Source organism: Oryzias latipes, chromosome 16 (assembly GCF_002234675.1).
Source record: "Oryzias latipes chromosome 16, ASM223467v1".
Lineage (NCBI taxonomy): Eukaryota > Metazoa > Chordata > Actinopteri > Beloniformes > Adrianichthyidae > Oryzias > Oryzias latipes.
In genome coordinates this window covers 10,021,888-10,166,066 of record NC_019874.2, presented here as the reverse complement: position 1 = coordinate 10,166,066, position 144,179 = coordinate 10,021,888, and the positions used below count along the sequence as shown (strand labels likewise).

The 144,179-nt window shown below is 41.3% G+C and overlaps 4 protein-coding genes and 2 long non-coding RNA genes across 7 annotated transcripts in view; 1 reads left to right on the top strand and 5 right to left on the bottom strand.

Moving 5' to 3' along the window:
- Positions 1-10,493, bottom strand: part of LOC101154973 (collagen alpha-1(XIV) chain) — a gene marked incomplete in the record, with an annotated part of 150,396 nt that extends 139,903 nt beyond the window's left edge. Inside the window, 2 exon segments of the mRNA XM_023963971.1 lie at positions 9,328-9,434; positions 10,081-10,493. Coding sequence (XP_023819739.1) covers positions 9,328-9,412 — 85 coding nt within the window.
- On the top strand, positions 6,841-8,557 carry LOC105355882. The gene is made up of 2 exons (XR_910208.3): positions 6,841-8,265; positions 8,472-8,557. It is a non-coding gene; the product is annotated as an uncharacterized LOC105355882 (long non-coding RNA).
- Positions 10,494-27,548: 17,055 nt separating the features above from the next.
- deptor (DEP domain containing MTOR interacting protein) lies at positions 27,549-58,687 on the bottom strand. The gene is made up of 10 exons (XM_004077743.4): positions 58,392-58,687; positions 58,209-58,301; positions 54,746-54,924; positions 53,652-53,775; positions 40,926-41,104; positions 39,208-39,390; positions 38,258-38,386; positions 34,700-34,770; positions 34,416-34,520; positions 27,549-30,112 (listed from the first exon to the last, which is right to left on the bottom strand). The coding sequence occupies exons 1-10, from the start codon at positions 58,403-58,405 to the stop codon at positions 29,972-29,974; spliced, it is 1,218 nt and encodes a 405-aa protein (XP_004077791.1). The 5' UTR covers positions 58,406-58,687; the 3' UTR covers positions 27,549-29,971.
- Positions 58,688-64,914: 6,227 nt separating this feature from the next.
- limd1 (LIM domains containing 1) lies at positions 64,915-85,266 on the bottom strand. Its single transcript, XM_004077742.4, has 8 exons — positions 83,755-85,266; positions 75,682-75,783; positions 70,942-71,009; positions 69,333-69,395; positions 68,027-68,157; positions 67,464-67,515; positions 66,274-66,342; positions 64,915-65,906 (listed from the first exon to the last, which is right to left on the bottom strand). Exons 1-8 carry the CDS (start codon positions 84,758-84,760, stop codon positions 65,763-65,765), a joined length of 1,635 nt encoding a protein of 544 aa, XP_004077790.1. The 5' UTR covers positions 84,761-85,266; the 3' UTR covers positions 64,915-65,762.
- A 3,133-nt stretch (positions 85,267-88,399) lies between these two features.
- On the bottom strand, positions 88,400-134,311 carry lars2 (leucyl-tRNA synthetase 2, mitochondrial). 2 transcript variants are annotated; one of them, XM_023963894.1, is made up of 21 exons: positions 134,125-134,311; positions 124,210-124,454; positions 120,181-120,312; positions 113,761-113,852; positions 113,615-113,675; positions 112,772-112,861; positions 112,357-112,500; positions 107,691-107,798; positions 105,866-106,025; positions 104,508-104,612; positions 104,245-104,360; positions 103,829-104,112; positions 101,239-101,337; positions 99,663-99,800; positions 99,482-99,585; positions 98,892-99,071; positions 98,610-98,779; positions 96,054-96,131; positions 95,861-95,972; positions 92,184-92,311; positions 88,400-88,734 (listed from the first exon to the last, which is right to left on the bottom strand). In XM_023963894.1, exons 2-21 carry the CDS (start codon positions 124,441-124,443, stop codon positions 88,555-88,557), a joined length of 2,715 nt encoding a protein of 904 aa, XP_023819662.1. In that variant the 5' UTR covers positions 124,444-124,454; positions 134,125-134,311; the 3' UTR covers positions 88,400-88,554. The 2 variants fall into 2 exon arrangements, with proteins under 2 accessions (XP_023819662.1, XP_023819661.1); XM_023963893.1 differs by lacking the exon at positions 134,125-134,311 and adding an exon at positions 127,758-127,919.
- A 939-nt stretch (positions 134,312-135,250) lies between these two features.
- Positions 135,251-140,012, bottom strand: LOC110016761. Its single transcript, XR_002874881.1, has 4 exons — positions 139,838-140,012; positions 139,299-139,479; positions 137,767-137,853; positions 135,251-135,449 (listed from the first exon to the last, which is right to left on the bottom strand). It is a non-coding gene; the product is annotated as an uncharacterized LOC110016761 (long non-coding RNA).
- Between the last annotated feature and the right edge of the window lie 4,167 nt (positions 140,013-144,179).

Below are 144,179 nucleotides of genomic sequence, written 5' to 3'. Positions count from 1 at the left end.
GGAGGAGCACTGCAGCACAGCCCACTTCCAGCCTGTTAAAAAGGAAATAAGGAAAAATTGACTTGAATATGAGCACACGGGTTCTGATCATCCACGTTTGTTTAGTGAAATATTAATCTGAGGATATTGAGGATAAATCCTAATCAATTTTATAATTGTTGCAGGTGTAATGAACATTCACCGTACTTTACACTACTAACTCTAAATTGTCCCTAGGTGCGAGTGTGAATGGGTGTATGATTGCAGCCCTGCTACCAGTAGCGGTTTTAGGCACGGGCCATACGGGCGATCGCCCGGGGCGGAAAAATGACGGAGGGGCGGCGCCAGCGGCTCAGCCCTTGTAAAATACTTTATGCACCACTATTGTTTTTTTTATATCACGGAGTTTGTAACAGCCTGAAACCTGGCGGCGCCCCCGCCCCGCAGCTGCGCTCCCTCCTGTCTTTGAGAAGTAGACGCAAATGTGTTTGAGAAGGAGAAGGGAGGGGGCGCGGGGTGAAGGGTGCAGGTTGAGAGGTGAGCACGGAGCGCAAAACGCATGCGCAAAACCTGGCTGGATCTTCTTCCAGGGGGGCGACGGTCACAGGTTAGGGCTCAGTGCTTGATGAAAAAAATAAAAACTGCGCCGCCATGTAGCGAATTGGCGCCCCTGGGTGCAGCTGCACGCGCTCCTTCTGGAAATGTGTGACGAAGGGGGGGGGGGGGGGGGGGGGGGGCTGCGGGTATAAAAAAGGTATAAAAAATCATGCTTTTTGGGTTTTCTTTGTGTGAAATGCCCAAATAAAAGATGGGAAAACAAAACAATGTTCTCACTAAGGTGACAGTTGGTTTAGTCGACAGACTTGATGCCTTTGTGAGGACATTTATGCTAAATGCAAAAAACATCTGAAATATGGAGAAAAAAGGTCAAAGCTGGTGCCCAATTTAGAAAGAAAAGAAAAGAAGAAGAGGAGAAAAGAGACAAAGAAAAGGTTAATATTGCATAGCTAGATGCACGTTTTCTAAATTCGAATGCTACCTGCCCTCCAACAACAACAACGTTGCAGAGGAAAAATCTCTTGTTTGGTCTATCATGACCAAAACTGAAGGAGGCCCAAATATTGTAAATAACGTATTTTTTAAGATTTTCTTCTTAAACGTTTGCTCTGCCTTAACTTGTAACATTAGTTATGATTCGTGTGTGTCTGCTCTGCTGTAGTTTTTGTTGTGTTTTACTACTGCTGCTGCTGCTGCTGCTGCTGCTGCTGTTACCTTTTCAAAACTCCAGTTGATCAAGTCATACCTGAGGTCACCAAAGTCTCAGGAGCAACTCACTAACCTGCTGTTGTTAGTATCAATCATTCAGGGGGGGAGCAGATTTCATATGATGACGTTATTAACAAGCTTGCATCAAGGAAGGCTACAAAGGTTAGGTTTTAGTTAGTGTTTTCTGTTCTTAGTGCTGCAGTTACATTTATTCTAGTGTGTTATTAGTGTGATTTGTAGTTTATAAGATTTATTTTAGATTATTTATTTGTGTTTGATTAAATATTTCCTAACTGTATTTTTGCCATGCTGATAGTCTTTTAATTTTTATGTTCCGATAACTGTTATAATACAGTGCAGAATTCTGATAAACATCTTTTTTTATATCAATTTCTTAGTTTCAGTTACAGTAAATGGACAAAGTGACTCTATTGGGGGGGGGCGCCGGAGGAGGGTCTCGCCCGGGGAGTAATTCAGGGTAGAACCGCCACTGCCTGCTACAGACTGGCAAACTGTCTAAGGTCCCCTGCCTTCGCCCACAAGTGGCCAGAATAGGTTCCGGCAGCCCTGTGACCCCGAAAGGGTTAAAACAGCAGAAGATGAAAAAGATGGGACTGGACGGAAAAGAAGAGGAGGGAAGAAGAGAGAGGGGCGTTAGAGAGGGGGGAGGTAGGAGGGTGATTATAGAAGAGGAGGGGGGGTAACATCATAAAGCCTCATAAAGCCACAAGAAACAACTTGCTGAAAGTTGAAATCATTACTGTCAGGTGTAGATGTATAATAGAAGGGGCGGGGCCTGTCCGCACACACTCAAATGTTACAAGCATTACTGTTGGCTAATTAACATCATTCAAGAAAAAAGCCGTTTTAGCCAACCGGCACACATTGTAAATATATATGAGGGATTCCATTGACATAAACTTATCCTGCTAAAAAGGTTACATGTATTTACATATATACTTTTTATAATTCACAATTTATGAGGCACTTTCAGCCAAACATTAGACCTTACAGATGGATGTGTGTTCCTCTATCGAATAATTTAAAACATATTGATTTCAACAAATTAAAGATACTTAGACACACAATCAAACTGAGTAATGCTTACTCAAATCTTGTAGTTAAATATTAAACATTAAAATCATGTCATGGTTAATAGATTAATTATTTTAAGACATATTTAGTTGCACAATTTATGTTCAGAATCCCTGATGAAAGGGAACAACAAGGACCCGATTATGTCGCCCGGATTGGCGTCACCGGGGCCCACTCTGGAGCCAGGCCCAGGGTTGGCCTGGTGACCGGCCACAGGCCCCGGTCGGGCACAGCCTGAAGGAGCGATGTGAGACCACTCTCCCATGGGCCCACCCCCCGTAGGAGACTTCAAAAAGGGCCGGTGCACCATGGTTTGGGTGGCAGTCGAGGGCGGGTGCCTCGGCAGCCCAATCCCCAGTCATGGAACTTGGCCTTTGGGACATGGAATGTCACCTCTCTGGGAGGGAAGGAGCCTGAGCTGGTTGGAGGGGTGGGACTCTCTACTACTCTGGAGTTGCTCAAGGTGAGAGGGGGTGGGCTGGTGTGGGCTTACTCGTGAGCCCCCAGCTCAGCCGCCAAGTCTTGGAGTTCACCCCGGTGGACGAGAGGGTCATGTCCCTCCGCCTCCAGGCGGTTTCGGCTTACGGGCCAAACAGCAGTTTGGAGTACCAGACCTCCTTGGTGGCTCTCGAGGGGGTACTGGAAAGTGCCCCAATGGGGGACTCCATTGTCCTCCTGGGGGACTTCAATGCCCACGTGGGCAATGACAGTGCCACCTGGAGGGGTGTGATTGGTAGGAATGCCCCCGCCCCCGATCTGAACCCGAGTGGTATTTTGCTATTGGACTTCTCACTCATCGTAGTTTGTCCATAACGAACACCATGATAAAGCACAAGGGTGTCCATCAATACACCTGGCATCAGGACAACCTAGGCAGGAGGACAATGATCGACTTTGTAGTTGTTTCAGGCGACCTTCGGCCCTGTGTCTTGGACACTCGGGAGAGGGGCAGAGCTGTCCACCGAACACTACCTGGTGGTGAGTTGGATTCGTTGGTGGAGAAGGAGGCCGGAAAGACTTGGAAGACCCAAACTTACTGTGAGGGGTCAGCTGGGAACGTCTGGCTGAGCCGTCCGTTAGGGAAGTTGTGAAGGAAATTGTTTTATTATTATCATTGTTTAAATGTATTTGTTTAAACGTGTCTTTAAATGTTAACTCAGATTGACCTTTTCTGAAAACAGTTGTGTGTTTGTTCATCTGCTTCTCATCCCCCACCCAGGATGAGGGGTTTACGACACTGTCCTGAGCTGATAAGGGATACTGTTTGAAGTTAGAATCCACCAAATGGGTCATTATACGACACCCCCTATTGAACTTTTTCTCTTTGTCTTGAAAATGTTACCTCCTTCTTGTGTTCTTAATAAAAGCAGCATGAGGAGAGACAGACCTTTGAGAAGAGAAGCGTGGTAGACGTTTTCTGTCACTCTTGCTCCTCTCCCTCGTGCATGAGAAACTTGATTCTTGTTGTGGTTTGTTGTTTATAATTGTGTTTTTCTTTAATGTCTAGATGCATTTATCTGACAGAAGTCTTTAACTCCCGAATCCGGGAGAACGTCAAACAGGTACCGAGGGAGGTTGGGGACATTGAGTCAGAGTGGACCATGTTTTCCACTTCCATTGTCTCTGCTGCTGCTCTGAGCTGTGGTGGCAGGGTCTCTGGTTCCTGTCGCGGCTGTAACCCCCAAGCCCGGTGGTGGACACCGGAAGTAAGGGATGCCGTCAAGCTGAAGTAGCTGAAGGTAGCTGAGTCCTACCAGGCCTGGCTGGTTTGCGGGACTCCAGAGGCAGCTGACGGGTATCAGCAGTCTAAGCAAGCTGCGGCCCGGACTGTTGCGGAGGCAAAAACTCGGTCCTGGGAGGAGTTCGAGGTTGGCCTCGAAGAAATTCTGGCAAACCATCTGGCGCCTCAGGAGGCGAAAGCAGTTCTCCACAGGCACCGTTTTCAGTGCAGGTGGGGGGCTGTTGACTTCGACTGGGGATATTGTCGAGCGGCGGAAGGAATACTTCGAGGATCTCCTCAATCCCACTGAGACGCTTCCCTTTGAAGAAGCAGAGAATGAGGACTTTGGGGTGAGTTTGTCTATTACCCAGGCTGAATTCACTGAGGTAGTCAACAAGCTCCTCAGTGGCAAGGCCCCAGGAGTGGATGAAGTCCGCCCTGAGACCCCAGGCCATATTGGGCGGCAGTGGCTCAGATGGTTGAGCAGGTCGTTCAATGATCCAAGAGTTAGCCTTTCGATCTCCGCTCCCTCCAGCCAACTGTCGTTATGTCCTTGGGGAAGACACATCACCCTCCTTGCCTCCAGTGTGGCTCCACTGATGTGTGAATGTGCATGAATGTCCTGCTGATGGTCAGAGGGGCCGTAGGCACGTACTGGCAGCCACGCCTCTGTGAGTCTGCCCCAGGGCAGCTGAGGCTACATCAGTAGTTACCATCACCAAGTATGAATGAGGAGTGAATGAATATTGGTCTCTAGTCTTGTTTTCTGGTTCATGCTTTCAGTGCTTTGTATTCATTTAAAATTCTCCACCTCGTCTACAGAACAGTTTCCACAAGTGCCGACCTGGGTCCTATTTACACACGAGCAGACTAAACGTCATCAAAGATCCAAAGCCTCCAGCCACGCCACGACTCCGATCCACGCCTTGACTCAACTCCACGCCAAGCCACTGCTCCCAGCCGCTTCACCAGAATCACCACGCCGTTGGATATTCAACCTCTATACTCAGCCTCTGGTCCTCGTACCATCATCACAAAAAACAGTAGCGCACGCGCCACAAGAAGCGCCCCCCACCCCCGTAATTTCTGCTATCTGCTTCCATGTAGCTTTAGTTTAAGCTGCTGGAGCAGCAGAACATGTGAGGATTTTTACCAGGATCCAGAAAGAACTGGAGGGTAAACCTGCTGGACTTACAGCAGGAACAGAAAGTTTAACAAGAACTGTAGATTTGGAGACAGCGGTGTTGTTAGACACTGATTCTACAATTCTATCATGCTAAATGCTCACAGAGTGATTTCAAGTCAGACTATATTTTCACAGAGTGGACTTAAAGTCGTTGCAGATAAATGCAACTAAATTCATTCATAGAACAATTATAAAACTGTATTTTATAAACATAACAAGAGGCACTTTGTATGGAACTTTATAAGTAGTGCCTTTGTAACATTACACAGCACTGAGCTGAAAAAGCCCCCCCTCTTTAGAGCTCTGCATTTTTACTGTCAATGGCACGAATCCAGAACATGATCATGATTTTAGGCTGTTTTTGTTTTAATTTCGTGTAAAAAAATGAATTAACTGGAGGCAGAATAAGGAAAAAGATCAGATATTTTAATTTTTTGCCATATCATCCAGCTCTAATAGTAGGCATGGTAACGTTTGACATTTTCAGTGCTTAAAGCTCCATTAAGACCAGGCTCAGTCACCTATGATAAAGAAGTTTCTTTAAATCAGACAGTTGCACCGTGACCTTTAGTCCAACGTGAGGCTCATCAGTGAACTGTACACAGAATGCAAGGCGAGTTTGCAAGCAAGCTGTAAAACGTCTGCATAAATATTTAGATCCGAGAAGACGGGGTTCTAGCGAATACTGCAGCAGTAAATGTACACCCCAGAAATAAAGCACACAATTTACAGAAAGGCTGAACATGCATGTTTGCCTCAGTGGATCCTTATGTCTCTAGCCATGATTAATCTGATAAATAATAAATATAGCAATCTAGCCACTTGACAAGGACTAATTCAAAGCAGCAGGAACGCAGAAGTCCCCTATAACTGCTACCTGTAGTGGACAAATTAATTATTTAATGATTAATTCTTTAGGAAACATGGATGTTTTGATCAGTAATGTCCAGCCCTCTGTCTTCAGTTGTTTGATAAATGTCAGATAATTCAAGCTTGCTGGACATTTGGAAAGGCAGGTTACCCACCAGCCAAGTAAAAGCCTATTAAACAAGATCATTTCTGGACTAATGACAGATAATCTGCTACAGTTTTAAGTGAAATAAATCTTCCTGCTTCGACCGAAGTGTTCCTGACTGTATCCAGACATCTTAGTTGTGGAAAAAACAAGCATCCTTCATGCTTAAAAGACTGTTTAATCCTAAACTCAAACCCTCCACAGACAGATGTGGCATCTTGCAGCAACAGGCCAGCCAAAATGAATTGCTGTTGCACGCTCTCTAATGAGGGGATTGAACGATAGCACACTGCCATAGCGTCTGGGAGGTTGTTCATCATCTGCCGTGATTCACTGGGATTAAATCCTGACCTAATTTATGCTGTCACACTTCTGCCTGATTTCTCATTTCTGTTTAGCTGCAATGAGGAACACGACGGAAGCGCTGATTAGAGCGGAAACAACAAAACACTTGGACAAACGGGATGGGGGGGGGGGGGTGCATGGAACACAAAATTTAAAAGAGATTAACAGAGCAGGAGCAGTGAAGGAGGACGAGAGGAAGCAGCGAAAGCTGAGATACAAAGCAAAATAATACCTACTGCTTATTAAACGTTTGATCTGCTAAAAGCAAACGTGACTGGTTTCTTTCCAGATCTCTATTTCAAACATTAGCCAAGAAATGTTACTAGAGTGCAACCATTCTAGGAGTTTAGGAGGTAATTCTTTGTGGACATCCTTTACTCCAGATCTGTTTTGTCTTGCTGCTCTAGTGCTGCATAATGGAAGGAATGTGAGCTACAAAAACACACGCATGTATTTCCGCCTCCACCATCCAGAATCATTTCAATTGGTATGAAAATGACCAAAAAGGGTTCGTGAAGCATCCAAGTCCGGGACATGGAGACTCAAAGGGCCTATATTAAGGCTGCACGATGTGAGGAAAACCTGCGATTCGCGATATTAGTGATCAAAATAGCAATATAACTTGCGATACATGAACAAACAGCTAAAAAACCAAAAACTATTTCACTGCAACAGTTTAATTTAAATAAGAGTCAACATAACTTAAATACTCCAAATGGCCTTAGTCCACGTAAAAGGCCAACTTCTAACATAGAAAGGGCTCCATCCGATTGGTTAACAACCAGAAGGCAACCATCTGATTGGTCAGATGCATAAATGGATTTATTTGATTCGTTAAATACTTAAAGCTGCCATAAGAGTGTTTTAGCACATTTAAGGTTACCAGTTTTTTGCAATTTTCGCCAACTTTTGCAATATGTGTATTGCACAGCTTGACATTTCTATAACATTAAATTTGCGATACATTGTGCAGGCCTAGCCAATATCATGCCTTTCTTAAACTTTTCAGATTATATATATTGATATTTTCATATCCATATACTAAAGAAAAAGTTTTTTGAAATGTTGAGTTATTTTCACAAGCTCATTTTCCTACGCTGAAGTAAGACGACTCGATCTCTGAGGCTCCACCTTCCGCTCTTTGTGGGTGCCGCCCATTTCATGACGTCAACCTAGAGCCGGCCTCAAAAGCCAGGAAAACTAACAAAATCCCAGCTTTTGCAAAGATACATGTGCATATTGTACATAGAAAAAGAAAGTGTTTAGCCGATCACCGCTAGTTCCAAAGAGAAAGTGGGGGGCGGGGCTTGCAGTGTAGACTCTTCCTGGAAGGGGCTCTTTCTTACTTCCATACATATGAATGTAAGAACCTGGTTGTTTTCGTGAATTGGGAGGGGCTGGTGCTTCGACCGCAGGTTTTTAGAGGAATGTTCAGAAATGCTTGTGTAACCGGGACAGCCTTTATCTTATTTTATAATAGCACAAAATCTGTTCAAGGGTTACCATACCTGAGGGATCTCCAACAAACTACTGCATTACACTACTAGTCATAGCCCCTCCTTCCTTTCTTCTTCTTCTTCTTCTACTTCTTTTGACTCCCCTATATATTCCAAAGGCTACTGTTCCCCACCCCCTTTTGTATGACCTCCTGTCAGAGAGGTGGGTGCCATCATCCTAAAATCATTTTATAATCCCAATACATCCTATTGTTTATTGCCCTTTTGGGTTTAATTTTTATTTGTATAACTACAGCAATGTTTGTTTCTAACTTGTGATGTGATGATTAAAAGGGATTGATGGTTCAGGAGAGATATTTTGGGGATTCACTGTTAAAGCTTAAATGTCGATTTGTTTTGTTTGTATAGGAACTGGAGTGGGCAGGATCACACAGTGTATTGTTTTCTGTTTGTTTTATTACCAGAATAAAGGGAGGCTTCTCTCCAAGAGGTAACACTGTGTCACACCATATATTAACCAGCACAACGCAGAAAGCGACCGGTTACACTTGAATGGAACAAAATACCATTTTGGGATTGTTTTTGTGAGGAATTAACATTATAATTCACTTAAAAGCTATAAAAGTTGATTTTGCATGACATGAGCTCTTCAAAGTAACTATATTGTTTAATTGTTTTTAAAGCAACAATCAAACCAAATGCTGAACTGCACTACACTAAAAACACCTTATTATTTTAGGATCCCAGTTGTAAAACAACATAATGTGAAAAGTCAGTGATTCTTTTCTGTCACAGAAACCAGATATTCCAGAACAAAAAATGAAAAACAGCAGGAATGCTTATTGAATCAGACTCAAGTTTATGAAATCAGGCTTTGAATTTAACTAAAAAACGCACTTGAGTTGAATACATTATGCAGCAGGTTGTGCAGAAAAATCACCGCAGCATGAAGCTCATGCCTTCAACGCCTCAACCCCCTGTCTAGCGTAGCGGCATGGGCAGCAGGGGTTGCACATGCTATGATGCTTCAGGAGTGAAATGGCATTATGGGATGAAGGCGACAGGAGCGTGATCTGATCTGATCGGACCTGAATTTTTGCATCCCGCAGAGAGGGGAAGACACAGCAGACGAGGAGACAGAGAATCACAGAAGTGATGGCACAAAACTTAGGAGGACAATATGGGGTTACTTCCAAGGATTTGGATGGAGTCGATAAGGACAGGTGAGAACACAAAGGTGTGTCTGGTGGTTGAGGGGACTCACCTTGACTTTGTGCTTTACTGGAGTCATAGGAAATGCTGGCTAGCAGCATCAGTGGAGCCCACAAACGCCACCAAAGCTGTCCCATCCTCACAACCAACAAACTAAACCTGAACAGGAAGAAATGGACAAATATAAAATGGGCAAGAGAAAAAAAAAATCCAAAGACTGAGGCTGACAGTTGCTTCAGCTTTAAAGAGTTGCAGGAATTGAGTTTTAAAATGCAGCCTGGAGTCACAGAGTGGCCAAGTCAGCCATCCACAGAGAGGAGAAGAAAAAAGGGACAGGGGATGGATTTGCCATTTGGAAAGCCTTTATGACGGCCATTGTCCCAAAAACAATAAAATAAAAATACAAATCAGACACAGCATCACCTCTCCAAATAATCCTTTCACCCTCATCACGTTTTGTTCTGAGTGGTGTTTTACCACCCATGACCCTTTTCCGGTCCCTCGTTCATATTTATACTCATATGCGTAAAGGAGTCCTGGATGACAATCGCACGCAACAAATTAATCCCGTGGCACTGACAATTACATCAGATCTTTCGAATTAAAATATATTTTTTGTCAATTAAAAACATCTGAAGATCTAATTTTCGTCGTAAAACTTTACTCTTTAGCGAGTTTTTATCCCCTGATAGTCCATTTGCAAAGATTTAATTTGAAGTTTTTACGCAGTACTTCAGGTAAAGCAGAATTACATGTTGCACACTTGAGACCAGCATCGAGCACAGGCAGCATCCGGTTTCCTCACCTCTCCAATCATCGATTTGAAGCGCGCTTTTATCCCAAAAAATAAATTAATAATAATAATAAAATTAAACTAAAAACAATCCAGTCCTGTGGCTGCAGGGACGCTCCGCGCTGCCTCCTCCAGAAGCGCTCCCGTCACTCCTCCTCCCGTTGCTCTCTGGATGCAGGTCGGTGTCCGGAGCGCGTGTGTGCGTCTCCTTGATTTTCAGCCATCCCTCCCTCCGGCTGTTCCTCCCTCCTTGTCCGGAGACATCCAAGGGAGGGGGACGAAGCGCGACGCGGTACCCCACCACCAACCCCCTTTCTCCGTCGGTTGCAAGTGTAGAATCTGTTTAAGCCTCAGCCCCCCGGGGCATTTTGCGTGGCTCCTGCATGCGCTCACAGCGGGACCTCTCCTGCTGAAAGTCGCTCGCGCGCTCTGGACCTACAGGAAAAGTCTGCGTGGGAATGCGTGCGCGGAACAGGTGCTCCAGGCTTTTATTTTTAAAGCGCAATTACACATTTTTTTACCTTTATAAAACCCCCTAAGCCAATGGGTGTTAAAGTTTATTATGCATTCATAGAACTTTCCTGACTCAAAGGAAGGCTTTTTTTTTTAACTTAGACAGGTTTGGAGATTACAGTCATAAGAGCCCTAGTGCCTCTCAGTCTGCCACGAGGTCTCCATCCACAAGTGTTCAAAAACAGCATCCAGCGAGGTTCCATCCACCCATCCCGCTGAATACCTGCTTATTCCTGGTCAGCGTCACACAGTTGCCAAAGTGAGTTTTAGGCTGGATATTGACAGACATTCAGCATGGATGTCCAGTGGTTTGTCTTAGAAACCGTCAACAGACTAAGAAGTGCAAGATATAGTGAAGATATTCAAATCTAAAATACGGTCATCTAAATGCTTTTGCAAAATGAATTAAAATAGAACATTTCCTCATGTTTTGCTTAAAGGATGAGGAATAGTTTTATAAGAAAAATGGTTTCAAGTTGATAATCTCTTATTTTCCAATAGCTTCCAAGCCATGTGATATGAGGAGACCAAATATCTACCAAAATGTGGCACTGACATACCAACATCAGACACACTACTTTCCTTTGCAACCGTTGATGATGAATGTTTTATATATTTGTTATTTTGCTTGCACAGTAACACAGGTCGCAGCTGGGATTTGAAACACAGCCCTCTCATTGTAAAGTTGCCCATCCCCCTTCAGGGGTCGCCACAGTGAATCCGCCTTCACTGATTCAGACAGGTGGTTTGGCAGAGAATGTTTTACACCGGATGCCCTTCCTGACACAACCCTTTATTGAATCCAAGCTGGGGACCGGTACAGTGGGACCCAGACTTGGGCCCTCTTGTGTCTAGTTAGGCAGTAGCCTAACTAACTGTAACAGTGTGTCAAAACTGGATAAAGCTCATCGCGCCCCCTGGGAATTGTAACATGCGCCAGTTCTACACGCAGCCAACTAAGACATCCAGCCACTACCAGCCTTATTACCGTGAAGCAAGAGTAATAACCACCAAACAGTTCAGCCTTCAAGTTGTCTGGATTCAAAGGACAGAAAACAAATGACATTTACCTGCAGCAGTTTAGTGGTATCCATGCAGACTGGCTACTTGATTTCAACTGTAATGAATCTCAAAATGCCATTACCTGAAGTTTCTTTAATTAAAGTGCATTCAATTTTTCATACTTAACCCTTGTGCTATCCAATGGGGTCCAGATGACCCAATCCTTACATTGATGTGTTCTCCCTACCATGACAGAGGTGGATAAAAGTGAAGAGGATTTCATGTAATTCATGGACACCATTGAAGATCACAAATCATTGAAGAAAAAAGGTCTTGTGGGGTCCAGATGACGCCACTCCCAATGTTAAAGTGCCTAGGATAGCACAAGGGTTATTGTGATTTTTATGTTTTTATTTTTCATATGCTGTTTTCCAACCCTAAAATGGCCAGTGGTGAATAGCATATCCTGCAGTAACCCTTGTGCTATCCTAGGCACGTTAACATTGGGAGTTGGGTCATTTAGACCCAATAGAGAGTGCGCTGAACCTTTTTACTTCAATGATTTGTGATCTTCACTGGTGTCCATGGATTACATGAAATCTTTCCACTTTTATCCACCTTTGTCATGGTAGGGAGAACACGTCAATGTAAGGTTGGGTTATCTAGACCCCATATGATAGCAACAGGGGTAGTGCAGAAAAAAAGTCAACTGCCTAAGATTTGAAGGCAAATCTCAAGATTTGCTTCAACACAGTAGTTGACGTTAAGACGGGAAATCAGGAAAAAAAAAATGCAGACATGGTCTGATAAAGACCTGCTAACACCTCCAAACTCCATTGATGTTTTTGTTCTAATAATGCAGATTTTCATGAATCTACATTGTGGGTCCAGGTTCTTGTTGGCTCCAGCCCCACATGAAAAAGACTTTTATCTTCAACTCAACTCTCCTGCTCTATTCAACTAATTACAATTAAAACGAAGCATTAGATAAAGATATTTATTAAACAAATGAACAAAAACCATTGAAATTACTGAGAGTAAAAGCAAGACAGACTGCAACTTTCCCTGAGGGGAGAGAAATGGGAGTCAAAGGAAGGAGACGCTGGTTAAGTATACTAGCGGCTTTTAGAAAATACCTTTGCTCCAGGTGTGTCCCTTGAGCAAACACACCAACATGCTCTTAACACACACTTGTTAGCACCTGATCCAAACCACTGTGCAGCTGCCACCAGCACTATAATCAGGTGGGGGAAGGATTCTCTGTCCCTCACACTTCGTCATCCTCCCTTCCTGTCCTCCTGGTGTCTGCTTCCCCTCCGCCATCGCCTGCTTGTGTCCAACAGACCACACACAAAACAACAAATGCAGTAGGTACTGGAATTGGTTGCACATTTTGCACATTTAACTCTGCACCCGTTTTGTCACCGACCGGGATTATGAAGCCAGTTGAGACAACTGTGTTGTAATATTGGGCTATATAAATAAAATTGAATTGAATTGATTATAATGGCAATCCTGCCTGAACCTTGCAAGTCTGACTAAAGAAGGTCACTTACTCCCCAAATACATTTTCCAACTTCTTAACATGTTTTTGCAGATTTACTGTTTTGTAAACCAACGCATGCATTAGTGATCACACTTAAAAAAGGTTAAAGTTCTACTCTATTTTCTCAGTGTTCCCAGTGGTATCATGATTATGCCATTTTTAGCCAAAATCTAAAAACATATTGTTTCGTCGGACATAGGTCATTAAAAATTCACCTCTGAGTTGTGGGTGGGACGGTTGGTGAGTACGCCGTCTCCCATTTCCCATCATCCATCTGTTTGCATTCTCTCCCGCTGGCTTACAGCACTGCACTGTCACAAAGGGGGGCTGAATGACCCAAACACAGAGACGAAGAGGCAGGAGGTTCCAAAAAAAAGTCTTTAATTCTCGAAAACCAAAAAAACACTGCTGAGCAGGCAAGCCATACTAACAAACCACAACTAGCGATACAAACAGGGAATCAAAGTGTTTGGACCAGCACAGCAGGAAGGCATAGACAGGACTTAAATACACACAGAACAGACAAGACTCAGGTGAGAACAATCAGGACGGATTGGCGTCAGGAAGTAAAACTAGAACTAACACAAATACGAGAACCCTTCAAAATAAAACAGGAAACCAAAACTCGAAACATGACAGAACAAAAATAGAAACAAAGGCAAAGAAACCCGAACCGTGACATTCACACCCCCAACCAAACATTACAGTTGCAGTAAAAGTGGCATCTGTGGCAACTTGGAGCTATCCATACGGTCATTAGCCAGATTGACAACTTTTTCAATAAAGACATACTCAGAAATGCAATTTTGAGCATAATTTTTATTTCAAATAGTCTCCATAATCATAGAAATGCCACAAAACATGTTAAAACTGCCAAAAACACAATTTTCATAGGAGTGGGTCTTTAAATGGTAGAGGATACCCTGAGAAAAAGTCACAAAGCTTTTAAGATGTGAAATGGGATATTTGATGATACTAAGAGATTATTGACATGACCGTATCAACCAGAGGAAGTAGGTTCAGACAACTCTAAACCCAACTAAGGAATTACAGAATTTTAAACCAACAAGCTGCCATGTACAAACGAAAGAGTCCACAACCAGGTTCACTCATGCATTTTTTGTCTGGTTTATTATTAAAAGAAATTATCTGTGTAGATGTCAGCAGAAAACCTTGATTTCTAATGATTGCATGTACCGTACACTAAAACAAAGTACTTTTAGTGGCTCAAAGCAAGAATTGACAGAGGTTTATGATGAGATTGAATGTTGCAAATCATTAAGAAACAATCCTGAACATGATTCTGTACCAGATCTGTGGCCTGAGAAAGGATTTATCACCCACTGAAAAATAGTAAGTACTGTACATAAAAAATTAAAAATGTCTCAAGTCTTAACTAAAAAAGGACTAATCATACAGATTTCAGTGTGAAAAGGGCCTTTATGAACCTGCAGTGCAGAAGAAAAGGCTCATCATTTGTTTGCAGCTATGTCACATTCTTATCTTGCAAACATTTCTGACTGCACAGAGGGTTAGCATTTAAGTGACCCGGGTTTATGATTATAAGGAATTGCAGTTCAGAAGAATTACAAAAACTAAATGTGTTTTCTTTTTTCTTTTTTGAAAAGGATCTTAATCTTTAAATGTAAATATTGCTCAAAATACCGAAATGTAACTATACTTCAAAAAACACACAACTGCAAAAACAATTAGAACAAGAAAACCGAACTAAAAACAGAAATCTTAACACAGCAAAAATATATTTACTAAAACATAATTATCTTAAAATAAGTTGGACAAAGCTATATCTTCTGTGTAAAATTTTGACCTAGCAATAAATACCCACAAAAGATTTTTGAGCCCCTTTTTTATGTCTTTTGATAGAAACAGCGAACGAGTTCGCCTTTCAGGCAGCCAAAAACTCTGCAGTCTCTTCCCCCCCCTAGGGCGGTAGTAATTAACTCACCTGTTCAGCGTTCTATTTAAGTCCAGGTGTGCAGCCGTTCATTCTCTTTCTTACCGCAGCGCTGCATTCGTCGCCCCACCCTCCTCCCCGGCTTCCACCTGTGGGCTCCGTTCTGGGTTTTTTACCCTAAAGTTTATGGAAATTATCTCATGGAATTGTACGGAGCCTTATGCCAATCAAAGTTTGTTAATGCCAACTAAGATGTAAATTAAGTATGTGAAAATAAATGTATTCTACTGCGAGAGTTTTTGTCTGACTGACTGACTTTATTTGACAATCAAATGAAATTCATCAACTAGATTTTGAGTTATTTTTGAACTGAGATAAGCTGGTGAGCCCACATTATCCCTTGGTAAATGAAAAAAATAACTAAATAAAAAGAATTCATGCAAACACAGAAAATTGTTTGAAGTCCACTAAAGTGTTGTGAAGACATTTTCATTTCTATCAGAAAGCCTCTTCAATAATAAAAAGTTAACCAAATCCAGTTGGGTTATTATTATTTTTTAACTTTTGCTTCTTTTAAAATACAAAGAACTTCTAACTGACAGCTTTGAATAACCACATATTATTTAGCTCAGTGCGATATAACTATTATGCAAAGCAACACATATCTGTATCTGCAGATGTTCTTGATGGTTAACTTTCCTCATATCTTACATAAACTACCAAAACTATGATCAAAGGACTAGCTTAAATGTACATAAAATCTGTATTTTTACTATATGGGATGACTCTCTTCAGAAGACTGATAAGAATTGACATCTGATTATACTGGATTTAAGCAGAAAATAATCTGATTAAGTTTCAAGCTCATTTAAATGGATGAAGAAATGGACTGTAAAATCAGTTTTTTCTATTTCTTTTTTAACCTGTCCTATCCAGCAGCTGAGCAAACAGAAAAGACCTCCAGGCCTCTTGTGTTGGAAACATTTTACTGTTACAACAGCTGCCCGCCTTCGCTCGTTTTTTCTCAATCTTCTGCTGTCTTGGTTTGCACTGGCCGGCAAGTGCAAGCTTAACGGAAAAACAATACCCTTAATACCGGAAGTGAGGCAGAAACTTTACCTTGCTAAACATTGTGGTAACTTTTACTACAGTGATACAATTTTAAAAAATGCTTTTGGAACGTTTCATGAATGTATAATGTCCACATAAAGAAAACAGTCATAAATAACTTTAAAGAATCATAAACAATTTGTTTTATATTGCGTCCCCTTCTGTTAGAAGCCGTGTCTCAGCTTTCGATGATGTGTTTCAGGACTCGGTAATTTGTTCCGAGATTTCTTGTGTTTTGTGATTTGCTGTTGTGTTTCTGTTTTTGTTCATTTGTACTGGGATTTGTTGTTGTTGTATTTTTTTTTTTTTTAAACTTGTCCTGTCCAACAGCTGGGCAGACAGATGAGAGCTAAGGGGCCTCTTGTGTTGGACATATTTTACTTTAACAAGAGGGGTTATTAATCTTCAGACAAACCAAAGGCATGACTGAATAAACCGCTTTTGCAATTGAGGCCAAACTTTATTAATTTCAACCATGTCTGAAAATCTTTGGTGTTGGACCGGACGGAAAAGGAAAGGAGGGAAGAAGAGAGAGGGACGTTAGAGAGGGGGGGTAGGAGGGTGATCATAGGAGGGGAAGGGGGATAAGACCATGAAGCAGGATAGAGCGGACAAGTTTACTGGTTGTTTATCATTACGGCAAGGCTCAAATGTAGTACAAAAAGGGCGGGGCCTGTCCACACACACTGAAATGTTATGAACACACCTGCTAGCTGTAAAAATGTCCACATGTCAACATGTACACAAAACAGATAGTGTTCACGAACGCATACCTATGCCTTTAAACCAACTAGTGTGAGACCTTTCATTCATTCAATCATGCAAACTATTAGTGCAAAGGTGAGCTAACACCTGTGCTCAGGTGAGTGTTTATGTTCTTCTAAAATGGATGGTGGAATGTGAAAAGATGAGGAGTGTCCAGCCACCCCCACACCCAGACCCCCGCGGCAGCAGCAGCGGCAGCCGGCAGCCGGAACCCCCCAACGCCACACGGCAGCAGGCAGGGGACAACCGCCCCCCGGGCGACCAAATCCGCCACCCAGGCCAGGACCAGCAGGACCGCCGCGAGGCCCCCAGGGCCAGAGAGCAGGCAAGCACGGGGGAAAGAGAGCGCCGCCCCAGCCCAACCAGGAGAGCAGCCCCCCGCCGCACCGGAAGAGCCCAATGCAGGGCCCCACCCGAGAAGGGCACCCACAGCCCCAGACGAGCACCCCATCACCACCCAGGAGTTCCGGGCATCCTCCCGCCCCAACCCCAGGTACGAGTCAGGACCCCCCAAGGGAGACCTGCTCCGCGCTCCAGGCAGCCACCCACCCGGCCGATGGTTGGTCCAGGGAGGAGCGAGGCAGGGGCCAGCCGCCCCCGTACAGGAGGGGGGAACCCCGGGGAAAAAGGGGGGCCCACAAGGGGTGTTGTAGACATGGCCTGACCAGGCTCGGCCACAGTTGGAAGTTTGGCGGGGCCCAGCGCCCAGGGGCAAGGACCAGAACCCACCCCCAGGTGTAATGTGAAACACCCCCCCCCCCCCCCCCCTCGAGCAGAGAGAGCACCGCCGGGCCCAGGTGACCGGCACCCAGGGGACACTGCAGCCGCCACCAAGGGACCCGTACCCCCCACCAGAGAAGGGGTAAGGGACAGATGGTCCTAGGTCCCACCTTCCTTGCAAAATGTGTGCGTATATGTGTGTTTGTGGGGGTGTGTGTGTGTGCATGTGTGTGTGTTATGTGTTGGAGTGTATATTTTGAGGGGGAAGGGGTGTGTGGATTAATGGGGGCGCAGTTAAAATTGGCGAGTAGGGCACTGAGGGGACATCTCCTGATTCCTCACAGTGATGTCCCCTCACCCTCCCCACCAAGGGGCCCTAAATGTCTAAGGTGCGGTTAAAATTGGCAGGTAGGGTGCTAGGAGGACATCCGCTGCTTGCTGGCAGTGATGTCCAAGCACCCCCCCCCCTACCAAGGGCCCTACATGTCTGAGGTGCAAATAAAACCGAAAGAGGGGGGGCCGACTCCATACGGCAACCATGGGAGGGGTAACACTGCCAAGTAGCTCCCCCCCAAGGCGCATCGCAGGCTAAACCCCCCACCCCTTCACCCTAATATGAGGTTATATGAGGAAGGGGGTAAGTTGGGGACAGGTGTTGTTGTATCTTAAATGTCAATGTGTCTTGCACCTCTCAGCCACCTTATATGGAGTGGGCTGACTTTACCCCCTAGTCCAAACTTTTCATACCAGAAATCAATCAATCAAATCAATCACAACTTTATTTATAAAGCACTTTTCATATAAAAATATAACACATTTACATTACATTAAAACACAACAAAATACAAAAACGATGACGATTAAAATAAATAAACACAAAAATAAAAAACAGGGCCCCCTTCCCTGTACCTAGCCCCCCACTCCTTTCACACCTCCCACCCCCTAACTGATGGGGAAAGACGACGAGAAAAGACATAAATGAATACATGAAAAATGAGTGGCATTCCCCACACTTTTTGTGTGTATTGTTTTATAAAGCAGAGAATGCTATGAAAGTAGAGGGATTTAGAGTTTTGAAAATATATATTTTTAGGCAATAAACACAAACCTCCGTTTAGTCTTAGACTGAATCCAAGTTCTTCCCCTACATCTTCTCACTACCCCTACATTTAGCCCTGCAAATGCAGAGTGCTTTTTTTCAGACATGGAGAGTTATTGAAAAATAGTGTCTTCTAATTCAGACGACACACCCACTTGATGAGGTCATCTATCGTCGCTGGTCATCCATGTTAGTGCGTAACTGCCTGTGCTCGGAAAATGTATAACATCAGTTTCATGACTTTAAAAAGTTACGCTAAAACAAAAAGTCAGTACTTTCATTTACATGCAAACTTCTGTGCTTCTGAGCACACCAACGTGAAGAAATCCGTTTTTCCTCCACGCCAATGCGGATTACTCTCACAGCAGTGGGATACAGAGCCCTCCGCCGCGAGGGTTTCCCCTTCCAAAAACTATCTCAGACACCCCTACCCATCCAAATGCCCCTACAATTAGCCCTTGTGCTTTCCAAGGCATGTTAACATTGGGAGTTGGGTCATCTAGACCCACTAGACAGTGCGCTGAACCTTTTTTTTCAATGATTTGTGATCTTCACTGGTGTCCATGGATTACATGAAATCATTTCCACCTTTACCCACCTTTGTCATGGTAAGGATAACACGTCAATGTAAGGGTGAGGTCATCTTGACCCCATAAGATAGCACGAGGGTTACAGGGATAGGGAGAAGTTGGAGGGGTAGGGGAGGAATTCCGATTCGGCCTTAGTGTTTTTTGCCTGTGTGGACATAAACAGTAGTTTTACTAGTAACCACCACTTCCTGTTTATACTTAAGTAGCATTTTGGGATAATCCTAATAAAACAATTTGACAGTCCCTTCATATTTTTCTTTCATGCTGTTCTCTGTATGAAACAAACCCCCGTCGTCTGGAGCAGCAGAAAACGGCAGAGAATTTGTCCAAAGAAGCAGAAAGCAGCAAGGTTTTATTTTTATTTTTTTAATTAAAACACCTAATAAAGCTTGACATTAAATGGAAAAATAAAAAATGGATTTGAGGCTTGTTAAGGTTAAAAAGAAGATCATTTTTTAATGATCATAAAGATAGGAGTTGAAATTTGTCATTTAAATGATGGGGAATTGAGTGTACCACACACAAAAAGGGTTTTTCCCTCTGGGCACAGACACAGACTCTCTGCTCTTGAGCTCTGTGTTAATAACAAGCAGCAGGTTAATATCAGGGCGGCAGCAGACACAGATGACCACAGCCTACTGATTAGTCCAGCCGGTCTGTTATTAGCCGGCATTTTATCAGGTACCTGAGCTGTTTTTCTCTGACTCCAAACCTCTTGGAGTAATGGTGCATTCACTGTAAATTTGTACTACAACAAAAAAAGAAAAACAGATTTTGAAAAAATTCCACAATGGAAATCCAAAGGTTTTGTAACTTAAAATGAAAAAGTAATTGTGTTTTTTCACCTCACTCTTTTTGAAACATTTATAACCAGATGTGTAATGATTCAGTTTAATTATGTGATTCATATCATAATTTGTGGTTGACGATCCGATTCACTGAGCTAAAATCGATTCAGGACATTTTTAGCCAAAAACTTCAGCCAGTGTGACTCAGAGATAAACAGCTGGGTCCTGAACTGTTCAGGTGAACTTTTCCACATTCCTTGCATTTCATTTTCTACAAAGTGAAGAAACGCCTGAAAATATTGGTTAAATTTCGGGGTTGCACATAAATGTGTGACAACAGTTTATTTTTATATGCAAGTCAGTTTGTTTGTGTTGAAGTGATGGTTCTTTTTCTTCCAGCTAATATTGCCATGGTTACTCACATGTCCCGAAAAAAAGAGACAAAAATAGATTTCATTTTAAATGTTAAAGATGATATAATGTTCTATTTCAGTTTTTTTGGACAACTTTATTTTTAGTTACAATTAAAATTGCAAAACAAAATAAATAAAAATAAACTCAAGATTAACAAAAAAATACTTTTAAATTAAATGATCTACCTAAAAAAAGTTTTTTTTTTCCCTGCAGCATCAAAGGAACAGAAAAGGAAGTTCTGCTTCAGGGAAAAGTCTGAATTATGAGCCAGAGCTTTTCTGTGGGATTTTGTTGTTATGTTTAAATATAGCTGATGCCTTTGAGGACTTTTCAGACATAATTTGAAGCCACTGAGAGGATTCCTGAGACAACGAAGGCTCGTCTTTATTAACACAATTTTATACAGTCTGGAATAAGAAAATCAGTTTGTAAAAAATTCCAAGTTTAAGGTCATTTGGTTGTGATAAACATTTTACTTTAAAAAAGTTGTTTGTATACACAAAATCAAAACCAAGGTCATCTCAATGTGCCGAAACAGGAATGTAAAAAGTTTGGTAAAACAATCAATTATTTAGCATTAATACGTAATAACTTAGTGCCTATCCTAGGCACTTTGACATTGGGAGTTGGGTCATCTAGACCCACTAGACAGTGCACTGAACCTTTTTCTACAATGATTCTTGATCTTCACTGGTGTCTATGAATTACATGAAATCCACTTCACCTTTATCCACCTTTGTCATGGTAAGGATAACACGTCAATGGTCATCTTGACCCCATAGGATAGCACAAGGGTTACAAGAAAGCATTGACAGGGCCTTCAGCCGGTGCAATTTAACTTCTGCCCATTTCTCTGAAGGTCAAAGTGAAGAAATTCAATGAGGGGTGGGTTTACATCTTCTTTGCCTGGTTTATTCGTATTTCTTTCATGGTTTATTCTTATTTCTTTCATGGTTTATTTGTATTTCTTTCGTGGTTTATTCGTATTTCTTCCTTGGTTTATTCGTATTTCTTCCGTGGTTTATTCGTAAATCTTCCGTGGTTTATTCGTATTTCTTCCGTAGTTTATTCGTACTTTTTCCGGGATTTATTCATATTTCTTCCACGGTTTATTCGTATTTCTTCCGTGGTTTATTCGTATTTCTTTCGTGGTTTATTCGTATTTCTTCCGTAGTTTATTCGTACTTTTTCCGGGATTTATTCATATTTCTTCCATAGTTTATTCGTATTTCTTTCATGGTTTATTCTTATTTCTTCCGTGGTTTATTCGTACTTCTTCCGTGGTTTATTCGTACTTCTTCTGTGATTTATTTGTACTTCTTCCGTGATTTGTTCGTATTTCTTGCATGGTTTATACGTACTTCTTCAATGGTTTTAATGCTGTTCATTAATGATTCCTCTGTAAAAATGTCTTACTTTTTCCACATATATTCATGTATGACCATTCTTCATCCGTGCAATAAGCCCTAGTGGCAGTATGACATTGTTTTTAGTAACTTTTGTTTTACTAAAGAAAATCTTGAATATCTTGTTGAGTCAATTGATCTAAAAAACATCTTTTTTAATAAAACTTTTTTTTTACTTTACAGTTTTAAGCAGAAGTTTTGTGAATGATGAGTGGTCTTATTTCAAGAAACAGACTGGCTTGATCTGGAAAAACTAAAAAGGTTTATTTGACTCATAACACAAAAGATTTTTCAGACAAATAAATTTTAAAACATGTAATTCTAGTCTGATTTTAAGATTATATGGTCTAGAAATAAGGATATTTGGACTTTTTTGGCATTTAAAAATAAGACATTGGGGAGGGAGTGATGTATAAATTTACCCATTTCAAATATATAAACGTTTTTCAGCAACACAGAAGTATTTCAAGTCACACATCTGCATTTACCAGAACCCTATACCTAAATTTAACTGTTAATAGCTCATTTCAAAAACATTTGTCACACCTTGGATTCTACAATTTTTTTAAATATTTTGGGAAAAATATTTTTTTCCAATTTAGACTGACAAAAACAACTGCACTAAAGAAAGGATGTATAACAAAAGTAGGATGGACCCTAAAACTGAGCCCTGTGGTATCCCTGTGCTATTTCAAGATCATCTGCAAAGACTAAAGCTTCTGGTAATGGCATAGGAAGGATACCTCAGCTGCCATAGTCACACATTTAAAACAGAAAAGTCTTTTTTTAATAGTGTAAGTCCCACTAAAAGGAATAAAGTAGATGGATTTTAATAACATGCACACTCCTATTCTACATTTTTCCTAAGATTTTAAAGCGAGTTATAGACCTGTCTGTAGTTTTAGAGTTGTGAGTCTAAATTCGATTTTTTTATACTGCTCAGAGTAATTAAAAAAAAGGTTGTACAGAAAAAAGGAAATATGTTTCAATTTCACTGTGAAAATATAATCAAATAAATCATTGGGAATTAAAATAAACATTATAAGTAATATAATCTAGCCACAGGGGTTGCAAGCCACAGGGGTTGCAAGCCAGTTACTTCTGTGCCGGTCCCAAGCCCGGATAAATAGAGAGGGTTGCGTCAGGAAGGGCATCCGGCGTAAAAATTGCCAAAATAACCATGCGAATCATCCACAACACTTTAGACATACCGGATCGGTCGAGGCCCGGGTTAACAACGACTGCCACCGATGCTGTTAACCTACAGGGTGTCGGTGGAAATTGGACTACTGTTGGTCGAAGAAGGAGGGGAGGCAGAAGGGTCCGTGGCCAGAGAGAGAAGGGAAAAGGCAGGAAGATAGGTTTGAGAATAGGGACTCTTAACGTTGGCACAATGACAGGGAAAGGCAGAGAGCTGGCAGACATGATGGAGAGAAGGAAGGTAGATGTACTGTGTGTGCAGGAGACGAGGTGGAAGGGCAGCAAGGCACGTAGTATTGGAGGAGGATACAAACTGTTCTATCATGGTGTTGATAGGAAGAGAAACGGGGTAGGAGTGATTCTGAAGAGGGAGTTTGTAAACAGTGTTCTAGAGGTGAAAAGAGTCTCAGACAGGATGATGAGCTTAAAGTTAGAAATCGAAGGGGTGATGGTGAATGTAGTCAGTGGGTATGCGCCACAGGTTGGCTGTGAGTTAGAAGTGAAGGTGAGATTCTGGAGTGAGTTGGATGAGGTCATAGAGAGTTTTCCCAGAGGAGAGAGAGTTGTTATTGGAGCAGACTTTAATGGGCATGTTGGTGAGGGCAACAGAGGTGATGAGGAGGTGATGGGCAGGTTTGGTGTGAAGGAAAGGAATCTGGAGGGACAGATGGTGGTGGACTTTGCGAAGAGGATGGAAATGGCTGTAGTCAACACTTACTTCCAGAAGAGAGAGGAACATAGAGTGACATACAGAAGTGGAGGTAGGAGTACTCAGGTGGACTACATCCTATGTAGACGAGGTCATTTGAGAGAGGTTAATGACTGCAAAGTGGTGGTAGGAGAGAGTGTAGCCAGACAGCACCGCATGGTGGTGTGTAAGATGATTTTGGAGGTCAGGAAGAAGAAGAGAGGGAAAACAGAAAAGAAGACCAAGTGGTGGAAGCTACAGAATGAAGAAACTTGTGAGGAATTTAGGCAGAAGTTGAGACAGGGTCTGGGTGGTCAGGATGAGCTCCCAGAGGACTGGGAAACTACAGCAGAGATTATCAGGGAAACAGGTAGGAAGGTGCTAGGTGTGTCATCTGGAAAGAGGAAAGACGGTAAAGACACTTGGTGGTAGAATGAGGAAGTACAGGAATGCGTCCAGAGGAAGAGGTTGGCTAAAAGGAAGTGGGATGTAGAAAGGACTGAGGAAGGTAGACAGGAGTACAAGGAAGCGCAGCGTAGAGTGAAGAGAGAGGTGGCAAAGGCCAAACAGAAAGCTTACAATGAGCTATATGACAGGTTAGACACAAAGGAAGGAGAGAAGGACTTGTACAGTCTAGCCAGACAGAGAGACAGAGATGGGAAGGACGTGCAACAGATAAGGGTGATTAAGGACAGAGATGGAAAGGTGCTAACAACCCAAGAGAGTGTACAGAAAAGATGGAAGGAGTATTTTGAGGAGCTGATGAACGTGGAAAATGACAGGGAAAGAAGGGAGGAAGATGTGGTTGTTGTTGAGCAGGAAGTAGCAGAGATTGGAAAGGATGAGGTTAGGAAGGCTCTGAAAAGGATGAAGAGCGGAAAGGCCGTTGGTCCTGATGACGTACCTGTGGAGGTATGGAAGTGCTTAGGAGAGACAGCAGTGGAATTTCTAACGAGGTTGTTCAATAGGATTCTAGAGAGTGAGAAGATGCCTGAGGAATGGAGGAGAAGCGTTCTGGTTCCGATCTTTAAGAACAAGGGTGACACGCAGAACTGCAGCAACTATAGAGGAATAAAGTTGATGAGCCACACAATGAAGCTGTGGGAAAGAGTAGTGGAAGCCAGGCTTAGGAAGAAGGTGGAGATCTGTGAGCAGCAGTATGGTTTCATGCCCCGTAAGAGCGCCACTGATGCCATTTTTGCTTTGAGAATGTTGATGGAAAAGTACAGAGAAGGTCAGAAGGAGCTGCATTGTGTGTTCGTAGATTTAGAGAAGGCGTATGACAGGGTGCCGAGGGAGGAGCTGTGGTACTGTATGAGGTCGTCTGGAGTGGCAGAGAAGTATGTCAGAGTAGTTCAGGACCAGGTTAGACAGGATAAGGAACGAGTACATCAGAGGGACGGCTCATGTTGCCTGTGTTAGCTACAAAGTCAGAGAAGCCAGACTGAGATGGTTTGGACATGTTCAGAGGAGGGATAGTGGATATATTGGTAGAAGGATGTTGGAGATGTAGCTGCCTGGCAGGAGGGCAAGAGGACGGCCAAAGAGGAGATACATGGATGTCTTAACAGAGGACATGAAGTTGGCTAATGTTAGGGTAGAAGATGTCCATGATAGAGTGAGGTGGAAAACCATGATTCGCTGTGGCGACCCCTGATGGGAAAAGCCGAAAGAGAAAGAAGAAGATTATAAGTAAATAAAATCTCAAGATATCAAAATAGTTTTGGTCATGTTTCTAGGACAAATGCAACTTGAGTTCATGTCATAAACTAAAGCCTCATCTGAAAACAACCTGCTGTTCTCCATCATGTGTGCGTCAAAGAGAAAGCTGCATCGTTGGTCTCATACATCAACATCTACAGTGGGTTCCATGCCCTGTGCAACCTTGAGCGGGACGGCATGTGCGCAGATGTAAAATGCAGCATTTGGTTTATTATTCATCACATTTACCGCAGATAAATGCGTAATCTTGCCTTGGAGAACATCAGATATGTGAGTTGTACAACAGAGAGATCAAAAATGTCAGTGCGGAGAAAATCCTGCAGAGCAGAGAGACAGCTCTGTGTGTGCAGCACCAAAAGTCATCAAGATAAAGGGGCACGTATGGCATAATGAGAAGACCAAGATTAAACAAAGAGACTGAGTGAGGGCAGCCGTTAAATAATAACAGAAACATCCAAATGCATTCACACGCAGATAGGCTTGAAGTGCAAAACCAGCCTAAAAAGGCTCAGGGATCGTCCTTCGTAACCCTTATGCTATCCTAGGCACTTTACCATTTGGAGTTGGGTCATTTAGACCCACTAGACAGTGCGCTGAACCTTTTTTCTTCAATGATTTGTGAACCTCACTGGTGTCCGTGGATTACATGAAATCTTTCCACCTTTATCCACCTTTGTCATGGGAGGGAGAGCATTTCAATGTCAGGGTATTCATAAACAGATTGAAAAGAAGGTGTAAAAATAAAATCTTGTTCTGTTTTGGATGGAAGGACAACACCCCCTTTTGGACACAGGATGGCATTGCACCAGAGAAGGTGCCGCAATGGAGATGTGGAGCAACTACATCATGGATGAGGTTGAATATCTGTGTACAACCCAGCTGGAAGGTTTTCCAATCTTACATTGCATTATTTTTCTTGTTTACAATCATTGGGAATTAAGTTAATCAGCAATTCATCAGCAAAAACTGCTGATGATGAAATCAAGTGTAACGAAAACGCAAAGTAAAATGTGACACAAAGTTTTCCTTTGTGCAAATCATGCACTTCAAAGATCATACAAGGAAGATAAAAATATATATATATATATAAGCCCAATAGATTGTATAAACAAGACCTGCTCACACAGGTAGAAAAGTGGAACATTCACAAAAATCAGTACAAAAAAAAGATATCTCCAAATAGGTATGCATCCTAAATTATTACAGTAATGTATCTCCAAAAGCACAGGTAGAAGCTTCAATAGTATGTGAGGGCTTAAAATATGTTTATTTATTAATTTTGAAGTGAAACAAAACTTTATAAACATAAAGAATGACGATTTGCAAGGTCTAAAAGGGGATCAAATTTAACAACTTATTGAACCCAAGCACATCAGTGAATCACTTATATTTATTTATTATGTCACCTTTTATAAATTCTTGGAATTTATTTTCTAGATTTAAAATTTTTATGCCTTCCCTGCAGCTATTCCATACCTGAACACCTTTTCATTGAAGTTTTGCATTTGTTCTGGTTTCCTAAACATGTGATCCTCTCAGACTGCATTCATGATCTCTTAAATGGAAGGTTCTTAACGAGGAATTTTGTGATACTGTATCAATATAATATATATATTTCAAAATCAATCAAGTCTCCTAATTTTAATCATTTTAATTTGTAAGTTGGTTGGCTCTATTTGAGATGAAACTGGAATCAAAAGAAGAAGCGTTGTACTCAACTGTAACATCCTTGATCTTAAGTAGCCTTGTTTTTTTATATTTATTGTATTAATATATATATATATATATATATTCATTTGTATAACATAGTAAAATGTAATGTAAACTCACCTCTCAATAATTAACAATAGCAGGTTAACTCTGGATAAATAGTTTGGCATTTCTTTTCAGAAACTGGGAAATCTGGGTAAACAATAGCTCTGTTTTTGTTTTTTTTTAAATAGGAGATTAACAGGAATGTGTAAGGAGGTCATGAGGATAAACTCAGGATATCAGAGTCAAATTCCGTTCAATAAACACTTTATTTTATTAGATTACAGTAATGAAACTGACTGTGAGCTGGTATCATCTCCAAATCCAACATTCAATCAACATTAGTACCTGCTGAACCTCAGCGTCAACATGAGAAAACAAAGAACAGTCTCCTTTTTGCATCTATAAAACATACAATGGCGATGATGGCAGGGTAAATCTCTGTGATCCCTGCTTTGTGTGTCATCTCAAGGCAGTCTCGTATGTAGAGAAACGCCAAGAATTTAGTGAAAAAGCGCTGATAGGAATTAGCAGCTAAATGATATGTTAAGGCGGAAGCTTTCAGTTAAACAGTCAGTTTGCCCGTTTTTCATCCTGGTCACCAAACCTAAACATTCACACGAGGAAGCTATTTTATTTCGCATAAAGTTCAAATGAATTTTATATTTATCAAACAACATAATTTTTATTTGAGCACAAATGGCTGGCTAAGCAAGGGAAAGGATAATTATTTTTCATTTTTTGTGATCTAAAGGCTGTTACATTTTTTAGGAAAAATAGTAAAGTTGTGTGGAAAGTTCTCGGAACGAGATGAATAACTTCCTGTGCTGATCTGGAGATTACTTGAGGTAAAACTGTTCTCTGTGCAGAATCTCCCTTTATCACCACAGTCAGAATGTGTGCAGGAAAGTACATTATCTTTGTGCATCGTTTGTGCAGTGCCGCTTCACGCCCTCTTCACTTTAAAATGATCTCCCAGATGAACTCTGCGTGAAGCTTGTGACCCGCGAAGTGCTTTGGGTTAGGAGGTAAAGCTACATGCAGTTCACTGTGACAACTAGACTAAACCAGACCCACTTAAAACACTGGATGTTCACAACAAGAAAAAGGAACCCTCATCTTAGTACATTTATTTAATTCTAAAACCCAACAATTTGGAATTTAAACAAAAGTCACGACGAGTAGAAGATTTACACAGAAAAAAGTGTTAATCACAGCTCCTAAATATCCATATTTCTAACTTTTATTTTCCCAGACTGACATGGTGAAGAAACAAATGCGGTAAAACTAATGTTTTAGTGAATGTTTGATTAAGCCTGAACAAACTTCTGCACGTTTTGTCTAAGAGTTTCTCACTTTAACTACCAACTCCGATGAAAATTGCATTTTTGAAGTTCATTGAGCATTTTTCTAAAGATGGAGAGCCAATATAAAGAGAATCAGGCTTAAAATTGCATTTCTGAGTTTTTGTTTTACTTAAATCAAAGTGAATCAGTAGCAGATGAAATAACTATAAGGTGGATATTTTTTTTAACTCCTGCCGCTCTGCGGAAACTATGTCCAAGAAAACGAAAGTTCTTCTTTTATTTTGGCTAAAAACGGCAAAATAATAATTACAAGGTCATTGGGAAAGCTTTGAAAATAGATCAAAAAATGATTGGAGGGGGCCTTAAACAAAAAAAATATTCTCTTTTTGTACTGGCCAACATCTGAAAACCCAAATATCCCAAATCACAGTTCTTTTTCACAGAAAAGAACCCAGAAAACTAAATGAGTTTTTTTTATTTTACTACACACATACACACATTTATATATATGTTTTTAACTGAACAAACGAAAACCAAACATGAAGCTAACTGTTGGCATTGAGAAGCAAAGGGCCCTATTTTAATGAAATATAAAATGTCAACATAATTTTGGCAAAATAGTTAAAACCATCACTGGATTTGATTCAGAATGTGCTTTATAAGCACATAAGCACAGTTTTTATAGAGATTAAAAATAAACATCCTACATCTTCTATGATAAAAATCTACTCTTCTCTTAAAAAATATTTGATCTAAAGCTCTATATTTTTAAAACATCAACAGTCCTATCTATAGTAAAAGGTCTGTTTATGATTTTACCTGTAACTGTGGTTTGCATCCAATCTGTTTTCTATGATTATTGTGATTTTTAAAATATATCAGAAGGCATTTCAGTAAAAGACTGTTCGGTACCTTCACATTCACTTAACTGGCGTACTTTGTTATGTTTTTCCCAACTAAAAAAAAAACGAGTAAAAGATACAGGGTTATCTGGATGCTCTATGTATCTTCCTGTGTTGACCAGCAGAGGGCAGTATGGCACATCAGGAAACCTTCTCCACACTCTTACTGGGGCAAAGGTCACTGCATATATCCATGAAATATTTTTTCCCGTTTTTTACACTTTGGGTTCAGACTTGTTTCTCTCCACTTTGCGTCACATCCTCTCACACTCCGTTATAGTCAGCGACAGGTTTTTATCACCCAAAACACAACCAACAAATACTTTTTCTACTCCTTTGCGTTTCAACCACCCACCTCAAGCAAGCATGAAAGTGAGTTCTTTCAAAGGCCTCCATTTTCTTGGTTAATGTGCTTTTAAAGTCAATAGCAGGACTTTCTTGTCTCTATACTGCCCCTTGTATTTTCATGGGTGCAGGTTGTCTTGAACCTCCTCCATGACCTCCATGACGATTGTCCTGGGTCCCGTCAGGATCAGATTACTGACCGTCCGGTAGTCGTGACTGAGGACGTTCAGTCCGTTCACAGACACCACAAACTGACACACCTGAAGAAATACAGAGCAAAAAAAAAAAAAAAACAATGAATCAGAAAACTCTTTAATGGACTTTCAGCTTTTTTTTGCTATAATATCCAGATTTTATTGTTCAACTGTCCAAAGCTTTCATAAAGTCACGACGTTGCAGATTCAAAGTAGTTTTACTACTTTTAAAGACCCACTCCAATGAAAGTGGTTTTAAACATGTCCATGCGGCACTTTTCCCGAGCAACAGCTGGTTCCACCGGTTCGCTGTAACCAAAGTTTGTGCCCCTGCATGGAGAAATGGCATCAGCTGAGTCAGAAGCAGACGGACAAAAAGTCCTGAAACGCTGAGGAAGATAATGGCGGAGAATAAATATCATCCAGATGAATGAGTGATGGATGAAACCGGCCTCTTCTGGAAGCAGTGACCCTCAAACACGCTGCAGGACCTTTGGCACTTAACTGATGAAGTAGGAAGCACGTTCTCCTGGTTTTAAGGCACTCAAACATTAAGCCAGACTGATAGATCAGCACATACCTGCTGCCAGAGAGCCTGAACAGGTGTGCAGAACCAGAGTGCATGCATGTAACTGTCGGGTAGATTCCTGTCACAGTGCTTATAAATGTCTGAGTTACTGAGAACCGTGTTGAACATCCTCTGTCCAGTGTAGTAAATTCTGTGAAAAGTTTTGAATTGGATTAGTTGCAAATTTGGACTTTTTGTCAGTTTAAAGACAAATTTTTGGCCAGAAGCTTTGATCTGTGCAGTACGGTGGCTGACAGGGCTCACACTACATACAAAAGAAAAAACGCAATGGCATTACCCAAAGCACAACGAAATTACCCGCAACACAACGACGTAAACGCAGCAATAGCATTAACCTCAGCACAACGGAAATTAGGACTTTTTTTTCCTACCAGCGGAAAAAAAATCAATTTCAAACTATTCGGTGCGACGGAGTTTTAGAATTTTGAGAAAGAATTTTCTATGCCCTTTTTTTTCTTTCTTTCTCCATGGCCCTAATCCTCTTCTGTAAGCAGGTGTACGGAAAAAAACTCGTAATTTTGCGAGATTAAATTGGAAGTGAGCAGCAAGTGAACGCCGCGCAGCAGCAGAGCAGACCGACTAAACTTAGCTCTACACCGGCTTTCTAATGTTCTAAAGGCACTACAAATAAAGTTCCATACAAAGTGACTCTTATTATGTCTATAAAAGTAGTCTAAAGTCAAGCAGTTCAGTGATTACGTGTAGTTGATTGAGAAATTCCAATTAATCGATTGACCGCCCAGCCCAACTTCAGGGCTTTTGTTTTCACAGCTCGGTTTCTATACTGTAAATGTCCGTCTTGGTGTCATAATAATCCACCCGGACACAAACGGCAATTATTCATTTCTCCTTCGGGATCATGTCTCCAAGTGTTGGAACTTCTGTGTTTTGAAAAAGACGCTACCCACCAGTCACTCTCGAGTCCGAGTCCCTGATTGGTCACAGTGCTGCGTTGCAGCGTTCAGGCATGATAAAGTTCAGCCGATTGAACTTTCAGCACGCGATCAATGAACGCCTAACTTTCACATACAGCCCGCGACTTGCCTTAAAACGTAAAATGATCACGGGCGTTCCAGACGTGGGAGACGGAAATTCGGGTCTATGCACGTTTGCATGGAATTTTCATTGAAAGTGGCCGCATAAATGCGAGTCGACGCGGTCAATCTGATGTTATTTGGCTGATAAACGGTAGATCTAACAGGTTGATCTTTCCACATAACCCCTGTTCCAAGTCCATCCATGAGTTGGTTTCTGGATTGGTTTTCAACCATTTTAAGATGTATTGTAATCTATTTACAAGAAAGACGCTGTGGAAATTAGGTAACTCTAAGCCTCCAAAGCTTTTTGCAGATTTGAATGTTTTAGACCAATTATTGCTGGTTTGTTGTACCATAAGAAGCTTGATATGGATGAGTCGAATGCTTTGAACCATTTTAGTAAATATAGCAAAAAGAGAGGGGGAGAGTCTGGTTCCTCTTCCAAGAAAAAAGCTGTCAAAAGTCTGTTAGTTCTAACTGCTTCAATCTGTTGAAGCATCTCCTCCACCTCCTCCTCAGCCTCTCCTTCTGCTACTCTCATTTTCCTAGAGTTCCTGCTTTTGGATGGTGTTCAACCAAATAAAAGGAAATGTTTCCTTTAATGTCTCTTCTACACAAAGACAGAAAACAAACAAAAGCAGCGATGTCTGCCATGGCTGGTCAGTATTTGTCCATGTATACACATTTTTGTGTTTTTTAAATTAGTACATGAGGCTCATATGCTGGGAACACAGAAATTATCCTCCTGGACTGCAGCCAAAAACTGGGATTTGTAGATGAGTTGCCAGGCAACCGTGAGGTGAAGAAACTCCCAGAGAGCATTGAACAAAGTTTGCCAAAATGTCAAACTGTTCCTTTAAGACTGTGATGTTTTTCAGCTTATGTTGATTTGAAATCTATGCATAAACTTTGTTTTTAGTTCAAAATTACTCTTATATCTTATGTTATGTTGTTGTACAAAAACAATATTATTCATGTTGTGTTGAAAGTAGAATAAATCAGACCATATTAAGCGACTTTCGAAGTCTGAGTGGGTATGAAAGTGGTTTAAATTTTTTTTTATGGTCTGCAATCGAATTTCTATGGGTGTGTGTTTCCCCTTTGTCCCCATGCTGAGGCTTCTGAGCCAACACTTTACAATCTCCACGATCCCTCTGTGTGCAGGATTCCTCAGCCAAAGTGCCCGGCGGACGTGAAACCAGAGCTGGCTGCGAGGATGAGCGCACAACTCCGTTTCAGGCACAGCCCGCTGCAGAGCCGTGAAAACAGCTCAACAGAACCGATCGCAAATATAAACATGTAAAGCAGAGAAGAACTGATATCATTTCTTTCCTCGTTTCCTCTTTCGAAGCGGCGTGTTTACCCTCCGCCACATCTCTGTATTTCCTCATCTTCCACAACTACGCCTCCTGTCCCTCAGTCAATCATTAAAGCCACTGTGGAGCCTGTGGCCTCTTTCTTCTGGAGCAAACAGAGATAATCCGTCACAGTTTTCCAGAAGATTTGTTTTTCTGTCTTGGATAAAGTACGGGACGTTTTAATCTTAGCTGATCTCTTTGGATGTTAATAGGATAACAGTCATTCTATTCGTCCAGTCTTTGATTTCCACTTTGATCTGAAACTTTTTTCTCTTGGTTTTAGCAGCTTTAATGAGTCCACTTTCCCCCCTCTTTACAATGATTCCTTGCTGTCGTTCTTATCCACAGATCTTTATGAGGCCGCAAGGCTACAATTATATTCCTTTTGTTTTTCCTCAACATTTATTCAGCTTGATTGTGAACTCACAGCTGCTACCTGGCTGCAAAAAGAACTGGTATGCACATAATTATTTATTTCTCCTTGCAAATCTCTTCTGCTTCAGCAGTTGAAAGAAATATTTTTACAATTTTGTCATAAAACAAGATCAGTTAATTTGCCATCTACAGCCTAAAAGCCATATGTAGTAATATGATTATATAATGATGTTCAATAATGGTTATGGTGATGCAAAAAAACAAATTAAACTGACAGATTTAAAGCGAATGAGAAAGAAGTCAGGTCATCAAAAAGAAAGTACAACAAAGTACAAAAGCTGAGCACCAGCCCCTCACAATCCACAAAAACGAGCGGGTCCTCACATTGAAACATAGGCAAGTGAGAACAGCCCCTTCCAAGAAGAGTCTGCGCTGCCAGCTCCGCCCCCAGGCAAACACACACCCTGATTTAACCGTGAAGCTAGCTGTGTTTGGCAAAAACCCTCTCAGATCCAAAAATACTAACTATTGCTCTACAAACCAAGTCAGGGCGTCACAAAAATCTTTATTTTTTTTCACTTTCCTTTGATTGTAGGAAACAAAACCGACCTAAAGCATTTGAGTAAGCTTAAGAGTTTGTCCAAAGTCTTCTATTGCCCAAACTTTGATAGATAACATTTTATGCAGTAGGTCACACTCAAAAAACATGCCTGAATATTGTAAATACGTCACGAAAACACACAAACATTGCAAAACATTTCACTTCCACAATCAATCCTTCCAGACTCATTTAGCTGGAGATTGGTACACTTGCAGAATTAATAAGTTTAGATCCATATCTCCAAACTTGAGTGAAAGCCAGTGCCTGAGAAATCGAGTGGACTTACATGCGCACCAGTTTGTTTCTCGTCCGCACCACATACTTTGCTTTTGCGCATAAGAGCAATGAGCAGCAAACTGGTGCGCACGAAAAAGTATCTGGGACTTTCTGATGCTTCTTTCATCCGTACCTTCATGCCAGCAGCAGCTGCCGGTCCACTGGGATCCACAGCTTGAATGTGACACGGTTTGCTGCCTCGCACCACAAAGCCCCAACCGACAGCATCGCCGATGATCTGAGACACAACAGGAGTGTTTCTTTATTTTTATATAACTCCTTTTGCAACAAATATTTTTTCTAAACATCAAGAGAGAACATCAAGATATGAGGTCTAAGTAACTTTTCATGACCACAAACATTTGTGTAATACGGGATGCAGTTTGTGTGTGTGCACATTCTGTGTTTGTGTCCTACAGTGAATGTTTTCTTGGCAAAAGATCCTCCTGGTTTCTGCAGCTCCTCTGGAGTCACGTGTCTCTTAACGACTGTAAGAGAAACACAGAATGCCTTTCTTTTCTATACATCTGAATAGTAGAACAGTAAAAAAAATAAAAAAAACACATGTGGGCAAGCATTAGGTCACATGCACACACGTGTCAGTGTGATGGTAAATGTAGATGCCGCTCACATGCTGACAGAGACTGGAGGCCCTCTGTTTCCTGAAACACCAGCTTCTCTTTTTTCAACTTCCCAAAAAAACTATTACAGGGTTCAGCATAACCATGGTGGACTTTTCAGTATAAACATTCTCATGTTTTTGGGGGAAATGGCTGTGCGTTGTAAAACAAAAACAGCTCAATCGAAGAAGCTCAGGACCATTAAAATATTTCATGAAGTTGTAAACAAACTTGTTCACAATTTGAAAAAACAATGATAAATCGTGAAACCTAGGTTTGACTGTAAACTTTTGAGCACATTCTTTTAAAAGGGTGTGCTTTCTTTCTGTGTACTGCTCTGGATACAAATGGGTGCTCCTCTGTGAATCCAACGATTATCTTTTAAGATAAATAAGTTTCAGAGAAAAGTGTGTTTTATCTTCACGATGTTCGATCTTCTGTGAAACCTTAATCAGATAAAAATTGTAGGACAACTTTGTCCTTCTATCACTTTGTAGAATTTGTACTGAATAAAAACAACAAACATCAAGATGTAGATAAAGGGTTTTTAAGGTAAGATTAATTTAGAGACATAAAACAAAGAAGCCTAACAAACTTTAGTTTCAAAGACCCACTCAGATTATCTTTTTATCTATTTTCAGTGTTCCCAGTGGACTCTTAATCACGATTATACAATTTTTAACCAATATTAAAAAACAGTGTTTTTTTCTAGTGGTGTATTCAGCCTGGAAACGTCTTTTGGTCCAGACCAAGTCTGCTTATTTTGGTTATTAAGTTCAAGTGGTTGATCAGGTCAGCCAATGATCGAAGGATCGGCAGTTCAAGTCTTTTGGCAAGACACTTCACCCTCCCTGCCTGGTCCACTAGTGTGTGAATGAGCATGAATGTCCCGGTGACGGTCAGAGGGGCCGTAGGCTGGCAGTCACACCTCTGTCAGTAGCTTACCATCACCAGGTATGAATCAATAATGGCCACATTGTAAGCGCTTTGAGCGTCTGGAAAAGTGCAGATCAATCCAATAATTTACTATCATTATTATTTTCATCTCTATTTCTGTGGCTCCTGTAGTTTCAGGTTCCTTAGAAAACAAACTCAGCTAAGTTCAAGGCCAAATTGTTGACTTTAACACGGTCTTTAGGCGTAGCTTGATATGATCGCAGTTGGAGACACAGTTTGGGACCTGGTGCTGACAGCAGACAGACAAAAAAATTACGTCTTTATCTGAAAAAGCAGGTCGAGCAGGGCGAACTGAAAACTGCCTGATAAGCCAGAAGCCCCGTGTCTGAAGGTGTGACGAAGTGACAAGAAGCTACAGCGATGGAAACAGAGAAAACCATGGGCAGCTGTGGTGACACGTGAACACCAGGTGGAAATGATTACCAGCTCAACAAAACTAACAGAGCAGGAAGTTATGCAGCCAAAATAAAAGCAGGAGGAAAAAAAACAGGACCAGAAACTGATATCCAAGACAGTCCCATATTTCTCACAAGACTTTCTCTTTTGGGTGTTTGTTCATTAGCTTCCCAGAAATGGAATTAGCCTCCTGCTAAAGGTTTTTGTGCATTAATGTCTGTCAGAGTCAGAGTGGATTTGCCTGAAAAATCGCTTTTAAATTGTGAGGAAGTTTCCTGGCTTCAACATTTTAAACAGACACTGAAAGACATGCATGCTGGTAGAAAGACAACGCCATGTGCAGCAGTGCACACATATTCTTTTTGCTCTCTTTTCTCTTTATTACATTTCATTTGTGGTTTTTATTCTTTTAGACTTTCTTGCGTTATTGCTGATGTTTTTTGTTTGTCTCCTGTCACCTCTTTTTTTCCTTTTCTCAAAAAGTCTGGCCTTTTCCCAGGCCACAATTTAAAAAACAGGTTCTTAATACATTTTGCCAGGAATACCAAAGGTGATGAACACTTTTTTTTAATCATTGGCGATTTAAATCAGTGGTCTGTACATTTTCAGCTTCTCAGAGCCACAGTGTCAGAGTCCAGTCTTAGTTTCCAACAACCAATATTCCACCTGTCATTAAGGGTGTATTCAGACCCTAAAAGTCTGTTGGTCCGGACAGAGTCTGCTTAATTTAGTCTGGCTTGAGTCCTAAAATTGGTCTGTATTTAGACTGCCTTTTAACCGGACATTTCTGTTTTGAAGCAAAGCTTGTAAACAGAAGCACATAACTAAAAAGCTCTTCAGTCATTGGCCATGACTTAAGAGGGCGGGGCAGAGAAACGAGAGAATGGCTAACGTCAGGATTGTTCACTCATTCAAACTTTATATTTTGCTGACCACTTTTGAAAATCTGTCTCAACGTCACGTACAACACCTTTTGCTAGCTACTTTAGTACGGCGGAGGCCTGCTGCAAGGCGGTTACTGAGAAGATGACGGCTGAGAAGGTACGCTGATGAGTGTTTGTGACATATAGATTGTCAGGGAAAACAGTGTGAAAAACAATGTGCATCACGTTAAAAGTTGCTTTAATGAGCGTGCATTTATCTGACCAAATTTCAGTGAGTTGCTGTGTCTTACCGTTGCTCCATTGCTAATGGTTCCTACTCTGTTTACATCCCATAATGCCGGCTACCGTGGCCGTTTTGGTTCATTGTGCCGCTCCGAGCACAGAACCTAACTGTAACTGAAGACAAATTCCCTGTACATGCGCTGTACTTGGCCAATACAGCTGATTCTGATTCTGATTCTATTCAGACTGAAAAAAACTAAGAGCGAACTGAAGCTCAGCCAGATTGGAATTGAACCAAGATCCCCCTGAAAGATGGGTCCAAGGGCGGTTCCTGGTCCCGGACCAGGGTCTGTTTGGGTTTATTCAAACTGAAAATTTGTTCCAGATTATCAGGGGGAAACGAACTTTGTCTTTGTCTGAATACACCCCAACTGTTCTATTTGTCTCCACATCTGATTCCTTCAGCCTATGACGCCCATTATCTATTATGCATTTACTGTTTGGTGCCATTTGTAGTACTTCAACGTTAATAAAAATGCAAATAAAAGCTGCTCAATGTGGCAAATATTCGTTTCTACTGCTGGCCAGCAGAAGCTGTAAAATGATTGAATCATAAACTATGAAGTCTTTTTTTTAATCAGCAACCCATGAACTACCATAAAGTTTAACATCATATTTCATCTTTATGTGGTTAAAGAAGTTTTTAAAAAATAAAATAAAACCCATTTAGAATATTTAAACTCCAGTGAAATGGGATCATTTTCCATTGCTGTTTTTTTCTTTGGTGAAGCCTTCTGTCAGTTTTATATTTGGAGCAGCTCCTGACTGATAAGTACAAGCTGACAAACAGTATCTAAAGAGTAGTGTAAAGACAGTCTGCATGTATGGCATCCTACCAGATTTGGGGTTGCAGAGAACAGGTGGACTGCTGCTGAGAGTGGGGCTGCTGCTGTAGTAACCACTGCTGCCACAGCTGTTGCTCATGCTGCTGCGCCGAACGCCCACCACAGCTTTGGTGGGACTCACTGAGACCAAAACACGCAAACCCAAATGTTAGAAGTAAGAACACATTAAAGGGACAAAGCCTTTACGTTTCTCAATCACGAGGAGAAACCTTGTATGAAAACTGTCCTTGTTCATGTTGTCTTGGGTTTGACCTGAATGTGCTTTCAAACCTATTAGTTTCACAGTCTCAGGAGGGACACTCCGCCACAGGACCGCTAAGCAGGTAATGTGTATTAATTAGATGCACAAGTGTCGTACATAGGAATAAGAGGAGATTGGACATACAGTAAGTGTCAAAAATGTTAGGTAAAGATTTTAAATTACAAAAAAAGTAAAAAAAAAAAAAAAGTTTTATTAGGAATAAAACTTTTTAATATGTGTATTTTAGGTCTTTTGCCCATTCATGTGCTAAAGGTTTTTGTGAATGAGACGAACCTTCAGCCTGGAGTATGTATGTATGTATGTATGTATGGAGTGTGTATTCTCTCCATCTACTGAGGAAATAACTCAAACTAAAACAAATCTTCTCATCTTTTTTAAGTTGTGTAATCTTTGCTGCTTGATAAATCTACTTTTAAGTAAAAACATTCTGCTTATCTAACCCAAAACCTTTTAAAAAATCCTGCATTCCTTTAGGACATTACCAAACAGGAAATATAAAGAAGCTCTTAAGAACTGTCCTACATTAATGACATCCTTCTGCTTTTTGACAGTAACTTTCCAAAGATTGCTCCTGTGCTGATTGAAGTCCTGCAGACTTATTCTCTAAAATCAGGATGTAAACATGGTTTAGTGAGATGAGGCAGCGTTTAAAGAGCTCGCTGCCCCCTGGGGATTCTACCTGAGAGGAAGCTGCTGTTGCCTCCGTCCGACTGTTGCTTCCGGAGACAGAAGGGGCTGTCGTGGTTCTCCGGGATGCTGCGGCTGCGCTCGTGAAGCAGCTCAAGCAACCGCCGCCGTCGCCGGAAGTTCATGCGAAACTGGTAGAGGAGAGGTCCGTCCACAAAATGATGTTTGTTGGTGACTGAGAAAGTCAAAGAAACTACTCAGACAAGAGTAGGAAAATAACTCAAAATGAAAACCAAAATCGGAAAAGATCAGTACAACCCAGAGTGCCTGCAGGTTTTTTTCATATTTAAATAAACACCGGCTACTTCTGAGCCTTTAAACTTGATTCCACTTGTGTCGCAATTAAGTTAATCATTACACACAGCACTCAATCTGCACATCATCTGTGCTAAAGAAACACACAAAGTTTAACTTGGCTGATAAAACCAAGTTTAAAAATCATTTAAAAGGCCTATATCATGCTTTTCTTAAGCCCTTCAGCAGTGACGTGCAGTCAGGAGAGGCTTTAAAAATAGATACATTCAATGAGATGAATTTAATCTTTTGTAATCAAAAATAAATAAAATATTAATGTTTAGAGATGCCTAATCTATGATTACTTTCATGATTACAGTCATATTCACTGTTTAAAAAGAAAAGCAGTGAACATGGAGTACAAATTGCTTTTAAAATCCAGGGCACTAGATAGTTCCTCACTATCTACCGGTAGTTTTTTAGTAGTTTGGGAATTCAGACATAGTCTATGTGAGGCAAGGATCTGCATCACACATCAACAAGGTGAAGTGAAAGTACAGGCGGTTACGGGCTGCTGATGGAGGCGCCAATTCAAAGGGGGCATTGGCTCAGCGGGGGGGGGGACAAATCTGCGGCGCTATGGTTTCCTATTATCTCTTATATCACTGTGTTCAGAACGGCCTGAAACCAGCGCAGACAGGAGCGCCGAGAAGGAAGAGAAGACACCAGAAAGGTGTGTAGAGAAAAAGGGGAGGGATGGAGGGAATCACTCTCCCAATTTAAGTGGGTGGATGGAGGGGGGGCAAAAATCTATTTTATAAAATATTTTACAAATCAGTCATTCCCTGACATTCTATAGTGGTACATAAAATTCTGCATTTTTTGTTCATTTTTGTGTGAAATGGCTAAATAATGCATCACAGCAGTCCTGACTTGAAGATGCTCAGCCTGAGGCCAGAGGCCGACTGAAAAGAAAGGAGAACAGATGGAACCTACTGCGACGGAAGAAGAGAAACCCCTTTTTTATTTATTCTGTTCTCCTGTCCTAGCTGATTTTATGAGATAAAAATAATTTAAATGTATTCTTATTTAAATAATCTAATAATCTAAAATATTCTGAGAGAATAACTTGATTATTCAGGAAAAAAAGACACCTGCTGCGGGCGAATAACTGATTTTATCGATTATTACGGCAATTATTAGGAAAAGCGGACTTTTAGCTAAGGTTTCAGCTGCACTTTTCTCTAACGTATTAAATATTTGTGTCTTCTTAAAAATAAAATAAAAGTAGCAGCTGTTTTTTTTATTGTTTTCATTTTGATGTTCATTCAACAAGGAAGTTTTTTTTTTTCTTCTTCTCCTTTTTCTTCCAGGTGAACCTGCTGCAGTTGGAACCAGCCGTCTACCAATTCTTGTGACAGGTAGACAACTGGGAAGTACACAGAAATCCATTTTTTCTGTCTTCCTCTTCCTCACCGTGCTGAATGATGCCATGCTCCAGAAGCCGCCGGCCCAGCTGCTCCGCCTCCTCCCTGGTTGGAGTCTCTCCTTCCTGCAGCAGCCAGTCGATGAACTCTGAGGCGACCAGGGATCGCTCGAACAGCGAGCCTTCCTCCTGTCTGCTCTGAATCAAAGTGTTCTCTGTGTTCATTAGTCTGTTGAGAGGAAAAAAAGTCAAATTTAATAATGTTCTAAGGTTAAAAGCAAAACCTAATGGGAACAAATTCTACATCAATTTCAAAATAGATGTTTTTATTAGCAAACATGTTTTTTTTTCCAATTTGTCCTGTCCAACAGCTGAGCAAACAGATCAGAGCGGAAGGCCTCTTATACTGGACAAATGTTTCTGTTACAACAGGGGGTTAAGAAAATCTTCTGACACACAAGGTGTATATTTGTATTTGAGGCTAAACCCTATTTGTTTGTTTACATTTTCTGTTGGACCAGGAAGAGTGGGATGTTAGAACCAAGCACTGTTGTTGCTGCACTCTGCAGCTAATTTCATTCCCATTGGAGTCAGAAGGCATAGAGTTAATGCAGCAGCTTTGCTAGAAAACAAATGAGGTTTTCAGGGAGTTACATTCATAACTAATAATGAAAGCATAATCAATTTTATATTTGCGTATACATTTTGCAGAAGAAACATGGCGAAATAGGTAAAATAAGAACTCCTCCAAAAAAACAAATCCCTACTTATTTCTCTGTTTTGTCAATTGGACTCCATTTTTTCCCAGATGGACACACCAACCACAGACAGAACAGAGCCTTCCAGTTTCACCATAATTCCTTCAAAATAATGTTTTGTTTTTTCCTATCACTACTTTTGAAAAGTAGGGATACTCGACTAGAATCGCATAAAATCCAAAATATCCACCTAGAACCTTAAACAGCTCAAACGAAAATGCATCAACATTGTTTTAGTTGCTGATAAGGTTTCAAAGCTATGAAAAGAAAACACTGGATAAAATAGATCAAATTTAAAACAAAACATGAACTTGATCCATCTAACTCCTACCATCCAAAAAAAACACACACAAGACAGTTAAAAACGATAAAAACTGGGTATAAAAGAGGCTACCTTCAACAAAATATTCTACAAATGTGGAAAAAATGCGAAGGTAACAGATGGCCTGACATAAAATCAAAGAATGGGACCTAGTTTTTGATGACATTGCTTCTAAAATACACAGACAGGGATAAAATTGTTGGTAATTCTCTGTTAACAAAAGAAAAACCTACAAAGTAAACTCAAAAACCTCAAAATGGACAAACAAAAAAATTGACAAATTCATATAAATAATAATTTATATGAATGTTTGATGCTGAATTGTTTATTTTTAAAAACTAAACTTGGCTCACTTCTTGCAAACTTCTCCAACTGTCTCAGGTTCCAAAGGATCCGTCCTCCAGGCGTCTTTTTCCAAACTTCACTTCACTCCCTCCACTTCACAAAAGAGTTTTTTTTTCCTAATCCGTCTCAGATTGTTTTAGCCATTTATGTTCTGGCTCATAATCCTTTAAGCAATCCCATAATCTATAACTAAGGCCAAGCTTTCTGACACCAGAAAAGAGGAAAATCTTTTGCAAGTTATTTTTCTAACCAAGAAGAGAACGGCAGTAAAACAGCCCTAAAGTTACCATATCTGGTCTTTTCTTTTATATATCTACCAACCTTTTTTTTTTAACTACCAATCACTTTTAAATGCACTGCATTTTTAAATGATCATTTCAAACAGATGAGAATCAAGCTTCGGATTGTTATAGCTAAGTATATCATAGTTTAGTTAAATAAACCGGAATCAGATCGAACTAAAGCTATGTTTACACCACACTCGGTGATGCACATTCAAGCAGCCACTTCCAATGATAAGTCTATATAACGCGCTTCAGGCTTACTGTTTAAAACTCGCGTGTTCAGCTACACAAGTTGCTACGACTCTTTTCGGGCTCTATATACTAACGAGCAGCCACTGAACGCATGTTAAAAACTAAACCAGGTCGAACTTTGATCAATCATGAATTGATCTTGGTAGGGATGTATGGATGACATCCATTTTTAATTCACGGCAGTGCCAACTGTTTAGAAATTGATCATGGAGGAGAAATTAAAAAATGCGGTTGGTGCCCGGGCAGAATTATAAACGCCAAGATATCGGAATAGATCTGTGAAAGAAAAAGCCTGGAGCAAGATTTGCGACATTTTGCACCAAGCCTCTTCCAACTGTAGGTGGCAGACATGTGTCAGCAAACAGTGGAAAAGGAAAAAGGAAAAGCCTCTCCCTGTTTGTCCTGTGTAAACACCATGAGCTAAACAAATGCCCGGAGTGTTCGGGGGTTCAAACAGCATCCTGAATAAGGCCACTTGATCCTTTTCGATTGTCCCTCTGACGCGCCTCATTCAAGTAGAAAAAAGTAGAATTCTACAAGTCAGGATAAGAAGTGCGTCTTCTCCAAACTGTGTCCTTCAGTTCTATTGGAATTTCATAAACAACATGCTGACGGAACAACTGGGATGTAAAATTACAACCTTGGTCTGACTGAATGGTCTTTGGTAACCCAAATGAAGGGGGGAAAAAAGTAACAAGGGCTTTAATGATACCCTTAGTTCTGAGTGTGCGCAAGGGTGCCCAAGGATAGCGTACTGCTGCACACATCAATGTCAAGAAATACTGATAGCCTGATTCGGTTCCAAGTAAGGGGTGCAATCTGTACGGATCACTAGCCACGGTTCGGCACATACATGTCCCGCGGATCGTGCGTCAAATTCCTGTCCTCCATCTTTGTTTTAACATGCATCCAAGTTACTGCTTGACGTTTGTCCAAAATATTGTTAACGGGACGCTCACGTGTGGGAGGAGCTTCCATCAAAAGCTTTTGTCGACATCAACACGGACGAAGTGGATGGTGAGAGTTTAGGTTTATTTCTTTTGAAGAACTGTAAAAAAACGTTGCTCTATGAAATCCTTCAGAAATCAGTCAGAGACTCTCCCAGTGAGGAGCGGCAGCCGTCCTGCACTGTGGCAGGAGAACGCCGCCGCTCCTCTGGAACCAGGGGCAATTTCTCAAAGCATGTTTGTTTCTATGGGCATCTTTTCTATGTATGTTTTGAAGCTTTTTTTTTCTCATTTTACTGATCCAAAAAATGATCCGAACTCTGACTCTAAAACCATGACACGGTCTGAACCGTGTGTTTTTTTGATCCGTTGAACACTTAGCTCTAGGCAATGGTCCAACACAATCAATTATCAGGTTCTCAAATGGTTCTCCATCACTGGGATTGAATGCAATGGAGCAGGAGGGATAACCTGATTCGATTTTCCACTCACTTGACCAAAAGAATGACAGAAAGCTGTAACATCAGATTTCCGACCAGGACAAAAGAAATGACGTAAGATAAGATAAGGTTATATTTTTTGCTGTTTTCTAAGTATTCAGATGAGCCATCATATGCCAGACTAAGAATATGTGATCACAACTTGCTGAACAACATTCCACTCTGAATCACCCTGTGTTAAAGGGAACCACCACAACACTATTACCAAGGTCAAAAGGCGAATTATCTCCACAGGAGTTTGCAGCAAATACACAGGTTTTGAGGAAACCCGCAGATTTTTGTGCTTGTATAAACTCATTTTTTTCTTCTTTTTTTTTTTTTCTTCCTTTTTTTAACTTGTTCTGTCCAACAGCTGAGCAAACAGATTAGAGCTGAAGGCTTTTTGTGTTGGACAGGTTTTACTATCACAAAAAGAGGTTATATAGCTTCAAGAAACTAGAGTGTAGATTTGTACAAACCCCTTTTTGTCGTATTATTTTTTATTTATTTGTTACATTTATTGTGTGTGGGGAGGGAGAGGGGAAGAATGTGAGGGGAGGGTGGAAGAGAGTAAAAGGAAGAAAGGTGAAAAGGTGGGGGATACAAGCACTGATTTGAATAAGTTATTATTTTAAGCTGTAACAATTATACCAGATCTGCTGGAAAGACGAATGTTACATAAAAGGTGAAAATCTGACACTAAGATGAGTGAAAAAAATCTGTCCATCAATACACTGTAGGTAAGGATGAGGGAGCAGTGTGGCAGTGTGCACGTGCACGTGGGGGTGGAGATACATGCATGCTGCCGACGTGAACCGTGTGTTCATAAGGGGAGCCAGATCCTACCCAGCCAGACCAGCCAGACCAGGAGAGGGGAGGAGTCCCCCCAGGCCAGAAGCCCCCCCAGCATCCGGACCCAGGCAGCCCGGGAGGGGAGGAGGAGGGGACCGCCCACCCCACCAGCCAGGCACAGAGAGGGCCCCCCTAAAGGGGCCCCCCCAATGCCCAGAGGCACAAGCGAACCCAGTGTCCGGCCCCCAGGCCACAAGACAGGAGCGCTTAGCCGTACCAGGCGGCAGCCATGGGGGCCACCGGGCGCCGGACACCGAGACAAAGGCCAGGGACGTAGCCAGGGCCCCCGGAACCCATGAGCCGGCCACCACCCGACCGGCGCCCCGTCTCCGCAAGCCAGCCCAGGCACGCGACCTTAGCAACCCAGGGATCGCCACGCACCCACACCCACCCCCCATAACCCTAAAACCCTACGCACTACAACGCCCCCCCCCCCCCCGCCATAATATCTGAGCCCCCTCCCAAACCCTCTCAGTGCCCTCCCCTCTCTGTGATGGGGAGGGAAAGCCCCAGAGGGTCCCAGCGAGCCAGCCCCCAGGTCCGTCCTACCCATGCACTCACACACACATACTCACAATCATCTGGTTACCCTCCCTACCCCCGCCGCCACGCAGTAACCCCCCCCCAGCCGGCCGACCCCCAGCGCCGTATGCCCGACCCTTCCCGCAGCCGCCAGGATACCCATAAGCCCGGCCGCCCTGAGAGGACCAGGCGGGTGAAGACCGGCCGCCCCCCCCGACCCCACCCATGTATGGAGGTGTGGGAGTGCTGTGTGTGTGCTGCAGGTAAAATAGGAGGTCACCAGTGTGGGGGGCTCCACCGCTGCCAAGCCGCAAAGCCCCCCACTCCGGAGTCCCTCTGTGAGTGGTGTGTATTTGCTGTGTGTGTGCTGCTAGCATGCAGTGTGTGTGTCTACAGAGGAAGTTAAAATTGTGGGGGGGGCCAGCGAAAGGTGAGCACGGATGTTTCACCGTGCCCCCCTCCACCAGACCCTCTCCACAAGGCCCCAGATGAATCAGAGTGTCTAATATGCAAGTAAAAAGTGGGGAGGAGGGCGGGTGCCAACGAGAACCCAGAGAGGGGCATCCCCAGTGAGCCCCGCCAGCATACCCCTCCCATCCAGATCCCGGGGCCCTATGTGCCTGTGTGCAATATTTGTTTGGGTGAGAGCGGGGAGAAGCGGGCGGATGGGCACAACCGGGGGAGAAGGCTCCCCCGAGCGACCGGCCCCCCAGCCGGCCGCGGTAGACGCCCCCCCTCCCAGAGCGGCCGGGCAGCCAGAAACGGCAAGCCAGCCGCAGTTGGAGGCCAGAGCCTCGTGGCGCCGAGAAACAGCCAGCAAGGAAGGGTCCCGGTGCCAGAACGGAGGGGCAGGGGGTCCAGCCCCACCATTCATACCCTGGCCTCCCTAAGGACTAGCACACCGCCCCCCCAGGCCCCCCCCCCAAAGAAATAAATAAATAATAAAATAATAATAATAATAATAATAATAAAATAATTTATAAAATAATAATAATTAATAAAATAATAATAACGATAACAATAACAATAACAATAACAATAATAATAATAATAATAATAATAATAATAATGAAATAAACCCACCCAAGTGAACCCATTAACCCCTGCTGTGACTGCGGCGTCGACCCCCGGGGGGCCAGGCCACGCGCCAACTACCGGCCACGGGCGAAACACCGGCCATGGGCAGACGACCCCAGGCCCCAGAGCCCCAAGCCCCCCACCCAGCCCCCGCCACGGCGACCAGCCACCCAGCACGGCACCCGGCCGCCGTTCCCGGTCAGCCGCACTGCCTACCCTGCGCCCAGAAGGCACCCGCCCAGGAACCCCTGCCAAGTTGCCGGCAGAGTGTGCGCCCCCACCACCACCCCACCCAGGCAACCAGAGCCCCGAGCCGGGAGAACGACAGGCCCGGCAGAGCCCATCCCCCCAAACCCACCCCGGCCCACCCAACCAGCCAGGACCCGGCTCAACCTATCACCATCCCACCCCTACTAGGTGATGTGACTAACCAGCTGGAGCCAGGGAGAGTCTGAAGCCGACAGGTTTTTTGTGGAGGACATTATCTCTAAACTAATATGCTCTGACATGAGGTTTCTGTAGTGGTTGATGCTAAGATTATTTTTAGATTTCCACTTTAGGAGGATAGTTTTCTTTGCGATACATACAGCGGTGAGAACCATATAAGCCTTGTTAGATTCCATGTTGATGTTATTCAGGTCACCTAATAAGCAGAATTTGGGGCAAGCAGGAATCTTGTGATTAAACCAGATTGATAAATCCTCACAAACCTTACGCCAAAATGATTGGACAGGTGGACAGACCCACAGGGCATGCAAATAGTCGTCTATGTTGTTACCTATGCACTGTGTGCATATAGCAGACTGATTGAGACCCATTTTAAATAACCTCTGTCCGGTGAAGTGAGTTCTGTGGAGAATCTTGTATTGAATAAGTTGCAGATTAGGGCTTTTGGTCATATTAAAGGCATTCAAACAGATCTGTAGCCAAAATTGATCACTAAAATTCAATGATAGCTCAGATTCCCATTTTGTCATGGGTAAGTAAATGGTTTCATCTATGTCTGATAACATCTTATAAATTTTGGAGGTGAGTTTGGGATTTTTAAGGTCCATGAAATGTGTTACTGTAAGGGGAGGGTCTAGGTCTATTTGGGTCAGGCAGTATTTAGTGCTTATAGCTGATTTAAGCTGCTGATATTCTAGAGATTTGTTTATATTAATTCCATAGGTTGAGGATAACGTTGAGAGGGACATAAATTTTCTATTCTGAATTATATGCCTGAACTGCTGGATTCCTTTGTTCTTCCATGAAGCAAAATGAATCATGTTTTTGTTAATCAAAATGTCAGGGTTATTCCAAATGGGGGTAAGTTTACATGGAAATAATGTGAGGTTGTTTTTTTTAAGAAAATCCCACCAGGCTGTTAAGGATGAGCTGATGTTTAAACTTCTGAAGCATTTGTGTTGTTTAATTTTAGAACTGAAGAAAGGTAAATTAGAAATATCTAGGTTATCACAGAGATTTTGTTCAATGTCTAGCCAGGATTCATCTAGCACACCAGGATTCAGCCATTTTTGTAAATAACACAATCTGTTCGCGGAGTAGTAGTCCTGGAAGTCTGGAAGGCCTAGTCCTCCTCTATCTTTAGGTTTTTTAATAGTTTTTAAAGTGATCCGTGGGGGTTTACCTTCCCAGAGGTATTGGGAAATGAATGAGTCTAATGATTTGAACCAAGTAGTTGGAGGTTTGGAAGGAATCATTGAAAATAGGTAGTTAATTTTTGGGAGAATCATCATTTTTATGGCTGCAACTCTCCCGATTAGAGAAATGGGTAGAGTTTTCCATCTAGTGAGATCAGCCTCGGTTGTTTTAAGTAGTTGGGTGTGGTTTAGCTTGAGTAGATCAGAAAGCCTAGAGGAGATATTTATACCTAAGTACTTTATGTTGCCTGTTTGTATTTTAATAAATGACGGATTTAGATAATTGCAATTAATTGGTAGAATTGTGCTTTTAGACCAGTTTATGGAGTATTCTGAAACTGAGGAAAATCTATTAATTAGGGAGATGATTTGGCAGATGGAAGATTGTGAATTTGGAGTAAATAGTAAAACATCATCTGCATAAAGACTTATTTTGTGTTCTAAATTTTTGGTTTGAATGCCTTCAATGTCTCGACTTTGCCTAATAGCAGCAGCTAGAGGTTCAATAAGTAGTGCAAATAAAGACAGAGATAGTGGACAGCCTTGTCTGGTTCCTCTTTGTAAATTAAAGCTTGGAGATGTTTGATCATTTGTTCTGATACGAGCATTAGGAGAGGCATATAATATTTTAATCCAGTTAATAAATGATTTTCCAAAGCCAAATATGTTCAGGGTGGCTATTAAAAATTTCCAGTTGACCCGATCAAATGCCTTTTCTGCGTCCAGTGACAAAATGGTTGCTTCTCGGTTGTTGATGGTTGTATAATCTATGAGGTTGATTAATCTGCGCATGTTGGTAGATGAATGTCTACCCTTTATAAAACCAGTTTGGTCAGGATGTATTAGAGAGGGAACTACCTTCTCCAGCCTTCCCAGCAAAGCTTTGCATATTATTTTAAGATCTGCATTAATCAGCGATATGGGTCGATAGCTGGATGGTGATGTGGGATCTTTCCCAGGTTTCAGAAGTAAGATTATATTAGCAGAATTCATATTTGGAGGTAGATAATTGTTGTCCTTAATTTCTATTGTCATTCTGAGAAAAATGGGAGCTAAGATGTCTACAGCGAAGTGGAGCAGAGCACCAGAAAAAGACATGCTAGAACATTTTCCTTAGGTGGATTTTTACAGCTTTACTAGTGTCAAAAGGAGTACCATTGCGCAGAAATGTTTCAGACAAATCAATAACTGCGGTTACATGAGCAAAGCGTCTTCGATCAGATCAAAGAACGCATTAGAATTAAACAGTGTACATTGGCCCAGAAAAACTTCATCCAATTATAAGAAACGTTTACACTTTCGATTGGAATATATCATTTTGACAAGCGCAGAACTATCTAAAATACCGAAACGGCCGTAGAAGACGAAAAACGAGTTCCGTTGTAAACAACCAAAGCTGCGGAATAGAGCGAGATGATCTTCTAAACGTGAGTTTATTATTGGTAGGATTTTTATTAAGTGCCTGTTCGCCCGTAATGTTTTTAATCTGTGCGGCCAGTGCTTTATTCTTGGCCGAACGGACTGGAAAGAAGGGTTAGGATTAGGCTAATACGTGCTAACAACATTTACCTTTGGATGTACTCAAAATCCGTGCGGGCAATGCCGCAATGTGTGTCTTGTCTGAAAGTGCTGACCGTAAATATGCTGCAATAACGTCAGCCTTCATTTTGTCTGGACACGATTGGTAACACAAATTCACATGATTGTTTACACGGTTTCTCAGGACTGTGCGGAGCAGCATTTCTGCATTCAAATGGCGCCTCTGCCAGCTCACACACCATCCCAAAGCCAGTCCTCTGCTAGGAGACACGGTTCTCCCGGGAGACAGGGTTCTACCAGGAGACACGACTCTCCTGAGTCCAGCAGCTCACTCCTGCAGAGCAGCCGGACGAACTGCGTAACAAAGCCCCCTCCTACGCCCTCAAACACGAAGCTACAAGTCCAGCTGCTCTGCTCAGAGACATGGTTCGCTCGTGCGGAGCAGCCGGTCCTGTTGCGTTCCAAAGCCATTTCTGGAGCGCCACACCGTCTACACATGACGTAAAAGCCAGAGCAGTAATGACCCACAATCGGAATAAATTGTTTAGATGCATGAACAATCGGCATAACCCACCTATCTCAATTGGAAGGGATTTTGTTTTTTTATTCTGATCAGGTGTCTTTTCTGATTACTTTTGTCCATGTAACAGGAGCTAATGACATCGCTCATTTTTTGCTTCTGTGCGCGTATGACAGCACATGCTAAAAAACACAGAGGGCTTACTGACAGTAACAAGAGTGGGATCAAGAGCACAAATCATGAGTGAATCAAAAACTTCTAGAGTAGGAAAAACTTTTTTTACAAGCCAAATCCTTCCCAAGAATCATATCAGCAAAATGTAATTGCAATTGAAACGGTCACAGACCACAACCTTGGCTAGCCCCGACACCAGCGGAGGACGTAAAAAAGCTGTGTGCATAGGTGCTCGAAGAGTCAAAATCACAAGAAAATCAGTAGAAAACAGAACGAGACTGCTAAGTAGAAACATCTGATTGGCTCTAGTGTCACGCAAAATTGTGAGTGGAACCACATCCTTTTCTGATTCAGTGAGGGAATCTGTACCTTAGAATATAAAAACTTGCAAACCCCAATCTGTCTTTTCTTTGGGATCAGTTAAGTTTGATGAGAGCACAGGATCGGTCTGGACAAAACTTGAACACAACGCTTTTTGGCGTCTTTAGGCTTTTATTATGTTCCTTCCTGGCAAGTATGGGACAGGTAGAGACAATACGTCCTTTTCCATGACAAGAAAAACACTCCTGACTGTCAGGAAGCACAGCTCCAGTGTGTGGCATACCTTTGGGGAAGGATTTTGTTTTTTTAAGTCCAGCTGGAGAACTGTCGGCATGTGTTGGGGAAAACACACAGCGATGAGTCAGCACAAACTCATCTGCAAGTACAGTAACACTGGTTAAAGATGCGACTTTCTCCTCATTCAAAGAAACAACAATTTATTCGGGAAGGATAGATTTAAAGTCCTCCAGCAGCACCAACTCCCGAAGCTAAGCAAAATCCTCTACTATACAAGCAGCATACCATTTATCAAAACGGACACATTCTACAGCGCACACTACACATACGTCTGGGTGGCTGATTTCTTGACGTGCTCTGGACGTTTGTCTGTATGGTTCTCATACCAATCCATATGCCGGTGGCGGACCGTGCGTTACACACTTGGGCATTCAGTAGTGCTACGTCTGATTCACTCAAACCCTCACAGTTCAATAGGGTGTCGGTCCACTTTTTGCAGCTATTACTGTACTAAGATATTTAAACTCCTCCACCTGGGGCAGGGACATTCCACCCACCGAGAGATGGCAAACCACCTTTTTCCGGTCAAAACCATGGCCTCAGATTTAGCGGTGCTGACCCTCATCCCAGCTGCTTCCAAGTCAGCCGCAAACCACCCCAATTCACGAGTTCCTGGCTCAATGAAGCCAACATCATCCGCAAAGAGCTGAGAGGAAATCCTGTGGTCCCCAAACCAGACCCCCTCCGGTCCCTGGCTGCGCATATAAATTCTGTCCATAAAAACTATGAACAGAACCAGTGATAAAGGGCAGCCCTGCTGAAGTCCAACATGCACCGGGAACAGGTCTGACTTACTGCTGGATATGCCAACCAAGCTCTTGCTCCAGACAGTCGTCTGTAGAGCTCCACGGACACCATACTCCCAGAGCACCCTCCGTAAGATACCATGGGAACGCGATCAAACGCCTTCTCCAAATCCAGGAAACACACGTGGACTGGATGAGCGAACTCCCACGAACCCTCCAGCACCCTGAAGAGGCTGTAGAGCTGGTCCGCTGTTTCATGACTAGGGAGGAAACCGCACTGTTGTTCCTGGATCCGAGGTTCGACTGTCAGATGGACTCTCCTCTCCAGTAACCTGGCATAGACTTTCCCAGGGAGGCTGAGGAGTGTGATTCCCCGCTAGTTGAAACACACACTCCGGTCCCCGTTCTTAAAGAGGGGAACCACCACCCCTGTCTGCCAGTCCAGTGGTACAGTTCCCGACTGCCACACGATGCTGCAGAGACGTGTTATCCAAGACACTCCCACAGCATCCAGAGACTTGAGGTACTCAGGGCAGACTTGCCCTTGAGGAGCTCATTGAATACCTCACTTCAGCTTGGGTGATAGACAGCCTCACCCCAAAGTCCTCATTCTCTGCTTCTTCAAAAGGAGGCATGTCAGTGGGATTGAGGAGATCCTCGAAGTGTTCCTTCCACCGCCCGACAATGTCCACAGTCAAAGTCAACAGCCCTACACCTGCACTGAAAACGGTGCATGTAGAGAACTGCTTTCCCCTCTGAGGCGCTGGATGGTTTGCCAGAATCTCTTGTAGGCCAACCAATAGTCCTTTGGCCTCACCAAACTCCTTCCAAGACCGAGTTTTTGCCTCCGCAACAGTCCGGGCCGCAGGTCGCTTAGACTTATAATTATTAGACTCTTTATTAGACTTAGACTCTTTTCTTTATTACCGTGACAATCAAATTATACAAATATGAAGTTTAACACAAAATGGTAACTAAGCAGAGTCACAGACAGATTTAGGCAAAGGAATGCACGGTGTGATCTCTTGCATTTTATTTGTCTGCTTCAGAAATTTAAATTTTTTATTCAAAATAAAAGTTGTAACTGGTATAACTAGCTTCCCTTTCACACAAATTGCTTTCTCCAAAAATAAATCATTTTTTGTTAACTTCATAAAAACAAACGAAAGAAAGAAAAAAACTTTTCCATGAGTGGGAAAGTTTAGTACTTACAGCTGGACACAAGACACTAAGAGAGGGTTCCACGTGCAGGATATTTGTGTCACATCACTAAATATAGCTGTTAATAAAATTACTTTACAAGCTGGCAAACACATACTTAGGGTGTCTGAGTGGTTACCAAGCGCTCAGCTGCTCCATAGTGATTACATAATCAGAGGTCTGAGCGTTGACATGACGGACATCTCCTGCACCATTTCTTTCTATTATGCAACAATGCTCCGAGTGTGTCTGTGTGCATGGTGGAGGAGGGAGCATAGAATAAAACAGGTTTGTGATTGTCGGAGTGAGTTGCTGGGTGAAGCAGGAAGGTTTGCCAAAACTCTAAAAAAAATATAAAAAGCTGGAGAACGGATGCTGAATTATTTTGACTTGATTTTTCTTTTTTCAAGCAAAGCAGCACATGATGGAATAGCATCCACTAAAAGAATCTCATCTACATGTTTAGATACAAAACAACTTGCGTTTGAGCATTCCTACTTTTCATAGAGCCGCTGACCCCTCATGAAGACCTTAGACTCGCAGTCCAGCGGGAAGGTGCCATCATCCTTTCTGAAGCGGTAAAACAGCTTCAAGTCTTTGAACTCCCGGTGCTCATCACACACTGCAAATACAAAAAATGGCGTGGAAAGAGGTGCACACCAGTTCCAGAAATGCAGAACTAGAAGCTTGACACATTTCCTTAAGATGGCTCGCACAAAAATCCACAAGTGTTAAAACATTTAACGATGCAGAACAAAAACAAAGTACAACGTTTAGAAAAAACTCTGGGACGCTGCGTTTCCAGAAAGTAGACTCTCGCAGTTCATGTTGTATGAAATTTGCAAAACTAAATAAAACTACGAAACCTTCTCAATTTGGCAGAAATCAGTTTTTTTTTTGTTAAGCAATCTATTTAAACCATTGACCGTATATTAGAACTGGACTGAGTAACCCCCCCCCCCCCCCCCTTGCATTCTATACAGGAAGTACCCGCTGGTCCCAAAAAGCCAAAATCCTATAGACTTATTGAGAAATAAACAGATATTACTTAGTCGTTCTATTTGTCAGAATAACCATTCTTGCTCTGTTACCTTTTTAACACGTTCTTATTAATCCTAAATGTTTTCAGTAGTGAAAGTTATTCAAGTTATAAACTGGCTAAATAAAACTACGTTAAACGTTTGACAGATTCTCCCAAGCCTGCTATCAAGTTGGTTCTCCTGTTTGGCGAGAGATGTTGCTATAGAAACGTTGACACAGACCAATCACTGCTTACTGACGTCCGGCTCCAACATGGCGACGTCCATATCGTGGAAACTTGGCGACTGAATTGACTTAATTATGCTGGAACCAGAAGTAAGTCATTTCCTACGGGTGATGTCACACTCACTTGGTCCAGTTCTCATATACAGTGTCAGACAAACACTGAAGCTTTCCTCAGTCTTCCTCTGATCTCATGTGAGGCAGATTATAGTCAGATCCTGAGCTGGAGCCGTACTGGCAACAATTTACGGAGGATCATCCATTAATCCCAGAAGATGTCAGACGAAACCCTCGCACTCACAAAACAGACGCATTCAGGTCTGCCTTACCGTGGTGAATGATGCTCTGGTCCATAAGCTTCTGCACGATCTTGATGGCAGTGGCCCGGTCAGAGGCCTCCTTATGTTCAAGCAGCCAATCAATGAGCTCCTTGGCCACAAAGCAGTTTGGGTAAGTGCGGAGGTGGTGCCTTCGATCTTTGATCACCTTTGCTTCATGCAGACGCAGCCTGTAAACAAGGCAGTGTCAAAGAACATCTGATTAATAGACAATTTTGAATAATTCTGGCAAAAAAAAAACAATTGGATGAACTAGGAAACTATTTCTGACCTTCACTGTGCTTTATATGGTGTACAATATGGGAAATAATGTGTCATACTTGAACAAGATGCTGTTTTGATTCTCCCACTGTGTCCTGTACCTGAACCTAAGTGTTGTGAAACAGCTTCAGCCAGGCTCCCTGCAGAAAGCCAGTTCCCCTCTGTGCAATCTGTGCAGCTGGCAGGCCTCATTCCTATTAGGCAAGACAGCCTCGCTCTGCTGTCGCCTTCTCTCAACGGACAAACAAACCTGAGACTAAACCAAGATTGTTTTCCTTGATCCGTCATCTGCACAGAAGCAGGAACCAAGATCAAACAAAAATCCTTGAGGCTTCTCGCAGTTTTTTCCCCCATCACATTTTGGTCTGACACAACAAACTGTCCATTCACAACTACAATGGTCACAAGACCCACAACAACAGCTGTGTGTGTCTGTGTGCCGTGACGGTTAGCTGTCCGCTCAGCCCTTTCTCTGAGAGGGATAGGAGTAGCCAGCACCATGACACTCAGCCGCTCCAGCACAGCCAGGCGTGCCGCTGTCAGTCAGGAGCTCACAGCACCTGATAAAATGAGCAAACAAGGGTGTAGCAACATGTACCAAGTGTAAACACTTGATAGTTTTGTCTTCCGTTTTAAAATAGTTTAGCTATCAAACCTACAGAACCCTGCACACAGATTAGTGGTAGGAAGTAATAAAAAGCTCATGTCTGCTAACAAAATTCTAATTTGTACCTAAAAAATGGTGATTCGTGTCCTGAAAACACTCATTTGTGCTCACAAAATACTTATTTCCGCCTACAAAATGCTGAATTCTGACTATAAAATGTTAAATTTGTCAACAAAATGCCAGTTTGTGCCAACAAAATGCCAATTTGTGCCAACAAAATATTAAATTGTGCCTATGAAATGCTTGTTTGTGCCTACAAAATGGTCAATTTTTGTCAACAAAATGCTAAATTATGTTAACAAAATACTAAATTGCGCCTACCAAAAGCTAAACTACGTCAACAAAATGCCAGTTTGTGTCAACAAAATACTTATTTGTGCCTACAAAATGGTCAATTTTGTCAACAAAATGCTAAATTGTGTTAACAAAATACTAAATTGTGCCTACAAAAAGCTAAACTACGTCAACAAAATGCCGATTTGTGCCAACAAAATACTTTTTTGTGCCTACAAAATGGTCAATTTTGTCAACGAAATGCTAAATTGTGTTAACAAAATACTAAATTGCGCCTACAAAAAGCTAAACTACGTCAACAAAATGCCAATTTGTGCCAACAAAATACTTATTTGAGCCTACAAAATGGTCAATTTTGTCAACAAAATGCTAAATTGTGCCCACAAAATACTCAATTGTGCCCACAAAATACTCAATTGTGCCCACAAAATACTAAATTGTGCCTACAAAAAGCTAAACTCCGTCAACAAAATGCCAATTTGTGCCAACAAAATACTTTTTTGTGCCTACTAAACGGTCAATTTTGTCAACAAAATGCTAAATTGTGGTAACAAAATACTAAATTGCGCCTACCAAAAGCTAAACTCCGTCAACAAAATGCCAGTTTGTGTCAACAAAATACTTATTTGTGCCTACAAAATGGTCAATTTTGTTAACAAAATGCTAAATTGTGTTAACAAAATACTAAATTGTGCCTACAAAAAGCTAAACTACGTCAACAAAATGCCAATTTTTGCCAACAAAACACTTTTTTGTGCCTACAAAATGGTCAATTTTGTCAACGAAATGCTAAATTGTGTTAACAAAATACTAAATTGCGCCTACAAAAAGCTAAACTACGACAACAAAATGCCAATTTGTGCCAACAAAATACTTATTTGAGCCTACAAAATGGTCAATTTTGTCAACAAAATGCTAAATTGTGCCCACAAAATACTAAATTGTGCCCACAAAATACTAAATTGTGCCTACAAAAAGCTAAACTACGTCAACAAAATGCCAATTTGTGCCAACAAAATACTTTCTTGTGCCTACAAAATGGTCAATTTTGTCAACAAAATGCTAAATTGTGTTAACAAAATACTAAATTGCGCCTACAAAATGCTAAACTCCGTCAGCAAAATGCCAGTTTGTGTCAACAAAATGCAAACTTTTGCCCTCAAATACTAATTTGTGACCAGTCAAAACTTTGTGTGCACAAAATAGACCTTTGTGGCCACAAATGATTAATTTGAGGTGAGAGTTTATGATATTTTTTCATTTAATTTCACGTCCTCGGCTCTGCACTTGTCCTGCTGTGTGCTCTGTAACAAAACTAGGACAACAGCCAAACTATGCGAGCTTGTGTTGAAGCAGAGCCGTGGGTTTTTTTAAAGCTAACGTCAGCATTTGTTCACACTCGCTCCAACAACAAGAATGATGATACAACACAGTACAGAAACACCTCCAGGGAGCAGAGCTTTGTTCCTTCTCACTTGTATCCTTAAACAGGAGACTGGGGAGCGAGAATGCCTGTGGCTGTGACTCCCACATCTAAGAATGATTAGCAAAGAGCTGCACTTTGAATCTCAGCGAGGGCAGCATCTGCACGCAGGTTCTTCATCATCTTAGCATGATCTCAGCCACACTTTCCTCAGAACGTCGTTGAGAAACACGCTTTCTCCTCCTGAAATGTCAGGCCGTGGAGCTCGGCTTCCTCCCTGAGGCTCTATTCCCCATGGAGGTCAGGAAGCCCCACAGTTTTGGAGCTTCTCTTTCGATGCACTAGCTCAGGTCAAAGGGTGCAACGTGTCAACAACTCCGCCAAAGATATTGGTACAGTTCCCTACTACAGTACGAGTGGGCAGGGCGTGACAAAGCCACAGTGGTTAGTGGGTTCATCTTGTTCTGCTCAAAGGGCACACACTGTAGGATCAACACAACAACAAATGCTGGGCTTAGTTCTAAAAGTTACACAATCGCACCAATATGGGGATAAATGACCACAAAAATGTAGATGGGGAGGAGTCTGTGCCTACTGCAGCTGAGGTTCAAGTGACTGATCAGATCAGGAAAGGTGAGTTTTCAGCCCTGGTGTGGGAGCTGTGGAGTGTCGTGTCCCGTCATGTCCTCCACCACCTTCCTGATTCACAGATCAGGGACATGCAGGACTCAGCATGCAGTCGTTTCTTTGACCTCTGGCTGGATGGAGATGGATGGACTACACTGCAGGGAGGGACAAGACGAACCCACCTCAGCTGTTCTCCGGTGACTAGAACCTCAGCCAGCCTCTCCAGCTCGGCCGCCTTCTTCTGCATGGTGGACCCGATTCTGTCCATCACGTCCCTGCAGAGACACCAGCAGCTCAGACATCAGAAAAACCGACGGCGACCGCCTCTGCAGGGCGATGAGGCATGAGCTCAGACCTTCACTCACCTCTCCAGCACCATCGAGACGTTCGTTAGAGATGTTGGGGAATAATAACTAGATCGGGGGACCGCGTGGGTCAGACCTGGAGCTCCATCATCAGCAGATGTCCGTCATCAAAAGCTTCGGAATGCGTGACATTCCCGCACATATCCGCGGGCTCCCGTGACTGACGACCGGCGCTGACCCGCTTTTGTTTGTTGACGCCGCAGTCAGTCAGCCGACACTGAGAGCTCACGTTTCCCCCTCCATGCTGCGGACGGACGGGGCGCGAGCCAGCCAGCCTCGGATGACGTCACGGGGGGAGTTGACGCGGGGCGGGGCCACAATGGCTCTGCGTGCAGAACAGGAGAGGAGGTTAAGGTTAAAAAAGATGGAAAAACTGCAGATGGACTGTTTCCAGGCCACTTATTGAATGTGCACGAGTCAGTCTGTGGAAAAATAATATCACAAAACACCGCATAATGTGTGGGTGGGTGTGTGTGTGTGTCTGTGTGTGTTTGTGGAGAGCACACAAACAAGAACCTATAAATAATCCTGCATGCTTACTGTTGCCCAATCAGGAAGCAGAAAAAATGGTGATCAGGCATGAACGGAATAAACAATCTCACTGAAAAATACAAACATTCAAATATGATAGTTTTAAAGAAAAACATAGAGCTTGAAGGCTTATTGATCAAGCAGGACAGTTCTGTTCCGGGTTCTGTTCACACAATCCAAACATGGATTCTTCCTGAAAACCCAGAGCATGCTTTATGGACCAGAAGCCTTTTATGTCTGATGTCGCACAGAACCTTCCTGCCCGCAAAGACCCTCTGGAGAATACAAGAAAATTCAATTCAAAGTGTACTTATAAAGCACTTTACAAACAGCAGTAACACAAATAGTTTAAAACAAGTGAAAATACAATTATACAATACACAAAAGAATTTCCTGATCCCTCACACCCAACAAAAATGACACATGAATAAAACTCAAAATAGAAATAGAAATCTGGCTTGATGCTGATGTAAGGGAAATAATATTTTAGGACGATGTCCACGTCAGAGACCAACCCAATCATGATCACAGAGGACGTCACCGTGTGATACCTCCGGATCAAGCCGAGCAGCCAGACCCGGAATGTCAATAGACTCGTTCCACGAGAATGGTTGGCCAATGTGTGTAGAGCTAAAATGGCTCGAACTACTTTTTAATTGAGATTCCCTCTTTTTCATCCTCCATGGAGGATGTTGAGATGCTTCATTCTAGCTCAAATTGTGTTCAATCTAAAAAGTAAAATAAAAAAAAAGTTACCTTGTAAGGTGTTTTATCCATCCATTTTCTGAACACACTGAATACCTTTTGGGGTGGTGAGGATGCTGGCTGGAGTCAACCCAGCTACAGACTGGCAGCTACAGGTTGCCAGTCTGTAGCTTGGTCACACACTTAGGGGTAATTTACCAATCAACAACAAACCTATGAAGCATGTTTTTGGACCAGAGTGCCCAGAAGAAAAACCCACACATGCACAAGGAGAAGATGCAAACTCCACACAGAAAGAATCCTGCTGGGATTCGAACCATGGCATTCTCACTGTGAGACAAGAGGCACTACCACAACACCACTGTGCAGACCTGTTTGCCTGCATCTAGATTTGTTTCTGTCTCACCTTTTTTCACGTTCATAATATCACTTTTGCAGTCAGTTTTATTGATTATTTTCAATGTTCGTCTTCAAACAGGATTTCCTGAACATTTGAAGTCAAAGGTGTGAAGCTGTAGTCTGTGCTGTGTCAGGAACAGCAACATTTCAGAGAATGGATTTTATCTTTTTCATGTTTGCTGAAAAAAATCATTTGTTTCATAAGCTACTGACGCTTTTTTTCTTTGCAGAAAGCATCAACATTTCCACAAATGTAATGAAAATGCAGCGAAGAAAGACCTCTCCATTGCAACATGCAAACACGTCCCTGGTAACAAACCTCTCCTTGTTTGGTGAGTCAGAGCAGGATTATTTTCCTGCAGCTCTTTCCTAAGGAAAATGTAGCAGCTCACAGTCTATTCTAGGATGTGAGGTTGGCTATAAAAAAAAGAAATCACCACCTTAAAATCCTGAGCCATGGTAGTGCATTGGAAGCTCAGACAAACTAGGTTTCGTAACAGTTCACATCCATTGTCCATTGGAAGAGACAAGCATCTGGTTTAGAGCGACACCTAGTGGACCAAAGAAGCAGCCAACTGGACACCTTGTGCAACCAGATCCTTTGCACTTTTCTTTGTTTTTTGGAACAAGCTTCCTTTATGTTGACCATTTAAAATGCGTGAGGACTTTAAGAACAAATTAGACTTTACTGTCATTGAAAAAGGAGGTCTGACATTCTATCTGCATGATAGAAGCAATTTAAGCTTTATTTGACAAAAATGAATTTATTTTGAGAGTTTTTGGCACAACATGTTGGAAAGCATGTCATTTCATTGATAATAACTTGGTTTCACACTTAATGAACATGCAGTCTAAAAACAATGAGACAAACAATAAAAAAAAAAGAATTCATCAAAATCTTTTGAATAAAAAATGTGTTTTCTGGGTGGAAGACATTTCTGAAAATGCTTTTTTTGTTAATAGAAAATGCATTTTTTTTTGGTTTTCATGTAACTGCAGCAGCTTGTTATGGTAGAGGATCTGCTTGTTTGGAACAAAAAGGCTTTTCAGACAACAGGCACTCATGGATCACTGAACTTTAGTAACATATGACCATGAACGGATCCTTTCATGATCGCTCCATGATTCTGTCTGTCATGATCATCTCCACACAAACCTGTAGGAATTATGCAGGAACTTCATGTGAGGTTGGGGGTTCTTCTCTCTTGTCACTATTTGAACTTTTTAGTTTTGTTTCTATTTTATCTGAAACAAGATCACCCACCAATATTAAATTGTAGAAATCATTAACTCGCCTTTTGATTTCATGTTTAGACTATATTTTAAAGCCAAAATATTAAATAACATAAATGTTCCCTTTTTCCAACTTCCTGAATTCAAGTGTCTTTTGTTTCCAATGTGCTTTCATCCTAATCCTTTTAAACCATGGTATGTTTCTGTCTGTTTAACAAAGACGGACACCTCAGCCTGCATACACTTGTAACTAAACAATAGGAGTATATCAGGTCTGCACATCTGCAAGTAGCATCAGGATTACTCAAATTTAAAAAGCAACATTTCTTGGATGCAAAAATGTGACAAAAATTCAGAATGCTCATTTCTGCTTTTTTGCATGTGGATCTAAGAAACCTCTGCAAGAAACTATAACTAAATTAAAAAAAAAAAATTAATTGGGCTTTAGGTGAGTCATTGCAGCATTAATCCTAATAGCAAAAATTAAAATGTTGCTTATTAAAACACAAAATGTCAAAATCATTTCATGAGATTACAGAGGGGCAAAAAAGCATTTAGTCAGCCACCAATTGTGAAAATTCTCCCACTTAAAACACAGAGACTTTTACAGTTTTTCTCAGTCACTTTAGTACAATTCTCAGATCAGAATGAAATTCCCAAAACTATTTGTTCAATCTTCACATCATGATGTCACTTGTGCACATCATATTAGCAGTTTCTCACTTCTTTGAACAAGTTGCAATTGCTTTGGTACATCCATGCAAATGATAATATAGAATTCTCTGCTCTTTGCTACATTATCAACTGTTTATGTCATGTTGATCAAAATGTATTATATAGTTCACTGTGCAATAGTCTTACTCCTCAAAACACCTAGTCATTAGTTCATCGTATAAGTCATTAACTGCAAAATGGTTGACCAAGTTGTCATAATGTGACAAACATATTTTGCTGCATTGCAAGAGAGGATATTTGCTGTGATGTGGATGAGAATTTGTGGACTAACATACAAGAAGAGGTGTAGGAAGACCACACCAATTCCTACTGCACTGCCTGTACTGTTGGACAGAATATTGTCCTATCTTTTTTTCCCCTTTGTGTTACTGTTCTCAGTGGGTTTTTTCTATGTTGGTATGACATGGTCTGTCAACAAATTACAATATGAACAATAAAAGTGTAAATGTGAATCTTGTCCAGTCTCTTGCAATCAAACAAAAAAGGTGTAACTTCCATTTTACAATAATTGTCAACAAAACTTTAGCCATAGTTTACATCAGAACCTCCCTCTAAAGTACACAGTTATATTGACAACATGACTAAGTAATTTGACTGTCTTGTTCGTAGACAATGACACAAGGACTTGACATTCTGATGGCACTGACATGTTCAATGACATAAAGACTTAGTTTTGAGAGATGAACTAAAGATTTTGAGCAAGTTACAGGCTTTTGCAAGAAATCCATAGTGTTTTGCTGTTTGTACAAATTGTTTTGAGAAATGCACACACGTATTTGCAAACTTCAATTCTGATCTGAGAATTGTACAAAAGCGACTGAGAAAAACTGTAACTCCCACCTAAGATCTTCAATGGAGTTGAGATCTGGAGACTAGCTAGTCCACTCCAGGACCTTGAAATGCGTCTTATGAAACTACCCTTTCATTACCCGGGCAGTGAGTTTGGGATCGTTGTCATGCTGAAACCACGGTTTTCACTCAAGATCTGACAAAACATGGCCCCATTCATTCTTTCCTTTACACTTTATATCAGTCGTTCTGGTCCCTTTGCTGAAAAACAGCCCCAAACCATGATGTTTCCACCCCCGTGCTTTACAGAGAACATGGTGTTCTTTGGATGAAATGCAGCTTTCTTTCTCCTCCAAACACGAGGAGAGTTCTTACCAAAAAGTTCTATTTTGGTTTCATCTGACCATAGGACATTCTCCCAATCCTCTTCTGGATCATCCAAATGCTCTCTAGCAAACTTTAGATGGTCCTGAAGATGTACTTTGTTACTGATGGTAGCCTTTGTTACTTTGGTCCCAGCTCTCTGCAGGTCATTCACTAGATCCCCCATGTGGTTCTGGGATGTTTGCTCACCGTTCTTTTGTTTATTTTGACTCCATCGGGGTGAAATCTTGCGGGGAGCCCCAGATGGAGGGAGATTATCAGTGGTCTTGTTTGTCTTCCATTTCCTAATCATTGGTCCAACAGTTAATTTCTTCACAGCAAGCTGCTTACCTATTGCAGATACTGTTTTCAAAGCCTGGTGCAGGTCAACAATTGTGTTTCTGGTGTCCTTAGACAGCTCTTTGGTCTTGGACATAGTGGAGTTTGGAGTGTGACTGTTTGAGGTTGTGGACAGGTGTCTTTTATATACCCGTATTTTCCGGACTATAAGTCGCTCCGGAGTATAAGTCGCACCAGCCCAAAATGCATTATAAAGTAGAAAAAAAGCACAGATAAGTCGCACTGGACTATAAGTCGCATTTTGACGGGAAATTTATTTGACAAAATCTGGGACCAAGAACTAATAACTTTCATAACCTCATATGACACAATCATAGCAGACTGTTTATCTCATAATTTCACAGTAATTATTTCTCAAACTTATTTATTTATTCCTTTCATGAAGCATCATTGGCCAACTAATACTCTGTTTTCATCCTGTATTTGTAGAAACAGTTGTCGTTTTTATTGCATTTCTGAATCTATGAAATCATTGGAAAATAGAATATTATGTTTTTAGCCTTCAAGATCTTACTGTAAAAAAAAGTTTGCTGATTCTCTGAGTCACTTAACATACTCCTAACACTTAACATACCTCATACATCAAATTGACCCAGGAACATCATCTCTGTTCCTCACAAATGAACATAACAGGAGGGTTAACAATGTATTTATTTCAATTTATTTCTAATATAAGTCGCTGCGGAGTATAAGTCGCACCCCTTGCCAAACTATGAAAAAAAGGGCGACTTATAGTCTGGAAAATACGGTAGATAACCAGTTCAAACAGGTGCCATTAATACAGGTAACCAGTGGAGGACAGAAGATCATATTACAGAAGAAGTTACAGGTCTGTGAGAGCCAGAAATATTGCTTGTTTGTAGATGATCAAATACTTATTTTTCAAATAAATTCTATAAAATCAGACAATGTGATTTTCTGGATTACATTCCTCATTTTGTCTCTCATAGTTAAGGTCTACCTATGATGAAAATGACAGGCCTCTCTCATCTTTTCAAGTGAGAGAATTGCGCAAATGGTGGCTGACTAAATACTTTTTTGCCCCACTGTATGTCAGTTTATTCCTCCTACTGGCACAAAATCAATTTTTGAATTTTTGCATGTACTTAACAGAGCTTCATTACCAAGTATGTATTGCATAGTCAAAAGTTCTACTGAAGAACCGCATACCATGATCCTTCCCCGCCAAAAGTCACATTTTGCATGGAGCAGTCAGGTGACTCATTTTCCCCCCGGCTTCAATTCATTTGAGTTTTTTAGTGATGTGAGGCTTATTAGTAAACCGTGTAAAATAAGAACACCAATAAAAATCAAAAAATAAATAAAGTTAGTTAGATTTTGTTTGTTTTTTTGAAAGGTGACAAAAAGTTCCTGAACAAACGTGAAGTAAAGGTTCCATCATTACAGATTGGTATTAAAATCCCAGTTTTAATAAAAATAAAATGGATAAATTCAAAGCAGCTGATGTTTATTGAAACACTTTCTTTGCAATAATAATACAGCATTAGCTTTACATTTTCTAATAAACAGAGAAATGGCCTTCACAAATGAGTGAAGCTTAAATAATGAACTGAAGACTCGAGTAATTAAAGGTTTGGCGGGAAAAACATCTCACACTGCAACCATGGTTAGCATTTGATCAAAGTTCCCTAAATCCGCTCTGTACTTGCATCTATACTTTAAAAATATTTACCTGCAAACCCACAAATATATATATATTTAAAACTATTTAATAGATGGCCCTGAATATATGTGCATAGGAAAGTCCATTACTTCAGTCTAAGTGCTTTTATCAGCGTGTGTGAGTTTATCCTTTCACCACTCAGCACTGCAATCTGTCCGTCTGAAAACCTGTTGTGTTGTGACCGGTACTTTTTACGGTTCAGATCCAACGGCCAGCAGATTGATCTCAGCCTGAACCGTTAGGCTCCAGAGGTTCATGTCAGTAACGTGCGAGTTAACGCCTCGGAAAGGAGGATGACTGTGTCTCCAGCTGAACGTGAAGAATCGCTGTTGAAGTGCAAATACGAAAGAGAAGGCACTCCGTTTACAAACACAAGAGAAAAACTTCATAGGATAATCATATGCATTCAACTTTGGTTAATCACAATACTTTATATCTGAGTCATAGCCGGTCTTCAGAGTTCATTCCTGAAGGGTGTGATGCCGTAATCAATCCTTTACAACAAGAATTGAACAGGCGCCATGTTTGACAGTTCCTCCTTGCGACCAGCAGTCGTCTCCCTGCGGCTGCAGCTAGAAGGAGGAGGCAGCAGCAGCAGCAGGAGGAGCGGGGACGCCTGTCTGGATGTGCTTCAAGTGGCAGGAGTGGCAGAGGAGATGGCCATTCAGAGGGTAGCAGCGGTGACCCTCTTCGTCGTTTAGCTCCATCTTGCAGTCCTGAACGTGAAGAAGCAAAGATGAGAGAGAGCGACTGCTGACTCATTCAGACGGGAAGGAGACTCACTCATCTGCTGGTTGGTCAGCAGTTTGTTTGGTTTTTTGTGTTGCTGAGACAGAAGCACAGGACTGAAACAACAGGTCAGTTTGTCTCAGCAGTTAAGCTGCCAATCAACATTTGACAAAGACAAATAAATAAATAAATGAGCAGTTTTATAGCCGCTTCACTCAGCTCTGCATAATTATCAAGGCTGTAATTAAGATCAGGGATCTGCTCATTAGAACTTCCCTTAATGAGAACACACACACACACACACACAGCTCGATTTGAACTTTTGCATGTAGGACTTAGTGCATCGTTGCTCACCTCGCAGTGATAGCATTCCACATGGTAGTCCTTCTCCATGGAAACCACGCGGATGGTTTCGTCAGACCCCTGCAAAGGAAAGCAGACGGTGAGTTGTCCTGAAAAACACACACAGAAGCCTCAGGGTGTGAGCTGCTTTGAAAGCAGATCCACGGATAAGATCCACAGATGTCAGCTCCTACGATTCGTATTTAAAGGAATCCTGTTTAACTCAAGTGAGTACAGCATTGCCCTTTTTATTCGCGGGGTTCAGGGAGCAGAGACACCCGTGAATACGTAGAATCTGCGATTACGGAGAACCACCTCCACCCCCGCAGCCGGAGAACGTCCGTCACTGATCCCTACTCATCAAAAACCCTTCTGAAACATTTTTGATGCTTTGTAAAACATTTATTAAAAAACATTGCTCAGCATCCAGTTTTTTTTAAATATATATTCAGGGCAATAGACTGTTTTGTAGCGTACTTTATAACACACATTAGGAGTGTCTCTCTGTGCCTTAAAACCTGGAACCCGTGCCTCATCCTTCATCAGTTACGTGCCAAAGGTCCTGCAGCGTGTTTGAGGGTCACTTCTTCCAGAGGAGGCTGGTTTCATCCATCACTCATTCATCCGGATGATATTTATTCTCCGCCATCATCTTCCTCAGCGTTTCAGGACTTTTTGTCCGTCTGCTTCTGACTCAGCTGATGCCGTTTCTCCATGCAGGGGCACAAACTTTGGTTACAGCGATTCAGGAACCGGTGGAACCAGCTGTAAAATATTCTTTAGCAGCCGGCAAGGAAGCCGACAGGCCGGTGTTGTAAAGAGGCTGGATCAGCAGCCAGACAGAATCTGTGCCCCTTTTCAAATACGACAATGAACTCCCACAAGCCCCAGTTGAAATCATAAACATCCACCGTTTTTTTAATTATTTTTTTTTACCTTTTTTGGAGCCAAATATGAGTGCTATGAAAGAATAGTTCACTCTGCCCAAAATTCATTATTTTAACTCGGTATGTGCAAATTTGGGTGAGTTTGGAGTATGTGGCGAGGGTGAAATGAACGCTCTGAAGCACAGGTATTAAGAAGTATTGCAAAAAAAAAGCTGGGAATAATACCAACAAACAGTAAAACAACACATTTTACTCCCATTTCTCTGTTTTTTGGATTTGAAATGTAAATAAGAACAGAAGTAAAGAAAAGCATACCTCTGAAGGTAAAATAGGCTGGTTGCAGGCAGCACATTTAGGGGCAAGGACCCTAAAAAAAACACAAAGTAAGTTGTCTGGATTAAAATAAAGGCTTTCTAGTTCCTTCATACATACGATCATACATGCGCTGAGGAAAAAGGAACCATAAACAAAAGTCTGAGTTTCTAAGCACATGGCAGGCACCTTGATGTCTGGGAAGAATTACATTGTGCAGAGCACCAGTCAAATCCAGACTATGCACAGTGAGCTTTGTCTGATTGAATCGGAACATGCGGGGGCCTGCCAGGCAGTGAGAGGAGAGCAAGTACATGTCGACCCAGCTGAGGCAGCAGCAGCAGCAGCTGCAGCAGAGAGGAAATCAATCCGGTGTCAGCAGTTCCTGTGAGCGGCTCATGAACCAAACCACACAGAACCAGAGAGATGTTTGCTCCTGCAGGCAGACACGTGCCTCCTCACACCTCCAACTAGACCCCCCTCCCCTCCCAGCACTTCCACGACAAAATAAACCTCTTGTGTGTCCGCTGCACGTGGCAGACCGACACTCAGCCGTGGAGGGTTACCGGTGGTAGTCTCTGACGCAGTAGATCTTGTTCTCGGTGTCCACGGTGAAGGGCACCCCATCCAGGCTCTCATTACAGATGACACAGCGGAAGCAACCGGGGTGGTAGGACTTCCCAAGAGCCTGCAGGATCTACGAAGATGGGAAATAATCTGTTAATCTGGGTTAGCCAACAAATAGAAAACAACAACAAACGTTATTGTCTGATCTTTTGACTTGATTTTGTAATCCCACCTGGATTTTAGGAGCACGAGACGTGTTTTCTACAATATGGTACTGCACTCATGGGGAAACAATTATAAAACATCATTACATTCACTGTTAATTCTTCAAAAGAGGGCGATACGAATCATACATAACGTGGGTTATCTGGATCATACACATGCATTATTCTTACAATCAAAATTATTGAAACTTAAAGATCTGGTGGAGCTGCGCACAGCATTACTCATGTTCAAAGCCACATACAGCTTACTACCAGCAAATATACAAAAATTATTCATGAAAAGAGAGGGAGAGTACAGTTTGGGAAGAAAACAAAATTTTTACATACACAAAGCACGCACAAATAGAAGATGTTTCAGTGTTTCTATTTGTGGAGCAAAACTGTGGAACAGTAGAGAAGATGAAATAAAGCAATGTCCCAACATAAAACTCTTTAAAATAAGATATAAAAATATGATTTTAAAACGATATTCAAATATATCGGATGGATATTAGATGTATATATGTATGTAAGTATACATATGTAAAAATATATATGTGTATATTATTCTTATCTTAATATGCGCATAGTATTCTTCAATAATAATTCATGCTAAGTATTTAGGACAGTACTCTGTGAAAATTATTATACCTTATGAAACATTGTGTATAAATAAAGAAGCTGCTTACTAATGTAATTAATATTGATGAGGAATAGGGGGTGAGTTTATATAAGTTTATACTTTTTCTCACTCCTTTTCGAATATGTATAATTGTTTAATTGTTTGTAGTATTTGTGTTCATATATGGAAGAAAAAAGAAAAAGAAAAAAATTCTGTTTGTGTTTATAACGGTTCTTGAGCGTGAACGTTTTCTTTATATTCTCTTTTTTTATTTATGTCTGTTCTTTCTTTTTGTTTTGTTTTGTTTTTTTTAACATATATTCGAAATAAACTTGTTTCCATTCCATTCCACTTATAACACCTCATCACACGTGAGTAATGAGGAACCAGACCTCAATCTCTGAGTTTGCAGAAAGCTTAGTGTGGCTACAGCCATTCCAAGCGTCTACTGAGATCCTCTGGAGCTCCATCAGCACGTACCATATCCATGATGAGATGTCCGCATGCGTTGCACTTGTCAGCTGATTGCTGGAAACCAGAGTACTAAACAGAAAAGGGGTCATATGTGCAGAATTAGCACCTTTCAGGGTTTGTACACTTTTTTTAAGCAATGCTTTTTACATAATCTTTTACTGAATTTCCAAAATAAACACATTTGCAGGTGATGTCGCTAAATCAAACCAAGACACACATTGATGCATCCAAGTTTGTCTGCCGGAACCAAACAGTTAAAATGCAGCGGCCGCATCAACGTCAGTTTCTGTTGGTGTGGAGGAAACGGCAGTGACGTCTGGAAGCGGACCGCATTCAATAAACTAAAACAAAATACTAACAAAAAAACACAGATGATCTTTGTTTGTAATTTTTTTTCGTGGTTTTTGTTCTAATTTTTGTAGGAACTTACTGATTCTTGAGAGTCGGGACAAAAGAACTTCAGAAAAACGAAATTTGTTCTATCTTCTCTTCCAAAAATGTTTCATTTTCATGATATTTATTGTTTAATACATTTTTTAACCCTCATCTTTAATTTGATATAAATGTTAAGGACTTAATATTTTTCAATGCTGGTGACTTTTGTGACCTCATGCTGAAGACAAGAGAAATACCAGAGGACGCCTCATCACTACTCATACATTTCAGCAAAAGAGTCTTTAAAAAAATAATTTTCTATGCTAAAACATAACACCAGTATTCACAATTCCTTTACATCTAACATGTAGAGTAAGTCAATCCATTTTAAATTCATGATTTTTATCCATAAAAAGACCTTTTCATGTGGGACATGTTTTGTCCCGACTCTCATAAACCAGTGAAATACCAAATGACTAACCTCATCCGCTCATGAAAACTAGAAGATCATCTGCAAATTAAAGTAGAAAAGTCACAATGGTTGTGTCCGAATTCCTTCCCAACTTACTACTTGGTGCGTTTGCCATTTTGTAGTGCTGTCTGAAGTTACAATTTCAAAATTGAGTGCCCTAGAAATCTCCCAGAATTCTATGCAAAAAAGTGCATCGATGCTCACCAGATCGGCGAATATAAACCAAAATGCATTGCGTCAAAACAATTTTTGCCAAAACATGTATTTATATGTATTTCTTTAATAAACCAACAACATTTACATCTTCAGAACACAGTAGATTCATAAATTGGCGTCGCAAAACGCTCGTATCAATTAGATTTGAACTTTGTGACATTGATGACGTCACATATCAGCCGTGAGCATAGTGAGCATGGTGTCAGAATTGCCTTTAAAATCCAGGGCACTAGATAGTCCCGCACTATATAGATTTATAGTGGCTAGGGCTTAGGGTGGGAATTCTGACAAAGCCAATGTGTCCGTGTCATAAACATGATCCGTTTAGTTTACGTGCTCGTCACCATATCACCAGTCTGTTTTGTTCTTCCTGCTGATTTTGTCCACAAACATTACAGAGCAAAGCGTTGGATGCAGTTCTATTGACCAGGATGAACTGTTTGTTTTGTCTGTGGTGATGCAGAAAACGAGTCACAGCCGAAGTTTGCCTTCATGCTGTCCCAACCTAAACCTAGAGCTGGATTGTGTGTTGATCATGCATGGGGCACTCACCAGGAAGTCCTCCTCACAGAAGACCTTCCCTCCGACATAATAGAAAGCCTTTCCCCTCAGCCGCCTACCTGCAGAAATGAAACATCGGTAAGTATTTGGCTAAAAAAAAAAAGAATCAGAAACTTGTCAGATGAAAACAAACTTTTAACAAATAAAGAAACTGAAAAATGAGCAGCTTAGAAAAATAAAGAAATAATAATAAACCAGTGACTAAATGTTGAAGTGTAACGGTGGAAACTCCTCCAGGAGTCATGAGCTCAGTCTCAGAAAATAGTCCCGGCTCGACGACATGATGGCTCTACAGATGAATTGCAGCCATTAGAAGGTAATGGGCTCTCTTGCAATATTCATCATATCCTGCTGAATCCTGGGAAATTGTACCAAACGGATGATTGATGACATGCTGCTGTCTTAGCATCCCAGTCAAATGCAGATTACGTCCAATAACCGAAAAGGTGGAACGGATGAAACCCGGTTCGATTTCATGTGACAACAGGCCACAAGCTGCTGTTCTGCTGTTACTTTGCACAGACTCACTACACTTCCTGTCTGTCTGTGCTTGGTCTGGATCTGGCCCCACACACACCCACACACACACACACACACACACGGTCTCACAGGAAGAGGGAACATTCCTCACATTTTCTAAGTGTAGACTTTAGAGGAGGGGGGGGCAGGGGGTCAACCTCACCAAACATCAGCCACCCTCCGTTAACCTGATTATTTGTACACAACGTTTAGAATTTATGAATCAGGTCGACCGGCCACAAAGCCCACCACAAGCGTTTACAAAATAAAAGCCCTTTTAAGCTTCATCGAACACATAAATTTATATTTGATTTTGTTTTCTTCTGTCTTTTTTTTTTTTATTGTGAAGCCTGTTAGTACTTGGAATGAGTTGTGAAGTGTTATATGAATACAGATCACCCATTCAAATCAAAAGGCAATGGTTTATACAGATTAGAAGTGGTAACATGATCATCCTCTAACGAAATAACCACGATCATGTGGTAGCCAAAGTCTGGCCACTGTTAGAAGAAAAGAGGAGTCATTTTTGGTCACCGCCAAACTGTAAAATGGCATTAGCCAATTACAGGATGACACCCCTGGAACCCAGAGCCCAGGAGGAGCAGAGGCAGATGAAAGTGAGTTAAGAGCCATTCCTTTTCCTCACATTCTTGTCTTCCTTCCAAGGAGTCAGGGAAGAAAGGCTTGGAGCTTTGTGAGAAGATGGGAGCTTAATTGAAGTCACGAGTCGGGGCTGATGGCTTAAAAAAGCAGAGGGGGGGAGGGGGGGGGGGCGTGACTGTTGGGCTTTCATAAAAACGTAAAACACCTAAGGGACAGAACGAAACATAAAGCTCTTTTTTAATTAAAGCAGTCCATGAAGCCCCATTGTGCAATTCTTTTCAGAAAACTAGGCAATTCAGGACGACCCGGCCATGTCCTCCTTATCAGGCCTCGACCTTTACCTGCTCTTCACCTCTGGTGAACTACACAAGTCTGCAGAACAGAAAACCTTTTTATGCAACAATGCTCTCTTTTTTTTTTAAAAAAAAAGCCCAACATTACTATTTTTTTTTTTAAAGGTGACCACTTTTGTTCTGATTTATTCCTTCTGAGTTTAAAGACCCACTCCAATGAAACGTTCTTATGATAGAGGACATATATAAAGAAAATTAAACGTCAAATTGCATTTCTTGACTATTTCTGTATTTCAATTGTTGTAAATCAGAAGCAGATGTGAAAATGCAGTTGAAAAAAGATGGTATTATTGCCGTAGAAAGTATGCTGGGCGGCCACAAGCTCCCTGGGGTGTTGATGAGCACCAATGCTGGCTAATTGGCTAATGAACTTCTGCTACTCTGCAGAAAGTCTGTCCTAGAAAACCACATGGATTAGGGCTGCACGATATGAGGAAAACCCGCGACATGCGATATTAGGGATCAATATAACTTGCGATATATAAACAAATAGCAAAACAACCAAAAAAATCATTTCCATTTCACTGCAGTTTAATTTAAATAGAAGTCATCATACCTTTAATTAAACTCCAAATGAAACTAGTCTACGTGGGCGGCCAGCATCTAAAAGGGGTTTCATCTGACTGGTCCAATGCATTCTTTGATTTATTTGATTAGCTACCATAAAGTTTTTTTAGCACATTTAAGGTTACCATTCATTGCAATTTTCACCGTCTTTTGCGGTGTGCATATTGCACTGCTTGATATTGCGATAACGATAAATTTGTGATTTATTGTGCCGGCCTAACATGGATTATGCAAAAAAAAACACAGCCTCATGATAATTAAAAGGCCATTGGGAACGCTTTGAAAATAGATCAAGCGATGATCAGAGTTGTTGTTTAACATTTGACTCTTTCTGAAATGTACCGTAAGTATTGGGATGCTAAAAAAAAAATCCAGATTTTATTTTGAATGTGCTGTAAAGACCCAAATGAACACGCCAGCATTATAGAGGCTGTTTTGAAAGAAGCTTTTCCACCCTCGTTATACTGACTGTCAACCTCAAACACACGCACCAACAAAGACGAAGAAAGGAAACCAACTCAGAAAACTCATCTTTACATCTAAAATCTACAGTTTAGGGAAGAAAAAGGGGTTCCAAAAACTTGTCATTTTATTTGGAATGACACTTACTGTCTGTATAATTCTTTTTTGCAACATTTCAGATGTTTAGCTTATCTTAGACCAGTTTACCTTCAACCTAAACCAGGTAATGCTTTGAATGGCAGTGAAGTCCCACATGAATCCTCGCTGTGCCGCTCCAGTGCAGACGAAGCAGGAATGCGTTACTAAAGATACTAAAGAACTAAAGATACAACTGAAGTTTGCCTCCTACAAACACAAACACGTGTGCATGAAGTTCGGTTGTTGGCGTGGAACCATTGAAGGGGTCTCTCACATTCTCGTGCAGCGCGCGGCGGGCATAACGGCACCTACTGTCCTCCTGCAGCTCCACCTCCGAGGGCCCCTGTTGATGCATTCCTTCCAAAATGAGGTGGTTTTGCCAGTGGCTACCCAGCGACCTCCATCCCAAAGCGCCACACGGGGTAAACTATGAGAGGCACGCCGCGGGTAAACCCCACCCACCCCACCCACCCTCAACAGACATCAGCTTTATTCTGGACTGCAATGCCCCCTCTATTCTTACACATGCGGGACAGAGGATGAGGGGAAAACAGAGCCCCTTTATTGTCTCTCAAACAGTCAAAATATGCGAGACAACGATAATAATGACAGCCAGTGGGGGGGGGGGGGGGTGTCACAGCACAATGGGACGCTACAGACCCACCAAACACGCATAATCAGACAACTAGGGCAGAGATTTCTTAATTGGTTGCACAGAGGAGGCAGGTTACAGTTTGTGCCATCAGATGCTAAAAAACACAGCAAACGTCAAGGAATGCTCAGGAAAACGTTTCAATAAGTGTATAAACTGAAATAAATGCATGCCTTACAGAGGTGCCACTCAAGAGTGCATCAACAAGACAGAAGTGTGAATCTGAGGGTTCACACTGGACCAGTGGACACTTTTTAGAGACCCACTCCAATGAAAATGGAGTTTTTAACATCTTCTTGTAGCATTTTTCTGATGAAGGACTAAAATTGGATTTCTGAATCTTTATTTATTTAAATCAGGAACAAAGGGAAAAAATGCCGTTAGAAAAAGATTGCATGTGTGATGTGAAAATTACACTGGGCGGGGCCACAAGCTCCGTGCTCCGCTCCATCATGATGGATCCACTTACAGACAATAGAACCATCTACGTCTTTTGTTTACCTCGTCTGAGTCGGCAGACGAGTTTTCCTGGCATTTGGCTTAAAACTGTACGTCCGGATAGCCCTAACTGCTCGCCACTTTTTGTTGCACCGGCAATGCAAGGCTATGTTCATAACAGCATCAGCAATGCATGTGCAAGTGTTGTCCCTTTCAATGAGAAGTCTATTTAAACACACTTATATGCATTTTTCAGGCTTCTGTGTTCAAAACTTTCACCTTCATGCATCACTATGCAGTTTTAAAGGTCCGTTTCGGGCTCTACGTACAAAGCGCACATGTTGAAAGTTAAACCAGTTGAACTTTTGTTGTGATGTATGGATGCCAACCGTTTGAGAAGTGATCATGGAAAAGTTGCGGTTGTGGAGAAGCCCCGCCCACAACTCAGAGGTGAATTTCTACTGAACTCCTGCTGCTCTGCAGAAACTTTGTCCACACAGGTTTTCTGGATTTTGTCTAAAAGCGGCATAATCCAAATTAAAAGACCACTGGGAACGCTTTGACAATAGAGGAAGAAAAATAATCGGAGTGGGACTTTAAAGAAGGGGGTCAACATAGATGGACCTCAGTGAGCCACTAAATTAAGACAGAAAAAAGAAAGAAAGCCAGTTTTTTTCCCCGTTTAAGAGCCACAACGTAATTATCACCTTCCTAGCAGGTAATTCACAGCTCCTGCTTGCTTCAGCGTTCCATTGAGAGGCAGTTGAAAAGGTTGGCTTTGTGTGGGCGGCGAAGGAGATTCACACCCAGAAACCAAACACCAGGAATACATGACAACTGATCCCCTAATAATCTGTGTTTTGGTGTAGGAAGGAAATGGTTAGGAAGTTGCCACTTTGAGCTACAGGACGTGGACTTGATAAAGACGATGAGCTTTAGGACAAGAAGAGGAGCTGAAACTGCAGAGCAGCTTCTGGGGGGGGTTGAAGGTTTACTTACTGCAAGCAGTGCAGGTGAAGCAGCTGTCATGGTAGAGGCTGCCCATGGCCTGGCAAGCCTGGCTGGCTCCATAAACGGCCGTGTTACACCTGACGCAGACTCCTAAAGCACAACAGACACATGAGGAATTAGACAACATGTACAACTTATCATACGCCAGTTCCAGTCAACAATACAAAGCATTTCTCTGCCATCCCCACATTTCAGATTCCATCGCTACTTTATTTAGATGGAGAAAAATAACTTGCCTAAAGTCAGGAAGCTGCTTTATTAAGCTCCATGGCTGAAGGAGGAAATATAACTCCGTCTGCTTATTTGACTTGGCTGTGAGAGCCAGGGCTCCATTCATAAAGAGCTAGATACAAATCACAGCGTGCCTCCTCTTACAGCACAACCAGGTTGTGTTGTTTGTTAATAGGTGCACCGCTGTGTACTTGACCAAAGTGTGCATGATGAGGAAAAATAAGCCAAACTGTTTCTTTCTGGTTCTACATGCCAGATAAAGTGCCAAGACAATCATGTGAAAAGCCATCAGACTTTGCTGGACGGCAGCTACATGAAAAGAATTTCTTTTTTAACGATCCAAATTTAAATTTAGAATCTCACAACCTCCAAAAAAAATATATACTGCAGCTCCTCAAAAGACCACTAGGAGCTTGTTGCAAAAATGGAGCAATTTTTCATCGACTTCCCCGTGAAAAATATCTGATCTTACATCAAAACACAGTGTTTGTTGCACAGCGGCGCGGTGGTTAGTGTTCTTGTCTCACAGCAAGAATGGCCCGGTTTGAATCCCAGCTGGGACGTTTCTGTGTGGAGTCTGCATGTTCTCCTCAAACATGTGTGGGGTTTTTCTGGGCACTCCCACTTCTTCCCACAGCACAAAAGCCTGCTTCATAACTCAATTTATACTTCTAGGTTCCCCTATAAGTGTGTGTATTTGTGAGTGTGTGATACCGCACCAGAATGGAAACCTGTTCTGGGTGTACCCTACCCGGCAGTAGCCAGGATAGGCCCCAGCAACCTTGAGACCCTGAGAGGGATTTAGTTAGTTCTGAAGGTAGACATTAAAGAAAATCTTTATAAAGTTTGTTTTTCTATTCATGAGTTTTATATTTGCGCGTGTTTGGGGAGGGCATTTTTGTTCTCATTTTTAAGCAGATGTTATGCCCATCCACCCACTTGGCCTGGAGTCCAAACACAGAGACATGATGGAGGACAGATGCTAGAAATCAAGTTTCCTTTTTAGTGTGAGAGTCGGAGAGCATGGACACAAGGTTAGTGGTGTGTTTTCATGGAAAAACTATCTGGAGACTCTGAATCGGAGCTCGACTCATGGGAGACGGACAAATTTGCTTCACCTGCTCAACAAAGAAGCTCCTGTTTCCACTGTAACCAACACACGTCACACACCGGGCTCTCTCAAAAGCACACGTGTGTTTACATTTTAAACCTTCACATGCTTTTTTATGATTTAGGTCTTTCAAGTTTAAGCAGAAAAACAAACACACTAAATTAGTGGTCGTAAAAAAAAAAAACTTCTCAGCTAAATACCAACAAAAGTATTTTCAAATTTAACACTGTTGGATTTTGTTATGTATGAATAATAAATAAATAAAACATCTGTTTTGCTGAAACAGCAAAAATCCCTTTTAATTCCACTTTTTTTTCTTCTAAAAATACTTTAAAGATCCACTCCAATGAAAATGGTGTTTTTTTAACATGTTCTTGTGGCATTTTTCTCATGATGCAGGACCTAGAAAATGAAAATTTTAGTGCTTAAAATACCATTTCTGAGTGTTTCATCAGTCAAACTGTTGTGAATCGGGAGCAGACAAAAAACTGCTGTTGGAAAAAGCTTGTAGCTGTGGCGTAGGTGGTGCAATCGGCCGGCCACAAGCTTCCTGCTCTGCTCCATTCTGATGCGTTGTAGATTACTAGAGCCATGCATGTCTTCGTTTTCCTCGCTGAACTGCCATCTGGCTCAAAACTGAACGGCTGGATAGCTCAAATATTGCTCTAAATTTTTGTTGCTTCTTATTTGATTCTTTTAAAGACATTTTGATAAGAATGATGGTACCGCGATTTAGCCGTAGCTTCAGCTGTTTTTGGAAAAGTCCTGCCCCTTTAACTGTCTCCACCAATCCTTCTTGGAGGCTTAATCATACGTCATCAGTCTGACAAATCAGAAGTGGTTAAAGTCTTCACTTCCTTGTTCCAATTCTGCTCATAAAGTAGCTTAAGTCTAACAAAAATACCAGCTAAAGCTCATCTTTAGCGGAGTAGCTTTCTGCGGGATCCGGTATCAGACCATGGAACAAGTGAACAAAACCATGAAGCTCAGAGAAACAAGTCTGTCTGCGTTCTGCGGCTTTTTGCACTACATCTCCCATGATGCATTGTGTTAAAGTGATAGCGTCTCAGCGCACAATGAGTCTTCGTTGTTAAACGTCTTAAAACCACAACGAACACACATCAAACAGTTTTTAAATCTTCTAACTTAACTTTTGTTACATCTTTTAGAAAAAACAGCTGCAGCTTCCAGCTTTTTCTGCCACAATTATCACTAAAATGCATGTGAGATTGAGGAGGGGCTGTAGATCAATACAGACTATGAGTTTCTCCTTTATTTATTTTTATTTTTTTTAGATGCTGGTGTGCCGCTGGATTTTTGACAAGGTTAAAGTGTGCCGTGGCTCAAACAAGGTTGAAAAACACTGGTGTAAACAAAAGGAATGATGGGAAATGAGGTTGGGGCTAATTCCGCACAAACAGTTCCACCCACAAATTTCGAACAAACTTCTGCTCCTCTGCAAAAACTCCGTCCTAGAAAACAACACCAGGCATTTTTCATTACGCTAGAAATGGCATAATCACAATTTTGATTATGGGAATCATCACAAGATGATTGGAGAGCGATTTTAAAGAATTGACTGGCTTCAGGTTTAGGAAGGAAAACAAAACATTCAGCCCAGAAGACCTCCATCCTTCTCCACTTTCACCTTTCCCAGCTGTAAAAATTCTCTGCACGGCTGATAATGTCACGAAGGCCAACAAGCCGCGTTCTCAAATTTAGAATGCCAACATTTCCGTCCGCTCTGTTCGCTTTCACGTCCAAAAAAGTAGCCCTCTCATTTGTGTTGCATAAGAAAGGTACCGGTATATCCTATTTCTGCTTTTTCAGCTCAATCTGCCAGTCTCCCAGCAGGGCTTTTCAAACTTTTTTTTTCAAACTTTGTCAGGAAACTCGAAGGACAAATTCAAGGTAATGATTGTTCTGTTGAATCAAATTTTTACACATTAGATTTTTCCTTTTTGAAAGCTGGATTTAGCTTTTTTTTGTCCAGAAGTGACAGGGAAACAACTGTTTTTTTTTCTTTTCAACAACTTCCTAATGATCCAATTAAAACATTTATTCGACTTTGAGGGAAATACCAAAACAACTCAGAACAAAAAGACAAATGTTTCCATTCAGGCCTTTATGGTTATGGCCACAGCAGCTACTTTATAGGAGGTGAGTCACTCTGCTCCTCCTCAGTCTCCCGCAGAAGACGCCTCTATTCAAGCTCCCACATCTGACATCCAGCAGAAACGGCACGATCAGAAGGCTAGATCTCTCTGATCTGGTTGGGCATTAGCTGACAATCAGATGGAATTTTTCTATTGAATAAAATGCCTCATCAAACAAGTTAACCGGCAATTGTACTTGACTTTTGAACACATTTTGCTTTAAAGCCCTGACCTGTCATCTCCAGAAACACCCTCTTTGTGTCTCCTTCAATTGGATTTTCTATTCAAAAGGCAAAGTTATGAGATACGATGAGAAGGGACATCGAATTTACACCAGACTCGAAGCAAATCAGAACAGGAGGCAGGAAATGTTGACACGAGGCTTTCAACTAGATGACCAACAAAAGCTATCCACCATGAGAGAACACAAATAAACGCTCCAGCGGGTTTGTCTGTGTGAAAGGAATGAGACTCGGTTACTACGACGGGACGTCCCGCCAGTCCTCTCATCTACGATGAACTTGTCCATAAATCCTGAATCTTCTAGGGTTTGTGCAGCCAAAAAGCAAGGCAGCAAAAACAGCCTCTGTGACTGTCCACTTCAGCTTCCCCACAGCCACCCCCACCCCCCAAATAAACAAGCACCCCCCTCCAAGATCCCTTTTAAATCTGAACACCCCGATTCTGAAATTCCTCAGGACATTCCTCTGTGTTCCCCTGGTGCAGCCACTCGCCAATGAACTACGTTTCCCAGAACTCCAGACCATAAACCCTAAACATACAGATGGAAAACTGACAAACAGGACAACAACAATGATCCATTTTAAAACCGTTCCCAGTGGTGTTTTGACTATGATTACGCCATTTTTAGCCAAAATTTAAAAAAAAAAAACTGTAAATTTCTAGGACATTGTTTCTGCAGTAGTTCATTAGAAATTTGCCTCTTAGTTGTGGGTGGTAGTACTCTCATGGGGCAACCCCCCCCCCCTTCCCCTCCCCGTTGCAGAGAGCCCTCTGTTTGCACACTCTCCTGCTAGCTTACAGCCCCTCACTCCCCCAACAATACATTACTAGTGCAACAACAATGGCGAGCAATAATCGGGGCTTTTTGTTTCAGCTGCTAACTAACAAAGGCTAGGAATGTCAAATTATCGCATTAAGCAGAATTAAATAACTACAGACAAATTAGCATGTTTTTTTTTAAATCGTGTTAATGTTTGTTTGTTTTTTAACTTGGCTGAAAACACACCGTCCATCATTCTTGCTGTCAGTGGTGTCACTGTACGCAGCAACCACTCATTACTGCTGTGACATCATCAATGTGCGACTTTGTAGTTCGTAACAGAATTAATCCAAAACAATGCCTTAACGCCACATCTTTTATGCGAGACATGAAGCCCGATGAGGTGTTCGTCATCCGAAACTAATGGGGTACACGGAGTGCCGATTGCATTGGATGGTAAACTGTGGAATAAAGTATGTTAACATATGAACCATGGTATTACTAAGAAGGTTGTCGTAAAATATTCTTTGATTAATAAAAAGTATTAAATTAAAGTACTCTGGACCAGATTATTTTCCTGAAAGTTTGAAATTGAAAATAGAACTCCTTGGTAGTGTAAAAGTAAAGATCGGAGGTCTGATACAATAGTAAAGACGTCATACATCCACTTTTTAAATTGCATTTTGATCTTTTACTGCGCCACAATGTTCTAAATTTAAATAAAAATACCTCAAAATAAGGCTTTTCACAGCAATTATTAGGTTTTTTTAAAAATTGACTAATTAGATTAATCAATTTCAAGTTATGATCAATTCCTCACAGAAAAAAATAATTGCATGACAGCATAAACAAGGACGTACATGGATCTAGTTATCTAAAAGTGGATGCATCAGAATGGAGCAGAGAGAGGAGCTTGTGGCGCGCCCAAAGTATTTTCAAACGTCACAAATACACACTTTTCCAAACAGCCTTTTTTTCTCCTGCTCCTGATTCACAATGATTTGAATAAAGAAATACTCAGAAAGCTTAATTTTCTTTGCATATGTCCTCCATCATCAGAAAAGAAATGCTACAAGAAAATGAGACAAACTACCAAAAACACCATTTTCATTTGAGTGGGTCTTTAAATCTGAACTGAAACAAATTTAGATCAGGTTTTAGTGTAAAGTTCCAACTTCCAAAGATGACGTTTTCTTGTCCTGAAGCCATGATTCAGAATGACCAACGATCAGTGGAAACTGCTGCGAGGGGATTACACGGGCTGCTGGCTGAACACGCCAGTCTGCCGCCCATTATATTCACACGGCAAGGCTATTTATGAGTCGTGACAGTGATGCATGCCAGAACATCTCCGTTACACACCAGGACGAGGAAGGCCGTGAATCACAATGGCTCCATTCCTGGCGGGAAAATCCTTCTCCGAGCAAAGTGACACTTGCGATAGACAGCTGGTATCTTCGAAAACATCACCAATTTCTATCCTTTATGGCGAACACGTTAAAATCAACAACAAAAAAAACAGGACCTTCAACTTTCACATGTGTGAAAACAGAGCCCTCATATTTAACAGAATGATATGAGGAACAGATACCAGAATTTTCTGCTGATGATGGACATTCTTTTTCCACTCTTGCCCACATCTGCAAGTTATTCTTGCTACTCCCTTAAATGCCCCCAAAAGGCCTTACCCATGTGGCTACACAGGTGTTACTGCTTATTTCCCCCCACTTATAACAGCGCTCAGCATAACGTGCGGCAAAACGCCTTTCAGAGAAATGACTAAAGTCTCCATAGTTCTGTCCACAGCTGTGTGAAACCAACAGTTGGGTTCATGACAGGACGGGACGACAACACTGTCACAGGTGAAGCACGTTTTGTTCCGTGGATCTGCCCGGTTGAACACTAAAACTATTTTTCCCTCTCAACACTTTTTACACAAAATTCCAACAATTTATTATTCCTTAAACATTAAAGACCCATTCCGATCATATTTCGATCTGCTGTAACCCTTGTGCTATCCTAGACACTTTAACATTGGGAGTGGGGTCATCTAGACCCAATAGACAGTGCGCTGAACCTTTTTTCTTCAATGATTTGTGATCTTCACTGGTGTCCATGGATTATCTCTCCAACTTTATCCACCTTTGTCATGGTAGGGAGAACACGTCAATGTAAGGGTGGGGTCATCTAAGATAGCACAAGGGTTAAAAGCGTTCCCGGTGGTCTTATCATTATGATTATGCCGGGGTTTTTTTCTCCAAAATCCAAAATCTCATGTCATTTTCTAGGACATAATGTCTGCAGAGCGGCAGGATTTCCTTAGAAATTCACCTCCCTGGTTGTGGGCGGGACTGTTGGGGCAGAGCAAACCCCTCTCCCTTCAGTTACAGGGAACACTTACTGAAAGCTCTCTGTTTACATGCTCTCCCACTAGCATACAGCCCCTCCCAACCCCAACCTACACTTTTGATCCAGAAGCCAGCACGGACAAGGAAAATAAAGACGTACATGGATGTAGTCATCTACAAGTGGATGCATCGGCATGGAGCAGAGCAGGGAGCTCGTGGCCCACCAACTGTATTTTCTGTGACAAATCCAATCATTTCAAATGGTGATTTTCGTCTGACCCTAATTCACAGCATTTTGAGTAAAGAAGTACTCAGAAATTCAAATTGGAGCTTAATTGTCTCTGCATGTCCTCCATCATCAGAAAAATGCCACAAGAGCATTTTAGAAAAATTAAAACAGGATTTTCATCGGATTGGGTCTTTTGATTTGATGTTTGTGGTTGAATATTTGATTCACTTTCGATGTTGGTTCATTTTGATCCGACCCACTGACCTAAAATCGATCCAGGACATTTTTAGCGAAAGATTCAACAAACAAACAAGTAAATAAGAATGAATGTCTAATCCCTTCACATTTCAGTTTCATAAAGTTGAGCCCACTGTTGTTTTTCCACATACAAAAGTGAACATTATTAGAACATTCTAGCACACTGTATGGTCACATGTCTTTGCTAAATTTTAAGTGTTTCCACACATTGGGCTGGAATGATGGTTGATCATTTTCTGCTGTCATCACGTGTGTTGTCCGCTGTGATGCACTTGGTTATTTTTATGTTACAGTGAAATAAACCTACCATGTCTCAATCTATATGGTATTTTCCAATATCAATTCAATTGTCGATGGATCTAATTTTGAAATGATTTTTTTAACTGTATTGGTCAATTCAATTCTGGTTGGATAGTAGGAATAGAAATCAATTCCTCGATTCATAGTTACACCCCTTGTTTCTATCTAATAAGGTTTTTTATCAGTTGTAAATGCTACCAAAGATATACAATCTTATCCAGCTTAGAACATCTGAAAGTCACATTTCTGAGAAAAAATAAACCCGCAAGGCAAAAGACGGGAATTGGAACAAGTATTAAAGAACCTAAACCATTATGTATATTTTTTCTTTCTTCTGTAATGTGGATGAGCGCTTCCATCATTTAAGCTCATTCAAAGCATTGACAGAAGTCCTCCTTGCCAGTGGATGTAATCCAAAGTCTTACCAAAGTAGTCCGCCTTGGGCTGGGCATCCATCTCTTTTTCCAGCCTCTTAGTGATGGCTTCCAGCTTCATCTCAGCAGCTGAAAGCCCCTGATCGGGGGTCTCAGCGGGCAGCTTAGGGGGGCACAGGCCTTCAGCTTTGGAGCTGCTGGCCTGTCCGGTGGGGGGCACCGGGCTTCGACCTGCACCGTGACTGGTACTTTTGGAGACGCTGCCAGGACTTAAGGATTCGTATGACACCAGGCCTTTGGGTTGAGGTGTTTCAGGGGGTGCAGAAGCAGCTTCAGGGCCATTGTGGGGGGAGGACCTGAAGGGGCCCCCGGTGGAGGGTGGCTGCAGATGGAGGTCATCTCCACCTGTGAAAGCACTCAAGGGCAAAGGAGAGATCAGGTCTAGTCTAGCAGAATCCGGGGATCCTTCAGACCAGCTTGTAGACTTCTCAGGAGGCCCAGAGGTGCCAGCCTGGTTGTGCTGAGCTGGGGGGCTGCTGACAGGGGAGGGGGGATGTGGACGCTGAAACGAAGACGTGGGCTCTCCGGGAGGGGTCCACGCGGAGCTGCCGGGGTGTCGGGCACGCACGGGTGCAGCGGGCGGAGGAGAAGGGGGGCTGGGGTGCGGGTACGAATTTGGCTCGTAGCCGCATGTCGTGGAGGGTGGGGGGTCAGGCTGCTGGCTCCCCGGAGCGGGGCCGGACAGCATGGGCGGCTTGGCCGCCGCTTCCCCCGGCTGTCTGGAGCTGTTGATGGGGGGCCTGTCTTTGGTGTAATGGGCCATATTGTGGCCCCCGTTCATCCTTATGGCCTGGTTGTTCTTGGCTATCTCCTCCTGCTGCTTCTGGATGTGGATTTTCGTCATCTTGGAGGCAAACACTCTCCGGGTCTCCTCGAAGTCGGGATTATTCCCAGCATCCCTCTTCATTCGGAACAGCCCGTCTCTGGACGCCTCGTACATGTTCAAATCCTCGATGAATTTACTCGCTTCCAGCCCTAAATCTTCGTATTTATCCATTTTAGAATCGTCTTCAACGCGTCCGGTCGGAAGAAATTAATTTAACGGAATTAGAGAGGTTTTTTTTTCAGAGAAGGTTTTGTCCGACAACAGCAGTCCTGAACTTTTTCAGGCTCCTTTCGACCTCTGCGGCGCCTTTTCCCTCCTTTTGTAAACTCTCCTCGGAGACCAATTTAAAGTTTGAATCGGTCAAAGTTGTCCTTCCGAGCAGCTCAGAGGCGGAGAAGCCAGAGTCTATCTTAGAGCAGAGGCAGATCCCAGATCAGATCCCCGGGACGACCCCTCCTCCTCCCGCCGCCGTCCCAGCGGGAAATGCTCATTCAAAACTTTCTCCTCCGCTCAACAAACAAGCTAAAAGTCCGTCAAGTTGGTGGAAATTAACGTGTTACGGTTAGTTTCGTGAAAACAGCCCGATAAAAGGCGTCCGGCGTCGTGGGAAAACATCCGGAGGACCGAGGGGCGATACGTGGCCACCGGCGGACGGTTTGGACTGCGGACCGGGACCAGTTTGTTAAAGGCACAGAGTCTCAATAAAATACAACACGCAGGAGAAAGCCCGCCATCAAATACTACTCCAATATTATTATGAATTCTAAATTATCTCAGGATACTTAAATGTTCGACAGTTTCATCTTGTTAATTTTCATTACTAAAGTATTTTTGGGGGAGAAAATCTATTAAGTGGAAAATAGGCCCCATAAAAAGTAACTTGCCAAGTTACATTTCAGTGTACTACAAGTATACTTAATCTATCTTAAAAGTGATGGGATACACTTGGAAGTTTACTTATTATATACTATCTATATATTGTAAACCTAAAATGTTAGTCTGAAGAAGTACTCAGTACTTCCTCCACTACACTTTCATGTTCTGAGCTGGCATGTCCAAAGTCCGGTCCCTGGACCAAATGAAGCCCACATCAGTCCCAGATTTAGCCAGCCCCCACTATGGGGTGGAGATAGAATATGAGGGGGAGGTAAATCTGGGTGTGCTGAGAGCTTGGGATGTCATATCCCTTCAAGCCCCTAAAATGTATAGAAAACCATGCTATCATCACATCCGTTCATCTGTCTATATATCTATCCTCTCCTTTGAACAATTTAATATGTCTTATATGTTTTATGTTCTTCCTGACACTACCCTATGCATTTACCGGGCTTGGGACAGGCACAAAGAGGAAACACTGGTTTGTGCCCTGTTGAGGCTGTTTTCTTTTTTTTATGTCTACCTCACCAAATCTGGCCCTCTTGTCAACAAGTTTGGACATCCCAGGTCTATAGTACTTGCTATACTTATATTCAAGAATACCTAATAAAACTAATTTTGGGTGTACCATTTTTAGCTAAGGCTATGTCAAAATTATACTTAAATACAAGTAACTTTCCTCTTTTGCTAATGAAATACATCCACACTGCTTTTGTTTTTTTGCCTCTTGTCTAAAACTGCTCTTTATTGCCTTCATCATTTGCAAAATAAAGTGCACTATATATGCAGTTAAGGCTCATAACCATAAGATTTTGAAACCTCTTGTATGTAAAATGTTTACATCCTACAAAGACATTATTTTAAGAGTTTCTGGCTCCCATGACCGATGCAATTGAATCAGCATGTGTAATGAAATTGCGATCTGTGAATTTAGGCCCAGGGACATTTGTTCAGCTCCCCTTGCACTAAGCCCATCAGCCTCTTTTCTTTAAACACATATTTATATAAAACAGTGGGACTATTATGCTGCAAACCCAAGCAGCTGCTTACAGGGCAATGAAGAATGTTCCCAGCCTGCAGGTGAATGGAACAAGAAGGAAATCAAATCCACCAGACATGAACAATAAAGTCTTTTTAATGCAAGATGTGTTCAAAGTTCAAAAGCAAAGTTTACTCCCATTAAAAATATTTACCTTTGGCATTGTAAAGGCGGGGAGTAGACAGTTTTAGACATGTAAAAACATTCTGGTTTACAATGATTGTAGAAAATAATAATTTTAATTAATAATTAACTTCAAATGCTAAAGTGTTCAGTAAATTATTTTTTTTTCTCCTCTCCGCATCTTTAACTTACCAGGGTAAATCGGATCCCACATTTAGCTCACAGAGCATCCGCAGAAATGATCAACCTCATGGGATTTAATCAGCCTCCATCCAGTGAAAGTGTTCAAAGCAGTTTGGGGATCACAGCTGTGTAATTCGGGGCATGACTGGAGCTGTGGTGCAGTTGTTCTCGACAGTTTTCCACCCATCAGTTGTTTCTCAAGAGGAAAAGGCAGTTTGGTTTTCTTAAACCCAACAAGCAAACTTCATGTGGCACAACCGCTGCGTAAGACACGCAACCACAAAAGGGAAATCTGAACTGCAATATAGTCGTCATGGAAACTACAGAGCTGATGATGAAAATGTGTTAAATGATAAATGGTGGCAGAGGCTGACAGGGACTAAATTAATTGTCAGAGGAAATGCAGGAGGACAGCTTAGACCTCATCTCCACAAAAACCTTCTTCTTAAGGCCTTTCTGTCAGTCAAGGAAACATCTCCTGCAAACTTGGAGATGTCTCCAAACAATTGCACCTTTCTTCTTGCAGCAGCAGCTTAATGTTACTGTTCAAATTCAGATTCATGCATGGTAGCTGCTGCTGCTGCTGCTGCTGGGGGATCAAAGGGAGGTGTAAAGTACTGAAGCAATAACAGGAAAGCAAGAGGTCAAGGGCAAAAGCTCACTTCTGAGGATTCACAGTCGAGCTGAAAGCACAAAAGGTGCATGTGTGTAGAAAATGCTTCGGCATCTCTGTGTAGTTTCCATTTTGCTATGACAGTAACAAGTTTATAATATACAAGTTCAAACCATAAAGGACTAACAGAGTTTTGGCCTCAGCTCACTATTCCTGGGTTTGCATCCTGTTATTCCGTCTCTAGTGAGGGGCCTTTTCCTGTTACCTGATTGTAAGAGATAAATCACAGAAATATGGAAGGAAGGCTATCGGGATCAGCAAAAAAAACAAAACAAAAAACATTGTGTTTTCCTTCTACATGCACTTTTTATGTTGACTAAGCACGGACGCACCAAAAACAAACTTCTATGGCTCTTGAGATTTCAAATCAGAAGCTGATTTCAAGCTCATTTACATTCTGACACAAGGGTGACGCCTGAGATATGACTCTAAAATAAAAACCTTTTATGTCAAGTCAAAGAGGACGAACATGTTCACAAATCAGATGACTGCGTACTCAGACAGGCTTTATAGCCAGTTACGTTACAAGGTCTTCTTCTAGCTGAGTCATGCTGGTCCAGTGTGGACCGGCTGGCAGAGGTGTGAGGCAGAGGCACTAATGGAGAATGGTGGGTAGGTGTGATATTTTTTTTTTTTTTAAATGCACCTTTTAGCTTTTCCTCCTGTTGCTAATAGCAGATGAGGGAAAAAACTGATGAGGCAGATCATTTGAGGCAGATCATTATGAAACTCGGAGATGCTAAGAGGATTAGAGCAGAGGAAGAGCTGGGAATGTGTGTGTCGTGACAGCTGTGCCAAAATAGTGCTACAGGTGAGAGGAGAGTGTGAGAATGAACGTTAAGCATCTTTGGGTTTGCGTTTGACGGGATCTGGACGTGCTGAAGCTCACAGCAACACTTAGAGAAACTGGAAACTGTTCATTTTTGATGTTTTTAATAAAATCTGAGGCAAATAAATACAACATCACAAACAGAATGACAATTGAGGACACTAAAAAAAATACAAATTCCACCTCTTGAGTGTGTGCTATGTGTTTGTTTTCAGTCCTGGGAAAGGAATGAAGCATAGAGGTCATTCTTCAACAAGGAAGTTGATGAGGGCAGTTCTTGGAGACAGAATGGCTCGCTTGATGCTGCGCTCGCTCAGATGTTTCTGCCCGACGGCGCTCTCCAACACAAGGTGCTGGACCCGACTGACATCTTTGGACACTTGCAGAGGGACCGCCACTTTCCCGCAGGGCTTATTGTTAATCTGAAATGTTCCAGAGAAAGACAAATGTGGAAAATGTGTTTTACGCTGCTTCTTTGCGTCTAATAAACCAAGTTCAGTCTAAACCCTTTTTTATTTTTACACACAAGTCCATAAATAAATGACTCCACTTCTTTGTCTACTTATAAATTGCACCCTTTAAAACACATAGTTAGTGGTGGCTATTGGAAGAGCGCTCAGGCCTGTATGTTTAGAAGCAAGTGCACACATTGAATGAGATCCCAGGTCTGTGGATGTGGTTGCAAATTAATGGTGTGCGGGTTTGTATCCATGTCTGAGGCCACTCAACCCCAGCCTTCTTTTTTGGGGCAAACCCAACTATGTGATTAGACACAATGAGGGCCAGAAACCAAATCTCAGGCTAGAGGAAAACCAAAGTGATCATCACTGAGCATCCAGCATCTGTATTTTGTGTGATTTTCCTCGTACAACTACCTTTGTGGAAACCACTTGGAAGTCTAGACACTTGAGCAAAGTCTAGGAAGGTGAGGACATTTGTTGACTTTCTCACGCTCATTAAGAGGCACATTTGATGGTAAAGACCTGGGCCACGGTCAACATCAAGCTCTTTTCCAGTCATTTCTTGACTGAAAACCAAAGGGCTCATTTGGATTTATCAGAACCAAATGACGATAAGCAGAGCTATGTTATAAGTGAGCGGGATTCATATGCAGCTGCACTATTTTATCATTCCTATAACAACAACAATGCAGCCTGTAACCATTCTCTGGAGAACACTGCAAACTGTTAGATATTCTAGATATTTGACCAGGTTTTAGGTTGTTTTAACCTCTTTTTCCTCTACACCTTTCCAATCTTTTCTCAAAATTAATCTATTAAGTTTTTTTGTCTCAATGAGAGCCAGGATCTAAAAATAAGGAAATTATTTTTCAAATGAATCATAATCCATTTGCTCCATACTCTTGATAATAGAAAAACTTAAATGAAGACCTAAAAAAAACCTCTTATTTTTCTGTAATATTCAGTTACATTTTTGAGGATGTTATTTTAAAGTTCATAAATGTTGACAAGTTAGATTGGAATTCATTGTCATTATTTTGGGGGGGCGGAAATAGAGATTTATGTTCTAAGTGCTACTTTTAGATATTACAATGCAAAAATCAAATCTTAATTTAAAAAGACCCTTGTTTTAAGAAAAAATGTCTTATTTTCTGTCTTGCAAGAAAAAATAATCTTATCAAGCAAGTTTTTCAAAGGGAAAATATTTCATTTTGAGTCAAGTCGTAGTGACTAGAATGTTTTTGTTAAAATAGGAGCTCTTTGTACGACCATTTTCCTCACCTCATTGGCCGATGTTGTAAGAAAATCTGCCAATGGGCTAAGAATTTTTGACTTATTTGTAAGGGGCCCGTGTTTGCAGTTTATGAGGATTTATTAAGATGGGCCAACTTGTAATAAGATTTTATTCTCATTTTGTTCCCATTTTGTGCCAAAACTAATCATTTTCACTTATTACACACTAAAATGATGTCACTGGAATCATGAGAACTACAATTAGGTTCATGAAAACTAAAAAATAAAAACTATTTGTTGAGAACTAGCAAAAAAAGAACATTTATTAGGCTGTATAACATTCAATTTGAAGGAATTCTAACAGTTAGCTTTTATAGCTTATTTGACCTTTTTAGAATGCTTGTGTGGAACTCCTTATTTCTAGATTTTGATATAATAATATAAGGCTTGTTTAGTAAAAATTACTTGTTGCCTGGACAGATCATTTTACTACTTTCTAGTGGTTTTCTTCTTGACTTCATTAAGTTCTGTTGAGCCCACATGGATGAAATGTTCTGTGTTCTGCTAGGCAGCATTCTGCCTGTGAATGGTGGAGTGAGGCCCATCATCCTTGACGGCAAATGTTTCCTTGCATGGGTGCTAAGGTGATACCATGAAATCAACATTTGTGTTGAAGAAAAACATATGAAATCTTAGATGTGACCAAATCCAGAGGTGAGTATTTGTTAAGAATTGACTTCTCACAGAAGATCAAACTGGTGGGTTTGGGTTTCTAGCTGACAAAGTCCAAATCCAGTCTGGGTCAGGGGTCATTGTTCAGAGAGGTGCGAGGAAAAAGGATTTACAAACTAGATGATGTTGGTTATTAAGAAATGGTCTCTTTTGTTCAGGTGTCATTAATAGGGGAACCTTAGCTTCACGAGTTTTTGGAACAAAAAAAGCAAAAACTTGCTACTTGGTGAAGTCCGTCTCTATTGACTTCTTGGTAAAATGTCAGCATTACTTTTAAACAACAAGACCTGTTTATCACATAACCAGCAGTTGTTTTTAGGGCTTGTGCCCAAATATTCTAACCAATGCATACAACAAAGGGTTTAAAATAAAACAGCAAATGCACACAAACAGCGAGATGTTCTGCTGAACAGAACAAGGTCTTGACATATCCTTCCAAGGTGAGAAGGTCACTGGTCACAGCAGCCAGATGATCAGTGAAATGTGAAATCTAATGATTATTTTGGAACAGTCATTGAATGAAAAAAATATATATAAATCCAATTAATAAATAACATGAGTCCCCAAAATGCAAACATATTTCCGTCAAAAAAAAAACGTTTGTATCCTTAAAAAGGACTAGACAAAGTAGTATTGAGTAGCATTTTCACATTAACTTAGATTTCTTTAATGTATTATTTCTTTACTTAATGTAAGAGCATTACTTTTCAAGATGGCCAAAGAAGAAATGGATTTCATCCAAGCTTGTTTTCTCTTTCCCCCACCTGGATGCTACCTTAGACTCTCTTGAAATTGTGTTTTTGAAACAAAAGAACACACAGACACACACTTTTGTGCGGATAATCTTTTTATGGACGTTCAATCTATTCTTGTTTTACAATTTAACTCAAATTGTAAATGCATGTTTTTATTCTATAAATATTAAAGGAAAAGGGGCAAATAAATTGTTTTTACTTCCTCTGACCCAATGAAATGTTTCTGTTCCTTGTATTAATGTTCTTGAATGCGATTTAAACAAAAGAAATCTATAACTTTAAACTCTTTTTCCATTATGTACTGTTATGTATGAACACTTTAAATGTAAAAGTGTTAACGTGATTTAATATTTTCCCAACGTATCCATCCAGTTTTTCAAAGACTGTTTTATGTGCTGACACATAAACACGGATACAAGTGGAAATATGGATGGAATACACTGGGTAATAACAGGCTTTCCTGAAAATTACAGGGTATGAATGTAATCATTAGAGTGGAGTCTGAGTGAAAATGCTGCAAGATGGAGGGAAAAACATACACTAATCCCTCCTAATAAAGAGTGAAATGCTGCTCCAGAACATAAACTATCATTAGAAAGAAAAAAAAACATTTGTGTCAATCATTATTGATCCTTTTTCTTTTCTGAGAAGATTCCTGCAACAGGTATTTAAGTGTTAACTGCATCATACCAGCACAGACACCTCCACAAAGTCAGGAACTTCCAGATACTGGGGGTCCACAATGGGCCAGGACTGCTGGAGGACCTCGCCTCCCCGCAGGAGTACAGAACTGAGGGGGTTTTTGATCTGGCACAGACCTGAAGAAGAATCACATTCCAACAAATAGGCATTCCATTAATAAAGTGCAGTTTAGAGTGAACACATATAAATGTAAGCACTTTAAAGTAACTGTTATTAGGTCTGAAACAATGTTTTTAAAAAGAAAAGTGTTTGGAAAACAGGAAATATTTGAAAATTCTTAACGCAACCAAAGAACCATTCTAGCTCTTGTCTTAAAGTCCACTTAAGATTATTTCTTTTATTTTTTATAAAAACAATCCCAGTGGTACTTTAATTATGATTGTGAAGATTTTAACCAAAAACCCACAACCTAAATGTCTTCAAAAGCCATATTTCATGTTTATCTGAAGCTGTTTCCAAAGTCTCCTCTATATGAGCGTGGCCATTGGTGCCAAGCTGAGTAGCCCCGCCCTTGACCCCTTGTCTGTTGATGATAGCTGTGTCTTGCATGCGTGATGAGCTTGACACAATGGGGGGGGGGGGCACAAACAACATCGACTGATGGTCTCAATTTTCAAAAGTTTCTCTTTAGCGATTAAGAAACAGTGAAAAGTGACATATTTTGGGTTGTAAATACACACATTTGACATTGTGCGGACTGACTAGACAAATGTGTGAACCACACCCTGCCGTTTAGTATAATCACACACCAAAAAGAACATTGATAAATCCATGGAAAATTATTTGAATGACATTATAATTTAGGCTAAATTGCAGCAGCGAACAGCACTGGCTGAGGCTCAGAACTGATGCAGATTGTGGAATTACACTGAACACCAAATAAAATGAAATGCCAGAAAGAAAGTGACTATTACACGTAATTTTACAAATATGTGTGGCCAGCGCTAACCCTTTTTCTTGGCCACACTGACCCAGAGGACAGGTAATGTTTAAGATTACGGGTTAGGGTTAAGCTGCGGACCACATTTGCGGCAGACGCGGCCAGTTTCAAAGTTGAGTTGATGGTACAGACATAATCTGAGGTCAGAGGTGCGATATGAGTCAGGTGCGGCACAAACGTATGACAGCAGAGAGATTTCTGCGGCGCCGCACAATTTGGTACTCGTCTGAACCAAATCGCCCAACAGCGAATGCGGGCACACCCATCCTGATCACCATGCCGGTTCAAGAACCTAAAGTCTGCTGAATAGTTTACAAGTTGAATGGTTTCTGTAGTTTAAAATCTTCATGAGTTCTATTGTTTAGTAGAGCCAAAAGTTTTTTGTTGAAAAAGGGGCATCTGAAGATTCCGTAATAATAATGACTAAAAAAAAGTGGTAGTTAGTTGAATAGTTAAAAAGTTAAAGAGGTATGTAGTTAAAACCTTAGAACGCTCATCTCCTGAATGTAGCTGTACAATTTGATAGTTGAATGAGTTGAATAGATGAAGGGATTGAAGAGCTACGACCGTCCAAAAAGTGTACGGAAGTAAAACGGGAACACTATAGTCTGAACGCTCCACAGCATTCACACAATAAAGTTTAGCCTCAAATACAAGAGGGGGTTTATCCAAATATACAACCTGTGTGTCAACAGATTCATAACCGCCTATTGTAACAGTAAGATTTGTCCAACACAAGAGGCCTTCAGCTGTCATCTGTTTGCTCAGCTGTTGGACAGGACAGGTTAAAACAAACTGTATGCTAAGAAAAATGGACAAATGGGGAACATGTGACCTTTGCTCTCAAAGCCACTGTATGCAGACACACCTCAGAGATGAGGAAGTTGGCATCCTTCCCTTTTGCCTCTTGTGAGATGAACTCTGATGCAACAGTTAAAGTCCCCCTTCAATGAAAATCCTGTTTCTTGAGTTTTTGACGTGTACGTGTCGCTATTTTCTTATGCAAGACAACAAATGTAATAAAACATCTTTTTGTAAACCTACGACTTTTTTTTGTAAATTTACGAGATTAAAGTCGAAGTGAGCTTTCAGTGCAGAACGTGAAAGCCGCGCCGCAACAGTGCAGACCGACTAAATTTACCTGAATGGATACGCTAAATGTTTATTTTTACCGGTACAAATGTTTGGAAGCTCATTTGTTTGATTTACGATTAATTCGTGTTTTATTTATTGTTGGGCGGCTTGCACGATCTCTGCAGCCCGTTGATGAAGCCGTCAGTATCCCTACAGATGTCCGCTTCAATCCATTTCTTCCTCTACCAAAGACAAGATGTCTAAGTCTGTGTGATGCTTCCGTCTGAGGAGGCCCAGTTTTCAGCATTTTCAACGTTCTTATGCTAATATAACAGAATTTTCTCATCTTTGTTGTTTTATGTTGAAACGGGACGTTTCATCTAGAGGAGGGGACGTATGTAACACTATTTTCATTCCCCTTTGGTGTTTCTTGTGCGCATGACAGTCACATGACACGTATAAAACTCAGCTTTACAGATACCGAACCCCGGAAAGCCGGCTACACTAACAATAAGTTGATTTTGAGTCGCCAAAAGGTTCAGAATTTCTCTGTTTTTAAAACGTATCTGGAAATAAAGCTTCACAAAATGCTTCACATCTTTCAACTTCAAGCTAGGCTTCGATAAACAGAAAACTTGAGTGTTTTTCCTTATTTATTTCTGATTTTATTCTCGTAAATTTACGACTTAGCAGTCGTAATTAAAAAAAAAAACTTTTTTGTTTGTAAACTGGCCCTGAAACTGTCGTAGAAAAGAAGAAAAGAGGGTGATTTTAGAGACCAGGGATAATTGTCCATAAAAAGGGGATAAAACAATAGGAAAACAGGTTGGAGGGTAATTAAAGAAGTGTGGGGGGGTGGGGGTTGTATCAGAAAGCAACAAGTTGCTGTAGGTTTATCATCATTACTGTCAGATGTATATGTTACTCAAAAGGGGCGGGGCCTGTCCACACACAGACAAATAGTACAAACATACATGTTGGCTCCAAAAAATGTCACATACAAACATGTCAACACATGCACAATAAAACTACAGCTCACATACAGATGCTTATGCATACAAACACACACATGTAAAGCATTTCATTCTGTCACGCTGACACCTGTGCTTAGGTAAGTGTTTATGTTCTACTGTGGCGAATGGGAAAAAAAAATTGTCTTGTGTGGGGTCACAGTTAAAATTGGTGGGTAGGGCACTCATGAATTAGCATACAGTTTTTAAATACAAAAGAAATAAATAAACACATGCACACACACTTCCTCACTGCCTTCATCTGTCAGGGTTTCCTGTCTCTGAGTGTCAAAGGTGCACCGTTTGTCTGGAGTTCCTCTCCTCTCAGCTCTGTGTTTTTTAGTTCATGTGTCCACAACAATAATGGGAAGTCCTCCAAGTGAAATGTGAGGGGAAGTTCCCAAAGCAGAAAACCAGAATAAACAGTCACACTAGAACTTCATCTCCCATTTTTGATTGCAAAAGGTTGGTGGACAGATACTGTTTGGTGTGAAATGCGTTAGACTGCCCGTTAGATTCACTGTTGATAAATAAGTGGATATCTAAATAGATAAGATATTAAATATTTACACAAATTCAAAAAAGATCTTTAACTTTTGTGATTTTAGACGGTTTTCTGGGGTCCAGAAAAAGCCACCAACCTGCCCAAAGTTCAGAGGCCAGGTGAGGAGCCATCGGTGCAGTCATCAAAACCAGGGCAGCCAGAGCTTCCTCAAACTCAACGCTGTGCTGCAAAACTCCAACCTGGGCGCTCTGAACACAGAGGGTTGAAAAAATATGTTTTCAACTGAAGTAGGTGGATATTTCTTTAAAGGCGATGCAGGGAAAGCTTACAGTCAGCGTGTTGGTGAGTCCCATCAGACGAGAGATGGCGGCGTTAAATAGAAAATCCTCTGTGAAATGAGCTGTTACCTGAAAAATATTAATAAAGGTTAAAGATGTAAATTTTTGAAGACCCACTCTGATGGAAATGATGTTTTTGGTGTTTTTAACGTGTTCTTGTAGCATTTTTCTGAAGATGGAAGACATGTATGAAACAAATTCTAATTGTTTGGAATCAGGAGCAGAAGACAAAAAACATTGCATTTGTAATGTAATGTTGAAAGTACACCGGGCAGGCCACAGGTTTTCTGCTCCGCCCCATTCCGATGCATCCACTTGTAGAGGACTAGACCCATGAACGTCTTTGCTTTCCTCGTCCGAGCTGCCATTTGGCTCAAAACCGTACGGCTGGATCGCTCCAGTGTTGTTCGCCATTTTTTTTGAACCAGTAATGTTAAGTTGGGGGTGTGAAAGGTTGTAAGCTGGTGGGAAAGCATGTAAAAACAGAGAGCTCTCAGTAAGGGGGAGGGGAGAGGGAGGGGTTGCTCTGCGCTAACAGTTCTATCTACAACTCCGAGGTGAATTTCTAATGAACTGCTGTTACGAAACTATGTCCTAGAAAACCACATAAGTTTTTTGGTTTTGGCTCAAATATATATGGCATATTCAAACTAATCCACAGGATACCGCGTCCCCCGTGGTGTCCTGTGGAGGGTGCTCTGGAAGTATGGGGTTTGGGGAGGCTTACTGAGGGCTGTCCGGTCTCTGTATGACCAGGGTAAGAGCTTTGTTCGCATAGCTAGCAGTAAGTCAGACCTGTTCCCGGTGCACGTTGGACTCCAGCACGCCTGCCTTTTATCAGCGGTTCTCTTCAGTTTTTATGGACAGAATTTCTATGCGCTACCAGGGGCCATAGGGGGTCTCGTTTGCGGATCACAGGTTTTCCTCTCTGCTCTTTGCAGATGATGTTGTCCTGTTGGAGAAAGGTAGTTTGCCATCTCTGGGTGGGTGGAGTGTCCCTGCCCCAGGTGGAGGAGTTTAAATATCTTGGGATCTAGAGGCTGTAGGGGAGCTGAGGCAAAAAGCAAAGCTCTCAATTTACCGGTCGAGCTTCGTTCCAATACTCATCTATGGTCATGAGCTATGGGTCATGACCGAAAGAACGAGGTCCCAGATGCAAGCGACTGACAGGAGCTTCCTCCGCAGGGTGGCTGGGCCCTCCCATAGAGACAGGGTGAGAGTTGAACCGCGGCATCTAGTCCGGATCCCTCCTGGATGCCTCCCTGGGGACGGAGGCCCTGGGGAAGACCCAGAACACGCTGGAGAGACTACGTCTCTCGGCTGGCCTGGGAACTCTTCGGGGGTCCCCCCCCAGTGGAGCTGGAGGAAGCGCTCGGGTGAGGAAAACCTTGGGCATCTGCTGTCCCCACGACCCGCTCCCGGATAAGGAAGATTGATGGATGGATGGATGAACTAATAGACCACCAAGAACGCTTTTACCATTGATCAAAAGATGATTGGAGTGGGTTTTCAGCACCCCTCTGTATTAATAGCACACTTTAAACATCATTGCTTATATAAGAAAATTAAAGGCTTTACATCCCTGAAGCACAAAGGAATCAAAATTCATCAATAAAACACACAAAAAAGATTATCCATCCTTCCATCTTCATTCACTCATTTGGGTCGCGGGGGCAGAAGTCTAAGCAAAGATGCCCAGACTTCTCTAACGTCTGCCACTTCCTCCAGCAAAAAATGATTAACAAATGACATTAATCCAATTTAAAACCCTTTGACTGTGAAATGGAAGAAATTGCTGACTCAGAATGGAATCTCCCATTAAAAACAATTGTAGACTTAGAAGAAGGCTGTTATGATCCAGCATCTATAAGTGCTGAGAATGCCAGCATCCCCATGCTAAGCTGAACGGGAGGACAGATTGGTTTGGGACGGGCTTTACGAGGAGGTTGATCAGAGTGGCTCTTCTGTGAGACACATCAAAGGACAGCGTCGGCATGGAGCCTTAAAGCAAACAGCCCCGGGTCTTTTAAAAGCTCTGACGGATGAGCAGAGGGGGATGAACATCCAGCCTGGCAGCCATAGGGGTTATTTTTAAAGTGTGAAAGGACACAAAGTGGATTTAAAATCAATTTCTTTCCCCTTCTGCTGTTGCTCTTTACCCTGGGGGTGTCGGTTTGCAACAAATGTCCGGACAGCAGCCTGGATGGATCGCATTGAACCTTGAAATGTGTGATAAATTACTTGCACCCTCATATTCCACCTCAGAAACAGAACAGCTTCCTGTCACTTTCAAACACTAACAAAATTAAAGAAAAATTTTAAAAATCAAATCGACAATTTTAACTAAATGAATTAGGATAAAAGTAGCCTAAAATGACTGAAAATGAACAGAAGTCTTTAGTATTTTTTTTTGTAAAGAAGGGCTCATACTTGCCCCCTGCTGGTAAGAACTATGATGATGATTTTTTTTTTTTTTTTTAATAGGATCACCATGAAACCTCTTCAGCAGTTATTAGAGGATGACAGCAGGTCCTTCAGAGCAGCTACCTCCTGTATTGCATAGTTCTTGTTTTCCCAGATCTTCTTAGCCTCTGCCAGCTCTTTTGTCTTCAGCAGCGACGGGTTGGGGACGTCTCCAAGCTCTCGGGCTCCTCTTAGCTTTGTCACCAGTTGCCAAAGGCGAGATTGCCATCGCAGAACACCAGGAAGAGCATCCGCTGGAGAGGGTACATACATTAACAGTTATCTAGATCTTGCTATCAATTATTAGGGGGGAGAGCAAGTCTGAGTTTGTACTTAAAGTCGCTATGCAGCTGCAGTGAGACTCACTCTTCACATTCCAGAGGATGTCTTGTTCAGGAGGAGCAGCGTAAAGGATGTAGAGCCGAACTGTGTCCACGCCATACTGCTGCACCACTTCCTGAGGGTCCAGACCGTTGTGCTTCGATTTGCTCATCTTCTCCCACGTCACTTCAACGGGACCACCGCTCAGCGCCACTGGCTCTTTACCTGAGGGAGCAGATGATCCACTTGAGGAAGCTTCATGCAAAAGATACTTGTATCACTTCTTAATTAAAGACCCACTCAGATGAAAATGATCTTTTTAGTGTTTTTAACATGTTCTTCTAGCATTTTTCTGATCACGGAGGACAAATATTAAAAAAATGTGCCTCAAAATTGCCTGCCTGAGTATTTCTTTATTCCAAGCCTTGTGAATCAGGTGAAATGCTGTTGGAAAAAGATCGTATTTGTTTACGCAGAAGCCACTGGGATAGTTTTTTACAATAGATCAAAAGATGATCGGAGTGGGACTTTAAGGTCTGTAATAATTGTTTTGCAGAAAAGTGAAGGTGTCTTTGGTTTTGAAATAGTAAAAAAAAAAAAAACTAAAAAGTAACAACATTCAGAAAGAGATTCACCTGTGAAGTCTATCTCCTCTTTCCTCAAGTACTGCCCACCGTCAGCCAGTTTAAATGTCTGACCCTTAATCAGGCCCTGCACTAGAAGTTTTCGAAAAGGTTCCCTGGAAAGCAGAAGAGGTTCTTTTTTACCTGAACACACCAAACATGCCAGGAGATGACAGACCTCTGAGCACCCCACCTGTGAGCTACCAGACCCTGGTCCCTGCAGAAGTGAGAGAGGAAGCGGGCGTAGTACAAGTGCATCACGGCGTGCTCCTTCCCTCCAATGTACACATCTACGGGCAGCCAGTGATCTGCCAGGTGACGCCGGAAAGGCCTGAACAGAAGAAACTCTCATGAGTTGGGTAAATATGGAGCTCTTCAAAGCCTCAGTAAAGCAAACATTGATCAAATGCAGCGCCAGTAAAAAGAGCTTAGGTGTAACATTTATTTATCTTCCCTCTTGAGGCTTTTTTATCGATTAGGTTCTTGCCTGATTTGTTTTTTAAACCATCAATGCCAGTACTTTACTCTGTATCCATCTTCGCTTTATGCCAAACAAAGCCTAGACTTCATATCAGCTTTCTGTCGTTCTTAGAAAAGGAGAATTAAAGGTTGCAAGTTTTCTTGCTGTTTAGTCCCCTCCATAAGCCTTCTAATTTTACAGCACATCTTTTTTCATGCTTTTATTCTGTTAAATATTATTTTTAAAAATTGTCCAAAATACATATTTAAACCATTTTCAATTTCAGAAGATGGTATTACATAATTTTTGGGTTGTGTCATGCGTCCTGATAGACATGCATGCACTTTTCCTGTAGGGGGCAGGCTGATTCTGACACACAAAATTCCAAGGATAAGGAACAGAAGCAGAGTGCAGCCTCTATTTCATCAGAGAAAGAAAAATATAGATTTACGTCTTATCCATTAAGAGGGTTTCTTTTTTTTTATGCCACACAGCTACACATAGATTGCAAGTTTTCACATTAAGTCCGTCATTTCTGGCGCTTTTAGGATCTCTACACGATGATCAAACCAGACAAGTTGTTACCTTTCAGTGCGGAAAATCATTTAGCCTGTTAGCTGATACGGAGCCATTATGGAGAGGTTCTCCCAAATCCCAGTGGCTTCTCGTCCCCCCCCCCACACACACACACATACACTCATCCTCGCCACTTTCAACATCTCCCACTTGTTATTTTCATCCTTTCCTCCAGTGCACATGAGGCTCAGCAGGCCAGTCCAAATGTACAAATAGTGTAATTGCTTTTTCTGTTGTGCCATAGGCTGTCCGACTCTAAAAGCAGCAAAGAAAGAGCCCCCCCACCCCCACCCCACTTTTTGAAATCAGCTTTAATGCTGGGTCTGGGCACTGAGAAATTAATCCCTTTTGTACAGCTCAGGGTATCGCTCTTTCCCAGCAGGAGCCAAAACAAAAGGAAACTTTGAGGAACTTCTGCGCGCACCAACAGCATCCATCTTTAAATCACTGAAGTCAGAGGAGGAGTGGCTGAAACACAGGAGGTTGAATTACATGTTCGAGTGCAGGACTAACATAATGGAACCTTTAGAATGAGGTCTTTGTGGGAAAACGAGAAGAAAATCAAGATATTTACAAAGAGTGATATATTTAAACAAAACATTTAATAATCTGACACTACAGATGCTTGGAAAACTTTGTTTAGTCTTTTTTTTTTTAAATCAGATTTGCACTGAAAAAAAAAATACAACACAGAAGCAAAACACATAAAATATCTATATTTACTGGCTTTTACCTGTCTGGGTTATGGGGGTCTGTGTATCTAAAGTAATACCAGGCTGAGTCTACAAATGTATCCATGGTGTCCGTCTCCCTTCTAGCTGGGCCTTTACACCTGACAGACAGAAAGAAAGCAAAATGCAACAGTTATTTTGAGGACACGTCAGACCAAAGATGATAATATTAATAATAATTATAAATAATATTATTAATAATAATAATAAACTTTATTTGTATGGCACCTATCAAGATAAAAATCACAAAGTGCTTCACAATCAAACATGATAAAAGACAGTAAAACATTTTTTGAATTTTTTTTTTAAAAAGCAATTTTATCCCAGCGTGTTCGGGAGTAAAAGCGGCTCCATCTGGTTGTGAGGTGGGTCACGTCCCCACGGAGAAGCACAGCTGAAAGCAGACTGATACCGGAGCTGTGTTCTCCTGTCCTGGCTCACAGGCTGTGTTAACACACGACGAACTGGCAGGCTTCAATCCTGGAGTGAGTGTTTGTATTGGAAATGCCACCTTCTGGCCCTTTGTATCCAAGCCAAACAGCCTCCCGGTGCATGATGGGAATCTCATTTTCACAGTGGGGAAGAGGAATTCCAAAATAAATGAATAAATAAATAGAGAGGCAAAGTGACTTTTTCAAAAAAGGTTTCTTTTCTTCAAGGTTTGAGGCATTTTAATGGAACAGTGTCAGCATCTGCCTTACAGTCTATAATGAGTCTCTGCAGATTTAAAAGCAGTGTTCCAGAAAGATAAGCATGGAAGCCGCTCAGCCAGTGCACACGGCGGCAGCGGCGGCAGCATCACTTCCTGGCCCTCATGGGGAGAATCTGTCCGTCTTTCCGTCTCACAGTTGAATGTTTTAATCATGTACTCATCAACAAACGCACCGAGAAGCTTCGACCACCTACCATAAAAGACTGTAATAAGAATGTGGTGATGAGGTAAGATGTGAGGGGTTGCCTAGCAACAAGGCTAAGGTTTAGCAAGATTAATGTTTGGAAGCCAGGTGTTACATTTGAAAATTCAGCCACGTAACTAAGTCTGTCAATCAAAAAAAAAGAAAGAATAGTTTGGTGCAAAAGAAAAGGCTCTTGAGAAAGAACTGGAAGTTCTCCGTTCAGACAAGAGGAAGTGGTACATCCCGCTGAGATTTCAAGAAGAGCCAGCGTACAGGTGTTCCGTCTGGAGATTATCTAGGTCATGAAAGAAGCTCACCTACAAAGCCAAACAAGTAAATCTGAGGATACTTTTATGCTTGAGAGCGCCAGGCTTTGGAGTCTTCTGAGGGTGAGCTAGAAAGTGAGAAAGGCTCCCAAACAGACGCAACAAGGAGGTCAGCACCTGCTCTGTAAAGTCGTCTTCAAGAAGAAAGCAGCCCTCCATCTGCTGTGCGCCGGCGCGACTGTCGTCCCCCTTCACGTACCAGTGAACACACGGAGCGCACGCTTGCATGCACAGCCTTCTAATCAAACTAAGCCAAGCAGGGTTCAGTCGGCAGGCCAATTTGCTGCGCCGCGCAGGACCGGAGACGGGGTGAGCACACAGGAAATGACTCCGTCCAGCGCTGATAAGAACTCCACTTCTGCAGCCCACCTCTTACGGCCTTGCACGTCTCGCGTTCTTGTGAAGTTTTAATTGGACTTGCTCAACAAATCCTGATGGACATGCGAGTCTGGAGCAGAGGACGGAAAACTGTGTTTTTGCCGATGATTGCTGTCAATCACTGCTGCTGATTGAACAATAGTAGCGCGTTGGAAGCGGGGGAACATAATCTGATGACTTGTGCCATCTGTGGCTGAGTAGGCCTTTGTTTTTATCAACATGGAGCCATGACGGTGATTAGTCTTATTCAGAGAGGAATTCCCATGTCAGCATGGGCCTCCAGAGACGCAGGCTGAGTAGTCCTCCTGCGTTTTTAAACATCTACTGAGAGGAAATGTTAAGTAAGTAGAGTGTTTGTGTGTGATTACAGTTGTGTACAAAGGTGAATGCATCTGTCTGTGTCTCTCTCCAGGCACAGCTGCCTTATGTAACTCCACTCCATCATCCTTCTTATGCTGCCTCTGTTGCAGATGCCACTCATTACATAACCTGGCCTTAACAAAATTAATCATTACACCATTTGCAGGCGCCCTCTAAATGCTCTGGGTTCCTGAAAAGCAGAGAGCACGTCTGGGTTCGTGTGATTCTTTCAAGCCGGTTCTTCTGAAAAAACACGGGAAATGCAGAAGATAGGCCAGTGCTGCAGAGGATTAACATGATTATGTTTTTTTAATCCACGTACACAGTATCATTTCCTCAATTCTCCTGTTGATTTACGCAGATTTGATTTAAATGAATAAAAAATCCAGCGGATTAAATGACGGACTAACTGCGTTTAAATGAGAGCCAGTGATTTCTCTCCCTAGAGCTCAGATTTTTTATGATGATGTGAGTTTAAAATGAATATGGTCTAGACTGGGATTAATCTATAAACCTGTCTGAAGATCCCATACAGAGTTGGAATGCGAGGGGGGGAGAAGTGTTAGCAATATCATTAGATAATAAAAAGTGAATGTTCTAAAGAGGAGATAACAGAATATCTATTTCCGTACTTGGGGCATTTGCAGTTGACCCAGTCATGAGCGGCTTCCAAAGGCGACGCCCCTTTTCCTGTGAGAGATGGCACTTTGGGCAGTGCGACCGGTAACTCCTCCTCCGGCACCGTAACCGCACCACAAGACTCACAATGCACCACTGGGATGGGCGTCCCCCAGTATCTCTGCCTGGAAATTAACCAGTCCCTCAGCTTGGAACTAGTGAGGTGGCCTCCAACCTTCTGCTCTCTGGCCTTCTGGGTAATGGAGTCAAATGCTTGCTCTCTAGTCAGACCAGAAAACTATATAAAGACACAAAAAGGAAGATAAAAGTTGTTTAACTAAACTCATGGAACTGGATTTACACCTAAATTTAGGTTGAGCAAATAAAAGTCATGAGTTAAATAAAAAATACTATCATCCTCAGTGTGAACCTTATCGGAGTTGATCAGAGTCTGTGCTCCATTTTCATGAGTTTCCAGCACTGTGGTCCAACTTAGATTCAGTGCTTTTGCCACAGAGAGATCCTCCTCGCTGCATTCAGGAACACCTGTGACACAAAAAAACCACATCAACAAACACAGCTGATCCCAGGGGAAGAAAAGGCCCCGCCCCAAACCCCGACGTGATGTCTTTGACCCCCCCACCCCTTTGCTTTGTCCTCTGGTTCACATCACATCCACAATACTGCACTCACCAATGACAGTGTCCAGATAACCATCAAACATATTCTTTCGAGAGATGAGCAGAGGGACCTCACGGCCGGTGAACAGGTTGAGAGCTGTGACCTCTGTTAGACAGTCTGGGAAACAAAGCAGGACAGTGGGGGGTGACATGGGAGAACAACAGCTCTGCCACCCCCGGAGGAGACACAATTTCAACATCCATTAATTTCTGTCATCAACTCGAGAAAACATCTGCAGCTGACATCAGCAGATGGGTTCCTGTAAAACTGTTCTTTAGAATCATGTTAATATAGAACTCTATTTAAACACAAACAATATAATTACATATTCATTCATTATATAAGATTGAAGATTTAAAAAAAAAATCTTTTTAAAGACCCACTCCGAAGAAAATTGTGTTTTTGGTGTTTTTTAAAACATGTTTTTGTGGCATTTTTCCTCATGATGGAGGATAAATATAAAGAAAATTATGCTTAAAATTGCATTTCTCAGACTTTCATTATTCAAATTGCTGTGAATCAGGAGCAGACAAAAAATGCAGCTTGAAAAAAATTGCAAATGGTCAGCTGACTGTATATGAGAACAGGACTGAGTGAGAGTGGCGTCACCCGTGGAAAATGACTAACTATGCCATTTTTCCGCGATACAAACGTTGCCATTACGAGCCGAACGAGGTTAGATAGCGCTGATTGCTCCGAGTCGGTCTGAATCGACGTTTCTATGGCAACTACTATCTCCAATTAGGAGTGAAGTTGTTGGAAGTCCACATCACTTCCACTAAAGGCGGGATCAGGAGAATCTGTCAATCAAACATTTCAAATGTTCGAGCTGGGGGCCAGCGGGCACCACATGCTTTTACTGAGGCATCTGATTGGACAGTTTGTAACTTGAATAACTTTCAATAAAGAAAAAAATATCATGAAATAAAGTAGATTAGTAAGACCATGTAAAAAAAAAAAGTAGCAGAGCAAGAATGGTCATTCTGACAAATGTAATGCCTGAGTAATAGCTGTTCATTTCTCTATAGAAGTTTATGGGATGTTGGCTTCTTGGAGCCAGTGGGTACTTCCTATGCGAGGTTACTCAGTCCAGTAAGCTAGCAGGAAAGCGTGTAAACAGAGAGCTCTCAGTGATGGGTGACAGGAAGGGGAGGCGGGGTTGCTCCGTGCCAACGGTCCTCCCAACTCAGAGACAAATTTCTGTTGCACTGCTGGGGCTCAGCAGAAACTGGGTACTAAAAAACAGTAAAAGCTTTTGATTTTGGCTACCAACGGCATAAGCATAATTTAAAAGACCACTGGGAACGCTTCAAAAAAAGATCAAAAGATGACCGGAGGGGGACTTGGGTAGAGAGTGGAGAGAAGTTTACCTGTGCCGGACTGAAAGCTTTTCAGCAGAGCAAACCGGACGGAGCTGCTCCCGTGCAGCAGTCTGTGGGAGGGCAGGATGGCCACATAAGCTGCTCCGAACACCACTTCTGGAGAAGAGCTGTAAGCTGACAAGGTCTCCCCCGTCTCTTTGCCATTCACCTAGAAGAAATCTACATAAATGTTGGAACCTCTGGACAAAATTATTTTCATTGGCCCTCAAGCTCATGTCATAAACATCTAAAGTTTACATCCCCCAGTGATTTCTAACAACAGTGTATACAATTGCTTGATTGTGATTGGCTGAAAACGAGAGCCAGCACTTCCAGGACAAATGGAAATTGGCTTTTTTTATTGAAACAGGAAACAACCGTCTGTCTAATATGTCAAGAGATCGTGGCTGTTTTCAAGGAATTTAATATCAAGAGGCATTACCAGACGAGACACGCTAACTTTGACAAAGGCGAAAACGTGAAGCAACTGGAAAGTGTTTTACGGCTCCTCAGCGTTTTTCACAAGAACCAAAGTCAAATGAAGACGCCACAAAAGCGAGCTACAAGTGAGCAACACTGATTTTAATGGTTTTTGGAGCCAACAGGGATGCTGGTATCATGTGATTGTGTGTGGACTGGCCCCGCCCCTTTTAGACTAACACTTACACCTGACAGTGATGATTTTAAACTTCCTGCAACTTGTTTCTTATTGCTTTATAATTTTATCCCCCCTTTCTATAATAATCCTTTTACTTCCTCAACCCCCCCCCCTTCCAACCCTTCTCTCTTCTTCCCTCCTCTTCTTTTCCCCCTGGTCTTAATTTTTTTTTTCTAGTCATCAAATGTGGAATTCAGTCAGTTTGCTTCAAATGTATTTAGATGCGTTTGTGTTCTATAATGAACATACCACTGCAATAAACATGCTCATTAAACTGTTCATTTGCATTTAACCTTATTAAACCCCCCCTACTCTAGACCTCTGGGGTAGCACCATTGCAGGGTTAGTGTAATGTGCCTGCTAGGGTTCTGCAAAATACTGCAGAACACGTTAAAAGTTATCAACAAAAACAAAGAAAAACAGTGTACAACTTATTTTTGAAACTTATTCTCTCCCAACTTACAACGATTTATCTTCTTAAATGGCAAATTGTGAAAACAGAGTAAAGTTTGGTACATTAGAACGTGCAAAGTGATTTTAAGAACTGGTCTAAATTATAAACACAGACCAAGACCCTGAGTTTAGTCAACACCATAAAGCAGGGCATCATTCACATTACATGTTAGTTTTAAACACTAAATCCACAATTCTCATTTTTATTATTTAAGATCTGAATGTAAGAAATTTAATCATTAGTTGTAAATATTATAAATGAATAATTTAAAAAGATTTTCTCTGCTCATTGGATCCATCAACATGGAGCCTATTGAGTAAAAATTAGAAGTCAACCAACAAATTTAACTTGAATTATTTAGAAAAAAACAATCTAACTTCCCCTTAAAATCAAAAACCTAAAATATTGTGGTTCAAGGTTCATTCTTCAAATTCAAAATTCTCAGTGGACCTTTTGCTGCCAGTGAGACCCCCAAAGTACGGAGAAGTCAATCGCACTGAATGTGACATCATTCATTTGGAGGAACTGTTATGAGTAGATGATTCAAGCACTTAGAGCAAAAGAGAAAGGGGAGATTTTGGAGCGTTGTTGAAATCGGTCTCAGAAAAACAAGGGTAAACAAAAGCAGGACAAAAAGATGGGGCATTTAGAAAACACTATCGACAACTGAAAAAAAAAAAAAGAAAGATCAAAAGTGAACAGAGGACAAAGTAGAGATTTACCTTGAGTCTGTAATCAAAATAGCAGCCGGTGCATTCTCCTATCCAGTTTGCCTGCATGGCTTTGACCCCGTACCACTCTGGAAGCTCCTCCAGGGCATCCAAGAGAGGCTGGTGAGAGGAGAAAGACGTAAACCGCCTTGAAAGACCTCATTCTTGTACCAAACAGTCAACGTACTCTCGAGTATGTGTTTGGATAACAGGGCAGGTCTCAAGTGAGTGTGGAATTTATCCAAAACACACAGACAAAGACGGGATTTCGAAAAATTCTGACCTCTGCTCACGTTAAGACTTTTAATATCCTAAAGAAATCACCTATACAGAGCGTCTGCTCTTTCCTTTTGTTCACCAGCACAACAAAACGCATTCAGTATGATTAAAGAGGGCTACGATTATTGAGGGGAAGTGCCGAAAAGTCACCACTGTCTGTGGAGAGAGTTGTTCCAAGTCTCCCTTTCCATTCAGTCCGTCACAATCCCTTTAACAGCGCCGCTCAGCACGCAGCAGCACATCCACGACTTTTTGATACAAACATAAACACTGGCTGGAGTCGTCACTTCAACCAAGACTCTGTGTTTGTGTGTGTGTGTGTGTGTGTGTGTGTGTGGGGGGGGGTCTGGTTCCATAAATGCAGTGAATGTGTGTCAGTGTGACTGAAGGCGTCTGCCAGCAGAACAATGACAAGTCAACTTTCAGAAAAAAATAACAATGACTTCGCAGGTCTACAAATCAGAGAATGGGCACCGAAGGAAAAAAGGAAACTGAAACATGTACAGCAAGGACAGGAGTCTCCATGGCAACTGGGAGAAACTTCTGGGGTGAGGGGAATTATAGTACAATTGATTACCAAAGAAAATTGTCCCTTTGTTGGTGAGAACCAACAAGATGTCCAATAAAACTCTGACTAAATTATTACCCTGTTGAGCATTGCAGAACTTCTCACTTTAACCCTTGTGCTATCTTAGATGACCCCACCCTTACATTGACGTGTTCTCCCTACCATGACAAAGGTGGATAAAGGTGGAAAGATTTCATGTAATCCATGGACACCAGTGAAGATCACAAATCATTGAAGAAAAAAGGTTCAGAGCACTGTCTAGTGGGTCTAGTTGACCCAACTCCCAACGTTAAAGTGCCTAGGATAGCACAAGGGTTACAAGGTAGTGAGAAGATATAAAACATCCTTTAAATCTAGAGACTATTATTATGATTATGCATGGAATTAAAAACATTTACGGCACAAGTCAGCCTCCTGAAGATTGTGCATTAAAATTTGATGATTAATCCGCACTCATTGTGCAAAGTTGAACAGTGTGACGAATTTAATAAATATTCTCCGGAGGTAATTTTATACAGCAGGCTGGAACATGTGCAGAGGCGAGCAGAGAAGCACGCACGTGCAGGATATCACAGCCCAGACACACCGCTTGACACTTTTCTCTTTTTCCCTCCGTCTGTGCATCGCACTGTTTCCACTTAACACCTTCTTGCTTCCCTCCAAAATATCTGTTGATCAGGGAAAAATCAGAAATGTAGAAAAACATGGTCACAGCAGGCAACATTCACTGAAATGGATGGACGTGATTTTAGGAGCACAGTTAATCATTAATTACTATAAAAGCAGGAAAAATATATATTTGAACCACTTTTTTAATAATACTGCATATTAAACTGATTTTTTTTTGCTTTATTTTTAGTGTCTCTCACGTTGTAGTTTGTAATAAGTTTCAGTTCATGTTTAAAAAAGTTTAAACATTTTAAAAAAAAATGATAAACAGCACGGTGGCGCAGCAATTAGCGCTCTTGCCTCACAGCAAGAAGGCCCCCGGTTCAAGTCCCGGCTGGGGGACATGAAAAACACAACATCAATGGGGGGACCTTTCTGTGTGGAGTTTGCATGTTCTCCCCGTGCATGCGTGGGTTTTCTCCGGGATCTCCGGCTTCCTCCCACTGTCCAAAAAACATGCTTTATAGGTTAATTGGCAACTCTAAATTGTCCATAGGTGTGAGAGTGAGAGTGAATGGATGTGTGATTGAGGATATTCTACCCTGCGACAGACTGGCGACCAGTCCAGGGTATCCCTTGCCTACGCCCAAGTGGCCGGGATAGGCTCCAGCAACCCCGTGACCCCGAAAGGGAATAAACGGTCAAGAAGATGAATGAATGAATGAATGAATGAATGAATGAATGAATGAATGAATGAATGAATGAATGAATGAATGAATGAATGAATGAATGAATGAATGAATGAATGAATGAATGAATAAATGAATGAATGAATGAATGATAAACAATTGAATTCATTAGATTTACCGGTACTTTCTTGAAATGATACGTTTTGCTAAAAACGGTTTCTTAGCCTGAGATTGATTTGGATATCACCAAGAATTTAATCTCAACGGTGAGCATGCACCAAATTAAGAGACACAAACAGAAAGAAAAACACAGTAATCAGCAACAATTTTAACTATGTATTACTGTGATATTTAAAGAACCAAAATGGCAATTAAGATGTCCTAAAGAGGGGCAAAGAAGTATTCATTCAGTCACCAACTGTACAAGTTCTCCCACTTAAAAAGATGAGAGGCCTGTCATTTTCATCATAGATAAACCTCAACTATTAGTGACAAGATGAGAAAAGAAACCCAGAAAATCACATTGTCTGATTTTTAAAGAATGTATTTGTAAATTATGGTAGAAAACAAGTATTTGGTCACCTACAAAAAAGCAAGTAACAAGCAACCTGTAACTTCCTCTGTAAGAGGATCCTCTGTCCTCCATTGGTTACCTGTATTAATGGCTCCTGTTTGAACTGGTTATCTATATAAATGACACCTGTCCACAACCTCAAACAGTCACACTCCAAACTCCACTGTGTCCAAGACCAAAGAGCTGTCTAAGGACACCAGAAACACAATTGTTGACCTGCACCAGACTGAAAAGACTGAATCTGCAATAAGTAAGCAGCTTGGTGTGAAGAAATTAACTGTTGGAGCAATTATTAGGAAATAGAAGACAAACAAGACCACTGATAATCTCCCTACATTTACCTACTGTAAAGCACGGGGGTGGAACCATCATGCTTTGGGGCTGTTTTTCACCAAAGGGACCAGGAAGACTAATTTGTTTAAAGGAAAGAATGAATGGGGCCATGTATCATCAGATTTTAAGTAAAACCCCCGTTCATCAGCAAGGCCATTGAAGACTCAAGAATGTTTAGGATAGTATTCTAGAAAAAATCTTTCAAAGAAGAAAAAATGTAACGCTGTCCAAGGAAACATAATGGTAAATATTAAGCAGTTGTCTTCCTTGTCTGAAGCCTCAAAGCACACTGGTTGGTGCCAACATCAGTGTCTTGCCCAAGAACACTTCAATACATGGGGTGGGGGGGGGGGGGGGGGGCACCAAACCTGCGATGCTCCAAACAGAGGTCTATACCACAGCACCCTCTAATAACACTGCTGATAATAATAATAATAATAATAATAATAATAATAATGATAATAAGAATAATAATGATTATCGTAAGGGTTTTAGACAAACCTGCATAATTCATTTGTTGCATTTATTATACTAAAAGAAATGAAAAAAGTCACTTGATAGGACACTCTTTGAACTCACTTTGAACTTATTTCATTCTGCTTTCATGTTTAACATTTTAAATATTTCACGTTTGTCTTTGTGTCCTACAGATGTTGATTTGGGCCTAAAATGGCTACAATGTCAGATAAAGCTGCAACCTTATTGGATTTCATTCTGATGATCTTTTGTTTGTACTGCAACAGAGGGTTAAACAATTATAAATCAGGTGAAATGTCCCCACCTTTACATTAAACAGTTATTACAATGCAGGGATTTTTTTTTCCATACACATTTAAATTCAACACTAAAATATGGTTTGGATGTTGTACGGCAGAAATAATCCTTCCAGTGTTTGTGTCAGTATGAAGGGGTTAACTTCACCCCAGGGCAACAATGGTCACCCTATCTGGAAAAGGTTGAGGCTCATCAGCGAGCTCAGTCAGACTAATTTCAGGTCTGCTGCATACTTTCCTTCTGAACACAGAGGCCAGCCTACAGCTGACGGTCTGCAGGGGTCTGATTACAGGACCAGATGCAGGGCTGCAGCTGCTCCTATCCAAGTGTCAGCTCTGATTGTTATGAAAAAAGTTGCTTTCTTATTTTTTGTAAATCAAACGTGCACATACATTCACACATAGATAAACAGGTACTCCACTGCCTGGTAGAGTTAAAAAAATGCATTTTTGTTTATAAAATACACTATTAATTAATCAAATCCTTAAATTGATCCTGTTTTGGAGCAATATCTTGTATATTTCCACAGCTTTTTGTTTTTAATGAATGCATTTACATTTTTTACATGTTTTAAATCACTACATGAAAATAGTTGTCACAACTAAACACAACTCATGTTGTAGTTAAAATTAGATTAGATTAGATAACTTTATTTATCTCACGATGGGGAAATTCACTCATCTGCGGCAGCAAAAAGGAAAATTCAGAAATACAGCAGCATAAGTTACATTCACCAAACGATAAAGTGACCATCTAGAGAAACATTTGGTTAATTTGTGTCAAATCGGAAAATATGAACCAATTTTAGTGGTTTGGAGAAACTTCCCCTTCCCACATAGATTGCAGCCGTACCTTGGCATAGTTGGTCGTCTTTATGAACCACTGTGTCAGTAGCTTCTGCTCCACCAGAGCACCAGACCTCCAGGACCGGCCGCTTTCATCCACCTGCTCGTCTGCCAGCACCGTCCGGTCAACAGGGTCCCAGTTAACAACAGCCTGGAACACAAAACTTGCACAGTTTAGGAGGAAAAGGAAACGTTTGAATTCAACAAACAAACCAAAAGCTGATTTTCAAGAACTGCTCCATTTTATTAAAGCCCACAGAAAGACTTCCACCAGCTCTTTCAGCGCATTCATTTGCCTTAAAGAGTAAAGGATGAAGAGCTTTCATCATTTTGTGTGACTGCCAGAAAACTCACATGCAATCACATCAGTTCTTCTAAAAGAAAAACCATGACAACCATGAAAAGCTGAGGGCCATTCCTACCTCTTTCTGATATGCCAGCCCCGATTCAAAGAGCTTGATAAATAGATACTGTGTCCACTTGTAGTAGTCTGGGAGACAAGTGGTCACTTCCTGCACAAGAAAGCCAGAGTCAAGTCTGCAGTACAAAGTGTTACGAACACTCCAAGTAGCAGTCCGACAAAGTAGTTGATGCTTTTGGTCCTCACACTGCAAAAACAGCCCCCTAGAAATAACACAAAAATTCTTAAAAAAAAAAAAAAAGTCTTTAAATAATTCAATCCATTCCCCAATCAGGTTCTTTTTTTAGTTCCAGTGTGCCGGGCTGCGATTGGCGCAGTGCTCCAGCACCAGGAGTGGATTGGCTGCCGGAAGTCCCACCTGGAATCACACCTGCTGTAAAAGGAACCAGGAGGAAGACCCAAGGAGGCTCGTTTGACATCTCCCACCTCTTCCAAAACCAGCTATATAGAGTTTAGAGATGTAGGAGTGGACTGCCATTCATTTTGAAACATGTTTTCTCTTGTTTTTGTTATGTAAGGGAGGTAAGTTATTGTCTTTTGGTCTATGTCGTTTTCCCAGGTAAGATTTGGATTCTTGGTAGGTAGGCCAATTTTTGTTTGGCCTGGGTTCACTCTGAAGTAAATACTCTAGCTCTTATGGTTTCAATCAAAATAAAATCACTTAACCTGCTTTAAGTGTTTTGCCTTTGAGACTGGAGGGAGATGGGGCCTCATGATAGTCTTACCGAGGATTCTTATTTTATGAAGTAGAAAAAAATCGTAATTGAAATAATTTATTTAGATAATAAATAAAATAAGACTTTTTCTTTTTCAAACAACGGTCGGGGCTCCAGTTCTCACTCACCCGGTCCCAGTTGAAGCACAGCCCCAGGTCGTCCAGCTGCCCCCTCATGGACTGGATATTACTGAAGTGAAGACCCAAGGCCTCAGTACATGCCAACAACAGGAACTAATCACATGATTCAGTCTGTTTTTGTTTTTTATTATTACCTTTTAGTCCAGTCCTCTGGATCCAAATTTCTCTCTATGGCGGCATTCTCAGCGGGAAGCCCAAACGCATCCCAACCCATCGGATTTAACACCTGAGGTGACGATGAGCACAACAGATCAACAGTTATCCAACTCATCATCAACAGCCACTATTAAGTAAAAATACTAATACTTCTCTGATAGCTAAAGTATAGGGATGTGTATCTTTTCCTCTCACATGACTGGACATGCATCTTTATACATGATCCACAAATCAATACATCGAAGATTCAACTAACTTTGTGTGGATACGATTCAGTCCTGTTACCTAAATCATTATAATCTAGATTTTAATTTATAAATGGCATTTAAAACTATAAATGAAAACTATAAATAAAAGTTTTTTTTTTTATTACTGACACTTTTTATTTTAGGCCGCAAAAACAAACTAACTATCTAAAAGACATGACAGCTTTGAATGTCAAAACCTGGCCTTTAGGGTTTTTTAGACTGTTTTGTTCTTTGTAGTTAAAGCGTTGTTTTATTATATTCAGGTATTGTTTGCAGTGCTGTGGGGGGGGGAAGGGTTATCGTGGACTGGGTGATAAATCGAGTTGATCGATTGATTCAAATTGCCATTTATTAACATTTCTTTTTGAGAAAAACTGCACGCTGCAAAATTAGTCTAAAAGCTGGTGTTAGCACAATTGGGAATTCGACAAATCAGTTTAAACGACTAAAACAGAGGCACTCTGTTGAGCAGGAAAAGTGCTGCTCTCTCCGCGCAAGCTAGCCGCAGCATTTTTTACATGTTTTTTTAATGTTTTACAAATATTTTTATAGATTATTATTGCACTTTGAATTCAGGTCAACTCCCAAAGGAGATGTTTTTTGCTAAATATATTCTGTCATTTATCATTTTTTGTTTAAAAAGTAAATGGAGGAAGAAAAAAATCTATTAAAATCTGACTTTGGTGTGAAAAAAAAATTTCTTTTAGGCCGTACCGCCCAGCTGGATGTTATCATAAGACTAGCAAACACAAGAGACCTTCAGCCAATTGTTATGAACCTGAATAGGTAGAAACAGGTTTGTGATCGGATGTCTTTTTACTTACATCACATGTACATAAAAAGTCAAAGACAGTAAAGACACAAGAGAAACAGACACTGACAACAACAAAAAATTATTTACTTCCTGATAAATTTGAGATCTTTTTAAAAACATATTTTTGTTCATAGCTGTGCTTTTTTAACTGATACTGCTGCTACTCCTAGTACTAGACTGATCTTTTCTTTTATCTGTATCTTTTACATCCCTACTAAAGTACTTTTTAAGAGGATAAGAAGAAGATCAAAGTTTGGCTTCATGTGTGCAGGTTACTCCAGGCTAGAAGCACAAAGGATGCCTGCTGCTGCATAGGGCCAAATGTTGCTATGAAAAGGCTAACAACAGGTAGAACTCAGGTAAAATGTTGGAATGGAAGGCATTAAACATAATGTGTTGACTAGCATCATCTTCCCAAACAAAATTACACAACGACACACTCTCGTTTTGTTTGTCCCTGCGCCTCTCTGCTTTAGATCATCTATTTTACCCCCCCTCCTTCCTCAACTGCGCCCCAGACAGCCCTTTTATCCGGTCTCCAGCTCCTTGGCCGAGTTTTCTCTCCTGAGGGACAAATGAGATGAAAGCTCAGGCTGAGTAAAGTGGAGGAGCAGCACAGTGACAATGAAGCGAGAACTGGAGAGGATCATTGCGTGGAATTTAACGGGGCTGATGTTTCAGACAAATTGGTATCCTTGGTAACTGCATGGGCCTCATTTGTAAAGCCGAGTGCAGGGATGGCACTATGCTGACAGAGGCTCAGCTTGCTGCTCAGGGGGAATTCAGGCACACAAACGGAAAACGCTTCTGCTTAGGATAGCCTGTGTAAATAACATTAAAAAAAGATCAGGAAAACACAAAGCCATTCGGAAATGGCAGCAGGTTTGTCACGTTAGTTTGAATAGACAAGAGTGAAGGGGCTAAATTCCTGCTGTCCGCCAAAGAGCCCGTATGGTCTTGTTACTGTTCTGGTGATGACAGTGTTTTTCTGATGATGAGCGACATGCAGCACAGGACCATGGGCGTGGGAGTCAGAGCCAACTGATTTGAGGACAACCTGTCTTGTGAGAAATAAGTAAAACGGCAAAGCGGTAATAGAAGCAGAGCTTTTTCATTCCACTGTGTGCACACGGCAGAACAGCTTCCTTTTCCGACAGATGCCAGGAGAACATGAAGTCTAAGGCAGAACGCTTTAAGCGTTCATGTGAAACCCAGTTTTTGTTTGGGGAGACTCGCGACAGAAAAAGAGTTAAAACGGGCCAAATCCACACGGAAAACTACGAGAAAAGCAAAGATCGTCCAGTGAGCTGTTGTCTGGTCAAAAGCAGAAGTGAGGAAAGAAGTGGGACGTTTCAGAGGCTGGAGATGGAGCCGCGTGAACAACAGCAATAGTGGAATCAAACGGTGTGTCAGAGTGGTATAGATTAAAACACTTTGATTTGAAACGACACTGATCTATGAGACTGGAGAGCTCTTCAGATCAGGAGTAGGGATTTTTTTTTTTAAATTTACCATCACAGGTTTAACTTCTCACAACCCCAGTTTTATATTAAAAAGCAGTCAATAGGGTAAAGGTAGCACCAAAAAAAAAATCTCACTCACAGAAGGAGCTGTTTAAACAAAAATAAGAGATTTTTTTAAATACAGGACTGTTGCATTTTATTGATGACAGAGCAATGTTGGCTTCAGGAAACTTTCAGAAGGAAGCAGGCAGATGGCCTCCTTCAAACCAACATGTTTTCCTGTTTCCTGCTTCTATTCCAAGTGTGTCTTACTTTCAACTTTCCATAGATTGCTGTTTCTGAGTTGCTCTACCTGGTTTTTATTCAATTCTTTGAAGAAGTGGGTGTTAAATCTGGCTCTCGTGTTGCGCAGGCAAATGATTTGTTTGCTTAGGTCGAGTCTATTTGTTCTGCCGAAGGAAAAAAAGAGCCATACTTTCCTAACCATGCTTTATTTAAAATGGAACTTGCAGGCAGTTAATCAGAGACACAGCAAAGGCAGAAGGATGACACGCTCAGCTGCAGGTGCAGACCCCAGAGAGCCCCTGGGACTGCTCGCATGCCCTGCTCAACTACACTCCCGCTGGCTGCTGGAGCTGCAGCCCTGGCCCACATTTTTCCCACCTGGCAGGAACAACAGAAGAGTGGTCTCTCGCACCTCGTAGCCCCCATCCAGATGGATAACGATATGTTTTCTTCCAGGAGAGAGTTTTTAATTTGTCTGGATGCTATAAAGGATTTCTCTCCACCAGGAAAATATGCTCTGCTCGTCTTCTTCAAGCTTTTTATGTTGCTTAACTCAATCGCCCGCTTCTTTTTTCCCCCCTCCATTAGGAACAGATAATTGGGCTTCTTATAATGTTCCATCTCTTTGTAAAGGCTTTGCATTGTTCCTGAAGCTTGTTTTATTCCTCTGACTGCACCTTGTTGCTCTTTAAAAGTAAATTCAGTCGTCATTTGGACAGAAAAAACACATTCAAATGTTTTATCTTATGAAGAAGTAGAGAAAGTGAAACTACAGGTTTCAGTGTTGGTCAAACTCTTTGAATGTGGTTTTTTCAAACTTTCCAGCAGTCTACTGCAACTTCTGTTATTTATGAATTAATTCAAATTAAATTTGAATCAGAATAAAAAGAAAGGTAAGAAAATATTATCAGATGGAAGGGAACTTATGACTAGAAAAAACAATTTCTTCCTGTAACACTCAGTGGTTGGTGAATTGTGTGATTGTGTAATATTTTTGCTTTTTAATCGCCGTTCAATGAAATCCAAATACTTTTTAAACCTTAAAAATCACTGCAAAAAATAGTATTTGGACTCAAATGTTAAATTAAAAGGTATCGTCACAAAACTAAATCACACGTCAAGCTGAGATAAGCAGCTGTTTTTTGGCACGTTTAAGGTTACCATTTGTCACAATTTTTGCCGTCCTATGCATATTGCACAGCCTGATATCGCGATAACAATAAATTTACAATTCAAATGTATAAATTGGCTCCAAATTTTAAGTGTAGCTTATGGTTCAAAAAATCCTGTAAAAGTCACTTAGCTCTGAATTACCGTAAATTCCGGACTACAAAGCGCACCCGATTACAAGCCGCACCCACCCATATTCACGTGTTTGACTGCTTTTATACATATACAAGCCGCGTCAGAGTACAAGCCGCACACGTGATAGCCGATATTGTCATCCTGACAGATCACGCCCAGCATCCCAGAGTGAGTGCAATACATTAGCACATTGTGGGTGGTGCCAATTTTGCCTCGGGTTCACGTATTTGAGTGTATCGACATCTGACAAACAGCATGGACCTCTATTCTGTTCACAAGTCCCTCAGTTATGGTGTTTTTATTTCATTTTTTTTTTTACTTATTGACAATCTAGGTATCTAACATAAAATTACAAACAGTAACCATATAATCAACATTACATCCCTCAGTTATGATGAGGAAATTTACCTCCGCGATTCCACATTTCCCATGAGTCTTAGGGGCTAAAGGCGGGGCCAATGCCCGGCTCGCCATTCTGTTGTACGTCTTTAAGAATGAGCAAGTAGCAGCAGTGCATGGAGGGGTGAACGGGTAAAGCTCTCCTTCCGCTTGTGTCGCAGCAGCGTTATGGGAGTAACAGGACTGGTTAGAAAACACAACGGTAAAATAAAGCAGCGGCGACTGAAAAGCGCGCGCCTCAGCGCGATACGCGCGCCTCAGTGCGGCGCGTGCGTCAGAATTCAGAAGCCTCTGCACTCCGCGGACGCCTCTGCGCTCCGCTCCCGCCCCGCGTGCTCCTTGTCTCCCCTTCCTATCTACTCCGACAGTTCTGGCCAGGGCGGCTTCAAGGAGGAGCACTTCGTCCCCGTTGCGCCGGTGGATGGAGCAAATCGTTTCTGTGCAAAGCAATCGGACTTAATACTGTACGTTTTGTGTATGAGGGGCGGATGCGTTGTTACGTGTGGGAGCCTTCAGACTGCCATCGGCCCCGCAGCTCTATAAGAGCAGCAGGAGAAGATGTCTCCATTTATGGTTTCCTTAGAAACCGTAAATGGAGTGTAAATTCACTCCATGCGCTGTTCTCTCCGTCACGCAGCAAACCGGCTTTTCCAAACCCGTTGGTGACGGTGGACTTTTTTACGCTGCTTTTAACGATTGCTTTTAACTTGAAAGCTTCATCATATTGTAGCGGCGATCACGTGCACGTTGGGTCTAATGGCCCCAAAGGATTCTGGGATGCGGCCGGGCATGCGTGTTTCGTTTTGTTGAACCATGACTGAAGTGTCTAAGACCTGAAGTCAAGTGCATGCTGTTTGGCTGCTAAGAGGTGTGTTGAATAAAAATGCCTTGAGCTTGGTGTTAGATAAAGAATTCAAACTATTCACTGAGTTCGAAAATACGTACATGGCGGCCGCTAATTAAATCCATAAATTAGCCGCGTCACTGAAAAAGCCGCAGGGCTGTAAGCGCAGGAAAAAAGTAGCGGCTTGTAGTCCGGAAATTACGGTAATTTTAGTTACCGGTAATATCTGGCTGACAAATGTCAAAGTATAACAGAAATACAACTCAGTGTTCTATTTTTTGAAAGGTGAAGTCAGACTTTGAGGCTCCTGTTGGGTGGTAGTCGGTAAGAAATCAAACCAAATGATTGGAGGCTGCAGACCCCTGCTTTGGTTGCTTTCTTGTTAAGTTCATCTTATCCGTTTTATCACTTTTGGGGTCACGGGGCTGCTGGAGCCTGTCCCGGCCACTTGTGGGCGAAGGCAGGGGACACCCTGGACAGGTCGCCAGTCTGTCACAGGGTAGAATGTCCACAATCACACACCCATGCACTCTCACACTCACACCTAGGGACAATTTAGATTGACCAATTGACCTATAAAGCATGTTTTTGGATGGTGGGAGGAAGCCGGAGAAAACCCACACACACATGCAAACTCCACACAAAAAGGTCCCCCATTGACGTTCTGTTTCAGGTCCCGCAGCCGGGACTTGAACCGGGGCCTTCTTGCTGTGACGCAAGAGCACTAACCACTGCTCCACCGTGCAGCCCATGCTTTCCTTTTAAGGATCAGACAAAATCCTAATATCTCTCCAGCTATAAAGTTACGAGGAACAATCTGACTAATCTAAACATGTTTATTTCTGCTGAAAAGTTGAATGTTGAAACCAGTGTACAAGAAGCAGCACTCCCTGAAAATGAGGTTGAAGCAATGTTTTCAGTTAGAGAGGTCTTACTGGCTGCAACACAGAGCATCCCGAGAGCAACAGAAGCACCGACCTGGTGATCTGCTCGAGCTTTTATTTTGGAAGGCTACGATGCTTCAGTTTACATAAACATACCTCATGACCTCTCATCCTCTGGAAGTGCCCGATGGCGTCACTGATGGTGTACACTCGAACATGGCCCATGTGGAGCCGGCCCGACGGGTACGGAAACATGGAGAGGACATAAAACTTCTTCTTTTGGGAATTCTAAAAAAAAAAAAACACACAATAATGAAATAAAAGCATCTGTTCAGCTTTAACAGAATGTTAGGTAAAGATCCGAAAGCTTGAACCTGACAGAGACCAGACAGGCAGCGTAGCTGCTGGAAAGATCTATCATGGAGCGGAAAGGGTTAACTGGTGAGGTCAGGAGCGATAACGCTGCTCACTCACATCCAGTGTATCAGTATTTCAAGCTCCACGGTTGGCTTATCTGAATGTCAAAACACAAGCGGCAGTGGCACAGATAATGACGGGTTTTACAGTCACTATACGGTTGCCGCAGCAACGCTGCAAGTTCCAGTTCCACTCGGCGACAGATGATAACAGGAAACCTGAGTCATGAATTTTTCAGGACATTAATTAGGACCTCGGTCCTGTCATGAACGCGCTTCATCACTGTCCCCCCCTCCCAGACTGAAAACACACACACACCACCAAAAATCACAGACAAAGGTCCGGCGTGGCCCGAGACGAAAATACTAAGGACACTAAAATCTTTGGCCTTTTTTTTCTGCTTTATCACTCCGGTAGAAATACTGGAAAATCCCACAATCCCTCAGCTGCAGGAGTCCTCACTGCAAGGATGCAGCCGGTTTACAACAGCTTTTCCTGCAGCTTAGACATTATCCAGTGATCTGCAAAGCTCAGTTTGTGAACTCAGTTTAACAGGAATATCTGCAGAAACAAACAGTTCACAGAATCTGTGACAAAGGGGAGCATGGTGTGTTCTGGTTTCAGCCTGACCGTATGGAGTCCTATACTGTTCATAATTAAATAAATAAATATTTAATTAAATAAATAAATATGACCTCATGCAAAAACACAATCAACCAATAAATCTCTCATAAATATATAAAAAGATCATGAAATTGTGAAAAACCTGCACACCGATTTTAAATTAGCCATTTTATTATTCAATATATTTCATTTTGCTTTAAAAACCTGTTCATTATTTTAAAACAGCATTTTAAAAATATTCATTTTAATCATGTGGAATATATTATAATTTTACGTCTTTTTTCAGAACCTCGGATTTCAAAACCAATATTTTCCAAAGTAGCTTTGTTTTTATTTCATGTGGCTGTTTTCACAATGGCGTATTTATTTCATGAAGAGCTTTTTCAGGAGAATGGGTCTATCTGTCAATCAAACTAGACAAGGTGGAGACACTTTTGTGATTGGCTACTCCTTTACTCAGACATGAGCAGCAGCACCCTGACTACATCGATCGAAGACGCTTCAGCAAACGTGACGGCGCAATGCCCACCCCTCAACACTAGGGGGAGTATGCACCTCAACACATCCACAGTGTTACCAGAAATTGGGCAGTTTTGGTTCTAAATTTGCGGATAAAAGTGGCTTTGGGCGAGTGTGCATAATTCAGGTGATTTTGTGGTCGGTTCGGAAATTTTCATCTTCTCATGAACGTATAGTAGTGGTCTAAGTTAGGCTGGGTGGTTGTTGGAGTTCCACTAAGCTTCTATGAACTGGAGTTGCCATGAATGCACCATGCCGCGTGTGGGAGGGGCAACAAGCTAATGTTTTTAGCCTGATAGCCACATGGAGCGGTTGATTGTGCTTATATCAGTCACAATGCATGGATGCACAATGTACATGGAGAGTGTTAAGATGTCAGAAACGTCATCACAGGAAAGGTTCAACATTTTCCCTGAGAGGGAAAAATAAAATCAGAGGACCTGATTATAATCATCATTGTCTCATTGAAAATAGAAAAATATCATAAGGTTCAGGAGGCCAGAGCAGGCTTGTCCCGCTTTGCGTAGCTGCTTGGTCTGACTGTCGGTCCGCCAGCTCACCTCCCGCGAGCCGACATCAGGCACGATGTGAGCTATAAGTGAATGGCGTAAGAATGAGGAGTGTTTCAACCGGGGACTTCGAGACGTGGATGACCGGAGCTCCTCTGTGGTTTGGTCCACACAAACCCTCAAACTACAAAAACAGAGTCGTACATGTTTGCATCTTCTGCAGCAGACAGATTGTTTGACTCTATTTGATCTCTAATGTAACCAAAGCCGCGCGGATATCGCTGAAACATATAATCTCTCTGACTGGCACACCGCTGAGCGGGTATCGAGGTCGATTTCCATGGATGAGCCAATGAGCGTTTAGATCCCGCCCACTTTCACTGATTGACAGAAAGACCCATTCTGCTGAAAAAGCTCTTCATGAAATAAATACGCCATTGTGAAAAAACAGCAACATGAAATAAAAACAAAGCTACTCTGGAAAATATTGATTTTGAAATACGAGCTTCTGAAAAAAGACAGAATTATAATAATATTCAACATGATTAAAAATGAATATTTTAAAATGCTGTTTTAAAATAATGAACAGGTTTTTAAAGCAAAATGAAATATATTGAATAATAAAATGGCTAATTTAAAATCAGTGTGCAGGTTTTTCACAATTTCATGATCTTTTTATATGTTTATGAGAGATTTATTGGTTTATTGTGTATTTGCATGACGTCATATTTATTTATTTAATTAAATATTTATTTATTTAATTATGAACAGTATAGGACTCCATATGACCGGGGTACAGAGCCAAAAGCAATAGTGTTGTCTTTTAAACATTTGAATTGTCCTGGACTTCCACTGGGGTCACCAATGTTCTGGTTGGACTTTAGTGACCAAATTCTGGATTCCATCTTACCAAAGTTTTTGTTCATAAAAACACTGACTAAAAGCCTAAAAATGAAGTCACAAACCAGTCAGAAATCAGCAAAGTGGGTCCACTTTTGTGAAGTATTTTGGGCTTGTGTGCATCTTGGATCTAGGGTTTCACTTTCCTACTGTGTTGGGCTCTGTGTTACTAATTTTGCTGTTTGTCTTTTTTTTTTTTTTTTTTTGCTGTGGCTTATATTCTAACATTCCATCATAGCAAAACTGTGAGAAGAAAACGATCTCGGCTGGACGTTTTGCGTGCATGCCTGTCTAAAGTCGTATTTCCGAGTCCTCCAGCATCTTCACTCGTACTGGAGGACCACATTGTTACTGTTGCTCCACATGGACCTTGTCCTTTGTCTTTTTGACCATTTTTATTCCATTACATGAAATCCGATGCAAACCATCTACAAACAAACTAAAGAAGAACTCTAAGCTTTGGTCTTAGCTGTATGGTTTACACCACCTCCTACCTGTTTGTGACCTCTTTGAAAACAAAGACAAGCATCCAAACATTTGACATTTCATATCAATAAATTAAAGTAGTCAGGCAGTACTGGACAAGATTTGCTTTTAAAGTTTAGGATTAAAGCCTCTTAACAGGATTCTCTCTCATGTTAGGTCTGTAGCTTCTTAGTACGAAAGCATGCCTGCCTACAGGTCACAGTCTGAGAGCAGGACAACCTGCGGGAGTCAGAATTTGGGTAAAATCTAGTTTTTGTTAATAGCACACCAGTCACTTCGGCCACTCATTTATTGATATGGATTCACTTTAATATCTTAAATTTGATCTATCTGGAATTTTTACAACAAAAAGCTCTCAAGCAGCTTGATAAAAACTGAATTCCCTATTTGAATCTGAATTCAAGTTGTTGGTTTTCACTTCTGAACCAAAGGGTCTTCAAGTTTTACATCTGCACAAAAATTGCTTTTAATAATCTACAAAAAAGCCAAACTGTTCAAATAAAGTTGTCGTTATTCTTGTCGGTTTGGTAGCAAAAAAACAAAACCAAAACAAAAAACTGAAGGAAGCATCAAGCTCATGTTGTGAGTTTATAAGAGTCCTCAGTGAATGCATTCTAGGTTTTTTTATGACTCAAAAATGTTGAGATTAAGGTTTATAGTATAAAAAGGGGAGGGGGGGGGGGCTCCCATGCAGCCCCTCCCCTCCTGATTCAACATAAAGCCCTCCTACCTCTTCCAGTGCATCCTTCTGCCACTGCGCCATAACACGTGGATGCCACCACCGTTCCACTCTGCACCTGGTCTCGCTTCGGTAATCTGTGTCCCACACTCCTGTCTCGCTGAATAAGGTGCGGGTGTGGGGGGTCCGCAGGCGCCGAACCGGACCCAACTGAAGAGTTGTGCAGTGGCTGAACCGGGCTGCACACAGCATGGGCCGTGGCAGCTTGGCCTGTAGCGCCTGCATGATGGCGTCTCCTGCAAAATAATAGAGCGGCGTGAGGTGGGAGGTACAGGTGGACAGTCACGGCGTTCTGACTGCAGATCTAACTACAAGCAGGATTACAAAGCTCACATTAAGTAGGTTTTTTTTAAGGATGTAAGCAAATATCAATAGTCACATTTACCCACAATTCTTTACACAGCAAGATCTTTAAAATAAATTATCTTCATTTCTCTGAGACGAGGCTGTCCACGTCTTTACAGAACCCAGAACGCATGGAGGTGCCAGAACGGAGCTGGCCCGGCCCAGTGAGCTTCAGCCAAAAAAAAAAAAAAAATCACCTACTTCTCCAACAAAAAACAGACTTTCTAACCATCCCGGTCTCTGTCTGATACTGTGAGGCAAGAGAAAGTATTTGGTAGTAAATTCAGTCAACTTGACACAAACCACAAAAAAAGCTAAAGAAAAACAATCAATAGAGAAAGAATTAATGAAGGGATCTGGTCAGAAAGTCAACTGCAAGAACACTAAACACATTTCACCTAATATTACCTTTTTAACAACTACAAAAACACTTGAAGATGTGCATAACCCTGGTTTCCAAGGTAACCTGATAAATCTGTACACTGCATCCACGGCAGAGGAGGAAAACTGCTGTTAACCTGAGCTGTCAAGACAATAATATCGCAGCAGTGATGCATGCTGGTCTCAGACAGCGAGACACTGACAGCAGTAAAGATAAGCACAGGAACAAATAGGAAGAAAATGAATCAACATCCATCATCTAAACCTCTTCATCCATGCTGACAACAGATTTCTATCAACTTTGCAAATCAAGATTCTAAAGACTTGTAGCTTTAATTAGATGCAAAATCAGCTTCTTCATCTTACAGTGAAAGTATGATCTGCCTGGGGGGGGGTGGCTTTGTCAACCAGATGAGTATAACAAAAGTTCGCCCTGGCTATCATCCTCCGCCCACCTGCTATTGGGACTTGTATTTTTATTTTTATTTATTTTTTAACTCGCTTCCACCCGATTCTCTGGAGTAACAGCCGAGCATCGCAGCAGACAGAGCCGCTCCCTCCGGCTGCGACGGGGAGCGCCGAGCACTCCAGCCTGGCTGCTTCTCTGACAGTGTGAGTGAGTGGGCAGAGGCGAGATGGAGCAATGTTTCTATGGCGACTGGCTTCATCCATTTGGGAGTTTTCCACGATGAGTGACTAAAAACTTCTGCAAGCAGCCTCTGGCTCTGGCATGTCTGTTTCATGGTCCACAGTACGGTGGCCGAGAGGTGCAAGACGAGCTTACATTTAAGAGACGACAACGATGACAACAACAACCAATCTCGGTACAAATGAACAAATACTGAAACACAACAACGAAAGCCGAGACACGACTTCTAACAGAAAGGAACATAATATAAAACCAAGTTTGTATGATTTTTTTAAAGTTATTTTTTACTGTTTTCTTTATGTGAACGTTAAAAATACATGAGACAGCCCAAAAGCATTTTTTAAATTATATTACTACAATAAAATTACAAAAATGTTTAGCAAGGTAAGGTTAGCGTCCTTTGGGTAGCTACGTTCATTTTTCCTTGCTCTTTGCTGTCGTGTTTTGCACTTGCCGGCCGGCTGCTTAACATAAAGGGAATACCCTTAATATTGTTGTTGTTGCTGTATTTTAAATGTAAGCGTGTCTGGTACCTCTAGGCCACCGTAGTCCAGGGATAAAGTGATGCTTTAGTAAAATTTAATATCACAAATGGAGTTCTGCTTTGGACCAAAAGGTACCATCAGTGCTGGATCAAATCCTTGCTTCTGTTGCTATTTTAGTGTATTAACCAGAATTTCAACCATTTAAAAACTTTACTGAGGCACAAAAAATTTGAACAGGAAATAAAAACCGCCTCATCTTAAAAAGGCTGCACACCTTCCAGAGGTTTTTTTTTTTTGGTCACTACTGGATTATGGTGAACAAACTAAAAAGATTTTCAGGAATTCATTAAAGACTAAACTCTTTACGGCATAAAAAAAATGGTTTCCCTTAAATCATTGCCGCCGTGTCTCCTTTTATTTTTATTCGTCTACACATGGATGCTACAGAACAACTCTTTTCCCCATAATGTGCTCACATGATCTGACGAACATTTGCTCAATAAATTACATGAGCAAGAACACAAACACACACACACACACAAAACCATGGCAGTAGGGGCAACAATGTCTTCAAGGCTTCTTAGCCTTTTTTTTACACTTCCAAAATTGAGCTGGAGGCAATGTAATTAGAATTCTCTACTGATTAATGGAGGCCTGGCATCACAGAAATATAAAGGTGAAAGACGGGGGCCAAACTGTATCCTTTAAGATATTTTTGTGAGGAAAAAAAAAATCAAACACACACAAACAGTGAAGTTATTTCAAATGGAACAAATGTTTAGGTGCTTTAGAGATGTATCTGATGCAATAAGGAACTCCTTCTGGAAACACTCAACCAGAACACAATCGGCTGAAAACGTTCCAGCATTTAATTTGGTTAGATTACGTCAGGGCAAGCAGTATTAACTACTTCTGCCAAAAAGAAGCACAGAAGCCAAAATATGTAGCATTTAATACCATCGTACTAGCTATTTATTATGGAAATCTTTTGGTTTAAGAAAGTTTTTTGTCCCTAAAGCGTGAAAATCTCATGATAGCAAAATATTGGACAGTTGAGGAAATCTCCCCCACTAAAAATATTCCCCCGTGGGTGCTTTTATTTTTAACAAACTGTCCACTTGAAAGAGACACACAGACCATAAGAAAAACGAACGGACCTTTGGAGCTAAACCAGATCATTAACAATCTTTCATCATGACACAAACATTTATTAGTTTGATTATGTTATGCAACCAATTCTAAAATAATCTTTGATTATTTTATTCTGAAATGAGTTTTAATTGCCGTTTTGAGTGTTTTTTTAAAAGACTGGAACTTACGTACACACATTGATTGTATTTTTTAAAAAAGCCATGAAACACAGACAGAGACAGACATCAGAGCTTATTATTATTATTATTATTATTATTATTATTATTAACCCATCTTTCCTCCACTTATTCCAGTTCTAAAACCGTTTTTAGACTAGCAGCTGTCCTGGTTTGCAGAAAAACTGTTCCGGTTCTCGCGTGGATTTTCTGCTCTGCAGTCTAAAAGAAATTGAACTATTATCTATCAATTAGCCAACACAACAAGACGACAAACCGAGACGGCGTTTTTTATTTATCACTTGAACCTTTTTCGCTCGTTTCTGAACTCAACGAAGGAAATAAGACAACAAAGCTGGAAAAGCCACTTACGAGTTGTTGGAAAGCCTCTCCGTTTCCACGCTGAGTTCCATCGAGTATAAAATGACATTAAAGACATGTTGTCTGACGTACACGCTAGCATTAAAACAGTTTTAACCACCTCACTTTCTGCATCGCAACTTCTCCTAGGGCGCCGCCATGTTTGAATTCAATAACCTTTATTAGAAAACAGTACAGAAACATAAACAAAAACTTAAGGCTATTAAAAAAAATTAAATCTACGCTTATCGTTGAATAACTTTTAACTTTTTTCCTCCATATAAAAAAACAATGACAACAAAAATAAATTTCTCGTAGGATGTTTTTTTTTGGGGGCGTGACGTCACTAGGGGCTTGATTTGATGTGAGTTTAAAGTCAAAAACAAAGATTGGCGAAGCATTTGCATAATTTCTTAAAGGTTGCTAGTAACAAAACAAGTTGGGGACGTTTGATTTAAAAGTAGACACAAGTGTTATTCTGCTAGTCACTACATAACTTAATTTAAAAGAGACATGAATGCCAATTGTTCCCTTTGTGGAGACCAAACAGAGAAAGTTCATTATCTTACAGGATCTGCTCACATTACAGGACTTTTTGGAAAGACTGTAGTAGATGTGTTATTGATCGTCTTCATTAGGATCTTTAAAAGGAAAAAAATAAATGATTTATTTTGTTTCTTTAGAAAGCAATAAAGAAAGATTCTTATTTCAGAAAAGAAATGTTGATCACAATGGTAAAATATCAAATCCACAAATAAAAATAAAGTAACCAGAGACCTGCTTTTGTACATGTTTATAATACTGTTTTTTTCTACACTAACCTAGTCATTTAAGTAACTCAACAAACAAAAACTGTATTTAAGGGCATGTATCATGTCATGCAAAATCAACTTTTTTTTGGTCATTCCTCACTATAAACAACCCAAAAGCTGTATTTTTAATCCGTTCATGCATTTCTGAGTATTCCTCTAAAAACCCACACTCTGAGCACCAGCCCCTCCCAACCCACGAAAACATGCAGGTCCTCACGGAGGGGACATAAACAGCTGAGAACAGCCCCTTCCAGGAAGAGTCTGCGCTGCCACCACCCCCTAAGCTAACACACACTTCCTCCGTGGAGCTGATGGTGCTACGCTTTTACTTTAAATGCAGAGTAGCATACAGTAGATTATATACAGTATATCGTACTGTATCTTTCAGTTGTGTTCTGTCTCCAAAAATCCCGGGTCTGAAGGTGCATACAAACCAGAAGCGGCGACTTGCATTTAAGCGGCCACTTTCAATGTAAAGTCTATGCAAACACGCGTAAATTTACCAGAATTTTGAGTTTTCAGGTCCAGAACGCTCGTGATCGCATGTTGCTATACAACTTTTTAAGTCCGATTACCCGCCCTCCACAAATCAGGCATTCATTGATCGTGTGCTGAAAGTTCAACCGGTTTAACTTTTTCACTCTTAATCGTGGCAACATGGGACTGTCACCAGTTGAGGTCTCAGATTTGATAGTGATGTGAATGTAGCATCCTATTCAAAAAACGTGAGTACCAACCGTTGTAAACATGATCACAAAGTACAAAACAATAATTCTCAATATTCCCCTAAAAAAACAAATTACATATTTAGGAATAATGATTAAAAAGAATAATAAGAGTGAATATCATACTAATATTCAGTCCATAATAGATAAAGACAAAAAGATTTTTGTACTGTTGGTTACAAGGAAACATTTTGGTAGAATTCTATTAACAAAAATGGAGAGCATTTCAGGATTAATTTAGAACAGGAACTGGCTTTATTGTCATTGTGACATGCACAATCTATAGATATGTTTTTTTTTCATTTGCTGCTTGAAATTTGTTCTAGTTTTCTATTTGTAAGATGCTATACTGCGTTATGTTTTAGATTTTAATGTTCCAAATGGAAAAAAATGTGTAATTTTAAATTTTGTCAAAAAAATCATGAAGGACAAATTAATTTTAGACTTTTTTTGTTTGGTTGGATTAATATGACACTAAGATGGACATTTATAGGATCAGAGCTGTGTAAACGAAAGGGCTGGAGCAAGATTTGCATCGCTTTGACTTTTCTCATTAGGTTTGATCCCACTGTTGGTAGCGGACGAGGGCTAGTAAACAGCCGCTCCCTGCGTGTGAACACCATCGGCTGAATGAGCGTTCATGAAGTTCAAAAACACGCGTGTAGCGTGTTTTTGAACGCACCACACGCGGCTGATATGAACGCACCTTCACATTGAAACTGGCCGCCTGTGCCGCACGAATCATGTTCGTTGTCTGGGCGCAGCTTTAGGGACAAGCAACAGGTTTCAACGTTAATGCTACAACTAAAACAAGCCTTTCTTATCTTCTTTTTATTATAGAACCTCACTAAAGTTTTTAGTCAACTCCCAAGGCAGCTGTCACACAACCAGAAAATCAATGCTGTAACGAGTGACAGATTCTGACAAAACAACAACAATAAAAAGGTGAAAAGATGTAATAAAAAAAATGTCGGCAATAATTAATCTTAAAACAGTAAAATAGGAACATCACGTGTTATAGCACAAGACCATTGTGGTTAAAAAAAATCAGTCAAACATAAAAAAAACATAATCATATCGATGTCAATATTTAAACTCATTCAAAATACATTTTTGGGTTGTTGCTGTGGAACTACTGAAATGTATTTTTAAAGGGTCAAATAATCTCTCCTTGTTCTTCTTGTTCTGCCATCCTGTTCCCTCAGGGGTGCCTTTTAGGAACCATTTATCTGAGTATTTAGTGTTGTCGTTTGCTTTCTGTGTCTTATTCTTTTCAGAACATGGGATATAATTCAATAAGTAAATTGTCTTACAGGTATATTTTATAAATTACCTTTTTCTCTCATGCTCACTTCTGTAATGACTTTTCTTTTTCATACAACTTGTGGTAAAAACAAAGTCTAAAAATATTATTTTTGAAATTACTATAAAAATGTATATTTTCTATGAGAAGCAGCTCTGCTTGTTTCCAAAGTAACCAAATTTTGAGCATTGAATGTGTTTCGTTTTGTTTTTCACCAGTTTTTGTAACATTTGTTGACAGCTGGATGGCTCAGTTGGCCCTGTGCAGAACTGACACATGGGAAATCAGAGTTTGTTTCCCAGGGGGTGCAATGAGCTTCATCCAGTGTAGGTCCATAAGGAAGACCCTTCACACAACTGCCTAGTCACCCTGTGCCGGTCCCCAGCACAGATTGAATACAGGGTTGGGTCAGGAAGGGCATTCAGTGTATAGATTTCTGTCAAACCGCCTGTGGCAACCCCTGAAGGGATTTGCTGAAAAGGGAACATTTTGTAACTGTTGTGGGGTTCTCTAAGGAAGTCCAGGAAAAACATCCAAAGTGAGCAAGCCATAAGAGATTTCATAGGGCTTTTTTTCTTTTAATAAAGTCTTTGGGGCATACAAAAAAAAATAAAGCAGGGATGAGGGGAAAAATGACGACAACACACCAAAAAGGAAAGTCCAACAGGTTTCTTATGTGAATATTTGTCTGACTTTAGAACAAATCAACTCCTTTGTGTTTTGGGTTCCTACTCTACTCTACTCTACTCTACTCTACTCTACTCTACTCTACTCTACTCTACTCTACTCTACTCTACTCTACTCTACTCTACTCTACTCTACTCTACTCTACTCACTCAGAGTGAGGTACCACCTCTTCTGGCCACTACCACCTAATTAGACATTTTACTCAAAAGAAACAATTATTCTCAGAAATATGTCATTTATCAAAACATTTCACCTCAGCCCTTCATTTAATTTTACATTTAAATTCAAACACAATTAATTCACTTAAACTATACAGCGAAAAGTAAAGATAAAAAAGCAAACAAGTTAAATTAGAAACAGCAGTCTCAAAGACTGACATCAACATTGTATAAACAGGATAAACAAATCCCTCAGGTTGGCTGTCCATGAAGGAGAGGGGGCGTGGCTAAGACGCCCTGCTGCTGGTAAACTTTTGTATGTGTGTGTGTGCTGAAAGCTAGTGATGACCAAGTGTGCACCCAAGGTCTTGACTTTGAGAAATGAAGAGTAATTTGTAAAAAATTGTTGATTCACAGCAGAAGGGTTTGTTCATGATGTTGATGCGTGCACCACCATGTAGGTGCATGTGTGCTCGCTCAGACAGAGGGATGGGGCTGCTCCCTCACAGTAACGTCTGTAACCTGAAATCTTCAAAGTTGGCAACTTTGTCATTTGTTGTTAAGGGCTAAAATTTAACCCCCTAATGAGGAAATAGTTTAACAACCAAAGCTGGTTCTATGCTTTCTGTGGAATTTCATGTATTCATGTTGGTAATTGTGTTAAAAACAATATAATAGTGCAAACTGTCTTTAAAAGTGATCATGTTAAAAAGTATGAGGATCTACTGGAACCAACCATCCCGGTTTTAATTTGAGTTCCTTGATAGTCCTACATATAAATTAAAGCTACTGTTACATAAATTCATGCAACAGAGTTTATTGCAAAATCTTTAATCGTTTCTTTTATGTAATTATTACTGTTTTGTTTTCTTAATTGTAATTGATTATGATAAGAACAGTGGATTGATTTTACAACAAATGACTGATAATGTGAGAGGAGCGTCCAGACACAGCCTGACAGAAGCATATCACAAATCATCCACTTCATTTACAGTTTTTATCTGCATGATCAATGATGATCAGCCATTTTCTTTTCTTTAACATGCATATAGTTTAAATGGTCCAATATATAATATATATGTTGCGTTTAAGATCATGTGATTTTTCTAGGCGTTTTCCATGGCAGATTTGCTTGTTCTTTTGATTGTCACAGAAAAAATAAAGTGGTAACTTGATTATTTCTTGCCTCATTGGTCTAATTTGCTCTTCTTATTTTGGTTTTGTGCCTTTGACCCAGAGTCCCGTATTCTTTTTGTAGAGGACAAAGTTTTGATGTTCTTGTAATTACAAATTACAATTTTTTTTCACATGGATGTTGAAATCCAGTCCTCAACTTTTGTTTAAGTAACCCGTGTGTAAAAGTTAATTGGTCAGGCATAAGCAAAAATCAAAAGGCACTGAGTGTGAGGACAGGAGGAGTGAGCATCTCATCAGTCGGTCTCCTTAAAATGGTCCCTTTGGCTTTCACCTTTGATCTGCCATGCAGGCAGAAGCCCCGAAGTCAGACGATTACTGATGAGAAGAGGAACGGTGGGATATCAATAGCACGACGAATAAAGGAAGTTGGACCTTGTGACGTCAGTGAGCTAAACATGGGGCTCAAACTTGCTGCCATATATCAAAATGAAGCAGGCGTCTGTGCCCAGGGCTAAACAGAACGCTGCCTCTGAGAAGAAATGAGAGGGAAAAAGGGTTCTGATTTCTGGTTTCTGACACAGTTCGGATGCTAACTTTCCATTTACAGTCAATCAGTAGCCTGCAGGCACACAGACGAATGTGATACTGACTTGTGCACCACTGAACTGTTTCCTCTTCAGCTGCCGACTCTGCTGACGTCTGTGTGACTTCTCTGTATTTCAAATCCAGCCTTTCAATAAATAGAATGCTGTGGAAATTTGTCCTTGCAGCTGAACATTAAAAACCTGATATTCTGTTTGAATTTTTTTTTTTTGGACCTCTTACAATTTTCTGAGTATGCTTGGATTTGGTTGTTGTTTGGTTGGTTGGTGAGCTGCATATTTATTCACATCTGAACATGAAGATTACTTCTCCAACTGTCACTGAACATCTACATTTTTTAGAGTCAGCACAAATGTTTAAGGTTTAAAAAAAACAAAAGACCTTCACTCTCAAGCGTGTGGTGCGTTTAATCTGTTTATTTAAAACACTATTTGTTCATCCTTTTAATTTTCAGACAGTAGAGGAAAACACACTACAACATAGTGGAAAGTATATTTAAATACAAAAGTAATGTTAATTCTTTAAAATCCTCATTAAATAATACTTTCTTTCATGACTTGACAAAAAACAAATCAAAGCCCAGTAGAATGTGTTGGGCATCTCCTTGTTAAGTTATTTCCATGATAAAAAAGATTTTGTCTAAGGTATTGCGACACGACTGTTGCAAAACTTATTTATTGAAAAGCAAAGAAGTGTGAGTTTCATGTTAAGTCCACTACATTTCTGGGGTTGGTGGTTTCTGCAGGTAAGATCCACATGGATGCTGTTAAAGTTGAGGCGGTATTAGAGTGGCCCACAGCGGAGACTCTCAGGGTTTGCTAACTTTTATTGTTGTTTCATTAGAAACTACAGTCAGGTCGCCTCCCCTCTGCATGTGTTTACGTCTAGTAAAGTGAGGTTCAGTTGGTCTGATGCTGCTGACCAAGCATAGATTAGCTTCAAGACGTTACTCACCTCCTCCCCTGTTGTCGTGCCAGACCCCGTTAGGCAATTTATTGTTGAAGTTGATGCCTCAGAGTCAGGGGTTGGGGCTATCCTCTCACAACGCTGCCAAATAGGCAACAAGGTCCATCCAAGTGCCTTCTTCTCCCGACGTCTCTACGGCAGAAAGTAATTACAACATTGGGGACTGTGAACTAACTGTCAAACTTCTCCAAAATGGTCCATTTTATTCCATTACCCAAACTCCCTTCTGCCATGGACTCCGCCAGCAATTCAAGGCTTGTCTCTGGTAAAAATTCTGCCAGGTACTAATGAACAGACGGAGAGACTTAACCAGCAGCTGGAGATGTCCTTGCAGCCGCTCTGTGGCCATCATCTTGGGCCAGAAATGTGGTCTGGGTAGCCTTCCTTCCTCTGCCACAGGGTTGTGACCCTTTCAGGTGGTTTATGGTTATCAGCCGCCTTTGTTTGGACCCCAGGAGATGGAAGAGACCATACCTTCAGCCATAAAGCATACACCATGTAAAGTATACACCATTTACCATGTGAAAATCTAAAACTGCCACAATTGCATACTTGAACATTGATTTAAAAACTGTTGTTTGACAGTCAGTGTGCCAGCATGGTTCCAGAACTGATTTATACTAAAATCTTTAAATCATAGTCATTCACTTCAAGATCAGCAGTGGTTCATGCAGAAATGGATTTTGCCTTCGTACATTCTCCCCTGCTGTGCTGGACTCGGCTGATCATGGTGTTCCACTTCAATCGTTTTATGAGTCAGCTGATAGATGACTGCAATGATTTCCATCGTGCTTGTGAACTTTTCTGTGCATCTTAAAATTTTTTATTTAGATCTGTTGTTTTCTGGGTTATTTTTAAAAATGTCTTGTACATTTTTCCTAAGTGAACCTCTTTTTCTGTGTTGAAGGGATTTCTTGTAATTTTGCAGATTTTGTTTAGGTTTTTGGTCCTAGTTTGTGCCAGGTTCAACAAAATCAAATATTTTCCAATTTCTTAGTAAATTTTAAAGTAGGCCCAGTAACATACTGGCAACTTATCCAGGGTGTACCCCACCTTTATCCAACAGTAGCTGGGACAGGCTCCAGCAACCCCATGACCCTGAAACGGATTAAGCAGGTCAAAAAATGGATAGATGGATGGATCCGAAAATAAATAAGACTGGGATAAAAAACTGAGCTTAAAACTTTGATAATTAAATTTAAATTGTGACTAAACCATGTACAAAAAGAGCAACAAAAGAGGTGACAAAAGCAGATAACCTGATGAGGCTGAACTGAAAATCAAGCACTGAAAGTCCCACTCCATCTTTTGATCTGACAGGAAGACCAGAAGCACAGAATCACATGAAGAACTTTTTTCAGAGGTTGCTAAAAGAAGCATCTCTCACAATGACAGCAAAAATGACACAAACAAACATGGAAGTCTACTCCTTTTGTCTCGTTTCTGAGCTGGCTGCAATATCAGAGCAGCTCTCACTGCTCCACAGGCAAAAACCTGTCTGTTTTCCAGCTCTTTTGGTTGCAAAGATGAAACCAGACTAAGTATTTAGTTAGCAAGCTAAATATTTAATGTTAGGTTAAATGTTGTTTTTATTCATACGTTTAGTTTACAGACTAAACATTTAAAATAAATTTGTATAATTACATTTTTATAAAATTAAACATTTAGTTTGTGAATTAAATATTTAGATCTAACTTAGAAATTTATTTTCCAATCTAAACATTTAAGTTCGATAGCTAAATATTTATTTGTTACATAAATATATAAGTCGAAATTAGATATTAAGAACAGATTTTAATATTTAGCTTTTAACTAAATATTTAGTTCCAACCTAAATATTTAGTTAATATGCAAATCTTGTGGCCAGTGCATGTATTTGTGCTATACCGATTCACAATAAGTCCAACCTGCTGGCAAAAAACATCGGACGAACCATTTTAACTATTTTTTTGTTGTTGTTGTTGTAAATAGGTGTCTTCTTAGGGCATTGCTTCAATTTGGAGACCTGTTGGTACACCCCTCTCTGCTGGAACACCCGTGACACCCTCGCCTCGAATGGAACTTTTCTTTTTAAAATATTTCTGGAGATCTGTTCACTTTTGTAAAGTCTACAACCGTGCCGATTTGGTCCACAGGCTTCTGTCTGGTTCATTAATCACTATCGTTAAAGTCCCCCTCCAATGACAATCACGTTTCTTGAGTTTTTGACATGTACTTGTGGCATTTTTCTTATGAAAGAGAACAAATGTAATAAAAAAACTTTTTCATTTTTGCATTTCTGAGTATTTCTCCTTTTCCAATCGCTGTCAATTAAACTGAGGCTCAGTTTGAATTAATGAGCTGATCTAATGTCACAAGGACCCAGGAGCACATGCACATTGTACAAGATCCCTGATCAGCCCCCGCCCAGCAAGCAAAAGTTCAGGTGGGAGAAGAGAAGATGCATTGCTGCACTACTGCACGTATTTTAAGTCCATCCAGGGCTGGATTTTGTTATTAGCAGCAAATATTTAAAAAATATTTTTAATATGATTGAAAAGTATTTCAAAAAACGTGTGAATCGTCACTTTCTTTACGGCACTTTTATTTATGACATTTCATTTTATAAGTTGTTCAGGTAAGTTGCATATGCATCAAATCAGTTCTGAGCCACAGCCAGTGCTGCTTGCTGCTGTGATGTAGCCTAAATTATGATGTGATTCAAAGCATTTTTCATGGACTTATCGAAGTTTGGGGTTTTTGTGTGTAATTTTACTAAATAGCAGGGTCTGGTACACACATTTATTTTGTCATTCCACACATTGTTAGAAGCGTGTCGATTTGGAACCAAAAATATGTCACTTTTTTGTTCTAACCCCGCCATGATGTTTCAGCCAGAGGTAGCTGGACCCAGTTTACGAGTTATAAAGGCTAGCTTTGCTACGCTAGCTTGTATGATTATAAAAAAATAACGTTCAACTTTAAATTGAACATTCAGTTAGTAAATCTAACATTTCTAACATTTAAAAATGCACAAACTAGACAGGTGAAACCTGTTTTTTTTTCTCCTAAAACACTCAACAGTACCAAAAAACCAATGTGCAGATCCCGTTTTTTTTTATAAATTTAAACAAATATTACATCAAAAGTCACAGTAAAAGTCAGAATATAGGTCAGATATGAAAAAAACCATTTTAATTTATATCCTTTCAAGAAAAAGTCTGCAGCACCAAAATCAATAGTTTTAGACATTGACACAACTCAGATTTATATAGATTATATATTTTAAGTATTTGCCTATTTTTCAGATTAAATGTTTCATGGGCTTTAATTGGTTATAAATAAAATATTACTGAGTTGTCTGCTGTTAAGATTAGGCTTTTTAGAAACTTATTTTCCTAAATTACATAATTTTCTGACCACTTTACATTTAAAGGGAATGTATTTGTATCTTACACTGGGAGCAGGTGGAGACTATACAATCTGTCCTCAGCCTTTTTGATTTGATATAAAATGTTCAATCACTTTGGCACTTCTGTTTCATTTTATTCTTTGTTTTGAAATTAAACAGCAAACTTAAATGTCTTTTTATTTTGGATATGAGGAGGCCGTGTGTTGTTTTATTGCACAAATCACTTCTGCATCACGCACCTGCCCCACCTTCTTTCTTCCGTCATGACAAACATGTCATGTTAATCACCTCGTCTGTCCTCGATTCCAAGAACAATTGAATTTGACCTGCAGAAAAACATGACAAATGACATCACAGAGATGCCGGAGCAGCAATGCTTTTTGTCTTGACTTGTATCATCCTATCCAGGCTGATGTTTTATTACCACAGTGTTTCACAGTCAGCCCTAATGAGAGGTGGCCAGCAGATCCACAGAAACACAATCTCACACCATCTCAGCTCCAGTGGATGGAGGTCTGTGACGCTGGCAGCTCTCTGTGCAGGAATGAACATGCTCCTGCAATCCTGATAAGTGTGATTTTGAATCCTGAACTGATTTCAGATTGACAGCCTCATGCGAGGCTCCATTTAGAAAAACATTTTGTTTTAGTAAAGCCGAGGAACTTTGCAGCAGGAACCAGACAAGTCCACTAGGATCTAGATATACAAACTGCGGGATAAATAAAATGCCTCTGTTGCACACAAACTATGATGCATTTCCGTTTTCTTTATGTCTGGCTCCCCACCAACTAATAATACATAAACCATCAGATGTAAAGATGTGAGTCCTTCTGCAGGATTGATATTGATGCAAGGAATAAAGCAGAACTGAGAGTCAAACAAGAACACTGAGATTTCAAACTGTCCTTTCAATACCATTACTTCAAATATTACACAACAGGTGCTGAGAAGTGATTTAATTGTTCTCATTTGTGTTTCATCCACACAAAAAAACAACAGTTTCTCTTCAGAACTCAATTATGGAAAAAAGCTTTCCTCTCAATCCATTTGACTAATAATTTATTTATATTGGTGCTTTCATCTTTATATTCTTTAGATCTTTTCCATAGTAAAGTAAAAGGTCTATGGAAAGTCTTTTCCATTGTAAAGTTTTTGTTAAATTTCATGAATTCAACCCCCCCCAACCAGCCATTTTCCTCAGTCTTCTGAAGGGTCATTGTGTTTGTTCACAACTGATCTAAGGGGGTGATGACAACTCTTACTCGCTATTACACTTGGATAGCATTTGCAAATGAGATTTGTCAATTTTTTAGTAAAAATGCATCTCCAATTAGTTTTGGATGAGCTGCAGATTTTCTTTTTTTTTTAAATCAGTGAGAGGTGCTATATAAATAATCATTTCTGACTTTAATTCATAAATAAATTGAATTCCCTTTTAGAGAAACAGTGAATTCATTTGTGTTGTCTATTCTAGATAGAAAACTTTTAGCTTCAACTGGTGACAAATCCCAAAAGCAAAAATGACTTGTTTCCAGTTTCTCTTCAAAAATATGTCAGAAATGTCTGAGTTCTAAATCAAAAATTACATCAAACCTAAATAAGTTACAGAAAGATAATTTAATTCACAAAATATACTTTTTTAGTCATCCTAGGTAGCAATATGTTAATTGAATCTAGCTAAAAATGACCAATTTAAGTTAGCAAGTCCGGGGAGGGGGTATAAAAAGATCAACTGTTAAAAGTCAGTTAATCTTTTAGTGCTGTTACTTACTAATTTTTTTTTGACCTCCTGATTCAGACGTTCCGCTTGGCCGTTGGACTCTAGGTTTTGACCTGACGTTAGGCTGATGGTGATGCTCAGGCCTTCGCACATTGCTCTCCATACTTGGAACGTGAATAGAGGACCCAAGTCCAACACAATGTTTCTCAGGAAATCCATAGTACCGCAAGACCTGGTGAAGAAGGTTGCATCGGTTCAGGGTGTGCAGTTTGGGAGGGCTGGATTGGTGTGGAGTGTATTGAGGGTAACTATAGGCAGTGGAGCGCGGGGACCGGGAACACATCAAGTGATCCAATTACCGTAAATGGCTAACGCGATGGGTGATTCCATATCCAGGCTCTTGTCATGTCATACCAGCTCCTTCTGCAGCTCTTCTGAGCTCAGCTCAATGGGAAGACACAAACAAGACTCCACTCAGTGCGAAGTCTTGTTTGTGTCTCTGCCCAACAATTCCGAGCATTCTTCCACCATCTGCCTCTGCTGATCCCCGACTCTCATCTGTCTTTGACCCACGTCTGTCAGCTGCCTACCTCTCCATGTGTCCTGAATAAAGTACTGCACATGGATCCTCCTGACTCCGGCTCATAGTCTTGTTAGATAAGACTTGGATCCAAGATATGGATCCAGCAGTAGGAGTGCATAGCTCCTCCAACCTGGCAGGGTTTGCCGTCATGCTGGTTGCATCAGCTCCACGAGTTCACCACAGCCACTGACGCCCTTTGACTTACTGTGTTTTCAGGCCAGTCTAAATACTGCTGGGAGTGATAACTGATGGCAAACAGCTGTGGGACTCTTGGGAGGGACAGCTGGGGCTGATGGGAAGTGGAGTATGGAGAACCAGGAAGTGCTAGTCCTCTGGAGATAGTTCCCGCTCGTGGCCAGAGGGGATTTTTGCCAATGAGCAAAACATTTTTTTTTCAAAATACTGAAAACCAAATATAATCTTTAAACTCTGTGTTTAGTATATGACAACATGTAAGGGCGGGTCTCCCTTGGGGGGTCCAGGCTAGCACCTGGGATTGGGGCGGGGGGATGTCCAGAATTCCTGGGTGGTGGTGAGGTGCTCGTCTGGGGCTATGGGCGTCTTCTGGGGCGTGGCCCCGCGTATTGCCCTCCCTGCTCCCCTGGTTGGGCTGGAGCTGCACTCTCGGCCCCCCCGTGCCTCCCTGCTCTCTGGCTTTTGGGTCCCCCGTGACGGTCCTGCTGGCCCTGGCCTGGGTGGGCGGATGTGATCACCCGGGGGGCGGTTGTTCTCTATCTGCAACCGTGCGGGTGTTGGGGGGGGTTCTAGCTGCTACTACTGCTACGGCGGGGGTCTTGGTGTGGGGATGACTGGACACTCTCCCTCCTTCTTTTTACATTCCATCATGCATTTTAGAATAACATAGACCCTCACAGGAGCACAGGTGTTAGCTCACCTTTGCACTAATATTCTGCGTGATTGAATGAAATATTTCACGCAAGTTGGTTTAATAATAATATTAATGGATTGGATTTATCTGCGCTTTTCCGGACGCTCAAAGCGCTTACATTGTGTCCATTATTCATTCACTCTTCATTCATAGTTGGTGATGGTAAACTACTGTTGTAGCCACAGCTGCCCTGGGGCAGACTGACAGAGGCGTGGTTGCCAGTTCGCGCCTACGGCCCCTCTGACCATCACTGGGGGAATTCATACACATTCACACACCAGTGGAGCCACACTGGAGGCAAGGAGGGTGAAGTGTTTTGCCCAAGGACACAGCGACAGTTGGCTGGGGGGAGTGGGGATCAAACCGCCGACCCTTCGATCATTGGACGACCTGCTCAACCGCCTGAGCCACTGCTGCCCACAGTGGAGTTGTAGGTGTGTGTGTGTGAACAATATTTGTGTTGTACATGTTGACGTGAACATTTTTGGAACCAACAGGTATGTTTATAACGCTTGAGTGTGCGTGTGTGGACAGGCCCTTCTAAATTTGTAGTACATTTGAACCTCACTGTAATGATTATAAGCATCCAGCAACTTGTTGCTTTGTGCTGCTTCATGGTTTTACCCCCCCCCCTCTATAATCACCCTCCTATCCCCTCTCTCTAACATCCCTTTCTCTTCTTCCCTCCTTTCCTTTTCCGTTCAGTTCAACACAAAAGAGTTTCAAATATGATTAAAATGAATAAAGTTTGGCCTCAAGTACAAAAGGGGTTTATTCAGACATACCTCTGGTTTGTCTGAAGATTCATAACCCCTGTTGTTGAAGTAAAATATGTCCAACACAAGAGGCCTTCAGCTCTCATCTGTTTGCCCAGCTGTTGGACAGGACAAGTTAAAAAAAGAAATAAAAAAAAAAGAAATTCACCTCTGAATTGTGAGCGGGACTTTGGTGCAGAGTAAGCCTGTCCTCATTACCCATCATCCCTTTGTTTACACCCTTTCCTGCTATCTTACAGCCCTTAAAAACTGAAAGATAACATTAGCAGTTTATCAAGAATTGCGAACAATATCAGAGCTATCCAGCCGTACAGTTTTGAGCCAGATGCCAACTCAGATGAGGAAAATAAAGACTTTCATGGATCTTCTAGTCTTTTGCAGGTGGATGCATCAGAATGGAGCGGAGCAGGGAGCTTATGCTACATCATTGCTACACGCTTTTTCCAACGGCATTTTTTGTCTGTTTCTGATACACATCAATTTCAATAAAGAAATACTCAGAAGCAGTCGAAATTAAATCATAATTTCCATGTGTCCTTCATCGTGGTAAAACGACACAAGAACATGTTTAAAACCAAAAACACGATTTTTTTGGAGTGGGTCTTTAAGTAAATATAACCCTCCCCCCTCTACTTTTTTTGGGGTCATCGCTGTTTTTTTTTTTTCCATTTTTCATAGATTTCTTCACTGCTTCCAAATTTTTCCTATAAATGCAAAGTCTGACCAGGAATATCTGCGGATGCTGTGATGAAAAAATAACATTGATTGACTGGTTTCTACTTGATCCGCTTGTTCCTTCTTTCTCTTTGGAGTGAGGGGCACCTCATTGCCTTCAGCCAGGATCTTTGGAGACGGCGAGTTCACATGGTTCAGATCTAATAAGGAGATATATGCTGAAGCTCTGAGGATGCATGAATCCTCAACTTCTAATTAAGTGCGCTGTGTATAAGAGTTGATGGGTCAGGCTTCAGGTTTATTCGTCAGCGCAGAGGTGATGAAGGCTGCTGCAGATTCTACTTTCAGTTTCCTGCATAAAGAGACATTTTTAGAAAATGAATCTTTTATACATTTTCTTTCAACAGAGGAGAGACTTTTATCTCAGTCCATTTGCATTTTTGTCACCGAAGCAATTTACATTTTTATAGCATAATTAATGAACACAAAAGTCATTTACATTTTCTTTTTCTGTTCACCAGAACGCCATTCGGAGCATATCTGTGTGGGAGTCCTCCTGAGCACGAGAGAGATGTGCAAAGACAAAACCAAACAACTGGGGAATTGTTTTAATGCAAAAAGCTCCAGTTAAATACACGGTCACAATTAAACAGAGACAAAACGAAGAAGCCTTTCAGGTGCAAATTGAGGCCAAGGCACCCTTACCTTCAGCTGCCACTCACATCACACATAAAGAGGCAGTCTGTTGGCGCAAATTATACCATTGAAATAGAAGAAAACGATTCACCCAAGTGGCATTCGTGTTTTCCAGCCTGCAAAGATGAAACAGCATTATTCATCACAATTTAGCTTCTGGTCAATGATCTAATTCTGTCAATAGTTTAGTGGGATTGTTAATGCACACGCTAAGAGGAAGCTGCTTAAAATCTCATTTAGTTTTTGCAGGGGGATGATCTCCCTTGAGTTTCGCTTCCCAAACAGAGGATGTTTGGGAAGCTCAACCTACAAAACATGGCCATTGAACGCTTGTTTAAATTTAAACCAGTTGACCATGGACTAATCAGGGACTTGGGTTTGGTAGCGACCTATGGATAGCGTGCTTTTTAATTGTCAGAAGTGCCAACCGTTTGAAAATTGATCAAGAAGAAGAAATAAATAATTGTCCGGCTGGAATTATATCACACCAAGTCTTTCATTCATTGGAATGGAGCTGTGAAAGAAAAAGCCTTGCGCAAGATTTGCAACATTTGCATAGGTTCGACATTTTGCACCAAGCCTCTTCCAACTTCTAACGCATTTAGCCGTTCCCATTATGTAGTGTCTGGTGGAAACAGGACAGACGAAGCTCAGAGCCAGCCTCACTCGGAACACTCTGATACCAGACTTTGTGTCCTGGTCGTGGGAGCGCACACAAGTTCCGGTGTGTTCTCTTCTTTGGCTGTTGAGAGTTTATCTTTCATGTTTGTCATAGTTGTTTGCATTTTTTTTTCCAACTTCAATGGTAAAGAACAGGGGGAAGGCATAGATTCTGTTACAGCAAAAAATGCTCACTGTCATCATTTGTATTATTTCACCCCATGCAAACAAACACAAAGAAAACTGTTGGATTGCTTTTTAATAAAACATCATCAATATCATTGTTGAATCTGTCATGGTGCCTCTGTCAGACTCCTCCCCCTCCCCTCTCTGCTTGGTTCCCTGATTCAGCCCAGCTGCGACCACTCTACTCATCTTCTCCACCTGCCTATTTAAGGAGCTCCTGGACCAGTATTCATCGCCAGTCCGTTGCCCCTGATGGTGGTTAACAATATCGTCACGTTCTTTGCCCTTGTTTTAAGCCTGTGTCTAAGATCATACTCTTACCTGTCTCCAGGAATTCATTGCCACGAGTGGTCGCCTGCGTCAGCAGCCTTTCCGGAACACAGCCTTGTCATTGCCTCCTGTCAAGCCTCGAGCCTCTGCCATTCCTTCAATCCACCACGAGCCTCTGCCGAGCCTTCAGCCCATCA

Coding starts and splice junctions, on each gene's coding strand:
- deptor (XM_004077743.4), bottom strand. Junction 38,387..39,207: donor CAACAGCAGCTTCCTCTCAG/GTAGAATCCCCA, acceptor TTTTGGTCTCAG/TGAGTCCCACCAAAGCTGTG. Junction 34,521..34,699: donor TTGCCAAGAAAACATTCACT/GTAGGACACAAA, acceptor GTTGTGTCTCAG/ATCATCGGCGATGCTGTCGG.
- limd1 (XM_004077742.4), bottom strand. CDS start 84,760: ATGGATAAATACGAAGATTTAGGGCTGGAAGCGAGTAAATTCATCGAG. Junction 67,516..68,026: donor TGCGTCAGAGACTACCACCG/GTAACCCTCCAC, acceptor TGTTTTTTTTAG/GGTCCTTGCCCCTAAATGTG. Junction 66,343..67,463: donor AGCCTATTTTACCTTCAGAG/GTATGCTTTTCT, acceptor TTTCCTTTGCAG/GGGTCTGACGAAACCATCCG.
- lars2 (XM_023963893.1), bottom strand. CDS start 127,848: ATGCTAGCGTGTACGTCAGACAACATGTCTTTAATGTCATTTTATACT. Junction 107,799..112,356: donor AGACGACCAACTATGCCAAG/GTACGGCTGCAA, acceptor TCCTCTCACCAG/CCTCTCTTGGATGCCCTGGA. Junction 104,361..104,507: donor TTATCTGGACACTGTCATTG/GTGAGTGCAGTA, acceptor TTTGTGTCACAG/GTGTTCCTGAATGCAGCGAG.